Source organism: Lepeophtheirus salmonis, chromosome 5, assembly GCF_016086655.4.
Source record: "Lepeophtheirus salmonis chromosome 5, UVic_Lsal_1.4, whole genome shotgun sequence".
Taxonomy (NCBI): domain Eukaryota; kingdom Metazoa; phylum Arthropoda; class Copepoda; order Siphonostomatoida; family Caligidae; genus Lepeophtheirus; species Lepeophtheirus salmonis.
In genome coordinates this window covers 8,341,699-8,475,526 of record NC_052135.2, presented here as the reverse complement: position 1 = coordinate 8,475,526, position 133,828 = coordinate 8,341,699, and the positions used below count along the sequence as shown (strand labels likewise).

The window sequence follows — 133,828 nt, the reverse complement described above, 5'->3', positions numbered from 1 at the left end:
CATATTTCTAATTATAAAAATTATTGAATAAATCACTTTTGTATATTAAAAATGGAATTATTTAACGGATGTTCGTACACTGCAGCTACAAAAACTCCAAAAAATAAATTGAAATATGCTTAATATGCTAAAATATTTTTCAATCCATTTTTAACAATATTTATTTTCGACGACAAACGTACGTTCATCAATACTCCAACGCATGATAACAACGATAACTTTAAAACCTTGCCTCTAGAACAAGGGTCACCAAACTACGGCCTGCAGGCCATATCTGGCCCGCGACGTCAGTTTCTATAGTTTGCCGACTGTATTTGAATTTGCTTGCTAAAACGTATGGAGTACAAAACCTTGTGATAAAATTTTAATTTTAATATTATTTTTAGAATACTAAAAGATCCGGATGTATTTGTGCCTTAATTTTACAGCTGCTGTTGTGTATTTTATGCGTATTATCTTGCAAATAACTATAATATACCTTTTCCCTGTTCCATGTATTTCGAGAAATATATATTCAGCGTACATGCCGCACCTTCAGGAGCAACATTTATTTTTATCCATTTCCATTTGGGTATCCCAAAGTTATGCTGCTTTCTTGTTCTTTAATTCTCAGATGAGCAAAAAATTTCAAAAATAAATTATATGACATCAGCTCATCGAACACGATTGACGGATAAACATTTGATATCAATTATCTTTATTCAATGCTGCAATTCCAAACCAAAGATTGATAATTTCTTTAAAGCCAGATTTTCAGTTTCACACACATCACAAACCTTTTTCTGCTCCTTAGTTTGTATGATTCGGATCTGTCCACACTATGTCCGATGTATCTATGTTTTGCTACCATTGCTTCTTTGATCATTTTTAGTAAATAAACATGTCATTTTTTGTTCATTGCACAGCACTTACCCATGATTAACAAGGAATACTAAAATTAGTTGTTTTTTTTTTTGCCAGAGCTTTCGTTCTGGCTTGAAAGTCTTGATCAGAATGATTATACAGCCCAGGGTCGTCATTTTTTCAGTATCAGGCCTGTAGTAAAAAAAAGTTTCGTTAACCTTGCTCTAGAATGAAACCACTCTTACTCACCCACTAAATATACAGTCTGATTACCATACATCTTAAAAAAAGGAGGTTATTTTACCACCCTTCATTATTATTAGGAAAAAGTATCAACACATTCTAACTCATGGAACAGATAAATGTTAATTTTTTCAAATTTAGTAAAGGAATTGCATTTTGTATATAAAATTTGCTTTAAAATGGGGAGAGTCTACAGTTGACATTTTTAAGCCAATCAGAGAAGACAAAAAAATGTGACTCCTTGTATGATATTCCTGTCTAATGTACACCTTTTCTCTAGAGTTATTTAGAGCAAATATGTAAGTATATATTAAAAATTTGTTGCCTATCAGACATACAGGACTTTACAATAATAATTTTCCCCTATGCTACAAAAAAAAGCACCCGTCCTAAAAAAACACAACTCTTACTGGTTAAAAAGATGCGATACACAAATGCACCAGAGATATAGAAATAATGGTTGTTTTTGTGAATGATTAAAATAAAGGAGAAAATTATGGATGTCGACCGTCGATGTAAATTTGTTAAAATATAGCAGAAACCAAGTATTATACGATAATACAACTGTGTCACATGTCAAAACGAACTTGGTTTACATTAATTGGGATTATTTGTCCTTTCGGACAGCATTTACACTGTCTGACAGGTCAATTTGCCAGTCCTGGAAGGTCGGTAAAGTGTTAATGTAACGCCATGGCATACCTTTATTATTACATATTGGACAAACAGAACGTTAAAAACGTGGTCCATATAAATCTGAACACTTAATAATTCAATAATTAATTAAATTTGAGTGATTGATAAAGGAATGGAAAGAGCCTTGTGAGGGTAGAGAGGCCACTTTTGGCAACAGCAATAAAAAAACCATCTCCTTCGTTGCAAGACTCTTTTGAGTTATTTTTTACTTTTTTTATATACTCTCCCTTCTACAGCCCTGATGCTAGCACCTTCAACTACAACTTTTTCGTGCATATCGAAGGAAGGATTGCAGTTTCCTTCATACAAATACCAAGGTCTTCAAAACCACTATCAGCCATTACTCGGACGCAATGACAGAGCACTACATATGCATTGGGTTCCATGCCATCTGCCGCTCCCTGGAAGCCATCATTTCCACTAAGGGCAGCTATATTAATGATTAAGAGAGCTGAGACACATTTTTTCATAGTATTAATTTTGTTGAAATTCAATTTTGAGGATATAATAAATTATATCTTGTTGAAGTTTAAAATTATAGATCTCTTGCATGGGCCTCCTGGGTATGAGGGGATTACCTGATCTGTTATTTTTAACTCCTCTGGTTCCAATTTGGGCTTCTTGACAGATCCCTTCTCCTTTCTAACGTTCCGGACTTGCTGACAACATAGATGGTGGTCCTTGAGACGCCCAACTGCTTGGAATGGGAGAATGTAAATTTGACTATCACGTTCATGTGTCATATTTTCGACTTGTACGTAAGCTAGAGACCTAAATTTAGTTTTGATTTATAACTAATTGCTAATGCTTTAATACATCGAAATATCAAATAATTTTAATATAAATAACTTTCATTTATTATTGAACTAGTAAGTGTTCAGATTTCAATGGACCACCAACTATAGAGACACACTTTATACTTATCCATTCAATGATTTAAACTAAGGTTTTTCGTCTAGTAAGAGTCCTATAAGATTTTTATTTGTTTTTTCATAGTTCTTTTAAGCTCTACGTCTTTGATCTATTAGATCCTAACAAAAAACTCATAGAACATTTATCATTTTTTATATATTTTGTAAACGATTCTCCTTTAAAATGGCCATCAAAGGGTTATTATTTATCCAAACATAAGGGTGATTTACCTAAAAAGAACATCAAAAGCTGAGGGCTAACGTAAATAAATAACCAGATATTACAATCTAGAATCGATTTTTTAAAGAAAAATTGAATAATATTTTGGAAAAATGACGCATTTTCCAAGGAAGGCATCAGTCATTTATCAAAAATTAGATACAAACTTGCATAAATATGATATAAAGAATATTTCTAGTAATTTCCGAAAAAATTTACTCAAGCATTAATTAATATGGAAACATACCTGGAACAAAATGTTTCCTTACAAAAAAATAACTAATTATAATATATCATACAGACACATACATTTTGGTAGTTTTTAAGTGTAATTTTTTTTTTTTTTTAAATTCCTTTCTTTAAGCAATAGGTACTTACTCAAGAAATTATTTGGTAGAACCATAAATATAAACTTAACATAAAATATATATAAGTATTATTATGACCTCATTTTTTTTTTTTATTGACTCCTATAATAATCTACGATTTAAACTTGATTTTGTAGAAGTTTTCAAGTTCTTTTATTAGAAAATACAAATATGTTGAAATCTACAGTGTAGTCATTTTAAAATTTGCCTGTTAACTGTGACACTTCAGGGGAATCTGCAACGAAGGAATTTTTACCTAGCACTAAGAAAAATTATTGCTCTCTAAAAGAAGAATATTTAATCTGTAAAATATTTTTGAAGAATTTATTTTCTTAAATATAGATCATTCGATGAAATTATGCAACGGAGCAAAAATTTTAATATTATAAATACATTTGTACTAACGAAATCCGGCACTTTAGATCGGTCTACTTTAAATTAACACACAATGGTTTATTTTTTAAGATTTATTCAAAAAACAAAAATTGAACAGCAGATAAAATCGTTGAGAATAGATTTAACTCGGTTTAGCCCCGCATTCCTCATTAGCAGTCGTAATTCTGGTCAAGTAGTTCTGGAAAGTAGAGCCAAATCTAAATTTTTGCATTTCAGGACAATGTATTTGATCAGGACTTATCGGTCGTGTAATGACCTCTCTTGACCTTTGACTCAAAGTAGCCGTAGACAAAAATAGTGCATCGGATTCCGGTCGAGGGAGCTAGGAGGCTAAATATCCTTGGATACGCAGTCGCATCAGTGTTTTTGGAGCAAATCCTGAGTCTTTTGGATGTGTGGCAGGAAACAGAATCCTGCTGGTAGACTCCTCTCGATCTCTGTCATCCTTGAGACCTCAATATTCCTAATATTAAGATCGTTGTTCTCCAAAATTTTCACAACAACGTTTTGCCCCTGAAAATGTAATAGGGCTTGAAAACTTTGTTCTTGACTCCATGGTGGTGTTTTGGCTCCTAAGTGGAACGTTTTTATGTATATTCCAACTCAAAAAGTCATTGTGAAATTTTGTCATCATAAATGCTGGAAAAATTCAGAAATTTGTAGCGCCGGATTTCGTTGTGACACTCTGTATATCAAACATGTACTTTTGTTGTACTGGTTATATGTAATTCAAATTCAAAGATCAAATTCCAGAATATATTTCTTGTGACAATGAAGGGATTGAGGAACCACAACCAAACTCTTATTATTTTCCAAAAGAACCAATCAGCTTCTCAAAATATCTTATAAAATTTAAAATATTGAGCGATCGTAAGCACCTCAAAGATTATCTCTTTGTTATTGTTTTTGGAATATTAGCCTCTGGAATATTGTCATCAAAAAATTACCTGTAGGAAAATTGTCATCTAGAGAGCATTGCCCGATATAATACTGTATATCTACCAGTTCGTTTAGGTATATCTGAACTATCTTGAACTACATGCTGAACAATAAGGAAAGTATGTAATTCGGTTATTTCAATTATAAAGTGAGAGGTTGAGCCTTGGCTGTAAGTTAGTTTCACAACTTTTAATTCAAAACTAATATTAACCATGGAGAAGATCCAGAGGAACAGCATCATCGAACTTACTTGCGCAGGACATATCCCTGTGTACATCAGGAAGACCCATGGAAGCAGGAGGGAGCAAATAAGAGACAAACCCAGAAGTTCTAAAAAATAACAAAAAAACCTTTCACATATTCCTCGTAGCCTTGAATCATTCCTTGAAGTAATCTCCTGGGACTTGGATTAACACTCTTGTTACAAAGCGCCAAGTAAGCAGTGCAACAGTCTCCAGAGCCATTAACACTGGTCTGAGGATGAGGCAATACCGCCTCAACAAACGATCCTTAGAGGCAAAAAAAATGTCACCCGGTCTGCCCACGGAAGAAAATTGCTGAATGATTTGAAGTCTCGTGGTAACTTAATAATATTTTATTCGGATGAGAAGTAGTTGACGGTCGACAGATCCCACAACATCCAGAACAACACTTGGTTTACCACAGAGAATAATAATGTCCCTACGTCCTTGAAACCAAGTTTCCAACCAGCATCATGAACCTTGGGGTCATTGGGAGTAATGGCAGTGTCATGCTTCCTATTTTTTTTATTTTTTTTTACCCAAAAGAGAGCGTGGGTGCCGAAGGTACTATGAACAAATGATGCCATGAAAGGAAGCTGAGGCTAATGGTGTCGAGTTCCTGTTTCATCAAGACTTGTCTTCCTCACACAAAATCCGTAAGACCCCAAACCTTTAATTAAAGAAGAGAAGATGCTTTTTATGGACTAACTCCCATGATCTTAATTTTACTTCTTTTGGTGTGAGTTAGAAGGAAGGTCTTTGCCAATTCACACCGCAGCATTGACTGCTTGAAGGCCTTCATCATAAAGTATTGGAACAAGGTCTCCCCCGCGGACGTAGTCAAGTCCTTCAAATACTTTAGGCCTCGTATCAAGCGAATGGTTGGCAAAGATGGGAGACACATTGAATTAATTTTTTCTTTTCTATTATTAGAACTTGTAAATAAAATTTCAAATATCTACTTGTTTCCATTATTGATTAAGATGCACTTAAATGTAGTCTGGATTTACCTGAACGACCCTGTACTGATTCATCTACCTACCTATATATCCCATTGTCTCATACCGGGAGTGGAAGCTTACCCCCAAAATTATCAGAGCGCATAGGTAATGACTTATATAAATGAGTTTATATTATTGATGTATTAGCAAAGGGTGCCGCGTTGCAGGGCTGAATTGAAGGGAATAGAAACAAAGAATGAAGTTGGAAGAAAAGTGACAGAGGGAGGGATATGTAAAAATAGACAGAGAGAAGGAGTGAGATATCGAAAGAGAGAAAGAAATGGAGGATTTATTTCAGACAAAAATAACCACTTAATTCACTTAGAGGCCCAAAAAAAGGTCATAGGAACATGCTTGGTATTTTATACGTCTAATTGCTTAACTTTAGACTGATTTTTCCTAACATTTTGGATTCCATATGTGATAACAACAAAGACAGACTTATAAATATATAAGATAATATAAAATGTGAGGGGAGGCTTCAGAACCTTTTCAAGCCCCCTCAAAGGACTAGGGACGCCCTTGGTCTCATATATAGATGGTATTACTTATGTAAGGATCTGTAGATAGTTTTTCCATTGGCAGAAAACATAGATAATGCCTGTCGCAGCTAAAAAAGTGCTGGGAAATTAGGAGGTGTATTTTACGGTTCTCGAAAGGGGCAGTGTTGTTTTTATTCTGCTTTGAGGCCTCATGTTTATAATAAATAGATAATTGACTTATAACATATTCGTTCTTTAAAGTGGCAGTGGTAGTTTTAACCTGTATCGAGGTCTTAGGGTTATCCTACACAAACCCTGTGTACCCAGGGTGTAATTTGAGAATTCAGAAGATTTGATGGGAAAACTAACAACGGATCCTTAAATGGGGCATACCTATCTGTAAATGGAACAGATTGGTAAATTAATCACTATAAATGTAGTATAATTGTGGACAATTATAAAGCAATTTTCCGGTAGACAATACTCCGCTCTGTGACTTTAATAAAAAGTACATTGGGCTTTCAAATTAAAACCAGATGAACTACCAACTCTACCTATTTCATGATCTTCCTTTCCTAATATTGGAAAAGTAATTTTGATTAAAAGCCTACTCAATGTTGATTTTTTTACTTATAGGTAATTCAATTTTAAATTAAAGTTAAATAAAAACATATATATGATCATCGGTTGTTTATTTATACTAGGAAGAAAAATTAAGAAAATTTTTATTACAGATGAGAAAAGTGTAAATTTGAACAATCTAAGTAAAAACTTGACTTAAAAACATTCAAGTGAATATGGAATTAAGAGAACTTTTGTATATAAAATCTTGATTGTGAAGCAATAACCATCATTAGTGATGTGCATTTGTTCTAAATTATGACGAGTGTTAAAACTACACCTGAAAAAAATATACAATAATGATAACTAGTCATGTAACTCGTGTTAATTTTTCTAGTTAGCCTGTTTTTTGTTTTGTTTTTAGAATGGGTAATCTGAAGAATGTATTTTCTTTTTTCCTTAGAAGTTTTCCTCATTATTATTTAATTTCTGAGTAGTTAACTTCTTTTCCTAAATAGATTCAATTATATTCACTTGGGGTCATTAAATCCGGAAAGTAACTTTGAGGATTTGTTCGGGAGTTGTAATTGTCAATCTTTGTTGGAATCAGAGAAGAATTGGGGATTGACATTGGAAAAATTCTTCACTTTTCACAGCTGATGGTTCCTGATCTCCTCCAAAACATTTTTCAAATTGTTAAAGTTAGCATATTGATTTTCGGTTTCTTTTTTTTGACATGCCCATTATATGCCCGATTATCATCTCAAATGATTACTTTGAGAGACCACATATCTGCTGATAGAGATCACTATATCAGGCGAACCGATATATATTTACTCATCTGTCTATGCAAATTTTGAGAGGTTAAGAGTAATTTTTTTACAATGTTCATAACAGCAATGTTGTAGAACACATGATTAGCTGTTAATTGCTAAGAAAAACATTGTCCTAGTCGCCATCACGAGATCATAGTACGAGAAGAGAATTGAGATTGCAGTGCTCCTCCGTGCAGAATTGTCCCAGACGGCCATCTGGGAGCAGGCTTGGGCATCGAGGAAGAGGATTTACAATGTATCCAATGCGGTTGAAGGTTGGGGATGACCTCGGACAATCTCGAGGAGCAGGCAGGGAATCATCCGTGTCCATCAACCGCCAGAAGTCGGCCTTCAAGAAAAAAACAAGTTCTTCAATCCAGAAATGGTCAGGAAGACAAACGTTAAGGGCTTTTAAAAAAAAAAGGCAGGAGGAAAGTCTTTGCAGAGTATTCTGCGTTCTTTGTTTACAGAACAGCAGAAAAAAAACCCTTGTGAAGCGTGCAAAAAAGATTCTGAACGACCTCACTAGAACCTGTGGACTCATTAGGACATTTCCCGATGAGAAGAACTTTACTTTTGACCCTTTCTTCAAAAGGCAGAATGATCGAGTAGTGACATTTGGAGAGGTAGCAGAGGAGCACCTATAAGTCTCCACCACCAAAGACCTTGCTTCAATGATTATATTAGGGATGGTTGCATCCAACGGGAAGGCCATGAATTTCTTGTTGAGTATGTCCAAATTCGGGATACTAATGTTGTCCCATGGATCAAATCTATCGTATTCAATTTCTCTTTGGGTGTTCCAATAAGATGGAGCAACTGCTTACATTGCAAAGAAAATGCAAGATTGGGTTCAAGTCAACGTGTACTTGCGGGCAAAGGACTTCTAGCTGCAGAAGAGCCCATACCTCAGCCCCCTGGACTATTCGATCTAGGCACACGAGGATTCCAAGGCTAGCAGGAGACGCCACAACAGCACCTGTACCCTGAAGACTTCTGCCAATAAGGCATGGCCCTACATAAGTACCGAATATATATGTAGAGGTTCTGCAGCAGCTTCCGCCAACGCCTGGAGCTCACCCTCAATTGTGTGAGAGGATTTACTAAAACCTGTTCTTGGGGTTTCAATAAATAATAAATTGTTAATAAACTTGTTGATGGCAGCTGGGAGCGAATTTAAACTTGGATGAGAGGTGGAGCTGACATTTTCCCCCTAGACAGCTAAACTGAAAAGTCCTGCGGATCGATGTCAGGACTATATGAAGGCCAGATGTTCGATGCATTGTTGCTGCAGAAATGTGAGTCGTTTTTGGCTGTTTGGGGTTGTAATGGACTTTTTGATGTTATAGGCAGTCCGTATGGAGATGTTAATGGTATCTACAGCGTTTTTGGTACCAACTCCCGGCCAAAGGAGATTGCCCACACGTTGTGGGTTTTTATAGTTTTTGTTTTTTTAGGCTCCGTCTTGGCAAAAGAAAAAACTTGTTTTGTTTTGCCTCAGCTATCGTTTGCTTGCATAATAAAACGTTGTAATTAAAAATAACGTGGATAAAATCTTAATAAAATCCTACTGCAAGTTTTTTATGTCTCCACTCTGTGTACAATATTACATCAGGAGCCATGATCTGTTCTTAAAAATAGAGATACATGTAACGTAAAAGTAACTAGGGCCAGACCTGAGTATGGAGATGAAGTAACATATTATTGAATGTATTTAAAGTACTATAATGGTAAAGGATTTGAACTACATTCGAATAACATACTATTCTGTTATGTTTATATAATGAGTATTAATGAATAAAAAAATACTATTCTGCAAAACAAGACTCATTAGTTTATTTAAACTACAAATTTTTGAACACATCCAAATATAAAAAAAGTAATTAAGCTTGTCATAATTGATATCCTAAAAATGAATTATACATGGGCAGTAAATTGTAAATTGGTGAATAAATAATTAATGTTTTTAAATTCCGAAAAAATAGTTTGATACGCAATACTATCAATTAATATATAACAGTACTTAAATAAAAGTTTAAGACGGAACTATGAAATAGAAAAAATAATTCGTTCAATTCCCAAGAATCGAAAGAAAAGTAAAAAAAAAAGTTTTAAAAATAAATGAAATAATATTAATTTTATATTGTAACCATTACTGTTTCATTTATTTTTCGTTCATTCCAAAATTATCCTGTTATATGAAGGGAGTCTTCATACCAGTGCGCCATATACGCGGTATATCACATCCTTTGCATCGTTAGTAAAAAAAATTGAATAGGAAGGATCCATTTTTAAGGGATAACATAAATCAATTATTTAGGACATATTATGTGTATTTTTAAAAAACTTTTTCTTTCAAAAAGTTCATTTGACTTCAGTTTATTTTATTTAAAAAATACTTTTTAACAAAAGTAACTATTTTTTGTTAAAAATTATGATCCTTTAGTAATAATGCCGTACTACATTTTGTAAACTTGAAGTTGTCGTCGGCTTATGCAGCTCAAACTTTTTTTTGTGAAGACATTAAAATAATATAAAATTGGACATGAAATATCGACAAATTTGCCTACAAAGTGGGAAATCCCGAGTCAATTATGGTTTGGGGCGCTGTGGCTTCAAACTGGTCAAAATCCTCTATATTCTGGATTCCTGATGGGGTAAAGATTAATCTAAAAGTTTATTTATACTTTTTGAAGACATAGGTGAAGCTCTGGATTGTAACAGCATTTCCACGTGAAGAAGTTTGTTTCACTCAGGATTCAGCTACAGCTCAACACAGGTGTACAAAAAAACAAGCATTTTTGGGACAAGTCTATGTGACCTCCCTGTTCACCTGATTTGAATTCCCTAAACATTTCCATTTAGAGAATGTTAGAGAGGCAGGTCAATGCTTACTCTTCAATAAATAAGGATTATCTCATGGTAACCCTTGAGGAGAAATTGAACCCAATTTCAGATGATGTAGTGCGTTCCAGTTATAATGTGGCTTGGGAGAGATTGGTTGCTCTAAAAAAGGACGAATTGAATAAATTCATATTTTGAATATTTGTAATAGTTAAATTAAATATTTCAAAAGATTGGATATAAAATTGGACTTGTAGTTTTTGATTCAGAGCCAATTATGTATGGGACAACTTTAAAAAGCACCTTGAATTTGAACAAAAGGAAGAGTTTAGTTGCTTAAAATTATTTAATATGATGGTTAAAAAAACATAAAATTTTGCCATTTATAATAGATTTAATATTTTTTTACCTTTATATTATTAAGTAAGGTTACATACATAACTCATTAGACAGATTTTACTAATTATTTTCTGTAATCTCCTCTCTAAAGTTAAATTAATATACTTTTCCCCCTGGCAATGTTAAGAATATCATTTTTCTTTAGGAATGTTATAATATACCGATGTATAATATTGTATAACCATTAAGATAATATTAATTATAATATGAAAAGATTTAAATCTCACGTCGCTATCTTTATTGTATAACACAATCTTTTCTCCAAAAATATACAGAAAAAGGGCCCAAAATCATATGGTAGTTGGTCAAATAAGTCACTTATACCACCTCTTAAGTACTCCACTCTATCATTACTCCACAATTTTTAAAATTCTTAAATATACTCGTATATACATATTTCATAATATAAAATCCTACATAGTATTTTATTTAATACCTTATATTAAAAATTCCTCTGTAACATTTTATTTAGCTGTATTTCTATATGATAGCCAAAATTTATTTATATAAAAAAATGAAATAGCCTATATATATATATGTTACGGGTAATGTAGAAAATCATTTTTATGAAATTGATCTTAATATCTTATGCGACCCATTAAAATATTTCAAGTGCATAGCAACCCATTATATGAAAAGTTTGGACATCCGTGATCTAGTGCATTTTAATTGAAATTTTTATTGTATTCAAACAATCAAAATATTGTATCATAAGAAATTGTCACGTGATAATCCATTTAATTTTGCAAGATATATCTATATACAGGCTGTGCATGTGGACAGTTTGGCCCTCAGAAGACCAAAACCTATTGCCAACCCCAATCCTGAGTATGAAGAATCCCCACTAGTATTCTATGATATACCCCGGTAGACGGGTTGTGCAAGTGAACTACTGGTTCAAAAGGTGGATCATTACCCAACACCACCGCTTCCCTGAGCATAAAGTACCCCTATTAATATCCTATGATACACCCCAGCTCATGGGTTGCAGAAGTGAACTGCTGGTCGAAAAGGTGGTTCAATAGCCACCGGCACCGCTTCATTGAGAATTAAGGACCCCTTCTAATAGTATATAATATACCTCGGCCTACTGGTAGGGCAAGTGAGCTTGTGCATGGAAAGCCCCATCACTCACAATCTCAGGAATGATATGAGAGAACCTATGGAGACTTTATGATGATATTGCAGCGTGACAACAAGACAAGTAAGTTGACTGATGGACAGGGGTTTGTTCAGTATGCCAAGAATCGCTGCTTTCACTCTGTTATTAGACAAAGTCCATACCAAGTAATATATGATCATCCGATGATAAAGGTCGTCCTTGAGGGCTAACATTCACCTAAAAAGTGTGATATAACCACAGAGTAGTAGCTATTAGAGATTTGTAAAAATATAGACCAGGAAAGTATCGAAGTAGAGGACATAGAGAGAACACCGTTTGATGACAAGAAATGAATATTCTATTAACAATCTCAATCTGGAAAACAAAATTGTTCCATCTGCAGCCTTAAATGCGACGCTTTAGAACCTTCCAGTGTTGTCATGGGGGAAAATGAAGATAATTGCATATATCTAATGTGCTAACATTGCAAATCTACTCAGGATTGCCAAGAGTAACAGAGAAGAGCTAATCACAAGAAAGAAGAACAGCCAAACAGGATTTTGCAACTCATCTCAGCCAGTTTAAGGAAGCTGATATAGAACAATGGGTCAAAGTCGCAGTTCCAAGTATCGACCGTAGAAAAAATGATCCAATCTAGTTCTTGACTGATGTGATCCATATAGCAGAGAACAGATATGATAGATTATGGGGTAAAAATTGTGTCTTAAAACAGCTCAATGTAAGAAACCAGTTTGAGCTTTCAAGGAGTCATTCATCAGTGTTGATGAAGTTTCCAAGAGATAAGGAACGTTGCGACTGACCGCATCATTTCTGTCGGATGGATATAGACAAGGCTTTAAGCGGTGCCATTGCACAAACTTCAAACAAAAAAGTTCATCTGCAAAAAAGGAAACTTCTTTAATAGCAAATGCCCCAATAGGACAATGCTGCAAAAGTAGTTTATCTGGTTAATGTGTTTATATTTAGAATATATTAAGTAAAAATATTTAGGAATAAAAATATATATTTTTAGAAATGTTCTTGAAATTATTACATTTGATGTTGGAAAATATTTTTAAACAAGTCTACTTCGAAGAAACTAATAAAATTTATATGAAATATACGAGAATGTAGTTCGAATATTATTAAATAGGATCAACGATTTTAATATAAATTTTTATTAGATCATTACTTGTTGCTGTTGTCATCCTTATATTCAAATTACTCACTTTTTTGGCTCAAATTTTAGTATTAAAAAACTCCTGAACCCTCTAGTTGCAGAGGAGCCGCATGGCGGCCATTAACCACCATCAAAGTTTCACATATCTTTAGAAAGCCATACATATACAAAGTATAATACCAAAAAAGTTCAGGCCATTGACTTGTGTAAATAACGAGGGGTCCTTGATGCTCAGGAAAGCGGTGGGTAATGATCCACCTTTTGGACCAGCAGTTCACTTGCACTACCCATAGGTGGGGCGTATTATAGGATATTAAAAGGGGTTCTTTATGCTCAGGGAAGAGGTGGTAGTGAGTAATGATCCACCTTTTGTAAAAATGGTTCACTTGCAAAACCGTGGACCAGGATTCATCATAGGATATTGGAGGAGGTCCTTGATACTTCGGCGATAGGGTTTGATCACCCTTGTTGACAAGCAGTTCACTTGTGTTAGCCGTATATTAGAAGTCAGTTATTATTGCCAGTCTTTGAGCCGTTCACACGATTTCCGTTCATTTGTAACAAAATTCCGTTTAGGCGTTCATTTTTTAAACAAAGCGAAGAGGAAGTGATCGATATTTTTTCCGAATTGTGTTGGCTACAAACAAACTGTTTCCTCGCAATATATATATTTTTATGTATCACAATGTTTTATGTACGTCACCTAATAATTTTTCCTCGTTACGTATACAATTTGACTCACAGAATTTACCTTTTGAATTAATGGAGGCTGCGTAGTTAGTTATGCAGTAATTCATTATATCTACAAAATGTATTAGTCAATTAAATTTATAGAAAAAATCATTATTAGGACACCGTTTCACCACCACTTGGTTTTATCTTTGGTACTGTAGTAAGATATATCCTTGAAGAACAATATCAGAGGACGAAAATAATGAAATATGAAATGAACTCAGTTCCAAGATTTTTCTGTTAATTGTTTAATTTTTTCGCATTCATGTGCTCGGGCCAGAGATTCAAATAATAAGTAACGTGGGCACTCTGAGAATTTAAATAATATTTCAGAGGAGAGCAGTTTTGCTATTATAACATTTTATTTCATTAGCTGAAAGTAGCCGTGAAGGAAATAAATACAAATCCTACTCCGTATATAGCAAGGGCATATAGGCTGCAATTTCTCCGATACCGAACTTCAATTCTACTCCAAGTACTAAAAAGACTTCACACTTCTACCCCAAAGCAAATCCTCTAAGCTACTTTTCACTAGGGATTATTTTAATACTTATAACTCTTTCTCTCTCTCTCTCTTTTCCATAATAAAAGAATAATGATGACAAATTTGTTAAATAAAAAATAATGTAACGGTAGCAATTACAAAAAGAGCCTGATCATCAATTTCATATTTTTTAACCTCTGGCTCAGGCACTCTAAAATGAACCAATAGCATGAACGTTGCTAATTTTCGCACGATATACCAATCAAGATGTTGCATTAAGAAGAGTACTATTGCATTCTACTCTAAGAGTGGACACTTAGAGTTAAATATGTTAATTCATGAAAACCCCCAAAAATTAATTTTTCACACATGAATGCGTATTTTTTTCAATCTATTTCATAAGTAATTAGAAGAAACTCACAAATGTCGTGATCATAAAAGCCTTTTTATGCTTATAGCAATTGCTATATAACATTTTAAGTTTATAAATTACAGATTTAAGGTAAAAAAACTCTATTTCTTCTAAATTTTTATTTTAGCATGTGTACTAGGGTGTCCACTTTTAAGGGCGACATGGTAAATTGATCTTCTGTTGTATTTTAATGAAGGAAAAAAATGTTTGCCAAGTTTCAGTCTTCAAAGGCCGTTTTTAACCTCTATAGCTATTTGAAAAGGACTTTTTTAAACAACATTCTCTATTTGTAAAGGGATTCAGAAGTTTCAATTTTAAAGTTATGTTGTTGAATTTCAAAAGTTTCTTTAAAGTTATTTTTCTCAAGTGATGGATAAGAATATAATCCTTATTTTTCATTTGGAAGAAAAACAAATTGTAGCTCAACGAAATACTTGGGATACTCAAACGATCAGAACCACTCTACTTCCCTCTGATTAGCAACATCCATAAAGGATTTTTGTTAGAGTGTTTAAAAAATGTTCTTGCATCCGATAAGTTGGGCTAAATTGTAATTTGAATTTAACACCTCACCTCCTAATGTTAAATAATTTTAATATATTTCTCAATTTATAAGCAGATATGAGTTGTGGAGGAACAAAAGAACTGATTAGAGATTATAAAGGGAGCGGGGATGAAATTGTCGCCAAAATATTTTTCTACAAAAACAACACAAAATATACATTTTTTAACTTTTTTATTGAAAATCAAAACTATGACGTGCATATAGGTAATGAGTAGCCATTCATTTGATATAATCACCATTGGCATCAATAACAGCCTCAATACGGCCTCTGAACCGGCCGAAAGCTCTTCTGACCATCTCATTGTCCATGTTGCCGAATACCTCCTTGATGGAGTCCATCAGGCTGGCCTTGGTGCAATGGAGATGTCTGTTGGTATGTCTCTCGACATAGCCCCAGACAAAATAGTACAAAGGATTAAGGTCGGGAGAGTTAGGAGGCCACAAATCCTTGGTTACGACGTCATGACAGTTCTCGGTTAACCACTGCATGGAGATTTTGGACACATGGCAGGGTGTTGAGTTCTGTTGCCACACCCAGGGCCTGTCTCCGTCCTTCATGGACCTGGTAGGATCATCCTCAACCATCTTCTTCACCTTGTCGACAAAGTTGGTGTCCCTACCTTCCTGTCGGCGCCCTCTTCCTTGGGTGCCCTCTTTATGGTGACATCAACATCCCAGGTGTCCTCTGGCTTCTTAGGGATACGCTAAACAGTCCGTAAATTCACTGCTAAGGTTGAAGCAATCGTTGAATTGGAGATTTCACCTCCATTATTAACCAATGCAATGACTACGGCGGACCTCGAAAGCTCCTCGTTCCACTTATAGCTCTTTATCTCCTCATATGATGACGGCATGATGCTAACTGAACTACGTATCGTCAGCTGACGAGAATAGCTTTCCTATTTGGTAACCGGTTTTTTATTTGATAATGTCGTCTTCAAGTTATCAAGGTTTAAACTAGGCGACAATTTAATCCCCGCTTCCTGTACATAGTGTTTGTAATTGTATCTCACTCAAGTTATATTGGAAACTGTTTTCAATAGTACCATATATTTTATAAGCTATTCTTTCATTTTAATCAATTAAATTTATTGAGAGACAGACATTTCAAACAAGCGGCTCCCATGGACATACTCTTAAAGTATTTTTGGGTGACCCCCAAAAAAATTATAATTTAGGCTAATTAATCGCAGAGTTTCTTAGTGAAATACAAAATATGATCAGTGTTCTAAATTCTTTTAGATTGAAGCTAATTTAAAATAAAATGAGAAAGTGTCCACATTCTTTTTCAAATTCTTCTTGAATGTTGTTTAAATATGTTGAAATAGAGGAGATATTACATTTTATTTTTCTGACAATAAATACAAAATTTTCTCATTACAATTCACGTCCTTCTTTTATTGAATCTCGCCAATTTTTCAAACTCTAAAATAATTATTTAATAATTGTTGGTTATTAGTTCATAGTTTAATTCAAATTCAACTAATTATCATTCAGAACACTGATAAGAGAGGGGAAGCAGAAAAATTAAAAGGTGACAACAAAAATGTTTTGATAATTAGTATATTATTGAGGCAACGCCCTGAACATTAGACTGTTTCAAAATCCAATTACAATAGGATTTTAGATGGTGACTGTATTTCTCTGTATTTATGTGAAAAAAGATAATTTAGATAAATAAAATTTCTAAGCCATTGGGTTTTAAAGATTTAGGAATTGTGAGATATGAAGACAAACATCAATCATTTGTATTTCCTTTATTTTTTGACCAATTCTTAAAATTTTTAATTGAGTAAGAGCTTTAACACTATATAAACAATTGTTATTTCTTCACTAAATGTAAACAGACAATTATTTATACAACTTAAATGCCCATAACGTTCAGTTATATCCTACAATCAGGGATCACAATTTTCGCTAAATTGTATATCTTTTTAGCACACCTCTCTACAATACCATTCACGACCCGAATATTATTTACATAATATTTGACTTTGTTGCAATTTTCATTATTTTGACACTATGGCTCTGGACATATGTGGTCATCTAAAGAAGTTTTTGATAATATTTTAAGAAAAACAAACCAACCTCATCATAAACTATCTTATTTTTCAGTAACAGCTATATAATCTCAGAATTCGATCCAGATTTAATATCAAGGACATATTTTTATTCCAGTGTGGACCAGCATAGAGGAGAGGATCCTCATGGAATGATCTTATGTAGTTCATATTAATATGATCATAGATTAAAATAATATTATATGCTGGTATGTTTAAAAAAAAAACAATAATTAACGTGATTAGCCTGATAATTTGAGAAGAGCTGCTTAGTTGTCATGGCGTATAGACAACAACTATTCCAATGTCGATTCTTGATTCTACTTCGAGTCCAACAATTACTTTCACTTATAACTCCGTAACAAATCCTATATACTAACTTTTCGTCTTACATGCACTGGTGATCAACTTAAAGTTTATATTTATAAGTAACTAGGATATACCCGCATTATATATTTTATTTTATAATGGACATACTAAAACAAACTCGCAAATCCTCTTTATAATTCCGTTTTTTTAATCTGTATATAATATATGTTAGGTAGGCTACAAAAGAGGGACTCCTCTAATCTTTTTTCTCCCCCACGTGTTAAATTGCTCGAACAACTGATCGATAAGAAGTTTTGTGACGACTAAAACGTCATAAATATATTCATCTTTTCACTCATAAATTTGATGAATCTTCTTAAAAACAATTGCCCTAATAATGTTCTAGAGCGTTTAAACTATATTGGCATTGCAAAAATTCAAGAAAAAGTCACAATATACATACAGCTTCATTTAATAACTTAAATGACCTTGGAATTGACTTCAACATTTTGTACCAATAATGAACCTTCTAAGCAATAGATAATCTTTTCTTTAAAACGTAAAGAAGCTTGAACATTTTTCTATTCATTAGGGAAAAAAATATATAAATTGATTGAGAATATCAGTTTTTATGAGATGAAATAGTTTGTAGGGGCTTATAAATTATAAAAAACGTGTCATATTTGTGTGTTATGATCATTATTTTCCTGTCACTGAACCTCGTACAATTCCCATCTAGGGAAGTGTAGATTTCGTGATTCAAGCTACAACAGTCCTAAATGTAGAAGAAAATAATTTGAGTGTAATAATAATAACAAACTCCGTGCGGCATATTTAATAGACCCGTCTTGAGAAGCCAGCTCTTAGTACGTGCAATTGATTTTTTCATCAATTTCACCAATGGATTTACTGTTTTGATTTTCGAATCTACAGCCACCATCTTTGAGACATATAATATTATTTGAGTAAACTTACCCTGCAGAGCCCAGGAATTTGGTGCGTCAGAATTAAACATAGCTCTAGGTACGTAACTTGGAATTCTCAAGGAGAAGATTGATTAAATTTTCAACCACAAATCTCCCAATTTCTCAGTGAATAGCCAATGGATTTACTGTTTTTGCTGCATTTTCGAATCTACAGCCACCATACCTTAAAAAAAACTTTGAGACACGGGGGAATCGATCTTGTTTTATGAAAAAATTAACTTATTTGAGAAAAAATAAACTTACCCTGCAGAGCCCAGGAATCTGGTGCGATCAGAATGAAACATAGCCCTAGGTACGTAACTTGGAATTCTAAACAACTTATATTTTTTGTCTAAAGTCTATAACTGTCACCGTTTTTGAAATCTCTACCCTATGTTTTTTATCAGCGTACGAACGGACAGACATCTACTATAATATAATATTAGAGTTGTATGTGCGTCCATCACGTGGATTAGCTTGTCTTGGTGTACTATAACATGTAGATGTATGTATATGTTACAGTCAAAGTAAGAAATCTGTTAATATGCAAAATAACTAGTTAATGTATATAATAACTGAACTAGACCGTTAATGTGCATAATAACTAGGTAATATACATAATAACTGAATAAGACTGTTTATGTGGAAAATCATTGGAATCATAAATTTCACATTATCTTCCGAGACCCTTTCCAGAGACACAAATTGATGCCTTACAGCATGTCTACAGGGCTTGATTAAGAGTAAACACCCTTCGTCAATTCATGTATTACAATCAGGGACGCCATCCACTGAACCCCCGTTTGCTATCCCAGCCCACGGGGTTTGTTGCGTGCCAATGCGACTAACAATCGGGTTGGAACCCATCCACAACTAATGTAATATCATCAGAAACGGCATCCACTATAGCCACATCTCGAATCCCGGCCCATGGATTGTCTTGCGTAAGAACACGACTAAAAGACGGTTGTAATCCACCGCGAAATCATGTAATATCATCAGAGACACTGACGTCAAAAAGAAATAATACTTTCATAAATTATTTTACTAATGTTCACTATTTCAATGTTGTGAATATAATATATGTATACTGTGCTTCGTATAAACTCAAATAAAGGAAATACTTATTATATTTGAAATATTGAAATTCCCTACTCATCGTGAATGGATTTCTTCAATGTTGCAATCTTGGAATCTCCTTCGCAAGGAAAGAGTCCAATCTGCTCTCTTGACATGGATGATCCTGTTAGAAGTATCTTTCTCCACATTCCTCTAACTGCCTTTGGCATCATCTCTTGGAGAAAATATCTAAAGAGTTTTTGTATCATCAAAAATTTAGGCCCTGATTTTCAAGGTTGTAAGTTAAGTTGTATCTGGATTTACAAATAACGAAGAACAACTCTCTGAATGCTCTCAAAAGGGGTCTTAGCTTCAAATAGTTTCTAGCATCTGTATTTTGCATAAATGCTTGGGTATGCTCCATGGATTCGAACATCAAGATGTGTAATTTATTTACGATAATTATATCTCTCTTTAATGTAATTGAAGTATGATAGGACGTAGACGGACTTTATTTCTATTAATAATTATTATATTTATTTATGTGTAAAAATGTCTCATTATATTTTGTATATATATAATTTTCATTTGTCGCCAATAACTTTTTGAATCCATTTGTAATATTTAATATTAATAACTTCTATGTCGTATCATTTGTCATAATTAATTTGTTTGATTTTCTATGTATAACTTCTATTAAAATTTCTGATTAATATTTATTGTAATAGCTAATCGTTTTTTCGTTTTATATATATATTTTACAAATACATTTTTAACTTAATATCACAAGTATACGTTATAATACTTTAATTTATCAATTTGATAGTAATTTACAGGTAAAGTAAAGTGTTGGCCATTAGTTTTTGATTACTCATTGTATAATATTAGCGACTTAAAGGGAAGGAATTTATGAGATCTCAATGTTAATAGATCTATAATTTAGAAATAAGAAAGTTTTTTTGGTGAGTTCCACGAAATAAATAAAGTATTCCTGAATTTGAAAATGTCGACTACTTTTTATATACTCTGTTCTAGTGTTACTTGAACTATATAGAAGATTTTTATTTAATCAATAGTAACATATGTCTCATTCCCCTATTTTACTCGCACTTGCTTGTTCTCTCTTCAAGAATATAATAATAATGAGATCAGCTTTGGATAATATATTCAGGTAGCAAATACAAACAGCCAATCATACATTGAATACAGTTACGTCACTAAGTTAGGGCCTTTGGTTTTTAAAATTGTAAAAAAAATAACTGTTAATAAATTGAATCAAATAAACTACATGTATTTAAATACAGAAACAAAAAGTAATATTAATGACAGATTTAGATTAATAAGTTAGGTGCATATTTTTTCAAATAGGTCCTTAACAAAAAAAAAAAAGGAAAAACTACAATCGGGAGAAAAAAAAAACAATTTCTGCTCACATCTTTCCCTTCATATAACATTCAAAGTTTTATATTTACAGAACAACCTCACTACAAAGTAATTTTTTAGTTCTAGCTTCATTTTGTCCAACAATCTTGTCAATTAACAATTACTTTTTATTCAAAACTGAAAACGAAGTTCAAACATAATCATTTATAACATCTTTAAGACACATGAAACACCATTTTTGAAAACTCTAAGACCCCCAAAAAATTAATACCCATGCTCTTGAAACCCAAAAGCATGTGAAAAAGTTCGGACACAATTCTAACCCTACGCTCTCTTTACAACTTTTGTAATAACGTCCGCAAATATAGACGGCTCAAAAATGCTTAAATGTCGTTGCCATATCTCACAATGTTTAAATCTGTAATGTGCTTTGTTTATATAAACATCTGAGAAATACTTAATATTACCGTTAGTACCCAGCATTGCCCGGAGTAACTTAGGGGTCAGCTAAAAGATAAGTTTGGCTTTAAAAATGTAGAAGATAACTTTCCTCAAAAATGAAAAAATAATAACTATTTTAAAACGGATGTTAAAAAACGAAAATAATTTAGAACAGTGTATGCTATATTTCTGTAGAGATTAATTTCTTCAAAATTGGACCTTGCTATCATGTTTTTCAATTTTGTAATAGATTTGTATCCATTTCTGAACGGAAGAGCCACGTCGTTTAAACCATAATTTTTTTCTTATTGGGGAAAAAAATTAATATGTTAATTAGTCTTAAAAGAATAAAAACAAAGAAAATTTATTTTAACATTCCAGTGTTATATATGTACACGCAACCATCACCTCTCTAAATTTATTATTAAATTATCATTCATATATTATTAACAATAACTAATCAAATCATTACCATTACTCATCTACTCACCAAAAAAAATTGATATATGATAGTAGAAAAAACACAAAACAAAATAAAGTGGGGAAAAAGGAAGAACCTGTAGAGCCGGAAACGATCTCGAGCCATATCTAAAAAAAAGAAGATGCTGGTAAACATTCTTATTCCTTTACAATTCCTAACCCACCTCGCTCCTTTCTCGTCCAAAACACCAAAAAAATTTATGTGCATCTTCACTAGCTCTTAAAAATTTTGCGCCATACGTTATAAAGAGTAACTTTAATATGATTGCTTTAATCCGAAATCCATCCTTGGACCTTGGAATGGTGGGCTCAATGCATTAATTACAGTTCTTACTTGAGTTATGTATTTGTAATACTAGAATAAATGTCTTGAATTTCTCCTCACATTTTTACAGAATGAGCACAGGCTTTCTCCCGACATTTTTTTCGATTTATTCACAAATAGGGACGACGTTACCATTTGGTACCGATGCACACAATTACAATAATTCATTAATACTACAACATTCTTATTTCTTAGATCAAAATATGCTTATTATATACATCATAGAGCAATATGTACAGTGCACCCGGTGACTTGTTTTCATAGATTTATACATTCATTGTAGACTTCATTACTTCAAATAGACACAAATAAAGAGAAAATGATGTCCTCCATTCAAAATTCTACAGTGACAGAATTTTGAAACAATCTAATGTATTTACATTGTATCTAAAACTATTGGTTTACCGTATTTAAAATGGGTATTAAATTTATCTCCCAAAAACAACAAAATCACCAAAAGTTTAACAACTCAATTGTTTTGACCAAACCCGAAACTTTTGGACAAAGATTAGGGTAGGGTGAGGTCTAATGGGGATATTTTTACGTTTAGAGGTTTGTCCCAAGAAATTAGATGACCTTTCCAAACGTTTCATGCTCCCATGTTAAAATTACATGTCTCAGCTATCAATTTCACGTAGATAGCATTCATTTGCCATTGAAAAATAATCTAAAAAAATTATACTAAAGAAAAAAAGTAATCGTTTCACAAATTTGACTCCACCCATGTTGTAGATTGGAAAGAGTTGAGGATTATATAGCTTTTCACATGACGTCAGCATTATTGATGTTGGTCAAGTTGTATAACAATGAAGCCCCCTTTTCAATAATATTAAGGAAAAATTAAGAAAAAAATATCTTATGATTTCCATGATAATTCTGATCTACAATATGGAAATAACATTTTATAACGATATAACAACATATTTTCAATACATTTTAGGATAATATATGTAATAAAACTAAGCAATAAAGGTATACATTCTTGATAGATAATATGGTCTAGGCCTTTTATTTGTTGGTACCATTTTGACATCCAATAGTTGACTATTTTCCTTAGTATTAAGGAAAATAGGGTTTTTTATTGTTGTTGAGGCAAAAACCATGCTGAATTAACATAAAAAAAGTTTATTAGAGTGAAGGGCTTGAAACAATTTTTGAGGCACACCACATAATTGATGACATAACCATATGTTATCTTACTTACATTAGCCACGTTTGACCCCAAGTGGGGAAAAATGATTTCTTAGGTAATTTAATATATGTAGATAGGAAAAAAATATATATAGCTCCTAAAATTTTGTGCTTTAATTCATAGAATAGGCATATAAAAAAAGTTTCTACCTATTTTTTCCTTTCAGTTTCAGGATCTTTAATTTGGGCAATTTTTTCAATTAATATTTTTAAAGCATATATATCTTTCCCCAAAAAAAATAATCCAATTGTATAGTTTTGATGAGACTTATGCATTTTAATAGCAAATAATATTTACATTTTATTATTTATAAGAAAATTCTTTAATATTTGAAATTGGAGAGTTATTTTGTTCACCTCGATGATTATATAAGTACACATAATACATGGCCTGAAACGTCCCGGGTCTTACAAAGAAAACCCTATATATATGTATTTTTTTTTGCTTTTTTTAAATTATGAGCTTTATGGAGTGGAGTCTTCAAAGCATTTTTCAAACACTTGCATAGCTTGAACGGTATATTTTCCCATCAAGAAGCAGTGTAAAATTAAAACATAATTTTTTTTTTTTGTACATTGTTTTAGAAATAAAAAAGTAACGTATCACTTAGCACAATAACCCACAAATGAAAGAAAAAATTGTGATGAAATTTTAACAAATCTGGAATATATAACTTAATTTATTTCCTTCCAATATCCCAGACTATCTACCCTAATTCTTGAAGTTGAATTTTATTACTTTTATTAAGAAAAGAAAGGTAAAATAAAGTTTTTAACCCGTACTGATATAATGTATCGCTATGTGATTATAATACCTAATCTAAATTTGTGCATGAAAAACAATAACTTTCTTTTATTATATATGTATGTTCTAAGCACTGGAATTTTGTCCAGAAAGAACTGTTATATTTAGATGATCTTTCATTATCACAATTCTCCTTATCTTTATAGGTATATCCTTATATGTAGTAAGTAGTGTGACTGTTTTTTGTTAAGTTATAAGCTTCCAGCAACATATTAAATTGTATCATAATATAATGGATGGATTATAATTAGATTCGACAAATCCTTGATAAATATTCTTACATTAAAGAATGAGATTTACGAGACTATTTTCAAGCATGTTGTTTACAGATGAGACTAATTATAATATTCTTTTTCGCCAGCTTACAGCCTCCTTTAGCTTTGTATAAAAGAAATCACAGGTTCAAAGTGTTGATTTACCGAACAGAAGACTGAATTGTCCTTTTTAATTTGACTTTTTATTCGAGTAGACTCAGTAGTCTACAAGCAAAGCATTTCAGTGTATTTTTTTTTATTTTTTATAAGAAGATTGAAATTTGGGACATTATATTAGACAAATAATCTAGTTATTTTATGAACAGGGTCTCAAAAAACTAGTACAAGCCAGATTCGGCTCCAATATGTGCATAAATTATGAATTACTGTGATTTAAGAATATAAAAGAAAGTTGGTAATTTGAAATACCGCCCCGTGCAAAATTATTTACCGATGGTGTAAATATACTTTTTAAGAGGTTTTGTGGCAACCAATCTGATTATTTCGTATTTTTACTGTTAAAATAAACAAAAATCCTTCCTGTGAGAGCGTAACAACTTCCACACGTGAGACCATGTCCAATCAAGAAACAAAGGGGATCGAAATTGCAGCCCTCCTCCGAGCGGGAGTGCCTCATAACAATATTAAGGAACAGGTTGGGCCTCGTTGAAGACAATTTACAACGTTTCCAAGCGCTTGGAGGCTGGGGGTGATCTCAAACATTCCCCTGGGGCTGGCAGGAAGCCCACTGTCTCAACAAGGCCAGTAAAGGCAGTGTTCAAGAAGACTCCCAACAGGTCCATTGCCGACATGGCCAGAAAGATGGGAACGTCGAGATCAACTGTTTCAAGGGCATTGAAAAGGGCTGGAGGAAAGTCCCTGAGGCGTACTGAACGTCCTCTGCTAACTGAATGTCAGCGAGAAGTCAGACTTGAGCGTGCCAAGAAAATCTTGAATGATATCAAGAGCTCATCTGGACGCATCATCATTTTTTCAGATGAGAAAACTTTTACGGTCGATCCTGTTTTCAACAGGTAAAATTACCGTTTTGTGAGCTTTGGAGATGTGCAAGATAAGCACCGCTATGTGGCAACAACAAATCACTCTGCTTCGGTGATGATGTTGGGTCTCGTGGCCTCCAACAGGAAGGCCATGAAGCCGGTATGGTTCCCCACTGGCTACAGATTAACAGCGGAGGATTATGTGAAGATTATGGCGCCCAAGGTCCTTCCGTGGATCAAATCCATAGTCGGCAACTCTCCTTGGGTTTTTCAACAAGATGGAGCACCCGCCCACGCTTCCAAGAAGCTCAGGAGTGGCTTAAGGACAACATGAACTTTTGGCCCAAGGACTACTGGCCCCCTCAGAGCCCAGATCTGAACCTACTAGACTTCTCTATCTAGGCGCACGTGGAGACCAAGGCCTGCAAAAAACGACACAAGAACATAAATGCCTTAAAGGCTACTGTCAACAAGGCCTGGGCCTCCATGGACTCCGATTACATCCAGAAAGTCTGTGGCAGCTTCAGACGTCGCCTGACCAGTGTCATTGAGTCAAATAGTGGCTACATGGATTAAATTTGATCACAAACTATTTTATTATTCTAAAAATGTATGAATAAATTGTTTCTCAAGTCATTCGAAATGTCATTATTGTCCGCGATATGTTCTGAACAAAAATTGGTAAATAATTCTGCACGGCCCGGTACGTAAGTGGATATCTTTAGTGATGAAAAGCTTGTGTATTTTGGGCATGTTAAAAAAAAAAGAACCCAATCATAAATATGGTAACTCTAACAATTTGAAAATGTTTTGGAGGAGAACAGATTAGCTGTCATGACGTCTCGTTAGCTAGATGAACTACAATAAGCTGTGACGAGGGAGGAGGAGAAGAAGAGAATAAACAATGCCATTAGCAAGAATGACTCCGATGTCGATCCTCAATTAGGATATGTTGTAGGTTGCCTGAGCCTTAAGTTTAGAGAGCTAAGAAGTAAACATTCAAGACTTTTACTTCAATAGATCCTCAAATTGTATCGTTGAAAGTTTAAAAAACTCCAACTACGGAATTATCAGTGAAGAACAATGGTGAATTATTGCAGTGTACCTGGATTTAAAGGCGTATGAGGCTCTAGGTTCCCCCAAGGAACCCACCTTACAAGTGAAATGGAGGCTTGCAATAAATCGTATCAACCTTAAGACCAATAATCTTTGGGCTCCTTCTTTGCATTCAATAGTATGTCACAAACATTTCAAGAAAGAAGATTACGATCTTCCAGGAGGAGATGGGATCCTGAAGTTCCTAGGCTTCTAAAATGCCTTAAAAAAGGAGTGGTACCATCGATTTTTCCTATAGAAAATCAACAGAGCCCACATTTCGTGAAGCGGGCTATAAAAATCGTCTAAAACCAAAAGAAGTCAACACAGCCCAAGATGATGTAAAGTCACATACTTTGAGGACAATGTCATTGAGATTGAGGTTCGTAATTTAAAGGAAGAGGATACGATTGGTCAAAAATGTACTGTTCAGACACAGACATGTAACGACTTTAATCATGCTTCATCCAGTCTCTTCTTCTCCATCAAGACACTAGCCAATGATTCACAGGCTGACGAGTTTTACACTGGATTTTTTTATTGAGATAACCTCATCTACTTTTTCAACTATCTTGGTCCAGCAGCCACAAATCTCAAGTACAAATCCAAACTGTCACCACTTGAAGAATGTGTTCTGCATTAGTCAAGCTTAGAAGAAACATCCAAGATTTCGAACTTGCTCACTTTTTTTGCGTTTCTAAAGTTACTGCTGCTGGAGTCTTTCGAATATGGATCGCATTTCTCTATTTTCAATTGCAAGAGTATGAAATGTGGCCGTCTAAAGAAGTTGTTGAGCAGCACATGCCAAAGGATCTCAAAACCAAGTTTCCAGCTTCCCGGATAGCCTAGGATGCCACTGAGATTGCAATTGATAAGCTCAAAAATGTCACGCAACAAGTTGCTTAATGGAGCTCCTATAAAAACCGTAACACAGTCAAGGTTATCATAAGAACTTCGCCTCATGGGACAGTTATTTATGTAAGCGACACTTATGGTGGATCTGCAAGTGATAGGCAACTATTTGAACGTTCTGCGCTCATGAAAAATGAGTTTTTGAGAGAAAATATTCGATTATGGAAGACAAAGGAATCCTTGTTCAAGACTTGTTTGCAGCAAGGGACGTACATGTAAACAAACCAACTGTACTAAGAAATAGGAATCAGATTCCTAAAGATAAAGCCCTCAACGACAGAAAAATAGCCTCAAAGCGCGATCATGTGGAGATAATTACAGGTTATTGCAAGGTATATAGAAATCCAAGGTAGTGCCATAGTGAGAGGGCTGATAAATTATACAAATTGACAGCCATTTCTGCCATCTCGCTGTGGCACTGCCTTGGATTTTTATATACCTTGGGTTATTGCAAGAATTTCAAGATACTTAAAGGATCAATGATCAAAACCCCAATGCCGTACGAATTATATTTGCATGTTTTGCCATTAATAAACTTCGACAGTAAATAAATATGCTTAAACTTAATTAAATCAAGAATATGCTTTTATTCACATACCCATAACATAACATAACATAAGTTTCATAAGTTATTTTTATAAATATGGTGTGAAAATATACATCAGAAAGACGATTTCTGCAAAATAATTGAAAAGAATATTGAATTGGTTACAAAAATACATTAAATGTTACGTACTTGAAACAATAAAAGGTGAATAGACCTTTTTCTCTTCTGGATAAATTAGCTTTGGGGGATCCAGAAGTAATTCACACATTTTTTCCGTATCACTACGATCGGTCATTTTACAAATATCTCCAAACATCGAAAAAGTTAGTCTATCTTCTCGATTTAGAAACCAATTTGAGGAGCAAGATTGGATTCAATTATATTTATTTCATATTGGTTAACTTTACACAATAGGAAAATTTATGTATGTTTACTTATTTTGACTCAAATGATGACTGTCTTTTTTTGTAAATCAACACATCAATGACACTTCAATAAATCGATAAAAGAACTGGAACTCAATACACATGCTATGACAAAATTGATAACTAAGTTGCTTGTAAAGAGCAGTAAATTTGTATATATTTAAATTGTACATTTATAATAAAGAATCTCAACAAATCTACCAAAAAGATACAAAAAATGTTGAAGAAGGGAACTTTCAATGATAACCATGAATATACACATCGTCGGTAGTCCATTATCTTAAATTTAATATCGTAACTCGTAAATTAGACTTATACAAGGTCGACCTTAGTCAACTACAACCTATACCCCCGCAGTGGGCCTAGCACTTCTATTAGGTCCGGTGCAGGGAAGATTTCCTTTACTGCCCACTGAAAAAAAAAACAAAAAAAACAGACACATTTTTTTAAATGTGTTTTGAAAATAATGTAGTCATTTTCTAAAAAAAGAGATTCGAGATTAAATTCAAACAGGAAAGAAGGAAAAGAGCACTGCACCTTTATATTCTTCCCAGGTCCCGCTGACTCTAAAACTGGCCCTGTCTCAGTTATTAACCTTATCGTATCTACTTATACCTTGTCCTGTGTCGATCCTTATTAATATTTAGGACGGAAGACTGCAGTGCCCTCCAGTTCAGCACTCCATATTAGTCCTAAAACTGATAAAGTCTATCTTTGATCACGTCACTCAACTTTTTTTAATCATTTCTAGTACACGTCGTTACTTTTATTTTATCAAGTAGCCTTTCATCCAAAAAGAAAGAAAAATGGCCCAAAATTATCTGGTACTAAGCCAAAAAGTCGATCATACCAACTGCTATTGGTATCTAGCTTAAGCCCTCCCAGACTATCATTGTCATATTATTTATCCACAACTTTTTAAAATGAATTAAATTTATTTAATAATATCAAAATCCCACATAGTATTTTATAATTTATTCGATACCGTATTATAAAATTCCTTAGTAATATTATAAAAAAACGTATCCATACATTTTTAATTGTATTTGATAGCCTAAATTTCAATAATAATATGACTAATATATATATAACAGGGTGTACCAGGATTTTATTTAGGGGGAGATTGGTTTTTTTCCAAAACGAATTACCATTCTTTTGGAAAAGAAATCCTATAAAAATTATGACAGGAAAATCGAAAAAAAATTTCTAAAATACTTTTTTTTAGAAAAAAAAATCCTTAAATTGAATTTGGGTGGCTAATTTTAATCCATAGAAGTAATTTTCTAAAATTTCTCCATTTTTGGGGGGTACAGACCCCCCCCCCCGAGCAGCCGCCCCTGACATACATATAATTGTAAAGGACGAGAAATCAACAAGGAATTGTGTTCTTGTCCTTGTGGAAACAGAGCATAAGTATAGAATAACTTAAATACTATATTATAAAATAGCCAGGACTAGTGTTGTGTTGGTCCTTATATCGGACTAAGAACCGCAGTCCAGTCCCACGTGTCGGTCCTTAAACAAGGTAAAATCGATCCCTCATGACGTCAATTATGGTGCTTTTCCTTTTTTTATTATTCTGTTATATAATAGAATGTATTTTAATTATCAAAATAATATTTTTTTCAAGATTTATGCAATCATTTTTATAGATATTTCTTATTTGGCTAAATAAACCATCGACATTTTTATGAATAATTCCAAGGACCGATCCTAAGACTGGACTTGACCGAATAAATAAGGACCGACACAGCATTAGCGATGATGTATCAAGTGAGACGAGGGTATCAACAGGTGACAAAATACATAGAGTATTTCTGTGTTATCGAGGTAACACCGTCAGAACAGACAGTCCGAAGAAATGATCCTAAGACTGGACTAGACCAAATAAATAAGGACTTACACATCAATACTTTTTCCTACCCAAATTGGGATTAGGACCCCCGTTTGGCATATTCCGGCCAGCCTTGGCTCTTTAAAATATCAGCATTTTTCTATTTGGACTGGATTTAAAATTTTGAAAGGGAGAAAAGACGTCAAGAAGATTTAACTGACCCGACAAGACATGCTATATATAAATCCAAGATGCATAGAAAAACAACTGCATTTTTAAGCCATTAAATATATATATATATATATATTTTTGAAAGTACAACTATCATTATTCTTGGTTGCAGAGTATTTTTTTATTTGACTAATTAATAATCCACCCTTTCTTACAAGAAAATAAACTCTTTACAGGACTTGACTGTACAAGAATCTTGTTTTTTAGTACATAGGTTAACGCATAATTGTGTGTATTTCCTTTTAAATTCATTAATGTAAACGTTATTTTTCTTCTTTTTTTTTTTTTTTTGTCTACAAAGCAAATATTTTATTACAGAAAAGACCACTAAGCTCTTTCCTTCCCCACTTGTCCATTTAAAATTCTTAAGCAAGGAGGGAGTAGAGACGTCGAGTGTATGTTGCTACTCAATATATTAATATTATATTCCTTTGAATTATTTTTATTTATTATTGTGTTTTATTTCGTTTCGTTTCTTGAGGTATTGGATCATAATAGGGAAGGAAAAAAAAAATCTGCTATAAGAATTGTAGGCGCGCACTCGCGCGTAGAAAGAAAACTCATGAAGTGAGTTCAAAAATACACGAGTTTATCTTCTTTTTTTTTAAAGTGGATCCGAGTAATCCACACAATAGACAATTGAAGAGGTGTAATGAGTGTTGAATGATTATGAGGATATGATGGACTTTCCAGACATCGAATTCATTCAAGAAGATGAAGAATCTACACAAGAGATTTTTGTGGAGGATTGGAGATGGCAATTGAATATAGGAACCTTGACCCTCTCCGTTGGATGGCTTGTCATATCCGGAGTATTTAATATTGTGAACTTTCTTGGAGTGATATGTAGTGGGAAGCTACGGCGTGTGGGTTACTTTCATGTACTTCTATTGTTCAATATTTTCCATGTCCTTTACTTCTTTAACCATGTTGGGTACCAAGTGTTTTGGGAAGGAAGAGTGGATCATTTTCTCTATGGATCGTATCCATCAACAAGACTCTTCAAGCACCCATACTCTCCCTTCACGATCACAAATACACTCTATGAAACGGAATTAGTTCTCCTAGGAACAGAGTTCTACTTTCTCACAGCTTTGACTTTTGATGTATTTTTGAAGAGTTTTAGACCAAGGAAAAATTCACGAATCAATCATTCCCGCTGTGGTATTCTCCTATTTGCGATCATTTTTAACGGATGCGTAATGGTTATAGTCATTACAAGGAGATTTTTTCCTCATTTACTAAACTATTTTGGACTCAGATCTTTCATCCTCTCAAACTATCTCATTGGCTTTCATATCATTGCTCTTGTTGTTTTCATTCTCATCCCTGGCTTACTCATCACTTTACTTGGGGCGACAAACTGGGTTCGCACTCGTGCCAGTACATATCCAATATCAGTTGCCCGAAGACGAATGAATTCTTTAGACACTACCTTATGGATTTTGAATTCATTTACCTTACTTTGCCTTCTAGGAAAGGTCATAGTGAATTTAGCCATCCAAACCCACACCATCGATTTGGCCTACAGAGATTTTTGGACTGTTGTAGGCATTACTTTACTATACGAATCTGTGCCCATTCTCTTAGGATTCTATCCCATTGTAATATGTTTCAAAATTGCTGGAACAATTTGTTGTAAAAGAAATAAATGAATTGATGTAGTAACTCTGAGTTGATCTTATCTTATTTAAACGTAGCTGTTATTAATTATCAACAATGGAGTGTGATAAATTATATGTTTAAAACTGTTTTTTATCGTCTTTTTTGAGGGATTCGTCGTTATCCCACCTGAGGTTGAGAGGCTTGTCATATCCCATGATTTTTCCATAATGTTCCAAGTTCTCTTTAAAGTTTTCTCCATCGATGAAGAGAGGTATGTTATGAGCCTTGAATGTGGTAAACATTCCAGGAACTGAGGGAACATCCACGTCTTCAACTTTGAACGTAATCTACAAAGAATGAAGAGAGATTAAGAAATGAATCAATGTAATGTCTCGAGAGTTAGTACTCTTAGTCAATATATGTTACCTTTTTGGGCCTGAGGAAGAGATTGTATGTGACAGCAGTGTATGCGTCCTCCGCTGGGTTGTAGGTTAGGCGTGTCACATACTTTTTGGCAAATGTGTGAATGAGAAGAGGAGTGGCAAAGGTAAAAAAGGAGATAAAAGTTCCAGCACCAATCATGAGAGCCACATTGGAAGATTGCATCTGAAGAAAAATAACGGGTTGGCAGGCAAGTCCAATTCCAGAGGTCATGAGACTAAAAGACTTCACTAGTTTGATCTGCGTGCTCAGAATCCCTTTGTAGATCTCCTTCTCCTCGGCTACCGTATTACTACGGGGGAAATCCTTGGGAACGTGGGTGGAGCAGAATCGGGTAGTCAAGCGGGTCAAAGGAAGACCCATCCGGAAGAGTCCTCCCTTAGTGGTAATGAACATCATTTTGGACGAAGAGTGGAGGTTGTGTGATAGAAATAAAATTCTCTCAGCTGTTTTTATCAAAAGCAAAACATAAACAAAGACGTAGCATTCAATGGGCTGTTTGTTACTTAACAGACAACCCGTATTAATTTCTTATGTCATTACTCATTTGTTCATATAAAATGAAAACCTCAATAATAATAAAAACCAAGTCGTATTTTTATTATCATTAAAATCACATTATTTTAATGATCCTATTTTTTTTTAAATTACACATTATTTAAATTATTTTGAATTAGATTTTATTACATTCTTCAAGAATTACTAAACATGCATCTTATTCAGTCCATGTAATAATTAAGTAATTGTATTTATTTCGGAATTGTCTTTAACGATGTACAACAAGTTATACAGTAAATTTTTTGTTTCTTTTAGCGATGGATAAATAGTTATGTTGTATTGAAACAAGCTTTAAAGCACGGGATCATGGATCCCCTACTAAGTACTATATTCATATGTGTTATGTACACAGAAATTGATTATATTACATTAATATTAAGTGATTGAAAATAGGAGTGGAGAAGCTGGGCCGTAGGAAATGATGTTTTCCTACTGTTGGTGTGCCTGTTGTGGAAGGAAAGAATTTACTGGAAAGAGGCTGAGCTCTCTCTTAGTGTGTCTTTGTATATCTGAGCTGTGTAAATATAAGTCCTTGAGTGTCATTTAATCTAATCTAATCGGAGCTGGTGAGGTGCGAGTGTGAGTATGTGTGATCCCCTTTCTCCCACTCTCTCTCCCTGTCTCTCTGACTTTGTGTCCCCCTATCTGTACTTCTTTTCTTTCCCCCATTTGATTTTCTTTCTCTTTTCTTTTTAATGATATATTCCGGTAGTCAAGTCTTGATAGTTGATTCCGGTGTGAAGCTAATTAAGTAGGAACTAAGAAAATGTTGGCTCATCGTCTCCTGGGATTCCTTTTCCTGGGCCTAGCCTTTGGCGCAGAGCAGGATGAAGAGGAAGTGTCGTCGTCGTCGAGTTCCAAGAAGAGCTCCAAGGTGGTGAAGACGGAAGATGATGTGGTGTACCTCCCGCCCAAGGATGACCCAGATGTCTATTTTGGAGAGCATTTCGATGATGTAGCGGGGTTCGAGAGACGGTGGACCAAGAGTTCGGCCAAAAAGGAGGGGAAGGAAGTGGATCTCTCTCAATATGATGGGGAGTGGAACCGTGAGGCTGCTCTGAAGGATCCTTTGATGGGGGACTTTGGGCTTGTGCTGAAGTCTAAGGCGAAGCACGCAGCCATCTCTTCCCTCCTGAGGAAGCCATTCCTCTTCAAGGAAGAGCCGCTCATTCTCCAGTACGAGGTTAATTTCCAGAAGGGGCAGGACTGCGGTGGCGGATATCTGAAGCTCATCTCGTACGACAAGGCCTTCGAATCCAGGGTAAGGAGTCCGCTTCTCAGCCTCTCTTGCTCTTACATTGTATTTTTCTCTCTAGGGATTCAACGACAAGACTCCCTACACCATCATGTTCGGCCCGGACAAATGTGGCTCTGATGCTAAGCTCCATTTCATCTTCCGACACATGAATCCCATCAATGGCTCCATCACAGAGAAAAATGCAAAGAAGTTGGATACGAAGGAACGCACCAACTTTGAAGAGTTTTTAAAGGACAAACGACCTCATCTATATCGTCTCATCCTTCATCCAGATTCAACCTACGAAATAAGCATCGACTACAAGATTGTGAATCATGGATCCCTTTTGCAAGATTTTGAACCTCCTGTGAATCCACCTCCAGAGATTGATGACCCCAAAGACTTTAAGCCCGCAGATTGGGACGAAATTGAAAAAATTCCAGATCCTGAAGCGAGTAAACCTGAAGACTGGGATGAGGATCAGCCACGACAAATTCTTGATACTACGGATTCCAAGCCTGATGGGTGGTTAGATGATGAACCTGCAACAATTCCAGATCCTACGGCAGAGAAACCTGAGGATTGGGATGAAGAAATGGACGGAGAGTGGGAAGCTCCACTAGTTGATAACCCAACCTGTGTTTCAGCACCGGGTTGTGGTGTTTGGAAAAGGCCTATGATTGACAATCCACTTTATAAAGGAAAATGGCGTGCTCCTCTCATCAATAATCCAAATTATCAGGGCAAGTGGAAGCCAATGAAAATTAAGAATCCTGACTATTTCAATGATCCTGAGCCTTTTAAAAGACTTTCATCCATAGGAGCCGTTGGTATTGAGCTCTGGTCTATGTCAGAGGATATTTACTTTGATAATTTAGTAATCACGGATAATCTGGAAATAGCCAATTCATGGGCTGCTGAGAGCTATGACTTGAAGATTCAAAAGCTAGACGCTAATGATGCTGGAATGTTTAGAAGGATTCTTCTTTATTCCAATAGAAATCCTTGGCTCTATGCTGTTTATGTTGTACTTGTTGGACTTCCCCTTGTTTTAATTGTCACATTCTGTTTCTCAGGAGGATCAAGTAGTAGTAAAGGAGACACAAAGCCTTTAGTTGATCCTAAGAAAACAGACGCCGTCCAAGAAGACGATGACGAGGAGGAAGATGATGATGAAGAGGAGAATGAGGATGATGAAAGCGACTCTAGTATGCCTGTTCCAGAGCCTTCAGTAGAAGTTAAATCATCTCCTAGAAAAAGACGCGCAAGGAAAGAATGATTTTTTTTTTTTTTTTAATTCTGGGTAATAATAGTCTCAATGCTATCGTCGATACTAAATTTGATATTAAAGTGTTTTGGAGAAAATTAGCATGTTCATACACACTCAATTTTTTTCATTTAAATGTACGATTTTTTTGATTTTTTTTGTTTTGGTCATTTTATCGTTTAGTTTGACTTATTTCGCAATTTAGTATGTATATTTTTTGTTTTATTATTGCATTTTATAACTTAATATTACTCTACTCTATGCAACTGCGCTCAACCTCTATTCCGACACAAGATGAACTTTCCTATTCTTTGAAGATACGCATAAGTTAGAATTATTTTTTAATAATTATTGTTATAGTTAATTTTCTATAATAATTATTATTTATTGAAAACCTTTAATTTATTGTTAACTACCAATACAACATGTAATGTATTATTATCGATCCATAAAGCAACTTGTTAGATAATTGTTCTTGTTTGTTTATTGCAAGGTCGTTTCAAACTGGTAACCTAAAAGCCAAAAGAATTAGTTTTGTTTGTGAAATGCATCTCTTTTTTAATTATCTTTGAGCGTTCAGTTTTATGTTGGAGTACGTGTGCAATAATTCTTATTGCTATTATTATTTAACATTAAGTATGATTTTTTCTGTTTCACTACTCTATGATTAATATTCATATCCTTGTTTGAATTTTTTTTAAATTGTATCAATTAAATAGGAAAATTGTTAATAAAAAAAACGAGCTTAAGTGAGTGCAGTTTCTTTTTCATTGATTTATTGCTGATTCATTTTTTATGTATATAAAGTAAAATATAGAAATTTCAACATTAATATTTAAAAAGGCTAAATCTAAAAAGACATGTCATGGCTTGTATAAATTGAGCTAGTTACAAAGGCACGTATAACGAGTAATAAAAATATTTTTGAAACAGCATCATGAGTCTGAATAACTAAATATAAATCATTTGACGATATATATAAATATAAAAATAAGGTATTGTGAATAAATAAGCTCTATATCACACATATCCCATCATCATCGGGGAAAAACTTGTTGCTAAGACTTGAGAAACTCCTTGTCGGCAAGATATGACTCTCGAAGGTAGGTTTGGAATGAGAAAGGGACAAAAGCTGTTCCTTGGCCGCCGTAAAATTTTGACATAAACTCGACCCAATGAAGACGAAGTGTGTGAAGAAAGGCAGAGAGCCCTTCCATGAGAACTAGAATAATAACTGTGGCCATTGCCCAAAAATTGAAAACAAAAAATAACATGACGGAATGTTTCATTTCACGACCAAATCCGCTTTTCATCACCATATTCCAGAGTACTTCAGAGAGTTGAGAATGTGCAAGAGAGAGAGCCCAGAGCCGAAGATAGGATGCTGTATGTGAGACGGATCCAAGGACATATTCTATCGTATGAATTGCCTGAAATATAAGAATATCTCCAAAATTTTCTTGTTCTACTTGAGTTTCTGTTTCATCTCCAATACTGCTGTAGTTAGAGCGACGAAGAAATGAGCTCACTAGAATCTTGATCGGTTTTCCAAAAAACATAACTGGTATCATCAGAAGTCCAAAAATCAAGAGAACTTGTTGTAATTCTCTTTGACCATCAAACATATAAGTCTCTTTCCCCTGGCAAAGAGCTTCCAACTTGGGATCGGGTTTATCCTGTTTCATGAGCATCATATTTATGAATGTTATGAGAAGACTAGGTGCACAATGTTCGGACCAAATCCCATTGCCTGCAGAGTACATGATCCACTTGAAGAATATCAAAAAAATTAAATAGCAAAAGGTACAAAGAAGAAACAGTATTTGAGGAATGAATTCAAATGCAATATCAAATGTTTTCTTGAAGTTGATTTTGTTCCAAAGGGAGACAAAGACTCCAAAAACCATGTGAGTTAGACCAAAAATGAGAGATATTTTCATTTTGTAAGTGTTTAGAAAGGTTATTTTATTGGAAGACAGTTGCCATACAGGATCAATGCCTAGAACATATGTATATCCTGAGTTTTGAGTAATGTTTGCCGGGTCCAGCATAACAGACTCTCCAATATCGTTAAAGGAGCCATGAAATGACCACGCAGATCCAAAAATATTGAAGGAGCGGGAAAAGCAATCATTGTATATAAGCCCAACATAAATCGAGAATATCCCCATCAAAAGAACAATATAACGTCCTCCAAAAAGCATAACAAACAACTCATTTTCTATGTCCTTCAATTTCTTTTCATTCAGTACCAAGTAAAGAGCGGTCAATAGCATAATAAGCCCATGCCCAATATCCCCAAACATCACACCGAAAATAAATGGGAAAGTGATGACAGCAAAAGGAGCAGGATTTATTTCTCTATAGGAATTGATACCATATGAATCTATTAATGCCTGAAATCCACCAGTAAATTTATTGGTTTGATTAAATGTAGGGGGATCTAATGGGCTGGAAACAGGTTTTAGAATCGGAGACATATTGGATCCAGATGCTTCAGCTCCTTTCTTTAAAGCATCATAAATTTCCTCAACATTAGCGATCGGTAACCAGCAATCTGCAATCATTGCATTATTCGTCACATCCAAGTTAAACATGTTCAAACAATGGTGCACTCCTTTAATTTTACGGATCTTGATGTACCATGACCTTAGATTCTCAGCCTCACTTCCCAATAAATTATGTAAATGATCCTCAGTTTTTTTTATAACTTTTGAAAGATCTTCGAGTTCAGTATTTACGTTCTTATTATTTTCAATTCTTTCAGACTCTGAAGTTGGACAAGGATACACAGTAGCGTGGAATCCATCACAGACTTTTTTAATTCGAACCCGCAATTGTTCTCCTTGGAAAAAAACCATAAACGCACTTTTAACTAGGGATTCGTTTGTAGTTGGGTTCTTCAGATCTTCACTTATCTCAGATGCTTTGAGCAAAACGTTGCCTTAAAAAAATATATACAAAAACTTGTAAATCAATTGAAATTAATTTTAAGAGGGCAAAAGTTAGCTACCCTTTGAAATCCTCCAAATCATTCTTTCAAAAGATGGAAGTCGATTACGATCAATAACACCAGCGATGATATGGAATCCCATTTCACCAACACCAATGGAAGAGTACGAGATTCCTTGTTCTTCTGTAGTACCTGAAAGGAATATGTATCATGACATTGAAATGATCTATTTGAAGAGCATACTTACGAAAGAGATCCCCCTCTTCTGAAAAATGCATATTTTGATCAGTGAAGAGATTATTAGCTTTTCGAAAAAGAACTTTCATTTCCATTAATTCGAGTAGTTTTTTCTTTAAGACTATATAACTGTTATTAACTTGGATCAAGTCTTCCTCCGATTTAATTAAATGGGTTTCTAATTCTAACATTTCACGCATGGGAGGTGTTGTTGGTTCTTGCCGGAGCTCTGCAAGAGGTATATCATCCATCATACATTCCTTCTCCAAGAAACGACAAATCCTCTCCATATTTTCACATCGTTTAATTTCAGAGACAAACTTTCTTTGAAAGGAAGACAAGTCTGGATTGTGATCCAGAAATTCTACAAGTCCAATCTCACCGAGTTCTGAGATACAGCGATATGCAGACTCACTCTGAAGGAAGAGCTGATATTTGGACATTGTCTCCGATTGAAAGAGACTGGAAGCCATTTTGTGCTCCAAGGAGGAGTATCTCCTACCTAAAAGAAAAGATGAAATATTTAAAATAAGGTTTGGAAAGGGATAGATTTGATTTAAGGTTCTTATTTGGGAGGAGATAGGGGAAGAAGAAGTACCCTTGCTTTGGGAGGTGATGGATGTCATGGGTATAGTCTCCATAGTCGCAAACTCAAAGAGAGAAATTGAAGCAGGAAGAGTGAACTTACACTCAAAAAAGGACACTTGCGACTTGTTGTAGGTATGTTATGTTAGAGTGGAGAGTCTGAATCTCTCCCTCGCTGGAGTCTCTTCTTTTTAACAAGTATTATATCCAGTATTCACTTATTATTAAGTATCAATTTTAAGTAGTATTCACTATATTCTTATATTACAAATTAATATTTAATTCTCTGTATCCCATTTCCCATTGGATTGGTCGGTGGGATACAAAAAAAAGGGGAGTTTATTTTATTGTTATGGTCTATTAATGATCAAATTACCTAAAAGAGGAGTCTCCTCCAATTCCCAGTTTCTCTCTCCTCCTACAACTACGTCCCTCATCTCCTCAGATAGATTATAACTGACTTGACGTATCTACAGAGTACAAACTTGAATCTCCACTCACTTGCGTAGAGCAACATTTGTCATTTATAGTTATTTACAAATTACATACCCTTTCCAAATAATAATGCACAACTGAGGACGAGATAAGAGCAGGCCGAGCGACGTACCAAGTCTTCTATGAGTCCCTTATGAATAAAATATCAATAGCCAATAGCAATAGGACGACCTTATCATCAAGGGATTAATCTCTTGGATTCAGTAGCGAAGAATATTTATATAATATATATATATGTAGAAAATTAAAGGACGTCTTGCTGCTATAACTTAAGTAGTAGACCTGACAGCTTTAGTGCTGCAAATTACAATGAATAATGATTCTCCGTAAGGCTTTAACTTTCACTATCTCAGCTTTGTCTCTTTGTTCTTCCCTCTCTGTAGTTAGTAAGCTGTCCCTCTAGCTGGCACATAAGTATAACTCCTGCATGAGGTCACTTTCCTATTATTACTTAATAACTTAGTATTTTTAATATTTATTAGTATAGGTTGCAGCAACTGAGTCGGGGAGGATATTTAAAACTACTAATTAGTATTGTCTCACCAGTTTGAGCATCATCTGAAAATAGCATTACATTTATCATGAATTATTTCATGAAAACGCTTCCCTTTATTTCAAGATAGCAGTGCTACTATTATTATAAGATACGCTAGCTTCGAATAATTTTAAACATTTGTATCCTTCCTGTTCCTACCATTTATACTATCAATAGGACAGCATTTTTGTCAAAAAATGAAAGTATGCTGTAACAATTTGAAATTAATAATATTAATTGTTGTGATTTTTTTTAAATTTGTCTTTTGTAAATAAAGGGCTATTACATTTTTGATTTTTCTATTATAGATGTAAAATATTCAGAAATTCACTATACCTCGCTTTATCGTAGTAAAATGCACAATAATAAGAACTAATTTATAATATTATGCAAACAACAATTACATATTATTATTGTCCACTTTCATAACAGCTTTATTTTCGACATACCGTAACTGATGGAAGGTATTCATTCACATATGTTTCTAGATATATGTATAATAATTCCCAAGGTAGTTCCCTTCAAAGTTAATATACTACATATTGTTCTACATGTATTGAGTATTCAAAGTAATGACTGACCAAAAAAGATCTGTAACTTTTGCCGTAATCCTGGTGACTAACAAACAAATAGAAACAAAAACATATAACTTCGTTGCAGAGGTAATTATTTTTTCTTCAATCAGATGAATCATTACTGAAATAGTATGGAGTCCTTTATTTTTGTAATTTAAAAAAAAACTGAGGTACACCCCATATATCAAATAATTTATCTTATCTTCGGAACCTAGGGTTCAATTTCAACAAATAAAGTATTTCTCAAAGGTAAAAATATGTGGAAAAAGTATTATTCTGAACTTGTTTTGATTTTAGCTGGTTTTGGGGCCATGACCCTTATATTACTTTTGATCTTAAATTGGTTTACTTTGATTAAATTTTATCTTAATTAAATCGAATTAACTTTTTTAACTATGAATGTTAAAAAAAAAAAAAAAGATATGGACAAGAATCATTTTTTGTGTTAGATATATTTCGAGGAAGGAAGAGAATAATTAGAAAATATGAAAATTAGATTTAAAATTAACTTATGAAATAAATGTATATAATTAATATAGTGGCGTATTTATTTCTAATTCTAATCGAAATATTACCAAAACAAAACATGTATACTAAATACCATTAAATTCGGAGTTGTTAAGGTGAAAATCTTGGGGCAATCTTGATATGGAATAACCAGGTAATTATATTTATAATTGTTTCTTCTGAGCAGTAATATCATTTATCACCATGCAAAATACATTCACAAATCATATTCATATATGATTTTTCAATTGAAAAGAAATATATTATTTTCAAGTAAATCTTTTTGTTTCAGGATTCAGGAACTTGGAATTTCGTATATTTTGAAATACCTTTTTGTTTCATTTGAAGAATCATTATGATATATTCATACAAAAATGTTAGTCTGTGTAAATATAAAACGGAACTGATTGATTTCTTGAATCGACAATAACTTCATAATATATCATTTACTAGTTACAATCATAAAATCTTATTAAGCATTTAGATACATTATAATTAAATGAATTGTGGATATTTAAGACTTAAGAGCTTTGTTGTGTTAACTGACAAAGAAACAATTATTAAGTAGTACATATAATTTTAGATCCTAGGCTATATGCTAGATGGAGCTGTTGCTGACAGCTGTTTCTTAGAATTGCACAATTATTATGATATAATAATAAAGTTTCTTTAATAATAACAAAGATTGAGAAATTCAAATATCAAATGAATCAAAAAAAGCTCAAATACGCACTTACAAATTATTATTAAGATATATAAATGTGATCAAATGTCCCTTGAGAATGAGTGACTCCTCGGAGTGGAGGAGTCCAGAGGAAGAAGAGGTAGAGGAGGAGGATAGTCATGTCTGCGGTGTTTGTAAGAAGATATTATCCTCCATTGAGGGCTTCCTGGAACACAAAAAGACTTGTGTTTCAAAGAAGAAGGTTGCGGTCCGCAAGGAGGTCGTCGTAGAAGAGGATTCTCTTCAGCTGCAATTGGAACAGGAACCACCAACAGAAGCAGCAGCACCACCGCCACCTTCAAAGAAGCCACCTCCAGAAGTAAAAGGATGTTCCCATGGCAACTGCCACTTTTCCTCCAAATACCCTCAAGTCCTTCTCCGTCACGAAAGGACTCACACAGGGGAAAAACCTTTTTCATGCCAGGAATGTGGAAAATCATTTTCCCGACGAGACAAGCTCAAGACACACTCACGTGTACATAGTGGAGAAAAGCCTTATGCTTGTGCAGAATGCTCCTACCGAGCCATTGACTCCAGTAGTTTACAAAAACATCGTCGTGTTCATACTCACGAGAGACCCTTTGCCTGTCAGCTCTGTCCCTATAAAGCCAAAGACTCCTCTCAACTCACTGTTCACCTTCGATCTCATACTGGGGATTCTCCATTCATTTGTCCTCATGAAGGATGTGCTTCATCCTTTAAAACCAACTCGGATCTCAAGAGACACGTTCGTATTCACACAGGAGAAAAACCCTATACCTGTCCCTATTGTGATCATAAAGTCACCATTAAATGTAAGGCTCAAATTATAAACGTGAGTTATGAAATTATGTACATTAAAGTATAATTTTTTTCTTTTAACAGCAAATTTGGAGAGTCACATTTCATCGAATCACAGAAAGGCTGGAGGATATCAGTGTAAATTATGTAACTTTCAGACAGACCGTCTCACCTTCCTTAAAGAACATAAAAAATCACATTCAAGTATGTACAATTAATTATTTTATCATTGCTAATTTTTGCTCAAGTTTGCATATATTTATTTCTAGGTACTCTTTTAAAGTGCGCTTTATGTGACTTTACGTCAACTACACAAATGGCTCTTAGTGCTCATGTTCGTAAAAAACATGGGCCCAAGCACCTCCATCATTGCTCTTATTGTGATTTTACATGTCGGTGGGAAGGAGCACTCTCTGCCCATGTTAACAAGAAGCATGGAAGATCTGCTGGGGATAGCAAAACAACATTGACTAAATCACTTTGCAATCCCAATTTTCGATGTCATCTCTGCAATGCAGGTTTTGTTCGTGAAGACTCTTTGAGTAGTCATTTACGACAACATAAATCTCCCTCCCAAGGGATATTCTCTCCTCCTCTTCCTCATTCTAACCCTCCAGAAATAGAAACTCAAGCCTCAAATCCATTACTCACCTCTACTACTCATTCAGCTTCCTATCTAGTGACAAAAAATAACTTTGCACCAAATGTAGCAATAATGAATCCCTCCACTACTTATGTGACCCCTAATAATATTGAATACGCTGTTCCAACAACTCATGAGACGAGAACTCTTTTTCAACTTCAACCTTTAGGAAAGCTATTCTAATCTATGTAGATACATACATATATATAATTAGAGCCAAATACACGCGACAAAGCAGATAATAATATGAACGTAAAACACTATCGTAACTTCTTAATGAACATTGATCGATCGAATTTATGTAGCATGAATCTTTTTATTGTTATAAAACACTAAGTAAGATTTGAGAAAATATATAATTTAAGTAAATATATAATAGTACAACTTTTAATTTAAAAGAATGAGTTAGGTAGGACGAATGCACGAAATATATATTATTAGGAATAAAAGTATCAAAAACTTAATGTCGTCTTACATTTGATAATTATTAATTATCATCATCATATTAAAGACGGATCGGATTTTATTTTTACTTTGTTATTAGCCTGACAAGTTTATCTTTTAAAGTATACACAGATAGATGTATACATAAGTATGTACTCTATCAAATGTAAATTATATAAGTATATTATTAAAAAAAAGAAATAGCTTTTGAAACAATAAAATTTGGCACTGAAGAACAACTTACATTTTTTTTTCATCAGAAGGGAAAATTTGAAGATATTTTGGAAATGAACAACCGAAAGACACAAATAACAATTATAATTATGTATATATATATATATATATATTCGCATATATATATATATGAAATAATAATAATAATATTGTATACTTTTAAGAAAGAAAAAAATATAGTCGATTAATGATATTTTAAGATTTCATTTTCTCCTTTCTCGATATAAATACGCTATCTCAAGTACATAATAATAATAATAATAATGAGAATATAATTTCCAAAAATATAAACAAAAGGATCTGTATTTTGAAGGGATTGAAGTTTTTAAAGAGATCGATTTCATTTACATCATAGAAAACTAAATTTAAACATATCCGGGGGAAGGGGGAGGGAACACGACGAACAAATGGCAAATTTTTAATCATCCAATAAACTCATTTGTACTAATTAGAATATTAATCAGAGTATCTCAAAAATATTACTATTACTATAATAAATGATAATGAAAGAAGATTATTCCAAATGAAAAAATTGATTTAATTTTTTTTCTTTTCAATCTTCTATTCTTAAAAATAAGGATAATCGCACAATTGAGTGTGACCTTATTTTACTAAAGGATCATCCCCATACAATACCATTAATTAATTTCAGTCATATAGTAATGGATGGAAGGATATTATTACATAAAATTCCTAAATTTTCATATATATATATAAGCTCTCAGGGGGACAAATTGGTTTTTGCAAAAAAATAAAAAAATAATAATGATTTAAAAAAAATAATTAAATAATATAAAATAACCCTTCGGAATAACTAAAAAGATAACGCTTATTAAATATGATTCTTTTTTTAAGGGTGTGAAAGGGGGTGGGGTAGGGGGGCCACATAAAGATTATAACAACTTTTTCAAACTGCAAATCATCTCTGATATATGTAATATAAAAAAAGGGGATAAACTTCAATTAAATCAATAGATAATATTGTTTGTTTGTTTTTAAATATAAATGTATGTAGTATAAAAGAAGACTATAAATGAAAGAAACGAAGGATAAACAATTAAATATTCAGTAAAAAACCACACCAATTATTAGTAGTATTTCGTCAAGACTCTCCCACATTCAATCAACCAAGACATAGTGATCTTGTAACTTGCTGTCGTCGTTGACTTTTAGGTATGTGTTGAATTATCTCCTTGCACTTTAAGCATACACTAATCATACTTGTACCATCACCTTTTTTGAACGACTCACGCTCATGTTTCAACGTATTTGACCTCCGTAGTTTGACCCTAGAGTAATAAATGGAAAACGGATTAGTATTTTAGGAATACATCAAATGTGTGCCTTTTACTTTTTATCATGGGTTGATGTGGGAGTTAAAGGAAGACTAGAGGGTTCAGAGTTGATTTTATTGTTCTTAGGAATAGAGGATAATCTATCCTGGAGGTCCACAGAGGAATTAAATGCCCTAACTTTAAGTCGAGGTTGTTCATTTGAGTTCGGTGAGTCCTCACGTTCAAGTGAATCGTGTATAGATTTAACGGATATTTTTGAGAAGTCATCGGATGGAATTCTTATCTAAGGGAGACAAATAAAAGAAATGGTTTTTAATCAGGACATAGGCGTGCATTTTTCTTTTACCTTCGTCATACATGATGAACATACACATTTTTTACATAGTTTGCACTTATAGCTCCATGAAAAAAAGCCAAAGTAGTTCTTCATACATAAGAAGCATAATTTAGAACTTTCAAGATCCGTTTTAATACGAGGCTCGACCACTGAGTCCTCTAATTCAGCTTTGGTGTGAACACTACGAATGTGAATCATTTCCTCCAACGACAAGTCGCATTTATTGAAAATAGACCAATCCTAAATATCAAAAGCAATATTAAATGTGAAATTCAAGGATATAAAAAAGTTAAAATGCTTACATCTCTTCTAGATATTTTGCTGTTTAGTTTAGGGGAGCATTGAGGAGAAATAAATGAATCACCCTGACTCCCCAATATATTTGGCGTAGAAGTCATTGCCAAATTAAGCTGTCTCAACTTTACTGAGTCCGCATCAGAAGGAGAAGTGTAGGAGACACGACGTGCCTCCGGTAAAATAGGACTAAGATTCGTAACGAATTTGTTTAATGATGCTTCACTTCTCCTCTGAATATGCGAACGACCCATTCCGGATGAGAATACATTATGTTTATTAGCTGTAGGAGAGTTAGAAGGAGATCGTTTCAGTTCAGGTGACAAAGGCGAAGAAAAGAAATCATCATCCTCATCATAGGGATCAAATTTTAAAAAATGAGGATCTGGTCTAATAAGTCTTTTTAGATTCCCAGAGCTTCTACTCTTCTCACATAGAATAGAAGATCTCTGCTTTCGTGTTAATGAAAGTAGAGATGAAGAATTTGAAAGCTTTTTCGGTGATGTTGGTTTCTTTTCTTTCAGAGGATATGAAGAATCGAGTTCGTCACTGGTGTAAATGGAGGGGATGATACTTTTGGGGTATCCTTCTGAAATATATACGCATATATATAATAATTACTCAACTAGTTAATAAATGTATGTATAATAATGTTTCAAAAGAAAGAAAATATTTTTTTAATAATATTTAAAAAGTTATACTACTACTCTACCTATAAATGACTTTTTTGGAGAAGGTGGCCCAGGAGTCTTTTTGAGAGATGCCTTTGCAGATGGAGAGCAGATGCTTTTCATGAGAAGTTCTTGGGGAGTAACGTTCAATTTTTTAGGCGGAAGGACTCTTCTCGAAGCCTATAATGAAGGATTAGTAATATATTTATGTACATAAAAGAAAATATTAAAAAACTTACGGGTTTTAAAGGAGGACGAGATCGAATAAAATCTAAAATGATGTCATGAGCATCTTTTTTGACCTTAGGAGGCAAGTCACCATTGACCAATACCTTATTCAATTTGTATCTTCGAGATCGGATATCATCCATGAGAATTTCATAGGGAGTCAGTCCATATTCAATAGGGGTTTTAGTATAGTCTGTCTTTTTGAGTTTTACTCCCTGACGGAGCTGAAACATGGTTTCTTTCCACAAACATGCCTGAAAATCGAGAAAATAATTTATTATAATGATACACGCATAAATGTTTGTAACTTATTGTTCCTACCCAATCTAATAAAGCAAGTTCCTGGATTTCTTTGGCTTGATTTAAATCCCTATTTTGAACTCTCTCAATAAAAAAAGACAGTTCTAAAGCTTCCGTAACGAGTGCACGACAAACGTTTTTAAAATGTAGGTCTGCTTCCTTCGAGACTGACAAATGATTGGTACACAAATTGAGTACACGATACAAGAAGGATAAATTATGAGAAAGTTTATGGTTTGATTGTTGTTGAGTGGAGGATAGATCATCATGATCCTGCTCTATACCTTCGTCATCCGTTTCGATCGTTCGATGATCCTCTTCAATCTCTGTATCTTCAGAATCTGAAAGTAATATGTACATTAATATAAGTATGTAACATCATAAGTAAAGTACTCTCTATTTAAAGTCATTTTTCTACCCCAAAATCTTTAGGAAGAAGCTGAGGAGAGGCTTTAAAAAAAATTATATATTTATGATATTAGTATTATTATTCCTTTCAAAACCACTTTTTTTTATTATACACGAATACCATTTTATATTTATACACATATTCGAAAGAATTTTTATATCTTCCTTCTCTTCCTCCTCCGTTTATCCTTTTTTATAATGGTTGATGATGATAATGCCTACCTATATCTCCCTCCTTCTACTTATGAGTAGTAACATTGGATGTTTTCTGTTTACATCAAGTAATACCTAATGAATAAATATAGATCAGTGCATTAAGGTACTACGGAATAGGAAGGATGCCAGAGGGCTTCTTCTTCTTCAACTAACTATCCATCCATCCAACCTATTCCCTTATCAATTTTCCCACATTGCAATTAGAGGAATGATAATAAATGCAATATTCATTTGGGTATTTGATACTTGTAAATAGGTAATCATTTGTAGTGTTGGGGTTCGGTCTATGCTATGAAACAGATTTAATTTCCGTCCAAGGTACGAGACTGACGGACTGGACTAGTGTTGTGTCAGTCCTTATTTAGGACCCAGGACCGCGGTCCAATCCGGTCCCAGTTGTCAGTCCTTAAAGAAGGTAAAATCTATCCCTCGTCAATTCAATGAGGGTTTTTCTTTTCGTTTTTTTAATTATTCCGTGATATAATAAAATAAACTATACAACATATATATATATAACAGTATAATATGTTCGTATTATAATGAAAAAATATAATATTTTTTTCAAGATATGTGCAATAATCTTTATACATATTTCATATATCTTATTTGGCTTAACAAACCATCGATATTTTGATAAAACATTCCAAGGACCGAAAGTTAAGAACTGGTATCAATGATTGACAGTCCTAAGAACCGATATTGACCAGTTCTAAGACTGGTCTAGACTAGACCAAATAAGTGGGGACTGACACAAAACTAGTATGGATGAAAATATCGGCTAAAAAACAGTCACTTCATACTAAACCGGAGACAAATCTAACTGTCTCTGACAGAGTTTCAATGCTAGTAACTAGTGTTGGAGTTCGATGGTCTGATTTTTGTTGGACCGAACTAATTCGGTACTTTAAAAAAGTTTGGACTAGTTCGATCCAACGGTAAAATACCGTCTAGACCGGTCCAAAGGAACAATTTGGTCTTCCCAAAAAATCGATATTATTTAAAATTCGGTCTAGACAAATTTTACATATAAATTGTTTAGGACGTCAAATGTATTTTTAAATTGTGAACAAGGAACAATGATGTCATACAAAGTTTAAACAGAGAGAAGGAATTCCCCCCCCATCCTCCTCCTGGAATACGGAACTCGGAATTCGAGTATTTCCTGAGATGGATGGTCTAGATAAAAGTATAATCCTATGATTTCCCTTATGTTCCTTCTCTTGGAGAATATAGTAGTCCAGTTACACCGATCGTAATGAATTAAGAATGATTCTAGGTCTTAGGAATTATCAAATTACAAGTATGGCTAACTTTAGAATTGTTATATATTTTAGTTTTAATTTCATTTTGTAATATATGAATGTATAAATTTTGAATTATTCTGAATTTTATATGTATGAAGTATTTGTACTAGAACATATCGTGTTCTTTAATGATTATCCAGATATTCCTTATATATTATAATGAAAACATCAATAATGGTTGATCTAGAAAAAAAAAAAAATCTGTCTCTTATAATGAGACCAAATAAATCAGTCCATAGTCTGAGACCGCGGTCTGCACCGAAAAATCAGTCTAGAAAAATTGCTTTAGACCGAACCGAAAAAAAAAATCCCTGCTGGACAGTCTCAATACTACCAATAACCATATAGTAGTCAACAGTGAAATCTTTTTATCCTCTCTCTCACTCACTCAGAATGGAAACCTCATGTTTTTGTTTTGTTCATAGAGCATATATGATGTATAATGTACCTATGCATTTCAAAACAATATTGTTATTACATCATCAAACTTGTTTGTGGTCAAATAGATGACTTACCCTAATTCTTTCTTTTTTCACTCGACTTTAGGGCAATATGATGCAATAATTTTTTAGAACTGCTGAAGTAGTTGGTCACTGGTCGTATTTTATAGCACTTTTTTTATTATTATTATTGAGAACCACATGGAATATGTTAATAATAATGATATTAAAGCAATTTACAGAGTGTCTACACACATAACATGTAAAAAGAGTATTTTAATAGTGATATTTACTACTAAAATGACAATGGCATTCTTTTAGCTACAACACATTAAGGGTATGTGTAATATATATATTCATTACTTTTAAAATATATACTACTACTAGTAGTAAGTAGCCCCAAGGATTCAGTTTAAAATAATGATGATATGTAATAATAATAATAATATTCTGACCACTCCAGTGTGTGAGTCAAGCCATGTGCCTCAAAAAATAATTAACTATAATAATTAAAAAGAAAAGAGAGAAAAAGAGTTTGTTCAACTTTATAGATGTCTATGCATGACATTAGTGTGTACCATTTAAGTAGAGCCATTAAAATAATTCAGGCAAGACATTGCCATGTATATATGTATGTCTTCTTTACTCACTTTAATGTATGTAAGCAAGCCTTTCTGCAATTTTTTATAATTCCTCACACATAGACAATTACTGTCAATTATGACGACTTCTAGGTTACGCTTCAATTAAGAAAATTAATAGGAAAACAAAGTAAGCGAGGAGAAGGAGGAGGAACGGGGGATCAATCCTCACTGCCGCCAATCAAAAATAGTATTACCTAGTTTTATTGTATATCTTACACTAAAATGTATTAAAAACATTGTTATTACGTCGTTATACAACCTAAACATCCATAGTGTAAACAATAAATTAACTATTAAAATTCAAAGAATTTATCTAATTATCCTACTTTTATCGTCCCTAATAAATCCCCCCCCCCACCACCAAAAAAAAAAATGTACAAATCTATCTATCCTTTTATATGAATTTTCAGTACATATTACTTTGATTTAATCCGAATATCTTTCTTTATCATTGATATAAAGTATTAATCAATGCAGATATTGAGTCTTTTTTTTTATTCATGAAGCCATTTGATCGAGTTTAATCAAGAGATTTATTGGAAATTTGTTCATTTTATAAAAATATCAACTTTAAAACCTCAAGAAGACGTCTACATACTTGAATTATGTTGCAATTTTTGACGGCAATGAAAACGCTTTATAATAAATCGAAAGTATGATATTATATAGGAGAATAAATTTTGAGTTTGTCAACCACACAGCTCCACTCTCCAAAAATTTTTTTAGTTAAGGTCATGAGTTTAAGTCCTTCGGTTTGTCGGTTTCTATCATAGGATCTACATTGACGCAGCAATAATTAATTCACCAGTTTTCTTCATTAAAGAGGAGCAAGGATTTTGATTCGTATAAAATTTGGTTGTTAATGTTCATGCCTCCGACACTCTATAGTGTATAGACTGGCCTTCAAATCTGTCCATGTATAAAGTCCCGGAATCACAGTTTTGTTATTAGAGTGGTTATGGATGACTCATCATTAATAGGGCCGATAAATACTACCACTATAAAAGTTATTGGGGGTTACTGATTACAGCCCTGGTAATATGTATGTATATCTACACACTTTTAGACTTTATGTTTGAACATAAGAACAAATGGCTAAGGATGAGTACGCCAATTTACTTATAAATTATTCCGGATGTTTCAAAGCTGTTAAGAAATAAATGCTATTATATCGAGGTTGTGTTGACTTATTTTAAAACTTCCGGTGGGAAATGATAGCTAAGAGTCTAAAAAGTTAATCTCGTCTTTATTTTATTATTTTGAAACTATAGATCAAGGGAATCGTGAAAAGTTGTAGTTTTGCTTCGTGCGAGTGAAACAAAAAAGGATATTGTCAAGCCGACGGATGTGGACCTAAGAAATTGTACAAGGTCAATAAACGTCAAGAAGCTGAAGAATTGCTGGACAGGAAGCCTAGAGTTCGTCACCTCATAAAAAAGTCCTTGATTTGGTTCCCAGCTGGGTACAGCCTCACGGAAGGTGACATCCAGTTGAGATCCAAGTTGATCCCATGGGTCAAGGCCAAATTACCCAACAACAATGTGGTTCTCCAACAGGATGGAGTACCACCGAGCATACCACCAAGTGACCCCGTCCTTTCTCCAGAAGAACATTGTTTTTTTGGTAGAAGACAATGTGGGCAGCATACTCACTAGACGTGAACCCGTTGGACTTAACCTTCTGGGTGCATGTGGAAATCAAGACCTGTGACAAGCGCCACCCCAACACTGAGGCCCTGAAAGCCTCTTAAAATGAGATTTGGGAAAATATGGGCAAGGAATTGGTCAAAAGGTACCTACCTTCAGGGCGGAGGCCATCATTAAGACTAGTGAAGCTCGTATTGAACTGTAATAAACATAAGCTGTATATATATATATATAAAATAAGCAAATAAAAAAAAAAGGTGTGACAACATTAGACTCTGAAGCAAATAGTTTTTGATTAAGAGTGGATTTCCGAATCGGGAAATAGTTTTGATCCACCAGGTTGAAAAAATCTTTACACTGAGTTTTTGCTTCATAAATCAAGCTTTTGTGAATGCGGTTCCGGTCAAATACTAAAAAAAATTTAAAAAAACAAACAACAACTATATCTTCGTTAGTGTCTTAGAAGCCGAAAAAATTCCATCTGAACGTGACAAACAAATTTCGGTACGCGTATTTTTGGACACTGGCAAGAAGTTGTTACCATGTGTCCAGACTAACTACCCGGATATGAACGTGGTGTTCCAGGAGGATGGTGCGCCAGCACACACTAAAAAAGGCCCAGAAGTGATTGGAAGACAACTTGCCTTTCTGGCCTAAGAAAATGAGGCCCCCTACTCACTGGATGGCAACTCATTGGACTTTTTGGGTGCATGTTGATTCCAAGGCCGGCACCGTCCGTCACCCAAATATCAACAACCTCAAGGACACCGTCAACCAGCACTGCGATGCCATGTATGAGACTATCTGCAATAGTTGCAAGGCCTTCTATGGCCGCCTGCAAGCCATCATTGCTACCAAGGCAGGCTACATCGATGATTAGGGTAGCCAATACATATTAGTTATTTTATTGACATGCCCTATTACAACTCGTTGCTGAAATACATCTTAATAAAGTTCTAGATTAAAAGTGTAAAGATTTTTTTCGCCGCATCCTGAACATATTTTAAGTCTGACGTCTGCCAAATGTAATAATCTAACTTTTTAGAGACAGTACACCTGATTTAAAATAGAAAGTACGTATGTATACAGAGCACATTTCATTTATTCGTCAGTCATAAGTGTCTAATTATACTACTAATAATGATGATAATTATTTTACTCTTTTTAAAGAGAAGAGAAAGAGCCTGCTCACTCCGATAGAGGAGGAAGAAGTAAAGGAGAAGGCGTGATAAGTAACCCCTAATTAAGGAAGAAGAGCAGTAGAGTAAGTAGTGGATGATCTATGTGAGTTTTCTTCAAAGCCTTTAAGAATATTGAGGTATATCATTTCTACATGTACATAGAAGGAAAAATGTCCTAATCATAGCAATAAATTGCCTGAAAGAACAAGAACCCATAATGTTCTACATAGACATTCAGACCATGGACCGAAATTTCCTTCCTTTTTTTAAGTAACTTTTAAAAAACTAGTGATGTGCCGGGGCGGTTAAGAACGTTTTAATAATCGGAATCATTGTAGTATTTAATAAAAAAGGTTTCTTTTAATTAATCTCTTCTCTCTAAGATAGGAATGAATATGTAAAAATAAATTTATCTTTTAAAACTTATATTTTTCTACCTATCATTAATATGCAATCATATCAATAACCATCAGTGCCACTCAAAATATATTAGTTATAAACCAACTACAGAGCAAGATATTAATATACTGTTTATATAAACAGTTGAATTACGTTTTAGACCACAATTCAAATAAATTATACTTAATTTTAAGTTACTCTGTAGAACATAATTTATGAAAAAATGTATATAAAATGACCTGTTTCCAATAATTCTTTTGAAAATGTGATTTTTTGACTGACGAGTTTGTTATTCGTAATTCCTCGTGAGTTTTTTTTTTTTACAAAATCGAAAATACTCGAGCAGCAAAAATTCAGCTAAAAAAACTTAGTATATTTTCTAAAAATAAAAATAACGTGGGACCGGATCAAGACTGATTTTTTAATAAGCCGAATTTTATTAGATCAGTTTAGTTTGAACGAATTAGCTACAATTAAAACGGTCTTACATAAGTCTAGTTTGACCAAATTAGTTACAATTAAAACGTTCACAGACTGGTCATGGTTTTCCAGACAAAAACCCAACACTTTCCATCTCTTACAGTTTCTTTCTCTTTAAGCCATGATATTATATACATTGTACATATACGAGGGTAGTATTCAAAGTTTCAAAACCTAACTTAGATACAATACACTCTTTCTAAATTTGTATTTCTAATATAATAACTTTATATACTTTAAAGTACGTATGTATACAGAGCACATTTAATTTATTCGTCAGTCATAAGTGTCTAATTATACTACTAATAATGATTATAATTTTCTCTGTACTCGGCGTTGTTCTTTGCAAAATAATTATTTACTTTTCATCTTTGTAGTCCAGTCCACTATCTAGACTATATTTTTGTTTTGGGTGAATAATGGTGCATCCAAGTTTCATCTACAGTAATTAATCGGCGCCAAAACTAGAATTTATTGCATCTAAACTTCACCAACAGAGCGATACTCGATTTTGTCAATTTTCCTCCAAAACACTTTCAACAACTCACTCAAACGACTGTTGCATAACAACTGCGTGGCATCCAAAATGGCTGAAACTTTGGTGAGTAACCGTCAACAGATGCTAGATAGATGTGACAAGCTTTTATTTACGAGTGATGCCATCTTCTCGTTGAGTTTCAAAACTTTTCAGACCACCCTCGAATATATATAGTAGCAAATCCGAGGTATGACTGGGCCTAAGCAATTATGAAGTTTCGCTTCATGAAGCATTTCTCTTCTACTTCTTCTTCAATATATATACATATAATAATATAATATATATACTTTCAAACACTGTGATGAGAAACTTGCGATTTTCTATTTCATTACACACGGGAAAAAATATATAATAATTCAGGAAACGTCCTCAGAGTTACAAATAACAAGGATCTCTGCTGTGGTTGTTATATCTATTTGTTATTGTCATGATCATTTTACTTATTTATAGCTCTCTTTAATTCAAACTGAACAATACTCGAAGGTAATGTATAAATAGTTATTTATACATTGAAGTTGTACTAGGTATTACTACTAAGTTCAAAGTGGTCTACCCTATGTTTTATATCGTATACAAGTAGTAACTTGTATAAGTTAGAGAGACGTCCGCAGGTGGCAGACTGGAGGGGTATTAACCACTCTTCCCCCAAATCAAGGAATTATTTGGTCGATATCAACCCAAAAATTATTGTTTTGTGGGGAAAATTTAAAAGAAAATCGATGAAAATTAAATTTTTAATGCTTTCTTTGTTGTTTTTTTTTTCTTAAAAAAGGTCAAATTCGGGCCGATTCCAAAAAATTTCAAATAATTTTTTTTTGCACCAAAAAAAAAAAAAAAAAAAAAAAAAAAAAAAAAAATCCGTGGATGCTCTTGAGTTATAACCAAAATAATTTAGAATAGACTAGTGATGAGAATAATGCAATAAATTAAAATTAAAACGGTCTAACTTACAGTACTTTTCTCTTTCTAAGTATTATGTGGGACATTATAAAGTTTAAATACACAGAGTTATATAATAACACTAAAAAAATAGTTCAGAAAATTAACTATTTCTATGTACATAGTAATATTTAATTGAAATTTTGCAGCAGACTGCATCAAAAAACAAAGTGAAGTTCAGCTATTATTACATGATATTCGGTAATAAACAAATGTATGTAGAGGGAAAAAGTGGGATGGTAATTATTCCAACGACAAAGGATTTACAACGAAACTCATTCATATGAATGCATAATATATATATAAAGAACTCTACTAAATCACGTTTAATTGATCGATTTGCAACGCAATTAAGTAGAATTTAGCAAATATATATATAATAATACCCATCATACTCCAGCATCATAATTTAGCATTTGAAAATGTTAAACGCCTATAGGGGTTTATGTAATAAAAAAAAGAATTTGCAAAAATTTCTATTTGCAAAAATATATTTTCAAAAAAAAAAAAAATCACGAGGTTTATAGCCTACCTATAATATGTTCCTCTGAATCGATGTACATTAGGGTGGATTGTTTTTCAAACTTTTTTCGAATTTCGGTTACAGTTAGTTCGGAAAAACTATCATGTGGTAAGACTAAGCAAAATTTCATTTTCCTATGAGGTCATTTTAAAGTAGTAATGTAAGAAAAGGATGGGCACTATACGCAGATAGAGTTTTTTCTTTATCTGTTCCATAGGACAAATTTAGAAAAAAATAATTTTAAACCTTTTTTATAGGTTACAAAAATGTCTATGAAAATTATGTTATATAAAAATACAAGAAAAAGGCTTCTTAGTATCTACAGGGTGGTCCGGATAAATTGGAAAAATCTTTAAAGGCTTATAGTTAACGAACTGTATGGGGTAAAACCATCATTTTTATTATTATTCGAAAGCTACATTTAATGAAATTCAATTATTCATAATGAGATCCACCTCTCTTGATAACCTCAACCACACGAGGCCGCAAGCTTTGGAAGGCCCTGGCTACCTAGTGCAGATCCAACTTTGCAATTGCACTGGTTCTGGGGTTGCACTTTCAATTTACACCCCCTGGAGTAGCACCAGGGAGAAATTACACCTTCAAAAAAGACAGTGCACCGGTCCAGTAGGGCGAAAAAGTATCTTAGCTACAATATGTCCTCACTTTTTGAGCCCAGATTTTTGTCCTGCAATCAGCCCGGATCTGAACCCATGTAATTTATATCTTTGGACTAGGGTCGAACCTGAAGCCTGTGCTAAGTATCATTAGTCTGTGGAGACCTACCGAAGTCCATTACCTGTACAATGGTAATGCTGGATCAGCACGATGACCCCCGGGCCTAACATAGCTTCCGGTCCCATGTGGCCAAGGTTACAAAGAAATGCGGTTCATTATAAGTAATTATATGTCATAAAAAGTTCAAAATAATTTCCTAATTTATTTTTACCACCCTGTAAATTGACTAAGTATCGAGTTTTTGCCTTTTTTCATAATTTGATCCAGTAGTGATACATAAAGGGTATCTTTAGCACAATGAAATTTTGCATGGGTCATTTTCATACCATATGATAACAATTACAGCGCTAGCTGTAATCGAAATACGAAAAAAAAGTTGGAAATCTAAACACCCTAATGTACATATATTAAAATCGATGAATTAGGTATGTTGTACATATTTCTTTGTTATTGTGTATAGGTATTAAGCAAGCAAAAACCTACGCAGAAAAGAAACATGTAAAAATAAATAAAAGGTAGTATAAAAATAAAACAACCCTGTTGCCGTTGTATGAATTTTAAATATGTACAACAAACAGAGTCGTAGTCCACTGATTTTATCAGAGTTGAAAGATAATAACAAAATGTATGTACTTTGTGTTTATACAATATACATAGAAATATTTTTATGATTATAATAATAAGAATAGAAGAATAAGACAGGTGTGAGCTGACTGACTTTCCTTGTTTGTTACAAAATTAAAAAAGTAGATCATCTATATTATTGTTGATGTTGTTGATTGTTGATAGTGAGAAAAGACACAAAGATCAATTATTCCTTCTTCTATCAGAGATCCATGAAGCTCCCTCCCTCCCCCAACCCACTCATTTCTGCATCTTCCCCTTCCAATTATTCTAAAGAAATTTTGATTCCAGAGTTTAAAGGTTTGTCATTTAATTTTTTTTCCTAAGTATCGATCGTTTTTACAAATATCCCAATTTGCAATAAGACCTAGCATTAATTGAACATATGTATATGGGGCATTTGATGATTTTTGCCCAGGAAGTTTAACCCAACAAAAAAAGTCCCTCAAAGTTTGGCCTTTTTTGAGGTATACTCGAAATTTAGTGGGACATAACTCCGCTCAGACTCAACTGATTTCAATTTTTTTTTTTGCTTTAAAATGCTCCAAAGAGCTTTAATTTAAATATTACTGAAAAATAATATATTTAATGGAAAAAATGCCATGAATGCAAAATAGCTCCCCATCCATACTTCAAGTTTAATTTTGCCAATTTTTTGCTTAGAGGTTTGATCTACCCATAACTATGTAAAATATTAAAGTGGAGTCTCAGTGGAATCATCATCATTTAGGCCTATAATTGGAAAAGATTGTATTTGCCAAAATACATTGTAAATTCCCAAATTTTTCTTCACAAAATCTTTCTTTCTTCTATGTTAAAAGATTTTTAAAAAACTTTTTATTTAGACATGAAGGGAAAATATAAGAAGCAACTGGTTAAAAAAAAGAAAGAAAGAGTCAACGTCAATTTTTACTCCATTCCTTCAAGAGAAAAGACGCTAAGCTGCATGATTGATTACTTCAGCTGTCTAGAATTCCAGGGTTTTAATGTATATTTGAAAATATGTTATAATATAATTATTCAGTCTTTTATTAGTTTAAGGGAAATTCAAAGAGAGTGTTCGTAACGTAATTTGATGCAAACACTCTTTTTGATGATGTGAGCGTCATAATGTTGATTATTGGCCATCTTGAGGACGTCAACAACCAAGTTCTATAATATAGAAATAATTTTCTCCTCAAGATTCGGGTAGTAAATGGTGATGAACTATTAATGTATATTTGAATTTCTAGTTGGGACAGACATAACTTATGAGATAAGTTCCTTACTGTCTATCTTAACTATAGGCTTGTGAACGGATTTTTTTTTTTTTGAAAGCTAAAGATGATCCAATGTTACTTACAAAAAAAAAGTTTATATCTTTTTTTTTACTTTTTTAAATATGATTTAAAGGTCTAATAAAGCAAAGAAAAAATGTTTGGGAGTCCAATTTTGTGGTTTCGCACAAGGGGGGAGCTGAATAGATAACATTGACGACGTGCCCCTCGGACATAGCCGTACACTACCTCTCGACAGAGGTCTTAAGCGTTTCAACACTGGAATGCGGGCGGTACAGCTCCTACTTTAGACATGGCCCCAGATACCATAGTCGAGAGGATTCATGTCGAGCGAGTAGAAAGGTACCAAATCGTGTTTCCATAAATCAGAAAAATCATCCTCGAGTTATTGCTACATAGCCCAGGCCTTGTGTCCCTGGGCGGAGTGCTGCTGGAACACAAATTTGGACTTCACCCAGGGCAAGTCCACCTGCTTGAGGACATCCTGGGCCCCAATTTGCAGGCCTTTCAGGAACTAATGTGGAGGCACCGCCTTCCCGTCTGATGCCACAATTCCCAGGCTGGGAACTTAGTCTGGCAGACCGACGGAACCTCATCGACCGTGTATATGAGGTAGAAGTTGTTCCTGGAGTTTATGGACTAGTGGACGGTCCAGTTTTTCTTGTCTTGTTCCTGTGCTGGGCCCAAATCAAATCAGCTATACTTAACCTTTTCGCCTCCATCTCGACAATGAATCAACCGATTTTAGTGAGTTATAGCTCATTTGAACGCTAATATTCACCAAATTATTTTGTTAAAAAAATGTGAAGAGTCCTCCCTGACACTATCAAAGTGGAAGTCTCCATTTGCTGGCGTTCAATGTGTATGGCACTACTTTATGATTGGAACACAGAACAGAAATAATAGGTGCACACTTAGCGGAACAACAAAATAGCGGAACACTTACAAGCCTGTCAAAATACATCTCTATAATTAAGCATGATTCGTGAATTCTAAATACCGGGAAAAATTACTAATACTCTATATTCCCACAGGAGAAGAATATGTAAGAAACATTTAAAAAAAGAAGCTGAATGTCAATTTTTACTCAGTTCCTTCAAGAGGGAAAAAAGAAAACAAACAAAGATATTCGATGGTTTTATTATATATTCGACCCTAGTATAATTTGTTATTAACTCATGATTCATTCTTGTTTACATAGTTTAGCGAATAAATTAACTAGTACAATGGAAAGAATTAGATGTTTTTATCCAATTATACTATTTTGATCATCCCTAATCTATTCAAAACAAAATTAATTGTCAAATCTATCCATTTCATAAAATATCACTCCTCTATAATTGGTATAAAGTAACTTATTCAATACAAATTAATAATTCCCTTTTGTTTTTAAAGTCATTTTATTAAATTTCATTGGAAATTTGTGTCGTTTTATTTCCCATGTACAAAGTATAATCATTCAAATTCTCCTAATCCTTGGAGATACTAGCAGACTATATGTATAGACATAGTGAGTGCATGCTAATAAAAGCATATATATACACATGCAAAATTAGAGTGAAATCTAATCAGAACGACTATCTAAGAAATATTGTAGTACCTTCGCATCTTCGTTATACAATATATGTACATAATCATATAGAAAAGACGAATTCTCCAGGAGAAAATTCATAATGTTCTTTATATTCTTTTATTTAAAAAAAAAATACTGTATCATCAGATAAAACAACGATTTAATTACATTATGTATCATACATCATACAGAATACACACACATATATATATATATATATATTTGCGAATGGTTCTGCGTTTTTGTTTTGTTTTTTTAAATAAGAGAAACTTGTGTTGCACACATATCTTATGTATGTATTGTACTGTGTACATCGCCTTTAAATAACTTACTTAGTTAGTTATTAATTATAATGTACCTACATAATAATTGGTTTAGTAAAAAGAAATCCATTATTCTAAATAGGTTTAAAAAATAAAAAAAAATCCCCATTAAATGTCTCTCCTTGACAATCAAAACAGTGCTTAGATGACGGTTGGAATCGACGATTTCCATTTTTTTTATCCAAATTTTCGACAATTAGGATTCCAGAGCGTGGTGACATCGAAATTATTGGAACGAAATCCATACAACCAAAATACCGTGTGATTGGCTGTCACAGTATCAAAACCAACAACACTATTCACACTCTCCGCCGCCTGGATTGTGTTTTACCCCTTGTTCGAAGAAACACTGTAGAATACATCATATTTTATATTCGCTGGTCTCCATCTTTGACGACAGCTCAAACAATACTCAATTCAACAATCCCCTATAGAAAGATTTTTTAGTAGGCAATCCATCTTTCTAACACCATCTATTGTAAAAAGAATGGGGTTCTTTTTTACTACACCTAGTATATGTTGTACAGTTTGCTTATACAAGTAGCAACATGTATAAGCTAATTATACAAGTTGCAATGTCTTTGTCTTAACATGCATGTTTTAACAACAACATTTGTAATTTGTATTTCCAACAATAATTCATACTATCATTTCATATTGATCACTTAAAATTACATGGTTATGTATGTATTGATGATTAAAATATCTGTTGGCATTTGAACTTAATAATATGCCACAGAATTCTTATACTTTTAGTTACTACTTCTACAAAATCGTAACTTCTACACAACATAAATAAACTAACAGGAATTGAAAAAGTACATAGAAATGTACTTGGTAGGGGTAAATGAACCCTCTTTCATTTGACTACAATACATAGAACTACTATCATCATCTCCTTATACCAACCCCCAACCCCTGCTCTCACAACCATACGTGTCACGAATCTTTTTTTTCATTCATTTATAAAATACGACAATGAAGGAAGAAGAAAATAAGAAAATATAGGAAATAGATATTATAGTCACACAGAAGATTTCCATACTAACACGAACTTTCGATAAAAGTGATTTATAATTGATCCATTTTGGAAGTCCATTTAAGTAAGAGGGGGGAGTAAAGTACCTATCTGTACATATAAACTAATTTAAATGCCAGACAGTACACGTAGTGCCGTATTTTTATTTTCTTTAAACCCTTCCCTCACGTCATATTATGATATTATGGTATGCGCCTACTTTCAACCTATCCTTAGTCAGATAGGCTGCAAAGGGGTCTTTGGGAGCCATCAATACTTATTCATGTAATTGTAGTGTTCGAAAGTATTGGCTTAATCAGTGTCGTAATCACGGATTTGTTATTGAGGGGTCTGATTAGGGTGACTATGGATGAAACATAGCAAAATTGTTCAAAAAATGTGAAATACTTGAACAACTTTTATTCTTTATTAATGGTATCCAGCAAATGTAGTATTACATATACATTGAATGGTCTGATTATTTTGACATAACAGTTTGAGTAGAAGAAAATATATTTATAGTATAACATGGATTTCTCAAGACACAAAATTGCTAATTTGAGCCCCTAACTCCGAAAAGATGCCGAGTCATAGATCAAATTTTGAGTACTAACTATTTATAAACATGATTATTTCAAAGAATTTTTTCTAAAACTTGTATACTTTTATTATTATATTACAAAAGATGCCTTTTTGAATCATTTTTTGGACTGTCTCGCCACAAAATATTACAAATTTTTGATTACATGACAACAAATTTGCCGATTTAAATCTATCCTATTTTCCCCCAAAATATGGCCTTACATGTTAATTACTTGTTAGAATTAATAATTATTCATCTGTGAAAAAAGTTAAAAATTCAAAAATCCACAGATATTCATAAAAATTAAATTTTTGGAAAAAAAATTGCAAAAATTATATGCCGAATATTAAAACTTGTAGTTAAATTTCAAGAATCCATAGCTATTAACAAAAAATTAAATTTTTTGGAAAAATAATTCAAAAATTATATATCAAACATAAATTTTTTTGGAATAAAATAGCAAAAAAAATATTTCAAATATTGATTTTTTTTTTCAAAAAATAAAAAATCCAGTTATATACAGAAATTACAAAAATTAAATGTCAATTCTAAAAGTTTTTGGAATAAAAATTCAAATATCATAATTTTGGAAACACATATTACATTTTTCGAAAAAAAAAAAATATTAAATTTTCGAGTAAAAAGCAAAAACCCTTAATTTTTTTTTTTTTTTTTGGGGGGGGGATGTTACAGCCCCTCCAGCCCACCCCTCGCGGACAGCCCTTTAACCTCATGTATGTATATAAAAATGAACGTAGAAACAATGCATGATGGATATAAACATCTTTTCATACCCATCCCCCTTTAGGTTTGTAAGAATTATTCAAAGAGGCAGACAAATATGTAAAGAAGATGAACCTATTTTTACATATATGTACATGGTATCCTTCATTTTTTTTTTTAAACAAGAAAAGCCACATTAAACGGGGGACTTTTTAGTAATGAAACCCGTAAAATGGAAGAAATTATTTTTTCAAAATCCACTTTTTAGTATTAATCCTTTTATTTATTTTTTTGTTAATTATGGTTATAAAAAGTAACAACATTTCATTTATAATAAATTATTTAAAATAATGTAAGCCAGACAAGATACTTGTTGTAAAAGGTAATCTTAATTCTCTTGATTTGTAATCCGGTCAACTTAATACCATAATATTTAAATAAATGTGGCTTAATCAATATGTCCTCAGCAACTTAAAAATTGTAATTTTTGTAACTTGGTTTATCAGTAAAAATATTGGTAATATAAGATGAGTTCAAGGACTTGCAATTTCCCTCCATTTTTGTTATACAACTATCATTTCAGCTAGGGTTAATTATTGCTCTGTTAAGTTCCCTTCCAGATAAGGTTTATAAGAAAGATACTAACCCGAAATATTAAGAATAATTCCAAATACCGTGGTGTTATGCAAAATCCACGGTGTTAGTAACTGCGCTATGAAGGGAACCTCTGTATTTTGTATTCTGTGTTTTGACATTCTGTTATGGTATTTATGTAAGTAGATATCTCTAAATGTATGGAACAAGGAGAGGAGTAGAGGAAAAAAATCATCATCATCATCATCACGATAATAATACATATGTATGTAGTAACTAACTGAAACTGAGTGAGTAAATTATTAAGATAAATACTCTCATTTTCGTAAGAAATATTTGAAAAATAAAAAAAGATAACAAGGAAAAAACTTTCCCCCTTCCTCAATAAGAGTCGGAGTCATCATCACATAGGTAGGTAGCTAGTATAGAATATGTACATAGTAATTGACGAAAAGGAGTCTTAATGGGGGAAAAGAACAGCTTCTTGATTTAATTGAGTCTCTCGCTCTTTCTTTCTTTTTCTCTTTCCCTTTCGTCATCCTCTCTTCCTATACATTGTACACTGTAGATGCCTGATGAGACGGCACACCCTTCGAATTACAAACATAATACACAGATATACTACTACCCTTTTTTACTTCCTTATTTTGGGTAGTGAGATAAAACGACCGACCATTGAGAGGAGGATGTGAGGGATAAGGAGTAGTAGATATGTACGTTAGGACGGCTTTTTATTCAACTTTTTGCAAATTTCGATTATGAATAGTGCAGCAAATATATCGTGTAGTTAAACAGTGCCAACTACAGTATGGGGACCCAAAACTTGCATTGCCATGAATAAATTACGATTTCTAAAGAATAATAATATAAAAATAAAAAAACTACTCAAAACTTTTTGTGATATGTTTAAGTACTATATTTAGCTAGATTTTTTATTCAATATATTCTCATTCACAAATGTTAACAGCCTACACATGGCACCTAAGAAACAGACACAACACTATTATGATGGCATCTTGGAGCGAATCCAAATTTGCATGAGAGGTGTGGCAGACATTCTTCTCCAAGAGACCCAAAACTGCAAAGTCCAGGGATTTATGTCAGGGGTATAGGAGGGTAACATGGAGATAGGGTACAAGTCAATTGTATTGTTGCTACATAAGTTTGGGTTCTTTTTGGTTGTATGGAGCTGTAATGGACTTCATGACGTTGTAGGGAGTTCAGATGGAGATGCCAACGGTCTCGACAGCCTTCTCACCAGTTTGTTATTCAACTTTTTCCCCTCAAATTTCTACTATGTATATGTAGAGTGGAACATTTGTTTGGTCCTGAAAAAATAGCACCTATGCAGTTTGTACGAGTAAAGAGTAAATGTTCGCCTTTTAGGTACACGACCAAACTTTTTGGCGTTTTTTTTTGTTGTTTTTTTTGCTTACTTCAAAGAATACCAGTACCGATTCATGAGCTTATGTATATATTTTGCTCATGGCACAATACTAATTTTCAAAAAGGAAAATATAAGTTCAAATTTCCTACGTGATCCCCTCTTTTTGCTTCATGAACTTAACTTAACTTAAGAAAAAAAATTACCAATATTTTTTATACGTTAAAAAACTGTCATTCAAAGATGTTTTATGCAAAATAAAGACTAATGCTTTATTTTTACTAAATAAATCTTTTTGACCTTCTTTTTTTTTCTTCAAATATTGGCTGTGATGTTCAACCTTCCATACTAAATGATATGGAAGTGATTCTCTGAGCACTTTTCCACATTACCCGTAGAAAAGTTGAAAAGACGAATTGCTTTAAGTTAGATATGTAAATAAAGATCCTGTTGTTGTTCTTGACCAGAGGTCTTTGAAGTTTAATGACTCGTTAGTATTGTATGTACTATTTTTTTATTATAATCATTTCTCTAACGAGATTTCTAAAATAAAAAATGAAATTCCTATGTTCAATGATAACAATTTTCTATTTATATCCATACACACATAGACCATACAAACGCACATTTGTGTAAACATAATGTATATACCTCAAATATATAACTCGTATGATATTATCTAGTTCATAAAGAGAATGAATAACAGATAAATACATAAATGGATAGGAAAAAATTCATTCCAAAGGGATGGTTTTGCGTGTAATTGCAAAAATAAAAGAATTAAACAACAACCATGGTTGTTGTTTAATTGGTATCTATGTTAGACGTGGGATGATATATCGGATAAAATATACAATATCTCCATCATATTTGAATCGGAGAAGATTCTTAGAAATTTCAATATTTGCTCCGATACTTATATTTTTGCCTCTGTTTGTTTGTATGTCTATTGGTCACCTGGATTACGGCAAAAGTTACGGATCAATTTTGATGAAACTTGGTACAATGACTATACATATATAGTCACAGTAAGGGGCCATTTAAGTGTTTTAAGGTAGCTCTATACCGACATGTCATGTCCCTTTAACCTAAAAATGTAAAGGAATAAAATGTTAAATTTACCCGAGTCAACTTTAAAAGAAACTGAACTTTTTTTATTTAAGTTTATAATTATAAGCCCCATTAATAGAGAGTATCAGTGTATAAATCCAGCTATTAAGGGGGCTATTGCCCCTATCCTTAATACATAATGATAATGAGCAACATCATTGTAGGTTTCATGTAATGTTATATAAATATATATGTTACGGTAGGACAAAACGTTAAAAACACATAATGGACCATGATTTTGAAACATATTGAGGCTCAGAGCACAATTCAATTCCCTTAATTTGGTTTAAAAAGATGCTTCTTATAACAAAAAATCAAATTAAAGAAAAATGACAATAGGCTACAAGCTTTTCTATAGAGTGCCCATCTTAGTTTATATGATGCAATCAGAAAAAGAAGGGAATGAAAAAAGAATGTTGTTCAATCTCTGTAACCAGGGACTGCTTAATACTAGTGATGGGATGATTAATCGGATGCTTTCTCTGCAATCGGCATCGGAAAAAGGTGCAATTTCCGCTTCTTATGTTTTATTCTTCATTCCTGGTATTTATCTTTTTACTAATCCTAGTCAAAGTAATAGTTATTACACAAAAAGGAACGGCAAATATCTTTAATCAAACAAGGAAATCGCAAATCATTGAGCACATCTTAGACTCCTTAAATCATTAATATTTATAGCTCATAGCACGATAATAGTGGAGATCTAAAAATGGCTAATTTCCACGTATGTACCACTCCAAAATGAGCTTAAGAGGCCACAAGCGTTTGCCAAAGTCTAGACTTTCTAATAAATATAGATATACGTATTTGTAAATAATGTATCATAGAATAGCAGTATAAATAATTCCCTTCTTACCTGAAGACAACATCAATTCCAAGAGGTTCTCAAGTCCCGGTGTTAATTGTCTCTCGTCATCATCCGTTAAACCGTAGTCAAGAGTGTTATAAATAACTTCACCCAACTTTGCTATGGCCTATAAAGATAAAAAAGAATATTATATAAATAACTTTTTATTTGACGTCAGCATGGTATCAGTCATTTCGGGAGGCCAAACAACAAGTTTTATAGCAATAAAATCCCTTTATTATTAATATTTAGGAAAATACTGATCTAATGGATGTCAAAATGTGACTTAGAAATAAAAGAACTTAAACCTAACTGTCTATTAAAAATTTTATCACTCTATTGCCTAGTTTTATTATATCTCCTATACGAATATCTATGAAGAATATGTTATAACACATTTATACAATCTTATTTCCATATTGTAGATATATATTAACTAAAAAATATTCATCTATAATTATCCTACTTTTATTGTCTTTAACCCATTCATTAAATAATAATTAAAAAAATTGTTCAAGTCTAGACATTTCTAGGGATTTTTTGAACACATTACTTTGATTTAGTTCAAATATCATCCTTAAAAATTGGTATCAATGCAGATGCTCAGTTTTTTTTATATAGTTAATGCCAATTGATAGAGTTTAATACAGATGTATTGGGAATTAGTACACTTTATATAATAAAGTTATCAACTTTAAGCCCCCAAGATGGCGTCTCCTTCAATTATGATGCAATTTATGACGTATGTAATAACTTTATATAGAATAAGAGGAGTTGAGTAAAAACGTGTTGCATCATAATGGTGTAATTACACATATTTATAGTTAAAAGGCTCAAAATCTCTCTTTCTGATAAGTTCAAACTTCATGTACATACATACATATTACATATAACAAGACCAAAATATGAAGCTGTTCCTTACTCCTCTTCGTAAAATGATTTTTAATATAACATGTAATATATGTATATATATAATTTCCCAGGCATTATTTCTTTACTTCATTCTCATTTGCATTAACGCTTAAGTGAATGCAAGGAACAATGATATACATCTTTAAAAAATACACAATTACACAATTTTATATTATATTATTTAGGTAGGTAGGGCCTTGAAGGCATCATTTCCTTTATGTATGTAGGCATTTTAGATTAAAAAATATGAGAAGAGAATGAAGGAAATAGGTCAGGAAACCCGAGGTTTGGAGAATCTCTCAATCAACTAGTCCAATAGGGATGCAAGACTTATCATGAATTTCCGCCCCCCCCCCTAAATAAGGTCATCATAGATATCAGTAAGTGACGTCAACATGAATAAATATCACCGAGCAAGTGTTTATAAGTAATAATAAATACTTAACCCTTAATTGTTTGTTTTTTTCGTCTGAAAATTATTGCATCAGGTGAAAAATGTTTGATAGAAGCAACACTACGAGAAAAAAAAATATTTTTAGACTTTTTTCCCGTGTAGTTTCTAAAAACCTACTTAGCGTTTTTTATGATAGTAAATTAAACTAAAATTTACTCATACTTAACAACAGGGTGTTTTCAGATGTAAAAAAAAGTTGCACTTAGATATATTTTAGTTAAATATTATATAAAAAGTTTTTTTTTTATATGTTGCATATGTGCAACAAAAATCATGTAAGGGTTAAATTAGGCCTAAATACAGAATAATGACAAAAAATTTCGTGCATGAAAGATACTTTAAATTTTACTTAACTAATTATAATATTGCTTAAAATGAGTTACATTACTACATTTAATATTAGTAAAAATGATGATTGTTGAGGCACTTTAAAATTTGGTACTTTTGGTACAACTGAGCTGGACCGATTTTAGTTCCCATATTAAGGATTGAAATAACCCTTCTGCAATATAAGAAACTGCTATTTCTCCGACAAAAAGTTGATAATATCCGAAGTAAGTATAAAAAACCACAATTTTTGAATACTTATATAAATAATTAATTTTGTAACTCCCTCCTTCTAGGCAATTAGTATTTGATTGGATACATTCTTTGACAGATCCTCCAGAATTTATAGCAAATCCTTCAGGGAAAGCGTTTTCCAGGGTGTCACTCATGATATCAGTTGTGATTCAAAAGCAATATGAGATGAATTTAAAAAGAAAAATAGAGAACATAAAATTTGTGGCCAGCTTACGATTTGTAGCTATTAAGTGATAAAAATGCTCATAGGAATACTTCCATGAATTCTTCTGAAGTAAATGCTAAAAATAGGGAAGAAATGGTTTAGTCTAAGCAAAGCTTTTTTCATAGTGTTATGTAAGTCTTTATTCATTTGGCCCAGTCCAGTCTTAGAACCGGGCCTATCAGTCCTTTGGGCTGTCAGTACAATAACTTATTTAATAAGAATAAATAAAGCTTTTATGACAGAACTGGAGCGGACCGAGAGGGAACAGGAGGAGACTACAGTCTTCATCATTCATAAAAAAGGACAGAGACAGCACTAATTTGTTGTCCTACAAAATTGGTTCTCTCTGATATTAATTTACGATCCACCTCCTCATGTAAGGGCATTATGTGCCCCCCCCCTATAATCTTTTATACACTACATTTGGGGATTTTTTAAATTTATTTTTATGTACAATTAAAGAGTTGTGACGTAGCAAATACAAAATTACTTGTAGGTATGTTAAAATAAATACATATAAACAAACCATTAGAGTAACGGGACTAGTAATGGAGTAACCTTGAAAAACCACCTTCAAAGATGATGACGCTATGCTGCTCTACATAGATAGGTAAACATAAAATGTTTACCGATAAATAAGTTTGTTTTTGTAAGAAAAAACAAAAAGAAGAAAAATACCATCCTCCGTAATACAATAATGGTTGGAATCTAGATAAATACTCGAACATCCCCCCATATGTGTGTATTTATATAGTAAATCTATATATATATATATATCATGGGTAAGAAAATTATTATAACTGATTATCATATTGCTAAGCACAGGGTGTAACAAGGAAATCCAGCGCTTTAGATTTCCAGATTTTTCGACCATATGATGATGAAGTTACGTAATGTTTTTTCCCCTGATGAAATATACATATAAACATCTCACTTGGTAGTCTAAAAGAACTAAAAAAGTTCCTGACCAAAGGAAATGTGTCGGTCTTAGAACGGGTCTTTAATGGTTAGTTACAACAATTGAAATGAAGTATTGTTAAAGTTTTATCATAGCCTCTTTCAATGGGACAAGATACCTTAAGCTAAAAAAAGGAGGTGTTTGGCTAAAACATATTGTTATACTCTCTAGCTATCATTTATTATTTTCTTCTTTTTTATATTGTTTAATCCTAGCTAAGATTGAAGAAAATTATAATATTGCTATGCCCGACTAATTAGTCCTTAAGCTTGTTGAATGGTAAATAAGATCCAACACTACTTAGTAGCCACAACACCGCCATGAGTCAATAACAGACGATTTCAACCATATTACCCTTTCAGAGGCAAGACGCAGGTGCATTGTTGTGTTGATTTTTGTGAACAGAGATCTGAATATTAGCAATGTTGAGGTCTCAGAGATGACAGGAGTCTACCCCTAATTACACTTCCAAAACGATTCAAGATTGGCTACAGAACACTGCTACGACTGGATGCCTGGATCGACTCAATCATGCTCGAATGCAATTATTCAGTCGAAAGTAATTTTCAGGGTCTATACGCAGTTCAGGAGATGAATCGAGGCCATTATTGAGTGACACATATTTTCAATAATTGTATCTTCTTCTTAGTTTTTGTTTTTTGAATAAATCATCCATAATGACCATTTTATGTTAGTTCAAAGTAGACAGATCAAAAGCAAAGGATGTCGTTTTTATACTTTGTATATATGTAGTTATGTGTATTAAGAGGTCTTGTCCCCATACATACATATACAATATGTATGTGTAATGAGAGAGGGGGTGGGAAAAACAGAGCCCATAATTTTTAAAGAAATTGTGATGGTGTACATATGATTTGAAGATATGAAAAACAGAAATGTTTGGGAGGGTGTGAAATCCTTGTTCAATAGTGAGGAAATCAACATCTGGAGCATAACAAAATAGATCATCATCACCATCACCATGGTAATAAAACAAAAACAGAAAAATAATGGCATCTCCCCATTTTGGCACATAATAGTTTTGAGACTCAGTCCAAAAGCCAAGGGAGTTAAAGCTAACTGAGTAACATTCACTTTGTAGACGTTGTTTGACTATTTTTATTCCTAGGAGCTTAGCAATAGCTGCAATTTCATTCCCCAGTTCGGTCTCGAAAATTACAATTCAAATTGTTTCTCTTTTCTAAAAATAAAGTGAAGGCTTTTTTCCTCCAATGAAGAGTTTGGTCTAACAAAAAGTATAACAGTACCATACCAAAACCCAACACTAGTACCGGGTGGTCCATTGAATTCTAAACACTTACTCAAGTCCATGAGGGGCCATGCAAGACATCTTTCACGCCCGAATGTCCAGAGAGCTATAAAAAAGCGGGGGTAAGAGCTTTATCATGGTGGCGAGGCTACTTTTGACACCAATAATGAAAGGAATCAATTTCCTCTATTGCAAGACTCTTTTGAACTCTTTTTTGACATATTTGGATTTACGCTAACCCCCTCAACTACACCTTTTATGTGCATGGCGAGGGGAAGGCCTACTGTGTCCGTCATAAAAAAACTGAGGCCCTTAAAGCCACTGTCAGTCGGCATTGAGACGTAATTGAGACTACATCCGCAGTGGGTGCCAACCTCCCGCCGCTGCCTGGAATTCATTATTGCCACTAAAAGCGGCTATCTTAAAGATGAGGAGAGCTCTGATACACATCTATTAATAGTATTAATTTTGTTGAAATTATAGTGCTAATTAATAAATTATATATTGTTGAAGCTTTAAATTCAAAGGGTTTCAGATTTTAATGGACCACTCGGAGAATACTGGAGTAGGTACAACCAACTAGAGTATAAGAAGAGACAGAAATGGAAAAGTGCACTTGTATATAATTAATAATTAGATTTACATTTTTTTATTATTATTGGGATGGCCAAATTTTTATAAATTTCTTATTTTTTGAGAGAGAAAATTAAAAAAAAAAAAAAAAAAAAAAAAAGGAAAATTGCAGGTATTTTTGAAGGATGGAATGCGCATAGTGAATCATCCATCCCATTAATAATTATATAATAACGTAGAACTACGATTCCCTTCAATTAATCAATTTAAAAATTTTCTCTTTGTTGTTACTAAAGGAAAATAAAAGCAAAAGGCTATGAGTAGAAAATGAAGTTGCCATAATAAATTATGATTGCAGAGTGTATGTGCATTTGAACATGGACCTTGTATAGCATATATATTAGGGTGGTTTGTTTTACAACTTTTTTCGAATTTCAATTACAGCTAATTCGGATAGGTTGTGATATGGTAAGAAAGTAACCAATGACAAATTTCATTGTCCTATAATGTCATCTTTAGGTAACACATCTCGTTTCAAAGTTTGAAAGGAAACAAAAGTTCTTTATTTCGAAAATAAAGATTAAAATAGAGCATTCATCATTATTTTGCAGTGATTAATTATGATATACATTTTTGTAGCCTATAAAAAGTATTCATAAGCTTTTCTTTCTTCTAAAGCTTTTAACTTTCTTCTAAAAAAGAAAAGGATATATTCAAATTATTTTATATAAAAAATAAAATGTTAAAAAAATATATTCTTCAAATAAAAAATAGTTAAAATTGAAAAAAACGAACCGTCCTAACATATTTGAATACTATACAACTACAAAAAGTCCTTAAATCATGAAACAAGGACAGAACCGTCATTGAATGTCAAAATTCCAAATATGTATGTATATGTTACATACAACGATCCATCATATGAAAAAAAAAACTGTTTAATCGATGCCCTTAACAAATCAATACGTCTTCCTGCAAACTAGTCAACCCCCTCTTCCTTAGCAACCAAGAAGTACGTGGCTAATAATTAATAATGTTGTTAAAACTCAGTCCGAGAACACAAATGGTGCAATAGAGCATGAGTAAACTAAAAAATATATATCCTCCGCAAGGTGGTGTGACAGTCTGTAGCTTGTTTAAAAAAATGGGGCAAACTGAAAATAATTTTCACGGCTCCCTCTATATTAGTAGCATACCTATATTTAATAACATTATCATTGTGGGAGTTGTATTATTTTGCCACAAGACAGCGCCACTCTCTATAGGTTTATTTACACAATAATACAAATAAATAACGTGTTTTAGTTGAGTCTGGCAGCTTTCACTTTCGATGGAAGTTTCAACCAGATAAATGGGCCAAGGCATGCCATTGAATATGAAATCTATTAATAAAATAAAATCAACTTCATCCAGACCTCAAGGACTAATCAGAAGTACGATTCCAACTAGCTTCATTTGAAGGATGAGACAAAGGTCAACAGAGGTACTCAGATAACCAAGATGTCCCAGATCGACTCCAGCAACATTTTTTTTGAAAGTTCTTTAAAATGAAGTATGAATAAACGTAGTAAATCTGAAGTGTTTGAGACAAATGACCCATTTTCGTGTGCAGTTGGGTTTTATGAGACTATTGCTGAGACTCGGTTTGGCCTTATTTTACAGGCCGATCAGAGCGGATATTTTGGTCCAGACAGCAATTCAAACCGTTGTCTCACATAACTCCATTAATCATTTTTACACCCATGTAATTTTTTTAATATTGTGGGGCAGATTAGGACTGAGTTTTACTACGGACTGGTGCAGAGATAAATTGGACCAAATTAGTCAACAAAGATCTAAGACTTATAGACATAAATTCAACACTAATCAATACGTAGTTTCCGTCAAAAGGGAAAGTGTTGGAATACTCAAATCCTCACACATCCACCATTGACTATTCCATCCATGGACATCCAGCCAGCCATATATGTACCTATCTTTATAATACATAAATATTATTTCTAAGTAGGCAATTAATCACTTTTTCTTCTCCTTTCAATTTCTTCTTTATTTTTTTAGTCAAAAAATAGTCCAAGTTTCCCTCTCACTCTTTTTTCGGTCAATATTCACATAAAATTATTATTACTTTTATTGTTGTTGTAATGAAAAATGGAAGGAGATTCCATAAATCTTATAATGGTTTTTTTTTTCCTCCTTCTTTTTCACTTCTTTAAATTTAATTATTCCAACCAGACAATTTTTTATGTTTGAGACTTATGAAGAAAAAAAGGGTAAGAAAAGAGTTAAAAAATTCATAGTAAATGAGCCTAATTTTTCAACAAAATAAAAAAAAAACCATAGAAAATTTAAGTTATTTTTTTTAAATATATATATTATATGTGGCCCTTCAACACAACAACAACAAGAAATAATTATTTTTCTCCAAAATAAGAGTGGATTCCATTTGTATTCAATTCAACAACGAAATATCGTCAATTTCTATCAACAAATTATACTTAATTACCGTTCGGAGGATCTGCAAAGTGCACTTAAAGAAGGTAAAATTGATCATTGCTATAAAAAAAAGGAGAAATTGATATATGTTATTTACAATATATCAACTCGGGGATAATAAACAATTGGAACAAACTTTACCGCTTGAGAGCATCACGGCCAAGATAGAACCCTGCTCATACGAGAGGTTAGGTGACAAATTAAAAACTTGTTTTCATTTTGAGTCAGTTGTCAAGATGGTGCAGCTTAGAAGAATCCCGATCGTCAAATCCATCCTTCTACGTGGGCCATGAAGCAAAAGATATCCCCAAACCCACTGACTACCCCCAGAAACACAGTATGGAGGCTCTTCAAGAAGCTCTGGACCACCGCCAACATTACCAGGAAAGTCAAATAGTCTCAGGTGAACAAGGGGATTCTAATCTACAAGGCAGGGCTGAATAAATCAATCAAGGCTCACCTGAGCTGAACCCTTGAACTTCTATGTCTAAAGAGAAAAGGAGATGCACGCCTACACTACATTACATAACAGCATGAAGAGCATGGATGTAAGCCTCCTTTCTACAGACATCCTCAAAGTCTACCGAACATTCCGTTGGAGAATTGAGACAGGTATAAAGGCACATGGAGGCATATTGTAAATAAATATGCTATTATATGTAATCTATGTTATGAAATATAAGAAAAATATTTGTCACAATAAATTTCTTCAGGATCTGGATGAGGTCAAAGTTTGTTCAAATTGTAGTGACACGAGGCTCTAAGTCTCTTAAATCAAATAAAGGTTCAAAATTATAATTAAAATTATTGGGTAGCTAATTGTTTTTTTTTTTCTTTTCATTTCTTGATTTTTGTCAATATTGTTTTTATGTTGACGCACCACATATTAAATACTATATTATTTTTTTATTTTCAACACTTCATTATAATCAACTACCATTCTTGTAAAACTGTATTTTTCTTTCAATACAAATTGCTCAATTTTGAGCATTTGGACAAAAAAAAAAAAAAAAAAAAAAAAACCCTCAAAGAATCATTAGTTTACTTATATGTAACTTGTAAGTAGTAACTCCCCATCCGACTTTCCTTATATAAATACGTATATTTCTTTATTGGATCACTCTCAGAGTTAAGTTTTTGTACGGATCAGAAACAGAATAATTCAAAATTAACTTTTTTTTCTCTCTCCTTTTTTAACATTCGAGACAAAAAGAGGTCCCTCCGTTGTCTGAAAATGTGACATTTTTATTTATTTATTTTATTTTCCAACAAAAATAAAAACTCACAATTTATGCGCTTTCAAAACATGACAATGAGTTTGGATTTCTTGAACCATGAGGAGGGTAATTAAATTACCAGAATGAGAAGGTAAAAACATACTTAAGTATGCCTTAGAATGTGTACATACATAACACAATATTGTCTACCTCATGGATCAGGATGACAATAGATGAGAAGGATCACTGGGGTAAGGAAGAGAGTCTAGACAACTGTTCCTGCAACAGCAGAAATGTTGGGTCAAAGATTTGAATGATGATAAAAGGTACACCATGTTAGTTATGGAATTTCTTCCGGCTCAATGCTTCGTATTGTGTTCGTCTGTGCGAGGAAGATCATTTCATTTATGTATAATGAAACGTGATATTAATAATTATATAAAAAATGTTCCTAAGTTAAGTTAGATAATGGCCAAGCGATTATGTTTTAGCCTCTGTTTGTTTGTCTGTTGATGATCAGGATTACGGCAAACGTTACAGATCGTTTTTTATCCAACTTGGTAGGAGGATTATTTATGGTCAGAGTAAAAAGGTCTTTCATTTTGAGAGGTCAAGGTAGCACAAAACCTTAACAATCCATTATCTACCATAACTTAAGAACATATTAAGGATCCGAGCTCAAATTTGGTGTCATTACAATTTAAACGCTACCGAGCGCTCATACGAGTTATGACATGGTTTATAGGCCTATATTGGAGTGCTCCGTTTGAAGGTAAAGTGGTCATCTAAATTTTTGAGTGAATCATGTGTTTTTCCTGCTGTAAGGTATCCAAATTTAGGTAACTTCATGCTATCTATAGCTTGGTACTAACACCGGCTTAAATTGGTCATTTTCAATCGTTTCAATACCCAATTTATAACTATGGGGAAAATATAGGGGTCTTTGATGTTTCATATGTATTTTAAAACAATGAAATATTAATGATGATGTAATGAAGGAAGAAGAAAAGAGGTAGTTGAAAAACATAGAGAAGACATCAGATGATGATAGGAGCTGATGTGTGATGAACGTCAACTCAATTTGACTCTAACTAGACCATCACTTTTTTTATTACTTATTATTTGATACACTATATATAAATTATTTCCAATTCGTTTGACTCTTACTAAAATAATAAGTATACAGAAGGTGTCAAGCAGATTAATTTAAATGAGACGAGGACGGGGGGTGACGATGATACAAAGATATGTGTATTAATAAACATATGTAGATTGTAGGTACATGTCTCTTACAAAAATGTTGGAAAATTTCGTACAATAATAGTAAATTAAAGTGTGCGTCAACATACAAATAATCTATAACGAAAATAATTTTTTACTAATATTTCATCGTACCTAGTTGAGTCAATTATAGACTTTATATTCAAATTTGTGGGAGGGTGTAGATACCCAAGAACTTTAGTCTTAGTGCAAAAACTTTATTAGATAGGGGTATATTCTGGTAGAAGTATTTGTCGGCCTTATGAATGGTGACTCATCTGTGGCTACTCCAATCAGCCCCCCTAATAAAAAAACCTTGATTATGACACTGTACAGTAAAAAAATTAACATATATATATTTCGGTCAACTATATGCTTTATATCCAAATTTCTGGCATGAGATAAAATATTCAAAAGGAAGAACTTAGAGCCATTATTTGATAAATGAGAAGTTTCCTTTGGTCCCAATATGGCCTTTGATATATAATAATGTAATTTTGACAAATGATTTTAACTACTTTAAAGGCCTAATAAGAATAATTCCTATACAAAAATCGAAGATAATTCGTAGAAGAATACAAATGTGACCTGCAGCACTCACTTCCAGCTTACTTTTGTGTTGAGAAGCCTCATAATATGTAATAAAACGTTGTACTCAAAAGTTTTGTTATTAGAAAAGGGGCCAGATTTGAGTAACTATAGATGACTCAGCATTAATAGGGCCGATAAATCCTATTACTGAAAAAATTATTAGGGCCTCCCGGTGATGACGGCCCTGTTCATGGCTGTTCCTTTATTATTCAATATCAATATATTCGGTGCAATTAATTTCTAGAAAATATTCGTCCTTAGCAACGTCAAGTTATTTCTATTGAGTTAGAGTAGTACATGGGTCTAACACTTGTAAGTATTAAATATGGACAGAGAAGATGTCGTAGTGTTTCTCTGCTTACATGACATTACATGGAATCAGATCCCTTTGAAATAAAATATACCTAAGTATATTTATATTCGAGATACACTATACGTCAATTAACAACGAAAAAAGAAGAGGAAAAAGACGACAATTTGCAAAATATTGGGTTACGTGCAAGCATGCGTATTTAATATTATAATGTATAATTAATAAGAGAGACTTCGCAGGAACAGTTTTGTTTCAGTATTTGAAGAAGAAGAAAAAACGATTCAAACCCCATCACCCAACGACAATCCTATCAAAAGGAATGCATGAAAATGTCACAACTTCAAATTAAAATATACATCAATTCATTTCAAAAATATACCTCCTATGTAATTTTTACGTATATAAGCTACAACCACCATTACTAACTACCTAACCAATAAATTTCATTCTTCCCCCCCAAAGAGATAATTGCTGTAATTTCTTATTAAAAACAGGTTTCACCAGCATATTCATAACCACGTGTTTAAAGACTAAAATAAGCACAATAGACCTTTCTGATGATAAATTTAGCCATAATTTGTGATTTTCAATTATATTGTAATTAATCCCAAACCAGGGAGGTTTGGGATTATCTTAGTCACTTAAACATTTCTTAGTGTATCTCTCAAGCTTTCCCTAAAAAAAAGAGAGAATGATAATAGAGGGGTCAAAATTATCGGGTACTTTATGAATGACGTCATTATATATAATAGTTGGGCTATTCTTGAATTGAATTGGGCGTATATATTAAAATATTGAGAAGTGTTGAATTAAGCTTATGATCACAATTCAAATAAGTTATGCTAATTTCTAAGTTGGACTTTGGAACATAAATTATGAAGAAAAATAAAATATAGGTTTTCAATAATTCTTTTGTTTTAAATATATGATTTTTTTGACAGCAGCTGAGTTTGTCACGGGAGGAAAAAATGCTAGTGCGAGTAATTGATGAAAATAATACTCTCCACCGGTATGTTAAAAAAAAGGAATGCGAACATTAACGTGGTCACCCTGACAATTTGATTTTTTTAAAGAGCTAAGCTTTCATGGCTTTTCTTAAAATTAGCTACGAGCAACTATAAGATAAAGGAAATAAACGCAAATCCCACTCCGTATCGGGCAATGATATATATAGGAGTTATAGCGATGTCCATCCTCAGTTCTACACACAGTCCAACAAGGACTTATACTCCATCATTCTTGAGGAGCAAACACATTCGAGGTTAGATTTAATAGTTTTATAAATATATTTATATATTCTCTTTTCAAGAATGAAACAATACATTAAAACAGCTTTAGTAAATAAAAACACAGATATTCAGACTGCAACTACAAAAACTTCTCTTCCATTGCAATAGTATTTTCATCATCATTGTTATAGCTCTTTACTCCTCGAGTGTGTATTTATTATTTTAGAGGCTCGAAAATACTTTTCTTTAATAGCACAATTCAGCTCGTAGCACATCCCTTATATAAATCATTCTCCCTTTCACATATATTAATAATAATAACATCATTTCCTGGTCAGTATCAACCATGACTTATAGCACATTCAAACATAAAAGCAAAATTTTAATAACAATGTTAGTCAAATGCCCTTCTCTCCCCTTATTAAATTACAGAAAATGGCCTACATCCTTCTTTTTTATTTTATTATACAATACTCTTGAATGTACCTACTCTCCGAGATTAAATAGACATCGTAACGTGAACGTACATGGAAATAATGATAGTAGGTGCTATTTAGGAATGTATGTACAAAAGGAAACTATGTCTATGTATTGTACTATCTACGGTCTCATCCTCCTCTTTTAAATCCATTTTCAAAATCATCATGCATTTGCAATTAGACCTTTAGCAGAGTGCAGTTACATATTGTGAAATTATTACTATGATTATTTATTGTACCGGGTGCGTAGTTGAAATGAGAGGAGTCAAAAGAACACATGGTATGAATGCATAATTCGTGTATTGACAGTTCTAGGTTTCATTGCCACGAACCATTTACTTTTTCGCTCGTAATTTTGCCTCTAAGAGACATATTCACCGCCTTTATGGTTACTTAATCAATGGGGCCCAATGCCAACATTACCATCTTTGAGATCTTTAAGTGGCGCATCAAGGTCATTATTAAAGTCGATGGAGGCCTCATTGAAGATTAAAAATGGTGACACATGCGGCAAAGAGTTTTGATAATGATTCCATACAGATTCCGAAATTAAAATTGCTAAAATCACAGATTCAAAATCTATTGTTTCCAATTACGACCCCAGTAGGTACATATTTATTTAGTATGCACATCCTGGGTGAGAAAGAAATAGAGGAGTAAGAGGAGGTATTCGTGAGTATGCAAGTCCGTATATATTACATACGCACGGTTTCCCTACATATGTAAAAGGGGAGGAGTTGGCAAAGAGCAGGAGCATTAGTTGGGGAGACTGAATGTCTTGTCATGAACAAACGATTGACGCTACAATAATTAACATCTCCTCCTTCATATTCGAGAAAAACAAAACAAAGCAACCTAAGAATTTAGGGCCTTGAAAAGCAGTTGAATGGCTCTGAGAGAAAACATCATTTACTTATCTATGCACACATTTTGTATAATGTATGTATGTATGTATATTCTCTCCTCCTCCCCTACTTTAATTTGAAACACGATGACGACGAATAGACATGAATTGTACATAATACAATGTTTCGACATTTGAATAGAAAACAACTACATAGAGCCTACCACTAGTAACATAGTAATTAATTAGCAAGAAGATATCATAATAAAAAGTATAGAAGTATAATTAAGAATATATAGTAGTATTGTAATTAGCGAAAATGACAGTTATGAATAACTCTAACAAAGGGCATTATTCAGGCAAACAAGCAGTACCTACCTCCGTAGAGACAGAATGACACTGACTAAAAAACATATTCTATTCTGCATATAATCACTACTTTTCCGTAGACTAAAAGATATGAATAATTATTTGTAAATAGGAATATCTCGGGATATATTTAAGAAGATGGATGTCAAATATACAATCCAGTACGTCCACCCTGGGATTCCATCAGGGACACAGGGACATTGCAAGGAAAATATTTAAAGAAGTAGAAGAGCAAAAGAAAATTACTTAATTTTTTACTATGTAATAATACTTTATAATCAGATGATCACTGGAATTTCATCTGCTCAAGAAAAGTACACCCCTTTTCTATTCTTGATAGATATGATAATTTGTGCTTTCTTCTAAATGAGTCCTCCACACACAATATCAATTAAACTAACAGTCAAACTTATATTTATTTATATTAAAAAGTCAATTTTTTTCTTCTTCTTAAGCCAAAACTCAAATAGATTAATTAACGCCTCATTAAAGTCAGGCACGACAGAAATGAGCTTGAATCGGTCCTTGAGTGCAAGCTATCTTTTTTTATTTTCCTTACTCCTAGCTCTGACTGAAGAATATAAACAGCTGAAATGACGTAGTTGATAACTACGTCATTTCAGCCGTTAAAGTTACTATAAAAGACCAATAAGAACTGATCCTAGGACTGACGTATCTTATTAGGATTCGGAGTGCTGTTTTTTTCAAACAATGCAACACAAAGGATAAGTGCTGTGACAGTCTATATTTATTCAGCTCAGTTCAGTCTTAGGACTCGTCCTTAAGACCGTCGGTCCTTCAGACTGTCAGTACTAGAACTGATTTTAAGAAAGCGAGCGAGACTGAACTCGACGGGACTGCAGTTTTAGTCCTAAATAAGCACCGATACTAAACAAAATAAGGATAATCCATCCATTGCCATCAAAGAGTAGGGGATAATTAGCGAAGCATAACCATACAAGGCATATTATTGCACTTATCTGATAAATTATTATTATATGAAGATTCTTAACTCTTTCTGGATAGTTACGGTCAACTAAGGAAATGAACTTGAAAAAAGGAGTCCTTGTAAATCTATTTACTATTAACGTTGGAAAGAGAGAGAGAGAGATGAAAAAACAAAAACAAAAATAAGACGCGCTATATGTACAAAGAATGAACATTGTTTTATCATATTATGTATGTAATCTATGTGGTGTATAAGCAAGATGTACAATTTATTTAAGGAATGATCCTTGAAGAGAAAACGTTTGTTTATATGTACATATATATGTACAAAGAGGTAGCAAATATAATATGATTACAGCTTTTTTTTCTCATAATTATTTGCATGATAGGAGAGAATCAAAGGTATTTATTTTACCTTCTTCATAGGATAATAAAAAAAATAATGTAGGTACTTTTTCCAAAAACAGAATGAATGTAAGAAGAGAAATTAACAAAACGCCTGAACTAGTATCATCAAACATATGAATGAATATTATTCATACTACATAAATCGAGCAAGAAATAATAGGTACTTAAATATGAAGAGTGTTTTTGACGTAGGATGTAAGTACTTTAAAGAATAGTAGTGATGAGAAGACAAGGGGGTTTCTCTCACAGTAATCCTTTTCCCAGGGATTTCTAGGAGATTTGCACCTACGGAAAATATAGTACTTTAATTATTTCACTATTTAAGTTTCATTTGATTATTTATTATCCACCAAAAAATGAGCTTGTTCATCACTTACTATTAAATTATCAAGTTACGAAATTCTAAAAAAAGTGGGAAAGAGTGTTGGATCGGTCTAAAAAAATTAAAAATACTGCAGTAATATCTGTCATGTCGCAATAAAATTTGTCAGTCCCACGACCGGTCCTTACCGGTCTTTTAAGGTAACTAAAACAGCTGAAATGATGTAGTTTGCTAACCCTGTTACAGAAGGTGTGCGGTTAGAACGTATAATACTTAAGTATTATACGCACTAGGTACATATAATTCATTTTTTTCATCGTTTTTATATTCTTCAGTATGAGTAAGGATTAATGAAAATAAAAAGATAGCTAAGGACAGTAGAACTGAAGGACTTACGTATCGGTCCTTAAGACTGATGAATAGTAAAAAAAGATCTGACTGATTAAAAAAAAATCCAAAAGGAATAAATAGCTTAAAATTTATTATTTCCCCGAGATTCCAAAATGTAAAAAATATTTCCTAGGATACTACTCCAAGACTATTTCTGGGGAAATAAGAAGCCCTAGATGATCTCGTACCGAAATTGTATTTTTTTGATTTTGTCAATTCAGTCTACAGTGATTTAAGACAACCCGATGATATTTTTAATTATAAAAAAAGGCAATATATAAAATTTTCTATTTTATTTCCTAAAGAAAATTGTGGGACCGATCAAGATGTATCTTTACTGCAAATTAGTTCGGTCTTACAAAAAATTCTAGACCGGTCTAAAAAAAAATCCGACGAAAACCCAACATTACTAGGTAATATTATTATCAAATTATAGAGGGAAATGAAGAACTGAAACAAAATGGAACGTGAATAATCTGGAATTGATGGGATATTATTGGATCCGTTAATATAGTCAGCAAAGTGGAAATTAAGCTTCCCCCTGCTCCATCATAAAAATGAATAGCAGTGCCTATAATAGGTAGGTAAGTACTATTACTTTAATAATAGAACCTTGATAAGAACGTTTGTCCCTCATTTTCTTCAGAGTCGATGATTTTTCATAAAAATGTATAAATGGTTGTTGTGCTTCGTTGTGTGTAGCCATTCTCCTCTACTTTTCTTCAAAATACTACAAAATCATCTTACCTGTCCACAAATATATGTAGCAAAATGAAAGGGATTAACAACATACTTGAATAACAGACCGCGAGACTCCCTCCCTACCTCTTTTTACTAGAATAACATAATTAGGTGGATTATCAAAGGAGATTAACGTTTGTATACGTTAATTACTCAGAGGCTAAGCGGTTACTATCATGATGATATGTATGTAGCAAAGGAGTTAATTAAAACATGCATCTCTACAAAACAAGGGCAGTAGCAACCATGGTTTTCCAAAACCGGTCCGTGGTGCGGTCGTCGTGGTACCAGGGCAATACTGATTGTCGCCTTGGGGGTATTTTCTTTTTTGTTCGGAACACTGGTAGTTCTTCGAAAAAAGATGACAGACAGCCACAGATGCACTCAGTGCAAAGATGAACCCAGATTCAACATGATTGAACGGTCAATCAGACCCCCTTCCCGTAACATAAAAGTAGAAACTATTGACAAAAAGAAGTGGTTGTCGGAAGTGCTATTCAAAAACATGGCTTTCGTTTTCATTTCCAAGATGGTGATATAAGTACTAGAGTGATGATGGGGATAGTGTTAAGTAGTTTCATAAAATTTGCCCCTTAATTTTGTTTAATTTTTATTAGTTCCTTGTTTTGTTTGCATGCATTAGAAAAAGCAAGAATTACCTAGGATGCATAAAACGGACCGCTAATTGAAGAAGTGCATGGGAATAATTTCCGGCACCTAGGCATACCAAATTAAGTCGAAAACAGCAGTTAAAGTCCATACTGGGCCGGATGCTGGGTTGAAATTAAAACTATTTGGCGGAGCTCCTTGGTAGCAACCAAAATGTTAAGTAGAGAGATAGGACCACCCCACTACGAGTTGTTCCGAGGCAATTATCACAACTAGAAAATGGGTTTTTATATAAAGGAATTCCAATAACTTAGAGCGATGATCCAATCCACGGTGGTTGGTCAACCAAATAAAATAGAAATAAAAATATTTAACATTTTATTCTACCTATAAATAATATAATATAATATATATATATATAAAAAGATATTTCATAATTAAGGGAGAACAAACAATAAATCAATGACATTTTTTTTCTTCCACGTCTTTACTCCTTCTCCTCAATTTGTTCAAATAACATTAATTATTATTATTTTTGTTAAATCCTCTCACTAATGAGTACCTATTCAGTAACAATCACTCTGAGTTGACCTACTTTTCCCTCTTCTTCTTGACTTCTTAAGAACAAATAAGAAGCTGCATATCATTGATCATCTATCTTCATGATCAAATAATTATTATAACAATAATAGAATAGATTTGGGCGTAATTCATTCTGTAGATACTATTCAAATGTTAATAATAATTCATGAAAATACCTTCGAATCATGATTGGGAATAACAAATTCATTTCCTAAGAAGAAGAGTGAGTATGCGCACCAATATCTAAATGGGTTGAGTAGAAAATCCGTGTGGGCTCCATACATTACTTTTCTTCTTCTTCCATAATATTGCGCCATTTCTAACGTAGGAAAGTTATTTGCAAATTAAATACTGTAAAATAAACGTGCGACGTTTAGCAAAGGAGTGGTTGTGGTGATGGTGACGACATTGAATCCATTTCTTCATCCAGTGATGTTTTTTCTCACATAGCTGCTAGGAAGAAAAACAAGATAACGACTCTTACATACTTCCTTGTAAAAGAAAGGGCTTAGTTCAGAAAGATTTTGCAGCCCTTGGATGGAGTGTAAGTGTGTCTACAAGGATGGCTATATATTACCACACTAAAATTATAATATGATTCTTCATTAATATAATTATGGACTTGTATGTAGATCTAGTACATTCCCCAAGTTCACTACATGGAAACTAAACCCCAAAACTTGAGATAAAGCATACAAAATGAAGACTTATTCATCAAGTACAGGGTGTTGAGATGAGGGTTTTTATAAATCTTTAAATTGTTCCTGAGGCCAAACTTTCTGGTAGATTTACAGATACATCAGATTAAGATCCAGACCACTATTTCAACTTTTCTGGCTGATGACGGATCTGGGAGCATTTGTCTCCAGAAGAGCCTTACAAATCTTTTGACCGTACAGATTAGGACGCCAGTCACATTTGAGATTTTCATGTTAATGAGGACAAAACCATTGTCACGGCACAACGCCGTTCCTCCTCTACAAAATCAATCTTCTTTATATCTGGAGCAGCTGTTGCTATGATACCCAAAACTTCAGTAAAGTTTGTTGATAAAAGAACCTTTCTGTTAGCAAAAAAGGTGACACCATCATACAGCTGCATTATAACAAAATCACAGGCGCAAGCAAGCGCCGATTTAACCTTGTACTAAGTATTGTCCTGCTAAAAAAACACAGGCATGAAAAATATATAATCTAATTATAGCTCAAAATGTTTGGAATTTGTCCCAGCTTAACAAGAGCTCACTCCAACTCAAGCACCCATCAAACTTGTTCAAGACACTGATTAGGGATAAAATAAAAATGAACAGCTGACCACAAAAACACTGTATATTTTTGTATTATTGAGGTAAGACCGTAACTGCTCACATTAAGTAAACTTATTTGCTTTTTTATTCCTTTTAGCAACGTTCAACGGTGACTGGCTCTTGAAACACAAGGGTGATACCCTCGTAGAAATTATAAAGTGTTATTTACTGAAATTAAGTAATAAATTTAAGTTGGTCAGGTCACTTAAATCCCTTGCGGTAAAATAGCAGCTTTATCCCTATACTTTCAGAAAACAAACTCATCAAATAAGGATAATAATGTATCAAACCTCTTTGTACAGCATTGAGGTATTTGTGAAATCGGCAGTCTTGAGCCGATTCGGATGCATCAGTATATTCCTTATATTATCTTTTAAGTATTCTGTAGCAAATGTGGAAAATCCAAGGCTTCATTACTCGTAAATACGCAATAAATAAGCAATTTTAATGGATTCAAATTATATGATGATGGCATCTATTAATACATTCGCATTAAAATGACTGATAGAATAATAATTAAAAAGGCGTTAAGTTTGTATTACAAGTTACAACTTGAACAAAACATACCCATATACACAAAATAATTACCAAATAAAACAGATAATATTTGTAAGTTTTCTTTAGAAACGGAATTACTTATTTGTGTGAATAAATTCTATTTGAAAGATATTTCTGGCGTGGGTGATTTCGACATCATCATCACATGCCATACCTTTTACATTTTTGAAATATAAATAAGATGAAGGATCATGTTCCATCATTCTTGGGATGAGAGGAAGGAAGAAAATTGGAAGAGACAAAATAAATACTCTTCAAAATAATAAATATTCAAAAAAATAAATAAAAAACTGTTATTGCAAAAGACAATTTATCTTTTTTATTATTATTCAAGTAACAAGGAATGAAGCAGATGATGATGATCAATTGAATATAAAATTACAGCCGCCCTTGCCAGCAAACATATGTACATGGTACAAAGATATACATCGATGCAAAAGTATACAAGTTTGTTTTGTGTATGTAGTAGAGATGTTGTATTTTACTCTGAAAAAACTGGACTAGTACTGAGACGGTTATAATTTTGACTAATTTGATATAATTTAGATTGCTGATGTCGTGATCTCCGGTCCTACGTACTTTTTGCTTTGTTTTAGAAAATAATTTTGATGGCGTGGGGGTAGGGGGAATGACTTTTTTTCTAGAGACTATTAACTTATGTGTGATCCTTTTTTGGTCCAAATCAAAATATCGGTGTCGATTATCCTAGAAAAAATACAAGACCGAACTGGAAATAAATTCAATCATCTTAACCGTAGCCTACACACATTATGCTACATATATGCAAAAGTTGGGATGGGAGTATGTTTCTGTGACTGGTAATTTTGCCGTGTGATATATTCGCCGCCTTTTTATATTTTAGTCTATACAAAAAAGAAAATTATGCCAAAGAGTAATTTGAATTTTTTAGAAGAAATTCGACTTCTTCCTACTATTAACAAATTTGAGATCTTTTGAGGTTTTGACTGGATAGGGGCTATTATTGTACATGAAACAGTTATTTTAGTATTTATAAGGAGTCACAGATCCAGGATCTATTTGAAGAATTTTTTGGAGGAGAGCAGCATAGCTCATTAGTTTCATTAGATCAGCTGCGACAAGAGAGGAGGGGAAAAGGAAATAAAAAAGAATGTCTCCCATGTGGATCCTCAATTCTTACTATTATAATTTGGCAACAAATCCTCAAGGCTACTCTCCGTTTTTTACGAGCACACAATGATGTTTAATCAGGGGTTTAAATATTATTTTATGTAGTAAGAAAGGAAGTTCACTACTCAGGAGTTAAATAATAATGGCAATAGCCCAGAGAAATACAATTCATCATTCAGACTACCAATTTAAAAAAAAGGGCTAGCTAAAAAATACACCAGAATTTCCTCAGTATTCATGAGTAGTTTTGGAAAGGACTCATAGCCTTATGCATAGTCATTATCTCAGTTGAGGCTCCATTGATAAAAATAAAGGAATGTTTCAAAAAAAGTTCGAACATAAAAAGGCGGTAAAATCTCCAAAAAGCGAAATGAACGGAAGTTTTGAAAATGGTTGTAGCAAAGTACTTAAAACAATTAGTTGTTTCTTTCATAGTCATAATCAAGACATTTTCACAACTTGACTTTCCCACCCCTATACACTAAAGGTAGATAAGCCAATAGTAAACTTTTTTTTATTAAGAGCCCCCACCACAAATAGTATGATGAATGAAATATTATAATTAAAAACTACGCGTTGAATAATTGTATATTACGTGTGTATTATAATGTATAGGATAGATAATATATTTATGGTTGGTAGATAGGTAGGTAGGACGATATATCCCTCCTCTATCTCTCATCCCCCAAAATATAATATGTATGTATAGTATATATAATTTTCATCGCCTCTCATCCTCATGAAATTTAAATGTCATGACCTTTGACAGACAAGTAAATGAAATTTCGAAAAAAAGAAAGAGAGAAATTAAACATTTGTGTTATTGGTTCTTCTTTGGAATTATATAATATATACATACATACTTAGTTAATATTATAGTAAGAATAAATACATTTTTTTCCCATAGAGATCTTTTTACTCAATAATAATAATAAGAAGAAGAAAAAAACAATAAATAGAAAATTGGTAGTCACGATTCCTTTTGACAGTCGTGAATATCATCATAGGGGTAAAAGAGAGGAAAAACAAAGTAGGGGGAGGAAGAGAAGGAAAAGAAGTGAATTAGAAAAAAAAGAAAAAATGATTTTCACATATTAATCTCTATAGTAGTAGTAATCTACATAGTAGTGTTGTACTCGGTCCAACACATAATTAACTTTACGGTTCGGTCTGAAGTGATTTTTTTATAAACAGTGACCGTGAGCCAACAAAAAATATATCTCTTCTTCTAAAAAACATTTAGTGTAGTCTCGAACCTTGTTTAAAATTTAAGTCCCATCCAGCTCTAAAAATTTATTAAGTTTAGTCTTTGATAACGCCACTCAACTTAATTTCTTTTTTTTACTAACAGTCCTTAGGACCGACAGTCTTAAAGAACGGTCCTAGAATTGTACAATACCGAGTACAACTGAAACAAAACAGTACTTCATTCATACAGGGTAGTCGGAAATAAACTTAAAAATATTCAAAAAATTATTTCACAGTCATAAGACTTTTGAATTGAGAATTGTTCAATTGAAAGTTCTATAACTAACATTTAAGATATTCTAAGTATTTTCCCCCAACTAACTGACATAATAGCCACGACACCTTGCCGAAATGAGGAACAAGCTATGGCAAACTCCTCCAGGGCCTCCCTGATGGCTGAGTAAATGCTGTTGTGGTGGGAGATCTTAAGTTGTAGCCCACGGTACAGAGGGTTGAGGTCGAGAGATGAAGAAAAACCAGGGCTTTCACAAACCCAGAAATGTGCAAATTTAGACTTGAAAAAGATGATTTTCGATTTTGTTCTTGTGAATTCATTTTTGAAGCTACCTGAAGGAAATTTGGCAAAAAGAACGAAAAATAAGTGTACTACTTGTTGACTTTAGCCAAACTGAAGAAAAAAACAAAAAAACCTGTAAGTTTATTACCGGCCATCTTGCATACAAAATAATTTTATTTTATTTTTCAAGATGGATTTGAATGTAGAGCGAGTTTACATAGAAGGCCGAACTTGTAACAAATGAGGCGGTGTCACACAAAAATTATAACACTAAACCCAACCCTACTATCTATGTAGAATCTACAGACGGAAATGTGAAAATACAAAATTATTATTATTACCATCAAGTTGGAAGTAAGTGTAACTAAGTAGATAGAACACACCGACCGGTATTTTCACTTCGGTGTCATCATTGTCGTCGTCGACCTACTCTTCTCCTACTTCAATCAAATCGGAAGTGCGTGATAATCTACTGACTAAGTATTTCCGTTATATCTACGTTACAAACTCATGAACAAATAATAATAATAATATGACGTACATATTTTCACAACTTTTCCCTTCACTTCTCACGATAAATCTATTGGTAGAATACAATCGGCGCAATTTGTTTTGGTGATTGGAATGATTCTACTCTTTCTATAATGATGATGCTATGATGCAACTTGCAACAACCTCCCTCACAGACAACAATGGTAATTTTGTATATATACATAGGTACAAATCCATTTCTTCGTGGGATGATGAGCAGGAAAGAAAGAAAAACATTTATTTAAAAGGCAAGCAAGCAAATACGCCCACACTTGACCAACAAATAATAAAGTGAGATTCTTTAGAATACCTACTACATAGTAAAATAGTTAGATTGTACACTAATAATATTCTTCTAAGATAAAAAAATTACATAACTTTATGTACCTACCCATGCAAGACGGTACTTTTTTATTTATTTATTAGAACGTGTTTGTCGGCGTGGGTTACACAGCTGTGCTTTTAAATTGCAATTAAAAGGCATAAAGGATTGACAAAAAGATGTATCGCTCAAAACTTAAGTCTTCTTTTTTATATAAATATATCAACATATATTTGCAAGATAGAAGGACTTTCCTCAAAATTGAGTGTATATTACATTTGTATTATTTGACGAATTATCGTCAACTTCTAGCCGCCAAGTATTATTATTAACCCTTTGAGGTTGTATCAACTTACACTTGAAGTAGTCAAAATTGATAGTCACAATAAAATAATGATAAATTGATAGCTTTTGTGACTGAAAAGGGAGCATATCCTGACAAATATAAGTCTCTTGAATCAAATAACGGCTTTAAACTATAGCTTATTCCCAAGTGTCTTAACTCATCCCACAAATTTGAATACAAAGCCTATTATGGACTCAAATATGTCGATGAATATTGGGCAGTATGTGTACATATATATGAAGTTATAAAAAAAATAGATTTTCTCCCTTACTTGATTTTTGCCCAAGATTGTTTTAATGTTAACGTGCCACATATGTAGATACTTATTTTCCGGTAAATCGTCTATAAAATTGATTTTTTGTTAGTAAAAAATAAATACTGTAAACTAATAGTATTTCTTTTCATATTTTAAGAAGAAAGAAAACAATTGAAGCTAACTTTAACTATGTATAGTCAAACCCTTTAATAAGCGGTGAGACAGGGGAAATTGAAATGGTGAAATCTTAGTAGTTTACAAATAATATAACTAACACATAAACAATGTGTCATTTTTTTTTTTTTTTTTTTTTTGGATTCATTTTTTTCCCCTCAAGTATAAACAGAAAAAAGTACTAGGAACGTGCAAGATTATTCTAGTAGTTGGGTTCTTTAATTTAAAAAGCATTTTGGTGCTTTGTTGTGCCTCATTTACTCTAATTACTTTTTGAAATAGTAAAACCTAGTGATTCTTCAATTTGTATTTATTGAATTACCGGGTGCGTAATTGAAAACTAGACATTTGAGTCTTGAATTTTAACAAGCTTAATTTCGGAAACTACATTAATCAAACTTTGTTTTAGATGTAGGGATTTCTAACTTTCAATGTAGCCTCCCTTCATCGACTTTCATAATGGGCTTGATGTACCGCTGGAAGATCTGACGTGTGGTAATAATGTAATCGGGGAACCAATACTCAGCAACAGAAGCTTTGAGAGCTTTGAGATTCGGTACCTTTGTCTGGCAGGCCCAGTTCTCGATAAGTGGCTAGAAGGAAACGTCGAGTAGGTTGCCATCTGGCAAGTATGTTGGCCACTTGTTTTTGAACAGAATATAATGTTGGTCTCCAAAATGGACTCTGTTATCTTTCCTGTGTGTGTGATCATTTTGAAGGATATTTCGATGAAAATACCGTCATTAATGCCCTTTTGTGCGTTGTAAACAGTTTGCCTGCTTGCCTAACTCAAGATTCGGAGAAACAATCTGGATTCTTTTGTCTCTTTGTGAGGCCATTTCACGATTGATTGTGTTCATTTTATTGAAGGGGGCGGGCTCCAATTTTCATCCTATGGGAGAAATGATCAATCCCTCTTAAGTATTTTCATATTTCTCTCTTTTATAGGTGTCCAAATTTCAACTACACACCCGGTATATATAATATGTATATATACTTATATTATGAAATAATTAAATTTAAAATTTCCCATAATTCACATTAAAACCCCGATAAGTACCAGGGAATCACAAAACCCTAGTAGGCATGGCCGCCTAAAACAAAACGCAACCCTACTGCGCAATATTTATTTTATCAGATTTTTCATTGACAAATGACTCTTTACAATGTCGTTAGAAGTAATAACTACAATCTACACGAAGGAATTCAATAAGAAGTAATGACTATCACAATAACAATATTTGAGCAAATACATACTTTAATACTCCTAATGTCAACCTTTGTATGAACTTATAATACACAATCCTCTTCCTTCCTTCCTCTTTATGTATACATATAATTAACATTATACATAGAAAAAGACACTCACTCTTTTAATTGATCTCATTTCCGTCGAAGAAACCAAGGAATATAATATTATACATATGTAATTAAAATTGTACAAAAAAAAACAAAAAAAAAACAGTAATCAACCAAGCCATGGTGTAATTTCCTACTTGGAGAAGAGGAAGAAGGATACTATTGACATAAGGATGTCACAAAATGTACCTTTTTATACAGAGAAAGAGATGAAAGAATCAGCACAATAGAGAGGAGAACCCAAGGTGGTGGTGCTGATACTTAGAAGTTTGTAGTAAAACTCACATACCTACTACAATACACATTCTTCAACACTCCTTCCCTTACATATTTTAAGACGACGACTCCATGATGCAATTCCCACTCACAAAAAGAAAGATATAAAACTACAAACATGATGGGTTATTTCATATTTGTCTTCCCTCCTTCAAGTTTTATCAGGAAGGACGATGTATTTATGTCCTGCATAGTTGAATATAGATACATTCAGGGCTAGAGTAATATCCTTTGCCCTCCCCCCCACAAAAAAAAAAAACATATATGGGCCTTTAAAAAAAAGTAGGTATGTCAAAAAAAATAATATATATATACCCTACATTTACGAGAGTGGTCTGAAAAGTTTCCAACTTTATCAAGATATTTTTCTGATTTTTAATTTAATTTTTCAACTTAGTCTAATTGTAACTCTACTACACACTTCTTCCCATCGATGCCTTCCATACATTTACACATTTAATCAAGATGGTTCCAACTCGCACACGTAGTCAGACGCAGTACAGGCGTACATGAGCAAAAATATAGTCTGTCAGATTTTATAAGAAGGAGATGAGACTAAACTCGCTCGACTACTACGTATGAACGCAAATTGACAGGAGGATTGAAGATCCAGCAATATTTAGATCTGTTGAGACAGTCCGACATATAAAATTTTGCAAGGCCTTCCGATGTCAAGTGGAGGCTTTCATAAAGGCTAAGGCAAGAGTCATTGAAAAATAAAATGGGAAAACATATTTCCATTAACAATGAATATGTATTTCTTGCAAATTATTAATTTTCTTTCATAAACTCCAAGCTACTCCAACGACACACCTGGAGCAGAGTATTAATTTAGTGAACAACACTATTTATAACACAATAAAGGAGGGAAGAAGAGCCTGATCAAAGCATAGGCAAGGCATGATTTGCAAGAGATAGGTGTTCAAAAGGTTACATTTATTATCATGTAACATTAATATTATTTGAAGTATCGAGAAGATTGTCCTTGAGCCACTCTCTTTAACCCCTTTCCTCTTCTTCTTCTTCTTCTTGGTGGCCTCCTCCTACATTGGAATGTCAAGTTTTCTTCCTCTTCTTCTTCTTCTTACTTAGTTACCCTCACTTCTTCTCTCATAATCCTTCCTTCAAACTCATCATCCACATCCTCAAAAGTATATAGATACATATATATATATACAGGCACGGCATAGTTGCATGAAAATAAGGCCCTATAAATATATATATTTTTCGGGCGCTCAGTCTCATAAAATAACATAAAAAGAAGAATCAGAGGTCGCATTCCATTCCTCTTCTTCTTTTTAAATACGTGAAATTGTGTTTATGTTTGGTGTGTGTGTGTGTGTTATTACTATTAGTATTTAGAATTAAGTAAAATATGTTTTTGAGGGGTAGTTATGTACATAGGTAGGTTTGATACTTCTTCCTCTTTCCCAAGTTCATTCATTTGTCACTCTAGTGTAACAAAGGCCCTTTATTTTTATAGTTTACTTTTACCACATCTCTAAAAAAAAAAGAAGATTCTAAACACACACAATGTGTGGCTCGTCAGGATAAAACTACCACGAACAAAAATAAAGTGCTGCAAATGTTTAATTTTTAACTTAGATTTGATATATTTTTTGAAGTGTTGTAACGGTTCCTGGCTGCAGGGACAGTTCAAACATTAGACAATTCGTATGCAATGTAACATTGCAGATATATGCGATGTGTCAACATAAAAATAACCTAGAACAAAATCCCTATTTTTTTTTTTAACATGACATGTAAGTATTTGAGTGAAATATAGGATTTATATTAAAATTTGAGGGATAAGTGTAGATACCCAAGACTTATAGCAATAACAGAACTTTTATTTGATTATACAGACTGATGTTGGTCCTGATTAGGCCCCATTCCAATAAATATGTCAATTTATCATTATTTTATTGGGATGATCAATTTTGGCTACTTAAAGTAGAGCAATTTACGACACACCCAAAAGTGTTAATAAAAATACTTTTTTCATAAAAATTGACGATAATTCGTCCAAGAATACAAATGTACATAACTACCCCTCAAAAACATATTTTACTTAATTCTAAATAGTAATAACACACACACCAAACATAAACACAATTTCACGTATTTAAAAATTCTTCTTCAATTTTGAGAAAATCATTAAAAGTTCCTTTAGTGGTAACTGGGCACCAATGCCCAATTTATGTTTTCACATTATATATATAGTACATATATAATTCACCGGGCCAGAAAGTATTTTTTCAATTGTAGTATATATCGGCTTTATGGATGAGGAATCATTTATGGTCACTCCTATCAGACCCCCTAATATAAAAACCGTGATTATGGTACTGCATAGCAAAATAATTAATATATATATATTTCGTTAAATTATGGGCTTTATATCCAAATTACTGAAATGAGTTGAGTATCCAAAAGGATTAACTGTAACTAAGAGCTTTCTTTTCATTAATAAGGTGGTTAATTTGCTCCTGTTGATGCAACGAATGATTTTGACTACTTCAAGTGTCATTTGCAGTGCCTTCAAAGGGTTAATAAGAATACTTAGTCGATGAAAAATGGAGGATAATTAGTCGAATAATACAAATGTAATTCACACTCAATTTTGAGAAAAATCCTTCTAGCTTCCTTTTATGTTAACGGGGCATCATTCATCAATTCACTACACACACTGCAACTCTTAGCAACAACCAATCAATAACTATAATTATAGCTGACCTCAATAATATCTCCCCTCCTCCCCCCCAGTATGGCAGAAAAAGGTACATTCCAACGCTGAGCCAACCATTAATTAAATTTGATCAAATATTGTAGTTTTTTATTTTCATCAAATGTTGTTCTAGATATACCTATATATATGTATAAAAATAGAGTCACCCACCCCAAATACCTGATATGTACTACTAGAGCAGCACCAGATGTTTTATGGATTGATATATACATTATTAAATATAATAAATATTAATAATATTACTACATATGTACATAGTATCTCTACATACTATCTATTAGACTTTATCTGATTCATTCAAAAGGGGAAATATGAATTTATAGCAATTTGTAAGGTTATTTCATTCCTTAATAATGATCTTCAAATCAAGGAGTCCGCCTTATCAAAAACAACCGAAATTTTAAAGCCCCTTCTATCTGGTAGTGAATAAGTCTTGACCCACCTTACGCCCTAATTCATTTGAATGTGGGTGTCTTAAAGGATCTTGGAGTGCTGACATCTTCTAATATGAAATTCAGCACTCACATTTACAATATTGTTAAAAAAGCAAACAGAGCGCTTGGGGTTATTAAAAGGAGTTTTAAACCCAGAAATATGAAGCTAATGAAGAAGCTTTATGACGCATATGTTATGCCTATTTTAAACTACGTTTCTCAGTTGTGGAATCCATTGTATAGAAAGGAAATCAGAGCTCTTGAAAATATACAGAAACGCTTTATTAATATAATATGCGGCGATATATCCTTTGAGGTTGGTTTAAATCTAGTCGGGCTGTATTCGCTTGAAAAGAGGAGGAAACCTCAAGATGTGGTTATGATGTTTAAAGTTATTAATGGACTGACTCATTGTAATATCAAGCCCAAAGTAAGTAGTAAGGTGTACAGAACTAGGTTGTCTTCTGATTTTTACTTAGTTCAGACATCGGCAAATACTAATTACCTCCAACATAGCTTTTTTAATCGAACTAGACGGATATGGAACAGCATCCCCAAAGAGGTGAGAACAACGTCTTCACTCTGCAGTTTTAAGAGACTTTAAAAAAATAATCCACATCTAATTTAATTCCACACCACATTATATCATTTCATTTTACCACATTATTTCATTAAATTTTATCATGAGTCGATAATATTGGGCTTTTTTAAGCCGCTAGTCGAAACCAAACAAATAAATAAAAAGTAAATATGAAATAAAGTCAAATTAACTCAAACATGTTAGATATAAAATAACCATTTATTCAATATATATACAGAAACATTATTTGTCAACTTGGCTGTCATTGGCGGTTATGACAGCCTACAAGCGGTACTGGAAGGTGACCCACTCCTTATTCACTGCCACAGACTTTGATGTTAACGGGCATTTGTACTATGAACGATCTTTCCATTCAAGGAGATGATATTCACCGAGTGAGGCATGATAACCTCGTTATGAGATCCCTGGACATAAAGATTACAGTAGGAGTCGTTTGTTCAAGATTTTCAAATGAAAAGGTATGAATTCATAAGAATGGGGTAGACGAAGATAGATAAGAGTGGTTCATGGTAATAGATCTGTCTAAATTACCATTGGCGCTAATTAATTAACTTATCAGAAGGACCAAACCACCTGTGTATTATTAACATGCAGTTTAAGCTCTTCCCATTTTTTATCGTCATTTGCATCTCGAAGGAACGATAAAGATATGTACAACACAGAACAAAATATTTCCTACATATACATATACTTACAGTGAGGGGGAAAAAACCCCCCAAAAAAAACATTAACAACAGTTCAAACCTGAATGACCAGAGAGGGGCCTTCTTAACTGTTGTTTATTGTTTTTCTTTCTTATTTCAAGAAGCAGGAATAAATAAATTACAATCATATACACAATCTATTCAACATTAGGTATTACATTTTTATTATTATTTTAAGAAGACAACGAGGACGACAAAACAACAAATATAAAAAGGCTGCTCATTCCAATGTTCTTATAACAAGGTTAGTCAGCAACGATTGTAGGTTCTCCCTGAATATTTAATAACACAACGGATGACGTCATATGAATCCCTATATAGTAATGATAGATAAGAAATCAATCACTACATTCATTTGTTTTTTATGTATTAATGCTCTCAATTACGTCACCAGAAAGAGAATGAGTTACTTAGTCAATTTGCTGTGCTTGCTCTACGACTTTCTTGTTGCTTAATAGGGCTCTAATAACATTGGCTGATTCTATTTCAACTCCCTCCTCACTCCTTCTTAGCCTTCAGAAAGGACCAAAAACTAATAATAACATCATATCAACATTTTATTTAATTGATGACTCAGTAACAATTCTGTGGCGTGTACACACATGTGGCCCGTCAAGACAAAAACAAGCTAGAATGATTTTTATCTAAATTGAGTGTAGATTTCCTTTATATTCTTATATAAATTATCCTCATTTTCTATTAACAAAAAATTCTTATTAACCCTTTGGGTGTGTCACAAATAGCAAGTAGACAAAATTGATCATAACAATATCAGAGGGAGAAATTGATATATTTTATATAAAAGAGGCCATAACCGTGCCGAATTAAGTAGTATTTTTAAAATCAAATAAAGGTTCCCAAACTTTTTTAGGACATAGACAACTATCCACTATTGAATTGACTTGAACTTAATAATTATTAATATTTTTACTTTAAATTGGGCAATTGTAATAAAAAAGAAGAGAGAAAATTAACAAAAAAAAAAACAAAAAAAAATCCATGTATATATTAAGATTGGAGTGAAAGAAATCAAAAAATATTAAGATTATTACTTACATAAAATTACAAGAAAAATATGATGTATAAGCACGATGAATATGATGCTCTGACAACACTTTGGTTCCAAATTTTTAGTGTTCTAAAGTATAGTTAAAATTATTGGGTAACTTCACTCATCTCACAAATTTGAATACAATGCCTATAGTTGACTCAAATATACAGTAAGTCTTGATAAATGAATCTGTTCTGTATATCAGAATTTTCCTTAAATCCGAAGTACATTTTAAAAAACCCACAATTTTTGGATTCTTAGATATATGTAAATGAGTCATTCTAAAAATCCTCATTTCGAGGCAACCAGTCTTTAATTAAAATCTGTCTTTGACAAATAATAAAGGATTTCTAGCTTGTCTTTTAGAACAAAAACATTAGCACAAGCTTCGTTTTCTACTTAGAATAAATTCCTATGAAGGCGTTACCAAAAAAGGGGAGGAAAAGTTGACTTAATGCCGATTTTGTATTTCTTCTCTACAAAGTATTTTATGTAGTAAAAAATACAAATCTGTGATAACTTTTTGTCTACTATAACCAGATTTGATCGCATTTCTGAAATATTGGCCTTTTATAAAGTAAAAATAAATTGATTTTTATGTTGTCACAGCACACATATACATAGCTTCGAGGGTTTATGAGTACACATACAATATACATATGTAAGTATATAAATAATGCAGGGGTAAGGGGGTGAATGACCCAGAAAAAGGAGAGAGAGAAAGAGACAAAAAAGTTTGACAAATTATATTCACACAAACACACACATATGTACTATTATTATGTGAGAAATAATCAGGAGACGACGACAGGGATTACACATTCTTATTTTTAAAAAGAGCTCATCATGACTTGGTCGTAATGCTAGAATAGTATGAGTGAAATTGGAATGACATGTTAGTATGAGCTATTATCTATCCAGGAGAGAAGAAAATGCGAGGAGCAATTGTTGTATGTAGGTTTATGTATTGTACAACCTGCGGTTTTGTACGAGTTGACACTTGTATACAGAGATTGCGGTAGTTGCAATCTACTTCTCTTATAATGTATTATATAATTATAATATCTGTCATTAATCAACAAATATAAAATAGTTTGATGCTATTGAATTTTTGATCTATTAAAATTACATATAATTTATTATGTATTTATGGGATATTGAAGTGTGAACATATGAAAGAACTTTATAATGTTCCGCAGATTACAATTATCAATCAATTTTGATTTTCAAAAATCTCAAAAAATACACCAATGACCTTCTAAGGGAGTTATTCGTAAATGGGGCTCGGAGGGTGCATTGTCTAAGGTTAAGCGAAGGTCATGAAAAAATGTATTTCAATATTTAAAAAAAAATCATCAATAAAATGTTTTTAAAACAAATCCTAGACCCAAATATTCGAACGAAATTAGTCCAAAACTCCTAGGGGATACGCAACGATCAAAAGGTTGGGAATAACTTAGGAATATTGTATTATTTCATTATACTCACAACATCTAAGGCTAAATATTATTATATTTAACTTATAATTATACAAGTTAAAACTTATACAGTGTGGTGAAGCCTAATTGTCACTTTATTTGAAAACTGAAAACCCTATGACACTATCAATGATATTTTAGAACTTTTAGATCTTGACTTTTGCTCTTTTTCCATTAGGAAAGGCCATTCAACAGAGGATTATCGATCTCCCTCGTGCTCAAGTATAATCCTGAACTATGGCCATAATCGTGGGAGTCAATCCAAGGACCATAGCCAGGTATGAGACAGAATGAAGTGTTGGACGACTTCCTAGGGTTCCTCCCACGAAAAAGTGGACGTCGGACTTCATGGATAGAATGAAAATCCTCACTGATACGAACCCGATACGATCAAGGAGATCACTAGTGTTGTGTCGATCCCTATTTACGACTGAAGACTGCAATTCTGTCTCCTGCTGGTCCAGTTCAGTCTTGCATATCAGTCCTTATGAAGTTCGGGCTTAACTTTATTTCTTCTTTTTTTAAATCAGTTTTAGCACTGAAAGACTAAGACTAGACCGAATGAAACTGGACTGACACAACACTAGAGATCAATGACAGAGAAGTTGCAGTGCCATCACACAACTATCATGACAGCTGTGAAGGATCTACATCAAGAGCATGGAGAGCTATGTCCAATACCATAAAGACCAAAAGGTTTGAGCAAAGCAATAAGCCGACTTCTGGTAGAGAAAAATGTGGCAGCAATCCTCCCCTGATCTTAACTCTTTTGACAATGGCCTCTGGGCGCCATTGAAAGGAAGGTTGGACAGGTCCCTTACGCTTATGTAAGTGCCTTGAAGATTGTTGTGTACTTGGAGTGAGGGACCAGATGGTGTGTTCTGGCTTAAGGAAGAGGTTGAGCTGTGTGTGGAGGCCGATGATGACCATTTTGAGCAATAAGATGTAAAAACTATGAGCAAATTTTTCTATTAAATTTGAACTTATTTCCTTTATAAATACATGAGTTATGTAGTCAAACATGAGTAAGATTCCTTTTGTGACAGTAAGTGGGGACCACACTCTATACAAAATAAGTATATTTGTAGAATTTAGAAACAAAAATCTGTGTCATGGATAAAAATGTACAATACACACATAAATACATTGAGATGTGGTGAACTGATCTCCCCTTTAACAATAGAAGCAGAAACATAATAAATAATAATAACCCCAGGTTCTTTCTTCCTCTTCTCACCCTCTAAACAACAAAAATCACTGACAGGTTTCACCTGTTTTTTAATTCGTTCATCATACTTCTCAACTCAGTAGTACTAGCCGCAGCTTAGGTCAAGACTCAGAAAACAATAAGGACTCCTTTCATGAATACAGAATATACGCACATAATAATATACAGGCTGGGATTCTAAATCCGGAACAAGTTTAGACCTTGATATCTTGGCAAACCCCAGATCTATGTTTATGAAAGTGTGCTCATCAGATTCAGCTGACAAGGCTATATGAATAAATAAATAAATCTTGAGATATCCTCTGAATACGAACACCGTGCGGCCATTTATTTGTACTGGGTGCAAGCCCAAGGACACAAATAGCTCCAGATTGCAATTGCAAGAGAGCTTAAATTGATGTTAATTTTAAATGGTGCCTATGTACAAATCGAGTACTTGGAAACGGATTTATTTCGGGATAAACAACATTTTTAAGACCTTTATATTTTGAGCAAAGGAACTCTTTGGAGAGTGTCGAATAAACGTACATATATCACTGTTGACTTCTTGTGGACTTCCATTCTCAAGGCATTGGCCAACATAGACAATGAGTTCCTCATCATGGCTGGTGCTAAATTCAGAGCCCAGTTGGAGGCTGTAGGTTGAAGCCGGAGATGTCTTGTAAGAGCAAAAGATTTGTGAATTGCTAAATTAATTTCGGGAAATAAGTTATAATATACATACATTATCCTAAAATTTTCCGCACTTAAAATCTCCCCCTGTAAAATAGGGATGAGGGGCGAAGGGCTCATTTGATAATTATGACTAGTAATAAGATATATAATCATTGACAACACATCAACAAAATGTATAATATATGTAAATAAATATACAATCTCTGAAGATTATAATTTAAAGAACGATGAGTCAGCAGATGGAAGGGGAATTAAGAGTTCAATTAGAATACCAACAACCAATCATTATATTTAGATTGTTGTACCTAGCGTTGGCCCTGGGAAGCTTTTTAAGGTATGTTGTATCATAAGTCATAAAACATTCATTCATCATCAAACAGAAAAAGGATTAACGCGAAAAACAACAATCATCTTGTGCTTTATCATGAATTATGAGGGGCCTAAACAATGTTTACTCACTCATCAACAGCTCATTAAGAAATTGGCTTAGCTGGTGCAGCTGATGGGATCAATTGATGTTAGAATGAAACATTTAAACTGGCAATATGTCTCTATAGATAAGATTTTGCCTGGTTATGGTAAAAAACCTGTTCTATCATGTACAATCATTAGTGCATGTAAACGTATTGATATAAAGTACCTAAAAAGGATATAGATACGTGGTTCTTACTTATCCTTTTTCGTGTTATTTATCTTTTAGATATTATATTTTATTATCTAAATGTACCTCTTCCTTAATATAGGATTGTAGTTCAAAAATAATTTTTCTTTATTTGGATGGATTAGAAATTTAATTTGTTTCAGAAAGAGTACAGACAAAAATCATATTATTACTATTAAAAGGTCGTGGACGGTGAAGGCCCAATTATCATTTTTAAGCTTTTGCAGATGATGGAACTAAGTCCTTTAGAAAGATTAGCCAAAATACTGACACAACTAGCCAAAATGTTGGCGCCATCTTACAATTTGTACCTATAAAAAAGAAGAAAAAAATCTTTATTCTTATGAAGAATTCCTCTGAAGTTGATAGCAAAAAAAAAAATAAAAGGGAGGGAAAAGTTGACTTTATGCCGATTTTTACGTCGTGTTTTTTGAATGCGAAGTATTTTATGAATTAAAAATTGGTAGGTATATGAGAGAACGTTGACAATAATCGTATTTTTATTATATCCGAATGTCTTATATCGGGGATTTGACACTATATATATCATTACTATATTGCAATTACAATAAATAATATCTGTATTGGAATAATAATGCATATTACAAAATTTAATATCTCCTATTACAACTTAAAAGTTTTTGTATTTTGTTTCAAATCATTTTCAAATTTTCTAGTGTTGAAGAAAACGTTTATACTGGGTCTAACAAAAAAATCTACCACTCCAGATGTCTGGAATTTCTCCCATGTATAGTAACAAAAACAATCAATGTTGTTTTTGTGTGTGTGTGTGTTAAATATAATCGTTTCAATTAGCAGCCAAAACACCGCCATAGAGTCAACAAAAGATGATTAAAAGCCTATTACATTAAAAATGCAGAAAACAGGATCGGTGTTTTTTTTGGTGAACAACGAACTGATTATTATTAGCAATACTGAAGTCTCAAATATAACAGGGATTGACGTGAGAAAGACTCTGAAGGAGCTCCAGAAGCTACGACTGGGTGTTCAAGTATATTAGGCCTCCTAGCTCCTCCGATTGATTATTTTGTCTAGAGCAAACTTGAGTCAAGGATCAGACCGCAAAAAAAGCCCCTGATCAGCTGCATCGTCCTGGAATGCTAGAATTTAGATGGGATTCTAAGTTTCCAGGTCCAGGACGTTGTTCAGGACCAGAATCAATGCCGTTATTGAGTGTATTGAAAATAAATATATTTGCAATGATTTTATCGGGTCCTCAGTTTTTGTTCATTGAATAAATCTTTAAAAAATCCCCAGATTTCGTTATGACACCCTGTATATTGCTCTCAAATTATTATAGTAATATAATAATCATAATAACCATTCCGCCGACAATTTGCGAGGGTTAACCCAAAATGTGAACAACTTAATCATATTATGATGACAAATTGATTAAGACTTCTACTTTAATATTCATGTTACTCAATATACAATTATTGATATAAAGATGATTTGAGGAACTTTTAAAAAAACGGAATTCGATTGCATTGAAATACCTTAAATGACATGCCACTCCTCCTATATTATTTCTCTACCTAAGAGGCCATGAAATAATCATGTATATATATTATGTACCTATATTTTTCAAGAAAGAAAATACCTAGTTTTATAATGCTTCTCTCTCTCTCTATAATTTTTGATAAAAATGAAGCGTTATAAATTATAATTTTATACGCATATTAAAAGACATAAAGAAATGTATATATCAATCTATACCATATTATAAAATGATACTAACAATGGAGGGTAAGAAACAAGAATTAAAGTTCAGGCACTCAACTACTAATACTATCATCATCATTATTATTATTATAATATGTATTCATTCATTTCCTGGTCTTACATCTATCGTATAGATGTATATGTAAGTATATATCAAAGATCATCAATCCCCTTTAAATTTTATTCATAAACGTTTCTTTTAGGAGAAAAAAAACAACAACAAAATTAGAAAAGGACCTATGGTTTGGTACTTTGGATCATTGGTACACGTAGTGTTGGGGTGTGGAGAGAGAATGCTATAATTTTAGCTGGACCGAACTCATTCTGGATGGTTCCCACACATAAAATAATCAGTCTACTTGACCGTTTTGAACGATGAATTTCGTGACTTATATGTAGTGATACTGATCGGGAGCATTTTTTACCTCAGCCGATTTTTTTTTTAGTTGACAAACTCAAGAATGAATTTTCTTTTCCTAAGATGTTGCCCCTTATTCTTTCATTCCTGAGCAGTTATTTCTTTTTCTACTACATCCAAGCTATCATTGATGTTTACGAAACAGGATTGAGCATTTGTGTGTTCATAAAAGACGGAAAGTAACCCTGAGGTTGTTGCTAGAGTTATAACTGAGTCCTTGTTAGACTCAGAATATAATTGAAGAACGATTTTAGAGTAATTCTTGCCTAAACACATGTTTATTTCCTTCTCCCTCTCTCCCCTTGTCAGAGCTGATTAAAGAAAATCTAATGAAATCCCATAACAGCTACGCTGTTTTCCTTCAAAATATTCTGTAAATTGTAAGGGTGTCCACGTTGATTTTCGATTTAAACTCTTTGTTTAACATGTCTAAAATCCTCCGGATCAGCATCACTTCTAATATGACAAGAGTTATGAGGCATTATTCTATTGAGGTGTTTGTTATATGAGCACTTTTTAGACTTTGAATGAGTTTCATATACTTTTAGTCTCTTTCTTCATTCAAGCATCAACGACAGTTGATTAATGAAATTATCATTTTTTTTTTTTTTTCGTATCAGAGCGTAAAAAATAATCAGTACGCGACTTGAAAACAATTCAATTTCAATCCACAATCTCAAATTCTACATGTTGCTACCTTTCATGTAGCTGAACAGCCTTTTAAAAAGAAAATGGAAAAATGCCTAAAATCAGTTGCAAAATTATTCAAAGCTTAAAAATAGCTAATTTGAATACAAACAATGAACAGCAACACTCAAAACATAGAGTAGGGGGGAAATAAACAGAATAATCGACAGCAGACAATTGAAAGTGGTCTAAATTTTAGAATTAGTGAAGGAGCAGCAAAAATATTGGTTGAGAACCCTCAGGAAAAAATCATTTAAGAGAAACCCCGAAAATAAAATCGATCTCAATCCGAGTCCCAACACTAATAGATGATACCTACATATTTTTCATATTACAAAAAAGAATAAGAAATGTCTTCTTCCTCTTTCTTTCGTAGGGGACCACTAGTATTGTTATTATTTCTACCATGTACTTCTATTCGGATCACAACATACTAACCATTCTATCATTAAAAGTTCATCTTGATAAGAGGGGATTTTTATCCAAATAAACCATCATCTCTAAATATACATATGGATATAAACAAAAGAGTAGACAACAAACAAACAAACAATACAAACTACTCTTCCTCCTCTCTTCTTGGATAGAGTAATGGAAATGACCAAAGTCATGTATGTACCTAGAATGTTACTACTTATTCACAAACAACATAGAGATTTGATAATTATAATTATTGACGCAATAAATAACAAATAAAGTCCTATTTATTCGTGCAGATTGTCATCACGTGTGCAATAGATATCAGCTCTGGCATAGCATGCCAAACCTATTACTCCTGCATTTCCTTATTAGTCTTGAGTAAAGCATGGACTCTCCTCATGGATTCTTCCTTTTCCTTACTAACATTCACATTTAAAGTATAACAATTGGATCAAAACGAAAAGGTTGCAGCAATGCAATGTATCTATGCAGAGTATCTACTTACTTCCAAATGCAATTAGAGTAATAATACATACTAATAAGAAGTCGGCTGCGTCCTTCATTTGCAAATAAATATCAGACGTAATTTAACGTCATTTAAAGATATAATATTTTATTATCATGATTATTATTATTAAGACAGGTCCTAATTATATTAGAGACTAATAGTAATAATAATTCAATGATGTTAATATTAGTGTTAAGACTCCTTCCAAGAATGATTCTTTGGTTTGGTCTGAAGGGAGCTTTTTATAGAACGATCTGGTGATCGAAATTCATTTTTTTTTCTTTTTTCATAGATTCAGTGGGACCGAATTTCTTAGTAGACATCATTGAACTATGAGACCAGTCCGACCGAATTTCTTAGTAGACATCATTTAACTATGAGACCGGTCCGGACCGAATTGGTTAAAATTAAAATAGTCTCAGACCGGTGTATGCTTCCCAACATTAGATAATATATATATATATATCAATATTGGATTCCAGTCAACATTTTCTTATTCTAGTTTTTGAGATCTGCGTAGAGCAGAGTTCGAATTTTTGAGAATTTCCACAAGTTACATATGAAAAATGGTTGCGTCTCTTTTTTTAATACAGTGACCTGCTCTACCAGTTGGAACAAATTTGAGCGATTTCAGATCCTGAACAGATGCATATTGAGGATTTTTTTGGTTTTATTTAATGTTATGAGCTCCGTGTACCTCAATCACGGCCTCAATTCTCCCACATAATTATAGGCAGGCGTTGATAATGTCCGCAGAGGGGATTATTGTAGCCACGGGATTGATGGCGGCCTTGGAGGACTTCACACTGTTGTTTAAGGTGGCACAGGCTCTTCATCGACATCCAAGGGGTTCAGGTCAAGGGAACCTTAAAGGATTTCATCTTCCCTGCTTTGAAGGTTGGAGTAGCCTTCCCTTCTTCTATTGAGACATGTCTGGGACTTCCTGGTGATGTTCTTAACGACCCTCCAGACTAAAGCAGCCACTGAGTTTGGCAATGGTTTTTTCTTCGTGTCCCACGTGTAATAATTTGGCGATCGCGTTTCTTCGAAGCTTTTACTTTATCTCGATAACTGACTCATAATGAAAACAAACAGGATTTTATTTTCTAAAGTCACCTAATCTATTGTATGAGAAGGGATAACTCGTCCATGATGCACTCATACGGAATCTGGATGAGGTCAAAGGTCGTTGATATTGTTTAACACGACCCTGTAAAGTACCCACTCAAAGGAGCATCAGTAGATGATTACTGTCTTTTTGAGTAATTTTTACTTGACATTTGACTCATCCGTGAATTTTTTGATTATTCGAGTCACAGTACAACCGAATTCTCAAGGAGAATACCTTGGGCGAGTCCGGGTCATTGTCAGACAATTGACGGCTTTAGTTAAGTGCCTCTGTTATTTTTTTAGTGCTCAAGTAATACTCGAATCTAACACTAATGTACATTTATTCAACTTTTTTTTTCTCACATATTTTAACGATTGAGTAAATTAACTCCAACTTGGAATGAACCCCAAACCAGTTATAGTTATGGTTACCTATTTCTTATTTATTTGTTTTCCTTGCAATTTCTTTTATAATAATGATAAACTATATTCCATTTGAATGTACATACATAGACCTGCATACTACTCCCTTGTTCATTCAAGGTTCTGGGGATAGGATTTCTTTTTATCCTGTTTTTAGTAGATTTTGCCCATCAAAAAGGATATTTCCTATTTGATGGTCATGTGAATATACAAATATGTTTAAGTGTAATGAAAAGACCAAAAAAAAACGAAAAGACTTTAATGTCATCTATCTCAGACATAGCTACATTCTCATTCCTGTTCAATGTTGAATACTATAAAATTTATGTTATAGTTTCATTTGTAAATTAGCAATTGATAGTATTGTGCCGGACCTTACTTATTCGGGCCAGTCCATTCCTGTCTTAGAACCGGTCGTTAATTGTCGGTTCTTGGAATTTTTCATAAAAATATCTGGAACTTCTCGACGGTAGTATAAAACACGGGAGATAACCCCAAGTACATACTTTACTACTTAAATTATACATTTATAAAGAGATAAGAGGAGAAAAAAACCTAATTAAACTAAACTAAGGTCTTATCAATCTTTGGGACCTGTCTTTTGGACCGTAAGTCCTAGAACTGCTTTAAAAAAGAAGAAATAAAGATGAGTTACGTTATCAAGGACCGAAGTTTATCAGTTTTTGGGACTGAACTGGACAGGACCGACACAACACTTCACGTACGTACTTCACGGCGTTACCTTGCTAAAATAAAAAAATAGCCCTAGGTTATTTTGTGATCAGCTATCAATTCCCTCGTCTCACTTGTTATATCATGGCTATTTCATGATATACTCATTTTGATAAATAAACGAATTAATAAGTTAGTATACATATACTTTTGGTCCATTTTCAAAAGGACAGGAATACAATTCCTTGTTGATCCCTCGTATACTTGTACATTGGTCATTTTATAAATTTTTATTAATAATTTACAAACGTATAAATAAGCTTTTAATAAAATATTATGTAGGATTTTAATATTATGAAATAGTCGAGGGTGGTCTGAAAAGTTTCCGACCTAACAAAGATACAAGACTTTATTCTGAATGTTATTTTGTCAGCAGAGTCTCCTTGTAATTCTACATACTTCTCCCAGCGATGTTCCCATCTCTATAACCTGTCCAAATAGTACTTGGTGTTTTTATCACCAAAATAACTGTTCACGAGGCACCTTAATGTTTTGGGCTCAATGTCTCCGTGTTGGATTGACTTAGAAGCGTCATATTTTTAAAAAAATTAACCCTTTATGTATCTGTTATTGTTTGAATCTAATACAAGGTTACACTTTCGAAAAAAAATATTTAATGACAGCTCGAACCTCGATTTCGTCCATTTTTACAAAAAAAAAAAAAAAAAAAAAAAACTTCCATAAACTCACTCAAACGACCGTTACATAACAACTGCACAGGGTCCAAAATGGCAGAAACTTTGGTGTGTATCTGTCAACAGATGCTAAATAGATATTACTTGCTTTAATTTACGATTGCAGTCATCTTAACGTTCAGACCACTCTCGTATATCTATATAATTCATTTTAAAAATTGTGGAGTAAAAATAGGACAATGATTAATTAAAAGATGAATAGTATTTGGTATGATTGACTTATTTGGCTAACTACCATATGATTTCGGACCACTTTCGGTTTCTTTTTGGGCAAGAGGTTGCGTGATATACTGAAGGTAACGACGTGAATTATAGTACAAATTTACTGAGAGATTACATAGATAAGAAAGTAGGAAAAGCTGGAAATGACAAATAGCTAAAAATATACTCGACCCTCTACACAAATGGATACTTGTCGTTTCCTCCTTCTCCTCCTCCTCCTCCTCCTCAAACACTACTACATAAGAGGGGCTGGGGTTGTGAAAAATACACTAGTATGAACTACCCCCCTTCTACCCTCAACTAACAGCTAACTAAAAAAAGATCAATAAGTAAAATATTCAGTATGACTTACCTCATCAACTGACGTCATGAGCTTCCTTCTAGACCCTACAAAAAAAGGTATAGACTGTTACAAATAAAATCAATAGGTGTACTACAGGAACATTACATAGTATATGACGAATATGTAAGTAATATTATGTTATATTTAATTTCACGAAAAGAGAGGTAGAATATTATTATTAATATCGTTTTTATTTCACATCTTTCATAAGTCACGGGGTTTGTAGTATGTTATGTACATCCTTTGTATATCCCTTCACATGTACTATGTACACATCTAAAGGGCCCTCTCACAGAGTTAATTAGTAACACATTAATAGTAATGGTAGTAATAGTAAAATAATAACAACATGAAATTCATATAAAAAATAAAATAAACTCGATGATATTAAATAAAATAGTATGTATGTTCGATAGGCTAAGGGAAATAAAACCTTCAAAAATACAGCTTGAGTGATTTTTCTGTTTTTTTTTTTTTTCAAATATATACATTGTATATTTTTTGCTACAAAAAATTAGATTTAACAATTAAATAAAGGATTTACAGTACTTGGGATGAGGCTAATGAAATAAATGCATGGAAAACGTTTTCACCGACGTCATACATAGCATCATAATTAGAAGAGACGCCATTTTGAGGGCTTACAGTTGATATTTTTATTATGTACAAGAAATGAACAAATTTCCAATACATCTTGATTAAACTCCATCATGTGGCTTTAAAAATAATAAACGACTCAACACCTGCATTAAATACTTCTTGATGTCCATGATAAACACTGATATTAGATTATAATCAAAGTAATATGTTATAAACTCCTTTAAAAAGGCTAGATTTGTACCCTTAATTTTGTTTAAAATCGATTAGGGACGATAAAAGTAGGATAATTAGATAAAAATATAATATTTTTACCATTGAGATAGTTAATTTTTATCAACAATATGGAAATAAGAAGATAACGATATAATGACATATTTTTTAGATATTATGGCTAGATGTATAATAAGCCTAGGCAATGGAAGGCTAAAAACTTTATAGACAGTAAGGTTTAAGTATTTATATTTGATGGTCCAATTTGGACATTCAATAGTTGTGTGGTCCCCCAAAATGGGCGACATCAAAACAATCCTGGGGTAATGTGAGAATGATCAATATACTAATTGTGGGATTTTTGACTATTTTAATACAAATGACTAAAAATTAATTATAAAGTTATAATGCCCACAGTTATATCTATTAATCATAAATACATAATAGCTATGTAATTTGAATAGATTCAAATGAAATGACAATATAAATGTATAGATGGTCCAATTTTGTAATTAAAATATGCATTTTAAGACGTAGAATTTATACAACTTGAAACTTATACACAACATATATACATTGAATAAATGAATATATAGGTCGTGGATACGTAAGAAATAAAAAAGTTTCTGACGGTGCCAGGAGGATGTTGTTATACATTTTTTAATATTTAAAAGTGCATAACTTGTTAGTTACTCTCAATAGATTTTTTGTTATATAAAAATGAGAAATACTTGTTTTGCAGTCTTCTTCGAATGTCACCTCTAGCACCGACATAATATGTATACAGAAAATTTGTATTTGTATATAAAAATATAAAATCACAATATGACAACAATATGCATAGTTTTTGGTGGTTCTTTTTTTATTAATAAATATTAAGAAGCATGGGAGGTCCATACTATTTTTATAAAAATGTAATAAAACATCCATTTTATATATAATATAGTATAAAATAAGACTAGTGGGTCCACATCAAATCGATTTACACATTCTGATAAAAAGGGATCGATATATTTAAAAAAAAAAATAATAATGGTTGAAAAGTATTTGTATATGTCGTATACAAGATGCGATTACGTACAAAATCTTGTACTAGTATAAGATTGTACAAATTGCAACCACAAAATAACAAGAAACATTTTTTAATGAAGATATTTCAATCTACTTAGATTTTCAATTTTCAAATGATATATATATTATTGACTTTTTGGATGAAAATAACTAATTGACAAGTAATCTGTGGCACATTATTAAGTTCAAATCCACAGAGTTATAATACTCATAATTAAGTTTTTTTAATAGATCATAATTATTTCAATTCATCAATTAATAGTTAGTTATTACTATTTATAGTAGCAAATATTACAAATTGCAATCAAAAAATGAGATAAAGAATTTATATAACTTTTCATGGGGATTATGTAGTGATTAATATTTTTTACATGGTCCGTATAGTAATTATGTAATTATGATTAATAATTGATAATTATTATGTAGCACAATGTAAAGTTCAGTTCACATAGTATTAGTTTATTAGTCGTAAATACATAATAATCAAGTAATTCCAATACAAAAAAATGAAATGATAGCATCTAATAACTTTGGTAATCGAAATGGTTATAAGACGAATAATTTGTACAGTCTGCGCGTACAAGTTACAATTAGTACACTACATAATGGCAATATAAAAGCAAGATGGAATTATTTTTATCAAAGTGGAGTGTATATTACATTTGTATTCTTCGACAAATATTCATCAATCTCTAGCGACAAAGTATTCATATTAAATCTTAAATGACACTTCAAATTGCACTGATTTAAGTAGCCACCATTAATCCACACAATACAAATAATGATAAATGGACATATTTTAATTAAAAGGGGTCATACACATAAGTTTCTTTAAATCAAATAAAGGTTCTTAATTTCAACTAATATTCTTGGATATTTTGGCTTATCCCACAAATTTGAAATAAAAGCCTATAATTGACTCAAATATGTCTTTAAAATGTTGGGATGTATATATTTGTTATGTACAAGTTACGATGTCAGATCAAATTGTATAGGTAAATTGTGCTAGTTTCAATTTCTTCATATTAAAATCCTTTATTTAATTTCAACATGTTGGTCATTCAAATTCCATACTAAATATTGATACAATCATTTCATTTTGATCTAATAAAATTACATGGCTATAATGTGTTTATGAGTAATATAACTGTGCGCATTTATAATTAATAATGTACCAAATAATACTTATTTGTATTAAAATATTCAAAATTTACACCATCAATATATGGAACATCCATGGATTATTCAACTATTGCATTATCCTTATCTCAAGTATCGTAAATCATTCATTTAAAATTAGTCCTCTCATATGTGTTGGCTCCAACTTGTACAGTAGAGCGGTTTAATTTTCAACTTTTTTCGAATTTCGATTACGGGCAATTCGGAAAAGTTGCGATATGGTATGAAAATTACCTATGCGAAGTTGGAAAGGTACTACAAGGGCATCTTTGATCAAATTATGAAAAAAGGCGAATACTCTTTACTGAGTGAATATTGATTGTAATAAGAGCTTTATAGATATTTTCAGAAAATAATCAGTAAATTTGAGTATCTTCGTATAGCAATGATCTTCATTTTTTCATTTTCAGAAAGGAATGATCATAATTTTCTTGTGTTATTCTCTCTCTTTTCTCCATAGGGTAGCTTTAGAACAAACAAAAATTGAGTAATATTTTTATATGCTAGAATAATGTATATCATAATTAATTAATGCAAAATGCTGTATTTTAATCTTTGTTGAGTAAATAAATAGATTTTTTTCTCCTTCTAAACTTTGAACTAAATATCCTACTGAAAGATGACATTTCCTTAGTAAATCCCATCTTTTCCAAACTAGCCGTAATAGAAATTCGAAAAAGTTGAAAAACAAACCGGCCTATTAAACAGTTTGTTTGTACAAGTTACAATATATTTATATTTTAAGTAAAAAATGGATTTTCTCCTTTTCTTGATTTTTGTTGTAAACTCTTTCAGTGTTGACAGACCACATTTGCATTTGCAATGATTCAACTATATATAAAATAAATGCTAAGCTACGCTTTTAATGAAATTTGACATTAATACAGTCGACTCAGTTAATCTCTACTAATTGTTTACAAAAGATGGGGGTCCACATTTGTCATGACATGTGTAAGAATCACGTAATGACTTAATGAGATATGAAGAGAAAAAATATATGTCAATTAGCAAATCATGGTGATATAGATGATTAAACATCTATTTATGATTATATTAATATGATGAATCTTGAAATACAAGTAATATTTCTCTCTCTCTCTCTCTCTTAATATAAATATATCTATGTATACACACACATCCATTATAAACAATGGTTGATAGTTTTCCAACTTGGCATCACGTACCTTTGGAATGCCATATAATTTTTATTATACTTCTTTTTTTCTTACTCTAACATTTTTTGTTTTCTCATTCAAATTTCATGAATTGAAATAATAATAAGAAATAGAGTAAATTCCTGATTTCACATAAGATAAGGAAAGAATTTACCTCAATTCTTCCTCCTCAAAAATTAAATAGAAATAAGGTAAAATTGATTTTTTTATTCTTGGAACGATTACGTAAAAATAATACTATGACTTATAAATAAGTTATAGTCAGATATGAATATTCAAGAAAGGTTGCCAATATCCATCTATTTATCTATTCATTTCTAATAAGGGGGGAGTGAAAAAAATCATTGGTTTTAGATTATTTTCCCCTACATATATTACATCACACACGCAAAGTTGTAAGAACAATTATGTAATAGATAATTATACATATAAAAATTAAAGATCATTCATCAGCAGTGCTGAAGGGTCAACACACATATCATGAATATTTATGATGGTGAGTTGCTTAAAAAACATGGATTATTTGGTTTTTTCTACTCATTTTTCTTTTTTTGTTAAGAAAATACAACAATAAAAGATCTAAATTCCCAGTTGATTTGAATAAATTTGGGAGAGCAAACACACATACTTATGAAATGATGTCTTGTCATTCCATCCATGTTATATAACTTATTTGCAAAATAATAGCAACCAACACAATTCCCTTCTCATTATTCATTATAAACTACGCTCCTTTAAAAATGCGCATGACGTTCAGTCTCGCGTTTGTAAGGACAGATGGAATTATATTAATTATTAATTTGTTTTACAAATTAATTAAATATTTTTTTTTTTTCAAAATAATCGATATATGTGTATGTATATAAAAAGGTTTTCTTGAACCTCATTTACAGGTTCACTTCTTAAAGAGGTCACGCCGATCTATGATTTGTTGAATACAAATTAATTTGTTTTGTATTGATTTGAAGGATAGAGTGCGTGTTTTCATGAGATGTGTTTGGGGCCTCAAACAACCAAGTTTATAACAATAAAATACCTTTTTTCATTTATATTAAAGGAAAAAGTCAACTATTGGTTGTCAAAATGGGACCAACAAATCAAAACGTATTTGTGGCATGTTTTATTTGACTCTAGAATGCGCGTACTAAAAACAATGTTATAGCATCGTTATTCAATCTTATTTCCATGTTGTAGATAAAAATTAACCATCACAATGGAAAGAATAAGTATTTTCTTTAATTATCCTAATTTTCTCCTCCCTCATCCATCCCAAAAAAGATGATAATCGTACAAATCTAGTCATATTATGAAATTTTGGTTAGTAATTATTACTTGGATTATATTGAAATGTGATTATTTATCAAGTAGAATACAATACATGTGGCAATTCTTTTTTATTTTTATTCATCAAGGCACTTGATGGATTTATTCTGAATTTGTGGATGTAAAGCAGTAGTAGAAATGTAACGTTTGAGGCCCCTAGCCGGCGTCTCCTTCAAGTATTCGTGTGTATGGTGACAGATTGTGGGCCATGTTATTGAGAGACTGCTTACCTTGATTGGCTGTGTCGTATGCGGAGAGGTAAGTGTTGGGATGGACCTTTCCGTCCACATGTATTTGGATGTTGGAGGGGGAGGTGATGAAGTAGAAGTTCCGCTTCTCACCCTCGAGAGGAGTTGTCAGCATCTCCTCTAATGTTTTACAACTCCCGTAAATGACAGCCCAGGCATGTTCCTCTGTGATGGACTCCGTAAATACGGAAATGATCCCTCCTAGGCAGAGAGTTCCATTGGACTTTATTCGGCAAGGCACTGGGGATCGAGTCACGGGTTTTATTAGGTTCTGTTTATAAAGACTGAGTAAAATCGGAGGTGATGGATCCTCATAGCTCATTTTAATTTTTCCTTCATTTAAAAAATGTACACCCTGTAATTTCTCGACTTTCACACTTGTTTTGTTTATTTAAAAATATATATTTTCGAATTTAGAATAACATAAAATACTAATATAAAATAATAACGAACTCAAAGACATCACGCGGTACCACTCATAATACTTTTGATCATCAACTGGAACTTGCATCTTCCTCTTTTTTTTCTTTCGCGTTACTCGCACTCCCTCCCTTCATACGAACACAACTTACACACGCTGCTAAATGCTACTTACCCTCTTTCTCACCCTCTTCATTCGAAATTCAAATCATCCCTCTCTCTCGTTTTTTCAGTATGCTCGCCCGTTCAACTCACTCCATCCCAGAAGCACAAGAACCTTTTTCCCCCTTTATAATGTTATTATTTTCCCTTCATTTACCGCCTTTTTTGCGACTAGTAAATTCAAAATTATCATCACGTGGTGATTCATATTGGATCTCTTGAAAATGGGGCTAACTACTAGTGTAGTAATGGATATCGAGCTATAAATTAACGACTGCAAAAATCAATTTATTTTATATGATAAATATGTACATAAAGACAGATAATTTAAATTTTTACGATTCAAGTTATTTTCCTATTATCATCCAGCTCATAAGACGAACTGAGAAAATTACTTTTTATATTTTTTTGTTCTTTTCTGTTTAACAAATCGTTATTTAATTGTGCATAAGTTTTTATTCTTTATTTTTTGAATAATAATCAAATAAAAAAAGAGAGGAATTGTACCTATTATTTGATGTAGGGTAGTTGTTTTTTCCCCTCTAAGTAAATTTGTCAAATGACGATACATAAATATAAATTATGTTATATATATAATTGGGTAAACATAACAAATGAGGCTTGTTAATGCATTAATAATAGATAAGGAATAGACTCACATATATATATTATGGTACGAAAGAAGACGTCGCTGGTACCATAGAGGTGACAAGAATTTTTACTTGGCTGATTGGCTTAGTTATGTAGATAGAGAATACATATTCTAATCTTGAAAAGTTTAGTACAGCTGTTGTGTTTGGTGTAATTGTAGATATGTTATAATCCGAAGGAAAAAATTTGAACTTGATCTAAATGAGCACATATCTAATTATTTAAATCATCATCCAAATTTATTCACAGAAAAATATTTGCAGGCCATTAAGTTATTGATATTTTGGCATTATTATTACATAAAAAAACTAGGCACATGGTAGAGCGCAAAACCGCCCCTTAAAATAAAATTGAGTTATATATCTCAATTTCTTTTAAAGTCATTGTTGATTATGCATTTTTTACGTTTTGTTTTATATTGACATCTCAAATATTAATGCTCTCTTACAGGGACTACATATAATCTTTGTAAGTTTGATCAAAATCGATCCGTAACTTTTGCCAAAATCCTATAAATTTGTCCCTTTTATGTAGACAAATATCAACATTGAGCCCCCAAGAAGGTGTCTCCTTTAATTATGATACAATTTATGACATTGGTGAAAATACTCTATATGTTTATATGCTCTAGTACATGTATTGAGCAATGAATAATCACCCATTTAGCCTGGGAAGCAACATCATTTGCTGTATTACGTCATGTGAGTTAATAGTCTACCCATTGTATCGTTATTTCTTATCTTATTATTCTAAATTTAGTGTATTCCCATTATAATAGTGTATTGACATCACTACTAACTTACAAAATAGTACTACACATTCGTGGTTCACTGATTAGATAATAGCCTGTGTATGAAATAGATAAGAGAGTACAATACATAATGTTAGGACTCACAACCATGTTGACAACAACATGACGTGAACTTTTGTATTAGTTAGTTACCTCCTTCTCAAACATGAATGCAAAATATGACTTATGAGTAAAGTCCCATAAGAACCAATGTTGTAAAATGTACAACATAGAAGAATGGTCATTTCACAAGGGAAGTCATAAAGGACGACAACAACAACTCTGTGGTTATTATTACTTACCTGGCTACCTCTTTCACACACCCCTAAGCTAGCAAACCAAATCCACATTTGAGAGAAACTTAATTGTTTTATATTTGCGGATTCTCAATCCTAGACAAAGGGGTTATGCCCCTCACTTCCCTCACTTGAAAACTCCTGGGAAAAACGTAGCAGGTTGAGAATACGTAGATCTTAAATATTATTATATGCGTTTTAATTTGGTATCATTCCATCCTGTAATAAGTGATAGATGAAACTTTAAAAAAAATCTCAACTTTACTAAAGCCGGCAATTTTCTGAAAAATGCTTCAACTCGCTCCAAATATTCTTAGGGAAATTGACTTTACTTGAACTCGAATTATAATCAAAACTTGAAACATTGGAGTAATGATATGTCAAATTTATTTGTAGCATCACTCAAAAGAACAGTAAAAAACTTTGTATACTCATGGAATTCTACACACACAAGGAATAATCCATGTCCGTTGAGTTGAGCAACATTTATTTCAGCAAATATCATCTTAGCAGCATTCATTTGAGCCGTTATTTATTTAGAAACTTTTTTTTCAGCGATCCTTTTCATATAGTAAACAAGTCAAGATGAATGACGTCATTATAAAATGTCATCACTCACTAGAGTGGGGGTTAAAATCAAATGAAGGAAAACTAGCAGGTGCAATTGAGGCTCTTATCGGATTTCGTCTCAACAAGCAAGCTTCTGTGGAGGGATGAATTATGAAATTTAAAGTATCTTTGATGAAAGAAAATCATTCTATTGTGATAACCAAGGGTGTTACTAGCTTTCATCGTTTGGGGTAAGAGGGCTTAGCCCCAAAAATTATCAACATTGTTATATAATTACTTATATAAATAAGTAATTATATGTATAAATAAATGATTTAAAAACTTCTTTTTTTTTTTTAGGGGGAGGCGATCAAGGCCCCACCAAAAGGGGGTAGCGTCACCACTGGTGATTACTATAGTAATTCCGCAAAGTGGAGTGCCAAGGATCATTTGACCACTATGATTTCGTCGCAACTGACTTGAATTCAATCCTAGTATGAATTAAGGAGCTAGGTGGATATTAATATAGCTAGGAAAAAAAAGAAGGAAGTTTGATCCTTTGATAATTAATAGTTATTATTATTCAACACCAATTGTAACACAAAATGTTCCTTACTTTTTATTTACGTCATTATCATGTATAATGATATAAAATTAAAAAAACAACTGTAATCAATTTGAGTGTGTCATTTAAGGGACTACGTTATGCTATATACCCCTAGCCATGGTTGTTTCCTCGAGTCAAAAGAAAAACAAAATAACCATAAAAAAAAAAAACGTAGAAGAGAAGAATAACCAACGATGATGATAAAATGAGTATCATTATGACTTTTCAAGGTCAATAAGGAAAAAAGATTTTCATAATATAAAATATTATATTTTTAATTACATTTAATTTTAGTTCATTGACTGCAGAAGAAAATGAAAAATTCGACAACAGTCACTGGTCGATATATACTGAATATACCCAACCTTTAATATATAGCGACCCATTATAGAACAAGTCATCAGGAAACGACACTAATTCTTTAAATATTTTATTTATGCAGTCTTTTTTTTGTAGAAGAAACGGCCATATATTACGATTATGAATTATAGATTATTTATTCGTGAAGTAACTCTACATTCCGTAAATTCTTCATGGAGAAGAAGATGTTTGAGGTCATTAATAAGACTTCTAGAACGCTTCTTACGGAATTTTTAATGCTTTTGAGACAAAAATGACTTTGAAAGGAAACCTCTTTGACTTCATCTTAGCAGCCTTGACCATCATTGACACTCGGTTGTTACAAAATCTAGCTAATAAGTGATCAAAAAATTTGTCAAATGTTGTCAAATCGGCTAATTTGGCAATACTGATGGGGGAGGAACAATAGGGGTGAGGGCAACCAAAACATAATAGACATCAAGCATGTTCAATACTCGCTCAGATGTTATGTTGAGAGACTTAGGGAACTGCTACATGTTGTGTAATACTATGAATTTATATAACTGTCCTAATATGTTTTTCACCGTGTGTTATACAATGCACGCATTCGGTTCAAAATAAATTAACGACCCCTTGGTAGTGGGGAGGGAACCACTGTTCTACATGATATATAGGAATGAGGATGGATGGATGGAAAACTTGGAAGAGAAGTAGGAGGTGGTCCTCTTTTTCTTCCTACTCCTCCATTGGGAGTGAGAATCAAAAATGTCACTCATTAATCTATCAAATCGATTTCCTTATTTTATAGATGTTCATTGTATATATATGTACCTATAGGAACATGATAATATAATATTTGTATTTCTGCGTTGTCATTCTAATTTAGGTTTCTTTCATGGGGTTCCCATCTTTATATATATAATGTGTGTGTGTGGTGTAGTGATCAAAAGGCCCCGTCTTTTCCACACAATCAATTCTCCCGTTATCAATCTCCTCTTTCTCTCTCTCTCTCTGAGTAGCATTTGGTCTCTATGTACAAAAAAGCCTGCTCTTTTAAAAGTATCATTTCCAAGGAAATATTGCAGATTCTACATATTATTTGTTATTATTTACTACAGAGAACCACGACTTTCAACCACAAGTACTATTCACTTATTAATTGTAGTGAGATGGGACTTCTACTTCATAAATTTGTACAAATAATAATAATTAAGGGAATTTGTCGATATGCGGAAATGTCATGTTAAAGTGGACTGTATTTACTATATATATGTTGTGTACAAGTTACGATGTCTGTACATGTTGCAACTCTTATAAGCTGCAATTTCATCTTCTTAAAATGGTTTTTTTATTAGAACATTGCTCATCCTAATGACCAACTACATATATACTGATACAATAATTTCATTTTGATGTAAAAAAATAAAAATCAAGGGGTATTATGTATTTCTGGGTAATATGACTGTGGGTATTTGAACTGGATAATGTGCCACAGAATGCATAATCGACCATAACTTTGGAACAAATTGAGATAACTCCATTTGAGTTTAGGAGGAGGTTTTGCACTCTACCACGAGGGCATTCTAGTTTAGTAATTTGTATTCAAATAGCCATAAATTACACCATGAATATATCAATAATTTTTTTTTTTTTTTTTTTTTTGGGCATTGAAATTATTTCAATAATAGCATTAATTCTTATTCTTCCAGGCCAAAAATTCCTTGGTTCCTAGAGCCCTATCAGTCCCCCCTGGGACTCCATTGGAAATAAAATAATTAAAACAAAGGCCGGTTACATGAAATCTAGTGTTAAAACTCCATCCAAGATCAACTTTTTACCGGTTTGGTCATTAGTGATTTTTGATAGACCCGTGTGAACCGATATTTCGGTCCAGATCGTGATCTCAGACCGTAGACCGAAACTTAATCATTCTCGAACCGTTTAAATGAGTCCAACTTTTTTGTAAGACGCAATCAGACTGAATTTTTCTGATTAGCCGATCTATAAAAAACCCCTTCAAAGGACCGAATTAGTTCGGTCCACTAAAAATTATAAAGGTCTCAGACCGGTAAAGGATTTTCATATGGAAACCCACTTCTTGTGAGTACGTATGTAAGTTGGGTCTAAATCGGGCTCATTTAAAGTTTGGTGTAGGGTAGCGTTATCAACAATCTCCCCCCCTCCCCCCCCATAATGTCTTCTTTTTGTATGGGTACCATTCATAAATTCATAATATGTCCGTTTTTTGTTGTTGATTAAGTAATATTTTCATTCGACTGAAAATAAAAGTCAAATTAAAAAGACGAAAGTATCAAAATATAATTTTTTAATTAAAATAATAAGCTTCACAATTTATTAATGAAAATACATTAACACACTCCCTTCCTTAAACACAGACTAGGAAAAGGGATTCGAAAAGCTGAAAAAGAACATAATAAACATTATTAGACCGATTTAAAAGATAAATGGTTGATGACGTCATTGTTGTTTAAATATATATAGTTAAGTTCAGTACAACGAGGCCATATGCATTTTAATGTTCAATATAGGTGTAACCCGTATAAACATTCGTCTAATGACTAACACAACACGTAAAAAATGCATCATTGACCATGACATTGAACCAAATTGAGATACATAACTCAATTTGATTTTAGGCTGAGGTTTTTACTCTCACCCAAGTGCCCATTCAAGTTCATTATATATTAACGCCATATTTTTTTTTTTTTTTTAAATTATTTTAATAGTTAAATTCCTGTATTTGGGTGAGAACTCAAAATCGTTGCTGACTAACATTTGTGATAATCACATTGAAAAGACCAGCCCTATGTGCAACTCGCTTAAAAATGGGTGAAATATCGCAGAAAATATGTCTATAAAAATCACTTCAGACCGAATCGGGGAGATCGGTTTTGAATCAAGTCTCAACACTAATACATAGTTGCACATTTAATGGAGATACATCATTTTAATCGTGAAAAAGAATATTTCAATTAAATTCCCTCAGTCAGTAAAGCTTCATAGTATCTCTATTTTATATTTATGATTGGTAGTATAAATGTCATAATATGTTGACATTTAAATCACAAATGTATTACTGACGTTCAATGCAAAAAATAAAACACATACAAAAAAAAACTTGTCTTTTAAATTTATTTGTTGAGTTTTCATTTTTTTTTTTAAGTATTATGATTATTATGAATTATGATGATGATCATAGATGAAAATAATATGATAATGGAAACGGAAAGGCTTTTTGTACTTACTACTAGAATAGGCGTTTTTATTATTCATTTTCCAAAGTGCTATCATTATTCTTTTATTCTTGAAGAGAGAACATATAAGAATAAAGAAATCACTAGTGTGTGTAAGGAAAAAGATATCACTGACGAATTAATGCAGAATTATAAGTGTAATTCCATGTTGGGCTCGGAAGCAGTGGAGCCGGAACGTGCTTATTTACATAATATCAAAGCAGCTTGCGTTTAATTTAATGAAACGTCATGACAACTTCTCCCAAAAGTTCTTTTTAATTTTATTTAATCACCTCCAGCATCAGTTATAGTTTCTATACGAGGCCGAAAGCACAAGCTGGTCACTGGTCCCACTTGGTCCCTCGGCAAATCCTGGAATTCTTACTTGATTCGAATGATAAGTTCGTCTTTGGTATTGCAGGTGGTTCGGTTGGTTTGTCGTTCGACCGTGTTCCACAAGAAGAAAAAATCCAACAAATTCAGAGTTTGGAGGCCAAAGTCCGGATCGATGAAGTCGTCAAAATTGATGGACTTCCATGGGTTCTCATTAACAATTTGCTGGATTTTAGCCACGAATACCGGTGTCGAGACACATATACTTGAACATTTACCTCAGCCCACATTGTTGTTGCCTCAAAATTCACATTTGGAGACCTCAAATTCCCTCCTAGCCTTGCAAATGAACGTCTCACTGAGTCCCAAAGTTTGAATAATTGTTATGTTGTCGCTCCTGGGACGAATTCCAGGGAAGACTCCGTGCCTTTTCCAAATATTTGTGACAAGAATTTGTCAATTGATTCTATTTTTTCAACTAGTACAAAGTTGAACAAGCTATCTAAGCATAAATAACTTGCACACCTTGTACATGTGGCTTGGGTTTACAAAATTAAGTAGAACGATTTTTATCCTAATTACAACTGGATTATTACATTAATAATGAATTAATAGTGAATTTCTATCAATAAATAGTTCGGATTAATACTTTGGAGGCCACACAAATTGAAGATAAATGAGTAAAAATAATTCGTCACAAGTACTGAGTTATATTTGAATTATTATTAATGAAATAGAGGCTCTTAGTTATAGTGAATCTTCTTGGATATCTCAAATCATCCCCGAAATTTAAATATAAAGCCCATAATAGACCAAAATATGTAGTTTAATCTTTTTTTTCTGCTTAAAGTAATCATGGTTTTTTATTAGGAGGTCTGATTGGAGTATATTAATACGGCCGAAAAATACTACTAATGAAAAATACCCTATTCTTGCCCGGTGATTACAGGTCTGCTATATATAGTGTAAAAAAATAATCTAGGCATTTGTGGCCCGTCAACACTATTATGATTTTTTTTCAAAATTGAGTGTTGATTACTCAATTTTTATTCTTCGACGAATCATTGTCAATTTCTATCAACAAACTTTTCTCATTATGTCTTTGGAGGCGCCGTGAATTGCACTTAAAATAGACAAAACAGATCTTCACAATAAAGGGATGATAAATTGATAGAATATTTTATTTGAAAGGCCATATCGGGTTCAATCTAAGTTTCATAAACAAAATAAAGGGTCGAAGCGATAATTCTAATTCTTAGGTATCTTAACTCATCCCATAAATTTGAATAATAAGCCTATAATTGACTCAAATATGTCAATGAAATATGGGAATTTATACAATATACATATATAGGTATATGACATATATTTATGAAGTAAACACATAAATCTTTTCTCATTTTCATGAGGATTGTTTATCTGCTAACCATATAGCTTACATAGGGACTGTTTGATGAACAAGAATAGCCACTAGGGCACCCTCTATCTAGTGAAAACTTCACATGAACTCAAATTTTAAACATTATGAGAGGAGATCGAATCTCTGTCGAAAAAATCAAATTACTCCGTGACATCATTTATTTGTAATATAAATTTCCAAAAAGTTAGAGATTGATTTTGATCAAACTTGTTGCGAAGATTATATATGGTCAGAGTATGAGACCATTAAATTTTGAGAGATCCAGGTGAAGGTAACACAAAACATAAAAAATTCATAATCGACCATCAGTTTGGAAACAAATTGAGATACATAACTCAATTTGGTTTTAGGCGGAGGTTTTGCGCCCTACCAAGTTCTAGTTATTGTTTAAATCCTATTGAGTTTTGCTGCTTTACTGACGATGTACATCTGCAAACTAGTCGTGGTGGACGTTAAACAGTTCTTATAGACCGACAAAGTTTTATTGTATGGTTGTTATGGACTTGAGATGGATTCAGCTGTTGTCTTAGTATTTATACTTTAATCATCTATAAAAAAAAGTATATTCCTTTTTTCGCATGATTTTCAAAGAATATATAAGTATAAGAATATCATACATCGGGGGCATACAACAGTTGAAGGGATATTGAGTTACACTAGCAGCCTCAAGCAATATATACTTATCCATGGCGTAGTCACGTTCTATGACGTATCAATAAGTTTTTAAAAGAATATAATCAATAGACAATCAATAATTTATGATAATTTTTTGGGCCAATATGAGCAAAAGAAGAGGGCTAGAGTTTTGAAAAATGAGGACCAAAATTGAGCAATTTGTATTTAAAGAAAAATACAGTTTTATTATAATAATTTAAAGTAATTAGTGTTTTTTATATTTATAATAATTTATTCATAAATTTTGCTTTACTATATGTTCAAATCAAGAATTTAGAAAGATTTTTTTTCCGCCAATTTTTGCCTTCGATGAGTATTGGTAGTTTTAAACATACTAAAAGACGTCCACATTAGTAGTTTAAGGTAATGTTAAGTTGGCGAGATCTTCAGGAGTCTTGTTATAAAGAGACATCTCATCTTCACCATCACTTATTATCCGTTCAACCTTTTGCATAAATGGAAGATCAGGATTTCACAATTTGGCGTAAAAGTATTTCTCAATTTTGCACCAATTTTATGATTCCTTCAATTGGTTGTTTTCGGAATCTAGCTCCTTCACATATCCGATCATATAATCATAAGCCTAATCTCTGATTGTCTTTTTACCAATGTTGTGCTTTTTTGATATGTCAACTGTAAAAACTCCTAAAGTGGATTAAGGTAATTTCTAGCCCTGGGCATTGGAGTATCCTTCCTCAACACTTGACTATGAGATTTGGGGCGCCATTGAGGCTAAAGCCTGTGCTGTCTCCCCCAGAAATACTGTTGAGCTGAAGGCCTCTATTGAGTGGGAGTGGATGACCATGTCTGATGAATATGACATGCCTCGTGTGAAGACTGCAATTGAGCCTAAAGTTGGACATTTTGAATTTTAAGGAACGAAGATGTATTTCTTCACTAGTTAATAAATTTGAGAAGGTAATCGCGTTTAAGCTCTTGATTAATTTGTTAATGTTGTCTGCTATGATAAATGTTTGCTTACGCACACTGTAATAATTAAATACCCTTACAATTCTTAGGCCAATACCGAGAGCAGTTTGAACTTTTTTTCATCTACGTTAGTTGTTTCTTTATTTTTCATAAAATAGCTTATACCTAATATCGTGAGGTATTTTTCGGGGATATTATATTTTTGTTATAACACTATTTAATATACATACATTGATAAATGTGTCTGTAAAAGGGATTTTTACTATTCATACTTGTATGTTGTGAGACATGGCGGTTAAGAGAAATTGAGTCGTTTATTCATATATGTATGTATATAAAAAATGCCCTTGTAGTAGTCGTCAAAACCCCATGAGATAAGTGTTGGAATTCCTGTGTACTTAAATATGTACATACGTATACGAGGAGGAAAATCCTTCAGAGACAAACTCCTTCATCAAATTTCTTGTCGACTTTACTACATACAACATAAAACTTAACTCATTTCGAAGGGATTAATCCCTCCCCTCGCCCCACTATAACAAACACTTGTTTTTGGCTTAGACTCACTTCAATATTTTAGTCCGATTATTCCAAATAAAGCAGACTAATTGTAAGGGATTCTATATTCGTAATGACTCCATATTATAATACAGCCATTACTCTCAAGGTTCCTCTATGGCTCTATATACATACATAAATATATTTTTTCGAGCCTTCTTTTGATTAAGAAATCCTTTTTTAATGGTCCACCGTGTATTTCAATTAAATGACAAGATTAACGACATAATTGAATGAATTTCTTAATTAGGGATTCTATAAAAAAGAGCTTATATGGGCTGTTCCAAATCACATAGGGGGGGGGAGATTCATGGGATAATTCTACTTCTAGTATGCATAGAGTATGTTCACGTGACGTCATCATTATTGATGTCATACATTTTGGTGGCATAAACAACAAAGTTGTTTAACAATAAAATATGTTGATTAATGTTTGTTAAGTGAAAATAGTGAACTAATGGATGTTAGAACGGGACCAACAAATAAAACTCTTTAACGTCCATCAAAAATCTTTCTTTAACCTAGTCCATCAAAAATCTTTCTTTGTTTTGCCTTTTTTTGGATGAGGGTGAGGGAGTGGTATGGGATATTTCAGAGTCCACTACAATGAGAGCTGATCACTGTTTCACTGACCACAAAAACCTTTTCGATATGAAGTATATCAGCAGGGACGTCCGCAGGGGGGACCGTATCTTGCCCAAACGAATAAATTTTTGTTTTATTGGGGGGGGGTCAAGAAAATTTTAAAATTTCTTTTCTCAAGGAATCAAATCCCAACAAAATTTGATTAAAAAAAAATAAAAAATACACAAACCAAGCCTCTGATCAGTGGTGTTATAGATAACCAATTATATTTGGTTATGCAAATGCATACAGGGGACAAACACAGAAGACAGGGGGAGTGGGGGAGGATGTCAAAAATTATTCTTTTTCGTGACGTCATAAATATATGACCCCTTAGTGTTGTATCTCTAATCCAAAATACATTTCAAAAATGCTATTATATCTCGTTGTACAATCTGATTTCCATAGTGTAGCTGCAAATTCACAATTACAACAGAAAGAATAAGATACTTTTATATAATAATCCTACTTTTCTCGTCCCTTAGTGATAAAAAGACTAAAGAAATTGTACAAATCTAGCCATTTTTAATGAGGTTTAGTACATATTACGTAGATTATATTCAAATATCGTTGTTTTCATAGGCATCAAGTAGTATTCAATGTAGATGTTAAGTTTTTTTAATTTTTAAAGTCATTTCATGAAGTTTCATTAAGATTGAGTGTGTCCATTTTATGTAATATATCAACTTTGAGCTCCCAGATGGAGTCTCCTTCAATTATGATGCAATTTATGACTTATTATAATAATAATGAGTCTCTTGTATAGTTTAAGCATTAACAAACTAAATTGTTTTATTAAAAATAATAATATAAATTAGGATTGAACGAATCAAACAATGATCGACCCGACTCAAATGATGATTATATTCTTTATTGTGACTATGGACGACCTAACATTGAGGGAACGGTAAATATTGGTAGAAAGGCGAGGTCCATGAGGTATTTACGGCCCTGAACATTCAATATTATATAAATAAAAATATTATCTTTACTAATACAGCAAATGCTTGATGTAGCATTAAGCGTGTATATAGGGTGTACTGTATATAATGATGAAAATTCAGTGTAGTGTTAAAAAAAACAAAAATCAACCTAACCCTAATAACCCTAACAATTTGAAGAATGTTTTGGGGAGAGAAATAATAATGCTCATGACGTTTCATTACATCAGCTATAATCAGCTGTGACAATGGAGGAAGGAGAAAAAGATATAAAGAAGGATAAAGATCCCCAATTCTACTCTGAGTCCTTAAAGCACTTACAATTATAACTCTGCAACATATCCTCAGGGTTACGCTCCGTATTCTATGAGCAAACACGAAGGTTCAATCAGGTTTGGAGTATAATTGATGTTCAATACACATGAATTAAATAATAATGACATCTTTTTCAGATTACCAATTCCAAAAAAAATAGGCCTGCTAAGAAGTACGCCAGATGTTCATCAATTACTGTATATGTTACTCCCTGATGCATATATGATGAGTAGAGGAAAAACTAGTTATATCGATTATCAAAGAAAAACAGTTGATGAGCGTGCTCTTTCTTCTTTTTTGTTCACTATTCACACATCTTCTTCTAATAGAAGAATTCTCGCCTATCTTTGGTGTAAATTGTTTTTTCAAATGAATAATAAAATGGAGATGTAAGTTTTTAAATTGAATTATTATATTTTTCACGCACTAATGCCATTTTGAATTATAGCAGTAATTCATTTTCTTCCACAAAATTATTAAATAGGCAGCTGATATTAACAAAGGTCATCATTCAGGTGTTCAACATGTCTCACTCCCACCAATTCCTCGCGCTCTTGCAAAAACCCATCTCTATGTACATTATATACAAAAAATTAACTAAGAAATAACAATGTAGTCATATTAATGAAATCTTGCAGGTATTTTTGTATGTAATTTCGAGCGTGTGTAGCTAAAACACAGCCAGGTATAGCTCTAGAGACTAAAGTACTCCCTGCCTCATCACTGATAAGTTATAACCTCATATTATTTTTTCTCAAACTTAAATATAAGATAATGATATTATTATTTCATTCTTGAGGAGAAAACACATATGAATTAAGTTAACACGTGTAAGTGTGCTCATGAAAAACGGTGAGTAACACTCATGATTTTTTGGGTAGTTATCTTCTATATTCTTTAACTAAGTTTCTCTGTTGGACCCCGTCTAATAACTCCGGCCAATACCGGTTGCGACATGCATACCCACTAGCTATTTAATTTTTTCTTTTTCTTTCTTTCCTTTTCACCTGTATCGACTCAAATCAATGTACGCAAGTCTACAACACAACACTAAAATAAATAAAAACGTCATAGATCAGAAGAGATGGCAAGATAATTATTGAAGGAATAAATTATAATTTTGTCGAGGAGGAGGAGAGGGGGAGGGAGGGGTTGATACAGTTCAATCACGTGAACTTGTTTTTCACTTGTCGTTACAAAATTGCATGCCGTATATTATAATGTACATATGATAATAAATCTTATTTATTTTCAAATAGATGATGATTAGTTTGACAAGTTAGTACACACCTATTTGAAGACTAGGTGTTATGTCATTATTATTATAGATAGGAGTAGTAGTAGGTACTTCTGTTGTACATAAATAGGTACATAGATATCCACGTATAAGGACAATATATAAGGGGAGGGGAAAGATAAGATAAGTTTGAAACCGAAGCAGAACACAATACATACATGTACCGCATTTGAGTCAGAGAAACACGTGAAGATGATTTGACAAGAGCCTTCCTATAATCAACACCACCAAACATGAAGATGATAAAATATACCCTCAAGAGGACTATACAAAAAAATTACGTGGGACGTATTTTGCAGACTGCGTACTTTTTTTTATTGCGGTTTCATTTTATTTTATTGCTAATTATTGTGGTGACTCATTTCTCAAGTGCCCTAATTAACAAAAGTAATAAGAATACAAAATGGGCGCCAACTTGAGGGCTAAATACTCCTCCTTGGGTTAAGGATCGGTTCATTTTCTTTTTTCAATTACGTCTGAAGTGATTATTACTGGAACGATATTTTGTTTTGGACCGCGTTCGGAAATCTTTGTTGTGTTACGCACCGTTCCTCCAAAAAGAAACGGAAAAATCCCAAAATTAGCTGATATTTAGCCATATAAGTCAATCATACCAACTACCAGTGGTGTCGCTAGTCTCATATCCCTTATCTCTTTCTATATCTTATCGCTCTAGGATTTCTAGATCAAAGCGAATACTAATTCCTAGATGTGTAGTCATAGTATGTATATAATACGTTGGGTAAAACGTAATTTCGTATTTTTTGCTTAATCATCCGGTTTAAGCCAAGTATGCACTGTTTTTTTCGATAACTTGTTGGCAAAGAGAATCCAACTTTATAATGACCTTCTTCTAGAAACTCTTTTTCTTATTGCCAAAAAACATGGACAACCAATTTTCATAGACCCCTATTGAGACCAAATTTGTGTCTCAAAGTGTGTTGCCTATACTAGGAACAAATGATAGTCACTTGGTACCAGGTCCAGACAGTAGGGGGATGCATAATAACTTCCTATCCGATCCCCCGGAGCTTTTGCCGCGCTATCAAAGATGTGTGCCGTTGGCGTTGTCTGGATTTAACACGATTCATTTTCTATTCACCAACGCTGGCTGCTTTTGTTTGATCTCCAGCTTCAAACGATCGATTTTTTTCTCATTATAGGGAAGAATTGAGCATGAAAAAAAACCCACTCGAACCACTGTTGTGCAACATGAACCGAAAGAGTATAAATCTCAAATTTTCTTGGTCACTTTTGACACGTTTTTCCCTTTGAGTGAGTAAAATATAGCGAATTTCTTCCTTTGAGACCTTCACACTCGGCACACAATAATTCACTACTAAACCGGCAAAGGACAATACTCTTCGAAACTCGTTTGTAGTATACATTCACACCTTTACAACATCTATCGTATGTGCCCTATAATAAACAAGATATACTTAGTTAAAAAAAGGCGGGAAGTACAAAATTACTTTTTTCCCTAACCCATTATTTAATTTAAGAAAGGATATTTCAAATTAAAACACCAGGATATTTATGAGATGAGGTCGAATTGAATTTCAGTAATTTTGAGAAGTAATTACATATATACTTAATATCTATATTTATAGGCCTATCCTCACGTTTCCCTTGTACTGGCGTCTATAAACGACAATAAGTCAATAACTATTTAAGATATAATAATTATAAATGAACTCAGTGAAGGATAAACGATCAAACACGAACAAAAACAAAATGTACAAGTTTTTATAAATAGAAAAAACAAACAAAAACACTTGTGCACTGCAATAATTAATATGTTAAAAAAGTTTTTGCTTCAAAGTCTATTGATTATGAAGGTCAAAACATTCAAACCTCAAATTGTACTCATGTTCAATAGGGTAACAACAACAAACTAAAAAACATATCATTCACACAAGATGTTGCAGATGGACTAAGTCGTAGTCGTGGGGGGGAGGGAGTAACACCCACCCCTCATAGAATATTACAGTAAGAAGAAACAGGATTTCTGTCAGAATTTGACGCTTGTTAATATTTGTATCTATTTATAAAATGTCTTATTCATAAAAAAAGTAAATTTGATTCTTTTTCCAAAAGGTCCCTCATTTCAAATCTGTAAAAAGTCATTAAAATGTAAACAATTTAAAGTCTGGAACGGTTTTACTGTAAGCAAGGCAAGGATAAATGTTTAGGTAAAATTCTTTCCTACTTAAAAAAAAAAAAATTATAATAATTTCGAATCATTTTTTTAAAGAAAATACTTTCAAATCCTCGTTTTTTTGTTAGAAAGTATTTTGGAGGTTAATTTTATGTTTTTTTTTATATTGAGTTTTTTTTTTAGAAAATTTGTGTTAACTAATGAAAAATCATCTCTTTGCAGCTTTTCTATTTGTTATAATCTAGTTCAGTTGGGGTAAATGCTCCCCAGGTCTCCGTAAAACCAGCCCTGATCCAAGTGAACAAAACGATCTCGATATTGATTCAAACAAATTTTTCTTAGGAACGTCAACAGGGGAATGGGCTGTTGGGGTTGTAGCCCCCTGTCCCCACAAATGAAGGAATTTTGGTTCTGGAAAAATCATCGTTCTGAAAAAAAAAAAAAAATTGTGAGAAAAAAAAATGCTATTTTTTCTTTAAAAAAGTCATTCGACTAAATTATGCGGTGGAGCAAATATTTCAATTTTTAAAAATTGAAAGACTCTCTGACAAATCCAAAAGAGAACTAAAATGTCATGTATAGTGTTCAATCTTAGGACTGGTCCTAAAGACCATCGGTTCTTCAGACTATCAGTAATATAACTGATTAAAAAAAAATTGAGTAACTTCATGAAGGACCGAACTTAATAGGTCATTAGGACTGATATGCTGATATTGGATCAACTTGTAGAATACATCAAAGATATTTGAAATTTTTGTTAATATGGCGTTTCCTTTTTTTATAATATGATAACTGTGTATCAATATTCAGTTGGTCTATAGTAAGATTCTTTTTCCATATTGAGATTTGAATGATTATTTGAGACGGTTATCTAGATGGAATTCATTTTCTAAAGAGTCAGAGTCCCAGCATTTGGGACTTCATAGAAGCCTCAATGGTTATTTTTTTTTATTTAATATTTTCAAAAAAATTATCATAATACATGAATATAAATTAGTATTAAAACATTTTTTTTTTTTCTGTAAAATCTAGAAAATAAAGTCAGTTCAGTGTGAATATGTCAAGAATTTGGTCTGACGTGAAAGATAAGTTGTGGTGTGGCCCCAAGGACCATTGCTAGGATTTTTTTTCAAACTTTCCCACCTGAAACACATTTTCTTTGACTCAAACATTAAAATACTTTTTATAAATATTTTGGCCTTTCTTAATACAAGTTTTTCTAATATTTATAGAATGACGATTTTTTTAGTAAATAAATTATGTCCATTTTATATTTAAATAACTTTTTAAAAGTATTATTTATTTACATTTCTCAATAGGTTTTTTTAAAGGTCAATTTGAATTTGCCATCCCATTTTTATTTTTACTGTCTCAAACATGGAATAAATTTATTTTAAGAAAGTCATTTCAATTTTTTTCCTTAGTTTTATTGACTCACATACCACTTCTTCCGACTCTAATAACTCACGGAAGTGTCACACACAGTCGTGGCAACGGCCCTGGCGCCTTAAATAAGAATTACATATTATGCAATCATCTATATTAGTAAAGAAAAGTTTGTTTGTCTGTTTATTTGTCCAAGGATGACTCATTTTTATTAATGAATATATATTGTTGCAAACTGTTATCATAATGTTTTTATTTTTGGAGAAAGAACTTATAATTATTGAGTACGTGTATGAGAGTGTCCTCATGAAAAACAGAGAGTAAGACTGAATATTTATTGAGTAGTTACCTACTATATTAATCAAGCAAATTTATATTATTAAAACAAAATCTGCCTGTTCATCGACTCCTAAAAACTGGAGTGCCGGGCACTAGCGCTAATATACAAATACA

At 32.7% G+C, this 133,828-nt stretch overlaps 5 protein-coding genes and 1 long non-coding RNA gene across 15 annotated transcripts; 3 read left to right on the top strand and 3 right to left on the bottom strand.

Moving 5' to 3' along the window:
* Positions 1–30,967: 30,967 nt before the first annotated feature.
* Positions 30,968–33,317, bottom strand: LOC121117507 (transmembrane protein 70 homolog, mitochondrial). Its single transcript, XM_040711969.2, has 2 exons — positions 32,784–33,317; positions 30,968–32,704 (listed from the first exon to the last, which is right to left on the bottom strand). The coding sequence occupies exons 1-2, from the start codon at positions 33,195–33,197 to the stop codon at positions 32,495–32,497; spliced, it is 624 nt and encodes a 207-aa protein (XP_040567903.1). The 5' UTR covers positions 33,198–33,317; the 3' UTR covers positions 30,968–32,494.
* A 299-nt stretch (positions 33,318–33,616) lies between these two features.
* On the top strand, positions 33,617–36,609 carry LOC121117506 (calnexin). The gene is made up of 3 exons (XM_040711968.2): positions 33,617–33,678; positions 33,737–34,617; positions 34,673–36,609. Exons 2-3 carry the CDS (start codon positions 34,123–34,125, stop codon positions 35,870–35,872), a joined length of 1,695 nt encoding a protein of 564 aa, XP_040567902.1. The 5' UTR covers positions 33,617–33,678; positions 33,737–34,122; the 3' UTR covers positions 35,873–36,609.
* A 10-nt stretch (positions 36,610–36,619) lies between these two features.
* LOC121117504 (V-type proton ATPase 116 kDa subunit a 1) lies at positions 36,620–40,696 on the bottom strand. 10 transcript variants are annotated; one of them, XM_071888208.1, is made up of 5 exons: positions 40,185–40,509; positions 40,012–40,105; positions 39,061–39,552; positions 38,874–38,996; positions 36,620–38,804 (listed from the first exon to the last, which is right to left on the bottom strand). In XM_071888208.1, exons 2-5 carry the CDS (start codon positions 40,070–40,072, stop codon positions 36,919–36,921), a joined length of 2,562 nt encoding a protein of 853 aa, XP_071744309.1. In that variant the 5' UTR covers positions 40,073–40,105; positions 40,185–40,509; the 3' UTR covers positions 36,620–36,918. The 10 variants fall into 10 exon arrangements, with proteins under 10 accessions (XP_071744309.1, XP_040567896.1, XP_040567899.1 ...); XM_040711962.2 differs by having other exon boundaries at positions 38,874–39,005; positions 40,185–40,495; XM_040711965.2 differs by lacking the exon at positions 40,012–40,105 and having other exon boundaries at positions 38,874–39,005; positions 40,185–40,696.
* Positions 40,697–41,197: 501 nt separating this feature from the next.
* LOC121117267 (uncharacterized) lies at positions 41,198–44,263 on the top strand. The gene is made up of 3 exons (XM_040711645.2): positions 41,198–43,265; positions 43,336–43,455; positions 43,521–44,263. Exons 1-3 carry the CDS (start codon positions 42,530–42,532, stop codon positions 44,075–44,077), a joined length of 1,413 nt encoding a protein of 470 aa, XP_040567579.1. The 5' UTR covers positions 41,198–42,529; the 3' UTR covers positions 44,078–44,263.
* LOC121117266 (protein spire homolog 1) lies at positions 44,191–116,189 on the bottom strand. The gene is made up of 10 exons (XM_040711644.2): positions 115,671–116,189; positions 109,892–109,926; positions 67,219–67,336; positions 47,719–48,038; positions 47,409–47,651; positions 47,211–47,349; positions 46,507–47,087; positions 46,214–46,444; positions 45,924–46,150; positions 44,191–45,861 (listed from the first exon to the last, which is right to left on the bottom strand). Exons 1-10 carry the CDS (start codon positions 116,008–116,010, stop codon positions 45,696–45,698), a joined length of 2,400 nt encoding a protein of 799 aa, XP_040567578.1. The 5' UTR covers positions 116,011–116,189; the 3' UTR covers positions 44,191–45,695.
* A 2,438-nt stretch (positions 116,190–118,627) lies between these two features.
* LOC121118182 (uncharacterized) lies at positions 118,628–119,670 on the top strand. The gene is made up of 3 exons (XR_005864363.1): positions 118,628–118,807; positions 119,252–119,393; positions 119,458–119,670. It is a non-coding gene; the product is annotated as an uncharacterized lncRNA (long non-coding RNA).
* Positions 119,671–133,828: the final 14,158 nt, after the last annotated feature.

Excerpts from the sequence above, each read along its gene's own strand:
- LOC121117266 (XM_040711644.2), bottom strand. The coding sequence starts at position 116,010 with ATGAGCTATGAGGATCCATCACCTCCGATTTTACTCAGTCTTTATAAA. Across the intron at positions 48,039-67,218 it reads GGAATTGATGTTGTCTTCAG|ATTCTGAAGATACAGAGATT; the intron begins GTAAGAAGGGAA and ends TATTACTTTCAG. Across the intron at positions 47,088-47,210 it reads TCCAAAAAAGTCATTTATAG|AAGGATACCCCAAAAGTATC; the intron begins GTAGAGTAGTAG and ends TATATATTTCAG.
- LOC121117507 (XM_040711969.2), bottom strand. The coding sequence starts at position 33,197 with ATGATGTTCATTACCACTAAGGGAGGACTCTTCCGGATGGGTCTTCCT. Across the intron at positions 32,705-32,783 it reads TCTTCCTCAGGCCCAAAAAG|ATTACGTTCAAAGTTGAAGA; the intron begins GTAACATATATT and ends CATTCTTTGTAG.
- LOC121117506 (XM_040711968.2), top strand. The coding sequence starts at position 34,123 with ATGTTGGCTCATCGTCTCCTGGGATTCCTTTTCCTGGGCCTAGCCTTT. Across the intron at positions 34,618-34,672 it reads ACAAGGCCTTCGAATCCAGG|GGATTCAACGACAAGACTCC; the intron begins GTAAGGAGTCCG and ends TTTTCTCTCTAG.
- LOC121117504 (XM_040711962.2), bottom strand. The coding sequence starts at position 40,072 with ATGAGGGACGTAGTTGTAGGAGGAGAGAGAAACTGGGAATTGGAGGAG. Across the intron at positions 39,006-39,060 it reads AGAAGAGGGGGATCTCTTTC|GTACTACAGAAGAACAAGGA; the intron begins GTAAGTATGCTC and ends TATTCCTTTCAG. Across the intron at positions 38,805-38,873 it reads GATTTGGAGGATTTCAAAGG|GCAACGTTTTGCTCAAAGCA; the intron begins GTAGCTAACTTT and ends TATTTTTTTAAG.
- LOC121117267 (XM_040711645.2), top strand. The coding sequence starts at position 42,530 with ATGAGTGACTCCTCGGAGTGGAGGAGTCCAGAGGAAGAAGAGGTAGAG. Across the intron at positions 43,266-43,335 it reads TCATAAAGTCACCATTAAAT|CAAATTTGGAGAGTCACATT; the intron begins GTAAGGCTCAAA and ends TTCTTTTAACAG. Across the intron at positions 43,456-43,520 it reads ACATAAAAAATCACATTCAA|GTACTCTTTTAAAGTGCGCT; the intron begins GTATGTACAATT and ends ATTTATTTCTAG.